We start from the raw sequence: 140,769 nt of genomic DNA, 5'->3' as shown, positions 1-140,769 counted from the left end.
CCGGTAGCTTACCCAGCCTGATCCTCAGGGAGTCTGTTTAATCACCGAGGTATTGACACAAAACATAATGTGATAAACATCAGGCTCGCAGCACAACTCAATGAATTCAAAGACCTTTAATTCTAACATCAGCATTTAGTAATACTCTATCCAAAAATATGTCCTTCTGTTGCTTAGAACTAGATCATCATGGAAATTCAAATGCAAGCACTAAACCATGATGAGCTAAAGAAGTCACCAGGTGTCCTAGCATGCGATAGCCTTCGTAAGGAAATTTCATCGCCGCCGCGTGCATGTATTATTCGTTTATTTGGAAGAAAAGATCTCTTTCTCCTTGACCAACCAAAAATCCTCCTCAGGATGGCCAGGTGCATAACTCGGCAAATTATGCAGCCCTCAACGTGTCATTCAAATCACTGCCCTATTAGCTATAACTCCTAATGGCGGGATTAGAGGCCTACTGTCACAGTGTCAAATGTGCACGTTTCGGCTGGCTGGCCAAAACAAGGCCTAAGGGTGCTGGCAGCCATGCCATCAGTGCGAGAAATCGGCAGCGTAGATTTATGCGGCTGTAGGTTCGTCAAAGAAAAATCGGCAGCGAAGATTGTTGACGAACATGGGCTGGGCGAGGGACTGTCCAAGCCTCGTCAGGAGGTAGGCTGACGAGAATTGGGGCTATCACAGAATTCGGCAGCGTAGGCAGGAGCAGCCTGCACGCAGATGCGAATTCGGCAGCGCAGAGATTGGCAGCATGCACACATATGCGAATTCGGCAGCGCAGGAATTGGCAGCCTGCACACAGATGCGGATTCGGCAGCGCGCAACAAATTGTGCAAGTCAGGGACTCGACTGGGCACGATTGGAAACTTGGGCGAAGGACTATCCAAGGCATGGGAAAATAGCATTCGGGTGAGAGTGTTCCAAATGTAGAGAGCATTCGGGTGGGAATGTTCAAAATGTAAAGGCATTCGGGTGGGGATGTCCAGCATGTAGGGGCATGCAAGAACACTAGTTAGAGGTAGCTTGTGTAGTATGTAATCTTTATGCATAGCACACATACGGATTTGTGTATAGTTTCCTTTGTGTATGAGATTAATAAAGGTTGGGAAAGAGTTCCTGTAAAGCTTGTTGTGCACTATGATTGTTATTCTTGCTTGTGTATTCCGCTTGCTTAGTTACTAGGCAAACACGAGTGGGAGTGGCGAGAGAAGGCTGAGTCTAGTGAGGGACTAGGCTGCCGCACGGGTTGAATTTCGTTGCGAAAAATTACCCCCGTGACACCTACCATGGTGGTAAAGGGAGGCACAAAAACCGTGCAAGTAAGAGTTTTTCTGAGGCTGCTTAAAAAAACGCTCCTCGAGATGGCTAGGTGCGATAACTCATTGGATGGCGCAGCTATCATACCTGTGGCATCATTCAATTCTCTTCTCTATCAACTTAACTCCTAATGGCGAGATTAGAGGCCTAACATGGTGGTGAAGAGTGGCGAAGACTGTGCAAGCAAGAGTTTTTTTCCAAGGCTGCCTGGAAAAACACTCCTTGGAACGGTCGGGTATTGGGACGATCGGGTGCTTATGTTTCAAGCTATCATTCCTGGTTTTGTGATAGACAAGATATTCAGCAAAAACAAAAGCTTGAATGCTCGTTTCAATACATCTCTATAAATATTGAGAAGGAAAAAAAAAATCGAAGTCACGCATGCACGTTGTGAATATATGTTGTGAAAAGTAAAGAAAGCATCACAGGCCTCTTCATGTTAGGTCCTTGAATCTGACAACCTCACTTGTGGCCAAAATTATAGTAGCTAGAGTTAAGGGATCAATCCCATGCCAAGAATCAGATAAATTTGACAACTTTCAGACAGCTTATAAAACATATAAAGAGAGTAAAGAGGAAAGCAACTCATGCTACAAAATTGAAAACTCACATTCATCGAAGCAAAGCAACATTTTCATTAAACAATAAATTATGCTCAACAATCCAACAGCTAAGAGCGAAAAACTATTATTTCCTCTAAACTAGCATAGGTTCTCATTCCCATACAATGTTCCCTTGATCTTTCAAACAAGCTAAAAGCTTACCATATCCGCTTTGCTACTGCGGCAACCCCGTTTCGACCTCATTCCACAACTCAACATTCTTCGAAAACTTCTCTTTTATTTCTCCAATAAGCTCTTTAGCCTTCTCCACATTCCCGCTACTCGCAAGTCCTTCCACTAACATCTTCATAGTTGAAGAATTTGGCACCAACTTCTTCTCCATACTCTCCTTACAAATCCTATACGCCGACTCAAAATCCCTGCCTTTACTTAAAAAGCAAACCAGAGTGGCATAACAATAATAATCCGGTTTACACCCTCTATTCACCATACTCTTAAACAAACTCTTAGCTCCCTCCAAATCACCTTCCTTACAAAACCCAAAAATCAAATACCTATAAGTGACCGCTTTTGGCTTCACTCCTCTCGCTATACACCCTCCTAGCAATGCCTCCGCTTCTTTCGACCTCTTAAGTTTACACAAACTCCGAATCCTAATATTATAAATATCAATCCCAGCTTTTGTCCCATAATCCTCCTCCATCATTTTCAACACTTTCCCTACATCCTCATACTTCTCTTCCTTATAAAACCCAGCAATCAAATTCCCAAATGTCGTCGTATTCGGCTTCACTCCCTTCTTATCCATCTCATTCAAAATCGAATAACACGAACTCGAACTCCCACCCTCACTAAAAGCCTGAATTATTGTATTATAAGTATCCAAATTCGGCTCGATTTTATAACTCTTAGTAAAATCAACAAAAACCCTTTTCACTTCATTATATTTTTTCGCTAAAATACACGAATAAAGCAAAGAATTTAATAATTTCACTGATCCAGAAGATAAAACGACGTCATTTTGATTCTTCTCGTGATATTCCTTAAAAAGCCGAATTGCATGATCGATCATACCAGCTTTTCCGAAGAGGACGATGGAATGAGCTGCGAATTGTTCGGTACGGAGATCAGGGCGTGAAGTGCGGAGTTCAGTAAGGAACTCGTCGATGTAAGAGAAGTTGTTGGATTTGGCGAGCTTGTCAATGGCGACTGAGAAAGTGATTCTGTCGATGTTGGCTTCGGGAGTTAGGGAAGCGGATCGGCAGATCTCGAGGATTTTTTCAGGGTTGGTTTCGGTTTTGAGGCGGGAGAGGGCCACGCGTGTTTTGGATATGGAGGAGAGTGGGGAGGTGGAGAAGTTGAGGTGGTGGTGGTGGTAGAGGTGGCGGAGGGGGTGTATGGATTGGAGGCGGAGGCGAGCAAAGAGTGCCATTTTGGTGGAGAGAAAGTGAAATGAACTCGGGGGATGTGGAGAGTGAGGGGAGTGGAGGGTTTGGGGTTTTAGGGGAATGGTATGGTGGGTGAGGGTGTATGGAGATGATGGTGGATGTTTGATGGGTATTTGTGGATTTGTAAATGTGGAGATCAATGGTGGTAATTCGAAGATTGTGTGGGAAGAGAGCACAAGTTTCAAATTAGTCATCACACTGTACGTTAGATCTCAATTTAGTCTTAAAAGTTTTCTTTCATAATTGTGTTCTGTTTTTATAAGAAATTAAAGGAGCTTAGTTTATGCAAAGAGGCTTTGAAGCTGACATACAGCTTTTTTATTGCTTTTTTTCTTCATTAAAATTCCAAAGCCTTGAAAGATCCGAATTACATTATGTTCTTCAAAGCTTTAACTATGAATATTAAGCTCTCTTCATAATAATTTCATTTTTACGAGAAAGAAATTGTATTTTAGATGGAATCCATATGTGAACATAAGAAAAAGCAAACCCTTTTAGGGACCTAATTGAAAACATAACCCTTTTAGGGACCTAATTGAAAACATAACCCTTTTAGGACTAAATGAGACCTAAGTCATAGTTTGAATGCCAATTTCAGATTTGTCCAAAACAATTTTGAAGGGGTCTCATTCTCGCATGGGGAATGAATGTGGTGTTTGCGGGCGCATGGGGGCTTATTGTACGGGATGGTGGAAGACGCTAGATGGATGTGCTCCGTTGTCGGTATATGGAAATGGACGGCGATGATTTGAGGATGGTGTCAGGAGAAAAAAATATTGTCCGGTTAGGGGATTGAACCCGACGTGAATCGAACACGCAACCTTCTGATCTGGAGTCAGACGCGCTACCATTGCGCCACGGATCCCTCGATGATATATGGTCACATAAACATCATATGTACAGTAATACTCAGCATTTGAGAACCTCACCAAATTTCATGGAGAAATTACTTAGTAATATAACGATCGTTCATGGTAATTATTTATGAACCCCATATTGTTTTTTAGATAACTTTCAAAGATTGAATCATGAAAATAGTAAAATGTCTTGATTGCAAAAAAAATAAAATCTGGAAAAGCATTGACAACTGAAACGAAACAATTGATTAAAGAAGAAAAATTCATAAATTGGCTCTTTCTCAGTATGTTATTTTATAGCATTCAATGGATTAAAAAGGGAAATTTATCGTTTTTATATATTGAAATGTATGATTCTAGTATTTATAGTAAAAAAAAATAGTTTTACGAGGTTTTTTAATCAATTTATGTATTGTTTTTTATTTTTTTTCCTGGATGTGATAAAGATGTTAATGAATTTGGCTTGGAAAGAAATGGAGAGTACAGGTAATAGGATTTCTTTGAAGAGTTGTTGATTTTAATTATTTTCTATCAAAAGTGCATTGCATTTGAAAAGATTAGTGATCTGCTTATGAAATTTAATTTATTATAATGTATTCCACTAATTTTCTCCATATTAAACTCTATATTAAAAAAATAAATTAATATTTAGTTTCAATTTTGCTACGAGAGTATTTAGTTTCAACTAACACGTTTCACCGCAGCAAAAAAATATGATTTTATTGTATATAATTTGCTATGCATAACAAATGACCATTATGATAATTTTTAATAATATATATATATATATATATATACCTCGACACTACACTTTTCGACTAATCTTATCTTGTATCGTTCCCGGCATCTTATATAAACAATTTTCTAGATTCTTCTCTTCTCAAGATTTGCATGATCCTTGCAATTTGGTTTCTTCAAAGAGTGTCCCCCGCCCCCCCCCCCCCCCCTCTCTCTCTCTCTCTCTCTCTCTCTATATATATATATATATATATATATATATATATAATGTTAGTGGAAGGCCATAACGCATGACGTGTGGTGAGGCTAGCAACACATGAAAGGAATTTCTAGCCATGCACTGAGAAAGGAAAGAATATCTGCTTGAGAAACTTTTCGAAAGACTACCCTTGCTGTTCTTGATTTTGTTTGTCGATATGCGTGGATTGAGTGTTGAGAGAGAGAGTGAATAGGATAAAGTGAAGATAATGAATAGGAGATGGATGTTAACCCATAATAAATTATTTGAATAACAATTCAGAAAAGAAATCCAAGTTCTTCTAAAACTTATAATAAAGAAAGGATAGAATGAATTTCCCCAATGTTTCGTTTGGTTTTCAAACATATTGTTGGAAAATATATAAAACTCCATCCATATTATAGTTTTGAACTTTATTGGGTTGACTTAATGATTGATCAAAGCTTAACGCAGTTGGATTTCATTTTGAATTTTTTTTATGTTGATTCATCTAAACTTGAATTACCCAATGTGTTGAATCGTATCTCAATTGATTTAACTAAATCAAACAATGTGAAGATCAAGCAAATTTTTATATATATAAAGATGAAACGATAGTGTTTTAGATAAAAATATTCTTTGTACTAGATTCAACGAGCCACAAGCTATATGTGAATCGGCGATCGAGAGCTTGACCCAGGCAAGGTTTCATTTTGAAACCATTTTTTACATTAACTAACCTAAGCACAAGTGACTTAACGAGTTGCACCATCTATCGATCCTAACAAGTTCAAAACCAAGAGGGTATTATTTATTATATGAATATCACTTATTATTTAACATAATTATATATATTAGTAATTTGTTTAGTATATAACTAATTTATAGGTCCATGCTATGTCGTGGATTGGATAAAAAAATAAATTAACATAACAAGAAATATTCAGGTCACTGAGAACTATTTGACACTGTTATTAAATTTGAATTAAAAGAGCAACCTTGAAATACACCGACCTCAATCCTGGCTTAACCTGAGTTTAAAATCTAAACATATGGGGACTTCTCCAACATGAACTAGTTAATTTGGTCTATCCAAAAACAACCTGGTTGACCGGTAAAAAAGAGTAAAGAAGAATTTGAAAAAAAATAGACAAAATTAATAAGAAAAACCGCCTTACTCGATTTTTGAATTTAGCTAGAAGAAAAACCCATCAAATCTTTAGTTTAGCTAGAAGAAAATAGTTGAATAAGCTCACATTTTTTTTTTGAATGACATCGGTTTTTTGCCACCTCTTAAGAGAAGTATCATAAAAAAAATGATATCATAATTCCTAAATATTATATAAAAGAGTTGGTCTTAAACTTTTTCATATTGTAAGCATGTGAAAAGATTTATTTATCCCAGTTAATTTGAAAAGATTTTAATGCTTTTGAAAGTAAATAATAATTTTTTTTTAATTTAAGAGATAAAATTATCATTACAGTCCTAGTGGATAGCATCTCTAAATCTGGATTTATAATATTTTTCCCAGGCCAGTTATATTTCTTTAATCGTTTAGTATATAATATATGGTTAATTTCAATTTCGAATAAGTTGGAAAGTGAAGTTTTGCAAACATATCTAAATACTTTCTTAACATAATATGTGAACTTCTAGGTTTTCTATGAATAGTCTGTTTTTTGGTAAAAATTAAACTGGCAAGTACACTTCAAGATTACCTTTTTAAGGAAAAAGAATTTATTCACATGATTGAGACATATATATTTGCTCATTTAATACTAAATATTTTTTATATTATTTAAAAAACAATTACTAATAAGTATTTATTAACTTGTTTTAAAAAGAAAGACAAACAATAAATTTTATTAAAAACATTTGAAAACCCACTTAAATATTGAATAACTATTTTAACTTTTTTTTTTATGCTTGTATTTTTCATATGAGATAATATTACTTGAGAATGATATATAATTTCAGTTAATGCAAAACTGATTTGAAAATGTTTTTTATTGTTTAATTTAAAAAAAACACTGCAAATTTTTTTTTAGAATTGTAAAAATTAATTATTCATTCAAGAAATTGATGGATTCAAAACTTAAATCGATACGTAAGCTTTTTATTTTAAATCAAACCATGTTTTCTTAATTAGATAATATAAAATACTATTTGGAAATGCGGTGCAAATTACGTTCCATAAAAAAAAAAATTTTTTTATTAAAAACTATTTTTTATATATTTTGGATCATTTTGATGCACTGATCTTAAAAATAATTTTTAAAAAATATAAAAATATTATTTTAATGCATTTCAGCATAAAAAACACTTTGCAAAATAACTACAACTACTCTAAAAAAAAAAAAACATTAAAAGGTAAACACAAATAAGATTTTAAATATTTTTGACTCTATTTGAAAACATTTACTTAATTAAGATGCTTTTGTCTTTTTCCTCTCTCTGTTTTTTTTTTTTTGATGTAATGCAAATTGTTTTTATATGTAAATGCCATATAAAACAAACATAGTAGCCGCTTAATCTAACCGGCGAAGCCACCCATGCGGCTGTCCACGGACGCGAGCAGTGAGGAAGTTTCGCGTCACAACCAGTTAAATTAGTACTGCTCATCATTATCTACTCTCTTTAGTCATGGTGAACCGACAGGTAAGGAATCTCCAGCAGCATCTCCTGATGTTTTAACATGTGACCACCTAAATTTCAATTCCCTACCACTGTCCTTTTCACCCATCTCCTTTAAATTCCAAAAATAGCAAACTACAAATCGATTTTTAGTTGATTTTAAACAGATTTTAAATTCAAATTCTTCATGTTCTAAAATCTGAACGGGATATTGGTTTATGAATGTCATAGCCTCGTTTAATCTAGCTTATTGACTTAGAAAATTCATGACTTGAAATCTGATATGAACTAGGTTTTAAAGTGAACAAGAAAAAATATTAATTTGATAAAATTTATTTAACTTGATTAGATTTTTAGTTATTTAATTAACCTGCTAAACACAATTTTATCAATAATAATTTTTTTAGAAAAGAATAAAATAATGTAATTTTAATAAAAATAATTAACTCAAGTTTAACCAATAATCCAAACTTTTTTTTCCGCATCCATCCTCAAGTTTGACAAGTACAAGATAATTAATTCAAATTCTATTTTTATTACTCCTTTCATTCTAATTTTATTAGCCTTTCACCTTAATATGATATATTTTTTATTATTTTTTATTTCATACGAAATAAAAGTTTTGAAAATAGAGATATGGAAAATATAAATTTTAATCTTTGATATTTTAAATATAATGTGGTATTTTTTGCAATCATAATTTTAAAAAAATAAATTTAAAAAAATTATTTTTAGTTGTGACTAGTTTGATTAAAGTTGTTATTAAGCAAAAAAACATGTTGAAGGTATTCGATTAAAACTATAATTGAAATTAATGTTGGTAATAAAATGATCTAAAAGAATATGTATTAATTTTTTATTTAACAATTGTATTAATATGCATTTTATTATTAATACATTGTAAAAATAATCATGCAAATTACAACGTAAATTTTATTATTCTATTAAATTTGTTATAATCCCATCACAAATATAATCAATACATGGTGATTTCTAGTTTTTATAGCCGTGAAACTATACCCATTAAAAAAGACCCATGAAAAAATTACGAGGATCTCAAGACTAATGAAAAACTACATCCATTAAATCATGACTTAGAACTTGATCTATTATAGATTTTTAATTAAACTAGATAAATTATAGATCTTATGAAATTTAGTTGACTACACCAAATTATTTTTAGTGAACTGATTAATTCAAAAAATATATGAGATTAACATCGAAGAGAAAAAAACAAAAGAAAGAAGAAATGGAAGATAAAAAATTACATCATTTAATGACACCCATGAGTTGATCCGATCCGAAGATTCAATAACCCACGTCTTTTCCGGATTAATTATCAAATATGACAATTATGCCTAATACTTCTAAAAATAGATAAACTAACCACAATAATCTCACATCACACGCGCGGGTAGTTAAAACCTCTTTGCCGCCAAAACTACAACCAGCCACCTCCGGTGGCGTTTCCGAAATTAACTAAAAATCCAACACTTAATAATAATGACTCGGATTCTCTTTCTAGTTATTACAGCTCCTAAATACTCGAAATCTGCTATAAATAAGCAACCAATTAGCACTGCCCACGTGTAAGAAATAATTGAAAGGGTTAACTTCATTTTCGCCCTTGTAGTTCGTCAATATCACTCTTCTAGTTCTTAGGAAGTTTCAAATCACCCCCTAACTAGCTTACTTCCCCCCCCCCCTTCTAATACTAATAATAACATTACTCGTTTTTATCATATTGATGCCTATAGTTACAAAATAAATAAATTATAAAGCATTCCAAACAACGATTTTAATTTCTACGAATAACATGATAATAACATAAATATCAATAAGGCGATTAATATTTTATTTTTTTATTATATAAAATTAGATGCAATATCATCATATTTTTTCCATGAGAATATATTAATATAATGCTTAATTGCTATATATATATTCAAAATAATTCTTGATTTGATAAATATTTTTTTTTCTTTTCGCACCACAGCTTCAAAACCAAATTACATTACTAAATAATCAATTATAAGCAATGTTGAAAAATTGGAGACTATGAGGACTGAAGTGAAACATAGATGAATCTACAAGGTCAAAAACATAATATACCATAATTACAATAAAATCTGTAAGAAAAATGTTAAAAGGAAAAACAATACAATACAACACACAACCACCAAATCTGATGATCCTCCCTCTTTCTCTCTCCAGACGCTTAGCTACTTCTTCTTTTCTTTAGAAGACCGTCTGGTAGAATAAAAATACTAAAAGAAGCCACACCAATATCTTCCTTTCCTTTTAAATTCCGCTCTTTTTTTTTAATTTTTAATTTTTTTTTGATTTTGAGCTTGAACTTGTTAAAACGAATGGGAAGGATAATTAAAATGCCGGTGGAGTTACCCGCGATGGAGATTGGAGCTATGGTCGGCGACTGGTGGGAAGAGATCAACGAGTCGACTCAATGGCAAGACGGAATTTTCTACGCTCTCTGTGGCGCTTACGCTCTTGTTTCCGCTGTTGCTTTGGTTCGTACGTGTGTTCGATTTTTTATTTTTATTTCTTTTTAATAATGAATGATTTGTTGCTGTGGTTCTGTTTTATTCCTTAGATTCAATTAATAAGGATTGAATTGAGAGTGCCGGAGTACGGATGGACGACGCAGAAAGTTTTTCATCTCATGAATTTTATCGTTAATGGAGGTTGATTTTTTATTTTTTAGTGTTGTGTGTGTGTGTGTGTGTGTTTGTTTTTTAATTTTGTGAAAATTGTAAATTTGTAGTGAGGGCGATTGTATTTGGATTTCATAAGCAAGTATTTACTATGAATCCTCAGGTTTGTCTTCTTCAATTATTGATTTTTTTAATTCTTTGAATTTTGATAAAAAAATTATTTTTTTTGGAATTAGACGGTAGGTAGAACTTGTTAGGGTTTTTGAATTTTGTATTTATGAAGGCTAATTGGTTCTTGGAGCAGGCATTGGTGCTGGTATTATTGGATCTGCCAGGGCTTCTGTTCTTTTCGACGTATACTCTTCTTGTTCTATTTTGGGCTGAGATATATCATCAGGCAAGTGTGTATATTGGGGTTGGTTTTCCATAAGTTTAGGGTTAGCTACTCGAGGAATTTTTAATTTTTTGCTTGGTTTTTTAAACTACCAGGCGAGAAGTTTGCCGACGGATAAGCTTAGGGTTGTTTATATTTCAGTCAATGTTGCAATGTACTTCGTTCAGGTATGATAACTGTTGATACAAAGTATACTGTCTTGATGATATTATATTTAGTAGCTGGCCTCTGCAGGGATCTCTATTAGCAATTGTCATTCCTCTGTACTTTGTTTTTTAAAACTCTCTGGCACATCCATGACATTTTGTCTAAATGAGCCCTAGCTGTTTCCAATAAATTATGTTCTGTGAAGTTTTAGTGTATGTGCCAAATTACCCAGGTTGATGCAGCATGACACGGCTGAATTTATGCCAACCAAATACTTAACAATTGTGTGACATTTTGGAAACTGGATAAAGGTGCTGCTTTCATGTATACCAACAAATTGGGTACCTGAGTTTAAGTGACATTACTGATTTCTTTTTTATGTAGACCCTAGACTAGTTTGAATTTCTTCAATCACTTGCCTGAGTGTTGATCTCTTACTGTTGGAAGGTGTACATGCACATGCTTTGTATTGATCTGGCTGTACCAATAGCAGTCAATAGTTAGCTATCATAAACAGCGCTGAACTAATTACTCATGTCACATTTCAGTGAAGTGTCTTACCTTAATGAACTTTTGAATCAGGTTTGCATCTGGGTGTACCTTTGGGTAGACGACAACAGCATTGTGGAATTAATTGGAAAGATATTTATTGCAGGTTAAGTCTTGTATCCAACATGGATAAGTTCAGCAGTCCCATTCTGATATTAAAGCTCTAGCTTACCATTTTCGCTTAATTGTGTGTACTTAATGATAACTGTTTCTTTTTTCAGTTGTGTCAATCTTAGCTGCATTAGGTTTCTTGGTGTATGGGGGAAGGCAAGTATTCTACTTCATATTTAATGATTATGGTTGTTAGAATATCAAGAGATGTCTGGTTTTATTTACTCATGTAATTCCATTTGTGTGCTTTTACTTTCTGCTTCTTCTTCCTGTCGATTGGCATGTACATCCCTCCAGATTATTTTTCATGCTCAGACGCTTCCCTATTGAATCTAAAGGGAGAAGAAAGAAGCTTCATGAGGTTTGGTGCATTTCCTTCTTACCTTCTGTTGCTTTTAATTTAGAATCCATCCATCATATTACAAAACATGACTGGATTAATTGCATTGTGGCTCTTGACCATTTCATTATCCATAAATGATATTTGCATGTTATTGTTTGGGTTTTAGTTCTTATCATTCTTGTGAAATAAGTGCAGCATTGTCAGGGCTGCGGTGTGGATCCAAAATCAGCCTTCTTATATACCCATTTCAAGGACTTACTTTTCTCATAACTGGATGCATAGTCAAAATCATATCTATTAGGTGATTGCAAGTTTGCAACATTCCCATTGAAATGGTTTTTTGAGTTTGTGAACTCTCCATCGGACCTGATTTGTGTGTATGATCTCTAGGGGTGTGTATGTTTGGTATTGGAATTGGGGCAAAGCATTATACTGTACTGGCACTTTCTTGAATATGTAAAATGAATAGTGCATTTTGTGCTTAAATATAAATCATTACTATTAACGCTTGGGTTTTGACAAGCTTGAAAGAGATGTCACCCAAAATTTGACCTAATGGAATTAAAAATCTACACTATCACGGCAAACCTTGCTTCCTACAATGTAATTGGCCAAAAATGACAACAGTTTTTTTTTTTTTTTTTTTTCCAGAACAAAGAAATTTCATACTGACATGCTGGCCATCCACAAAAACTTGCATGGACTTATCATTTGAATTTAAATTAGTATGATGATGCAATATTCGCTCCATTGCAGGTTGGATCAGTCACAGCCATATGCTTCACTTGCTTCCTTATACGATGTTTTGTGGTAAACCTCTATAATACATGACCCTGAGTTATGTTCTCCAGGAGCACTTTTAGATGCTTTATCAAATTTAAATACTGTAGCGGTTAAAGAAACTTCATCTTACCTATTTCATACATGCTATAATCATGTAGTTAGAAGTGAGTCTTGAATAGATTCTGAGACTAATGTGTAATAAGCATGGAAAAATGACTGCAAAGGTGTAGTGCATGAATTTACATTTTCTTTGACTTGTCGGAGCAGTCACGTGGTCAATACTGCCATCTTAAGGAGTTTTTGCTTTAGACTGGGAAAAACAATAGTGATATGGAAGGAGTTTTTGCTTTAGACTGGGAAAAACAATAGTGATATGGCAATACTGGTTCAGCATGTGCTTTCTGAGGCATCGCTGCTTTCTTAACCATACAGTTTCTTATTTAACTCAATTTCAAACATGCAGGTCTTTCTATCTGCATTTGATGCAGATGCCTCGCTTGATGTTCTGGATCATCCAGTTTTGAACTTGATCTATTACATGGTATTCTGTTACACTTTTTTATACATGTAAATAAGCTTGTAGTAATATAAACCACATTCCATGTCTTACTTTTATTTCTGACATGAAACTTATGTTGCTCAAAATTACAGCTCGTCGAGATTCTACCGTCAGCTCTAGTGCTCTTCATCCTGCGGAAGTTGCCTCCTAAGAGAATATCAGCACAACATCACCCAATTCGTTAGCCAGCAATGCTTCTTTAATCTTAATGCCCCCCTCCCCCCCTCCCCCGCCCCAAAACAATCAGTCCTGTCTGATTCAACGGTATGTAACTCTGGAGTTGTGCATGCAAGCAGAGCCAGAAAAACATTCCAGAATCCAGATGTCTATTCTGGCGTGGCTCATGATGGCGGAGATTCTTTTTAGATGTATATTACTGAGTCGATTGGAGCTTGTTGAAAGGGAGATTTGATTTCTTAATGGGTTGAACGATTGAGGCATCGGTTGTTTGATACTTTCATAAGCAGTTTATTTAATTCAAATCTGCTAAAAGAAAATTTTCTGTAGTTCGAGGTAGTAGTTGTCAGTCAGTTTGTAGAGAATTCAATTTGATGTATCAAGTTTTTCCCCTCATTTTTTCTCTGTGGTACTTGTATCTTTGTGGAGGGATTTATTTAAGATCTGGGTTCATGTTTCTTTGCCTTTGGTGTTAGAGCCATGAACAAATTCATACTTAGATGCTAGTTAAGCTCTATCGTCTTGGCCCTGAAAGCTGCTTTCTCCTCCAATTTCACAACTGTTAAAGGCGGGTGATAACCTTTTGGAAGGGCTGATCTCTCCGATTCCTCTTGCTTTCTCAACTCCTTTGCTGTTTAATTTTTTATTGGTTACCATCATGAAGACGGTGAAAACATGTCTTCTATCTCTTGTGTATCTGTTCTCAAACGCTAACATCAGAAAGAACACGGGTTCTGTGGAAGGACTCACTTCCATGGGCTTAACTTGGCTGCTCCCTCCAAGCACAGGAATGACATACACTGAAATCTCAAAAACAGACCTTAGCCTGAAAAAATTAAGCCGTCCTGACGTTTTACGGTACATGCGTGTACTGTAATCCCTCTAATATTTTACTATGGACTTGGTCATTAAACTCCGTTTATGGACAATTTGATCCATTTGCAGTCAAATTGAAGGTCAAATGCTTTTGATTTGTTAAGGGATGAGACGACAGGGATCGAAGTGAAAAAAAAGAGAGGAGGATAGATGGCATTCTCAAAATGAATGAGAAAAATTCACTTCAGCCCTTCATCTTTCTATCTTTTACATTTTTGATACCTTTAGCTTTTGAAATTTCAATTTTAGTTCAAAAATTTATTTTTCTTATTTTTCAATCCCTAATTTGAAAGAGGAGAGAATTACGGGATTCCAGTGGTAGATAAAGAATTATCGATTAACACCGTTTTCGACCATTAAAATGGTTGATCTTGATATTAATAAGTTTTATTCGATAAAATTAGTTTTATTATGATGTTCTTTGCCTTTCCCATCATTGAGAATTTTTTTTTAATTCAAGTTTTTAAATTGGTTTTTGGTTTATTAAGATAATGAACGAGTGCATTTTCTGGTGGTCGTCAAAATATAAAATTACAGATAATGGATTATTCGCATTATTTTTTTCTTAAATGAAAGACGAACGACACATGATTTGCTCTCTAATATTTAAGAAAAATAAATAAAAGAGGCATGACATATGGGCAAGCCTTTTAAGGAGCTAGGCGCATGAGTGTGTGTTTTATCTAATTGTTTTTGTTTTAGAAAATCACTTTGATTTTAATGTAGTTTAGTTGTTATTTTTTTATTTTTTTTAGGAATTATAGTTTATTTATTTATTTATTGTGTCTGCTTAATTTTTAAATTAAAAAAAACCAAACTACTATCATATAATATATATATATATAAAAAGTGAACAAACGACGTATCTCTCTACCTTTTCTACCCACCCAAAAATACCACCTCTTTCCCATTTCACAAACCATAAAATCATCAAATTAGTTCTTCAATGCCTCTGTCCATGCAGCCGCCACCACCATCTTTCGAACACCAATTTCTACCCAGATGGAATCATTTTGTCGATTTAAAAACCCAAGACTCGCCAAAAATTAACCACCCTTATTTCATGTCCAAATTCATAGGGTCTGAGCAAGCAAGAATAGCTGCTAAGAATGCAACACAAAGAGCAACATATGAACCAAGGCCAGAACGGAGTGGCAAGAAGAGCCGCTCAAAATGCAACACAAAGTGCAGCAGACGAACCAAATTCAGAACCGAGTCTTAAATCCGAGATGGGTCAACTTTAAAAAGGCATTACAACATACCCTAGGATTTTTTGCCTCTGGAATTGAAAAACCCAGATGGGTCTCACGCTTAACAATTGTCAATGCCATAAAAAAACCCGAGATGCATTGCGAAGGAGTTGAATTGAGAGAGGAGAAATTAGAGGACGGGTTTAGAGAGATTTTGTTGGAGGAAAAGAGAGCTGAAGAGATGTGCATGAATGCTGAAATGATAGAGATAAATGATGTCAAGAGCTTTAATACCCAAATGAGGATCGAGCCAAGGGATAATGAAAATTTATATCAATTTGCTCTTTTATAAAATTATCAGAGTTTTCATTAAGTACATCAGAAATTTAAGGAGTTAACCAATTGACTTATATTGATTTAATATGCTATGGTGTCGATTTTTAAAAATCATAACCCAATATATTACAACCTTAATATTTTAATATTTTCTTTGTTCAACAAAAAAATTAATACAACCCATGACATAGAGCAAATAGCATTTGCCGTTATCCGTGTCAGCATTTCCTTTTCCATTCACTACAGTCAATCCCACTGGATACCAAAAGTTTAATTGAACCAGGAAATGTACGATCACTTCTATGATAAATGATCAGGAATCATGAAAATCTAAGAAAAACGATCTTGCTGTGTATTTGATTGGGACATGAAATGCACAAAAGAAGAAGAAAATACTATATTAATTAGCTAGAAGCAGTGTCATTTACATAGTTAATCTCTGAATTGAAGACGTGTCTTACATGAAGAACTACGTCTAACCATACTTCCATCTACTTTTAAGGGCAGGCCGCCATTCATCACCCTATAATTCCTGTGTACCTGATCAATCTTGGTGAAGTTCTTCTGCAGGTGGAGGGGCAAATCTGATGTTTACTGGCCGTGCCACCACAACAGCCTCATCTGCAAACATTGATTTGATGAATCCTGGTGTTCGTAAGGGCCGACGACCTGTCATCCGTGGATATACATCTTCAAGAAAGTAGTAAGCATGACCCGCTATCATCCCCTGAATCAGAAAATGTAATAATTAAACAAAGCAAATCAAGAGATTTATATGACAAAAGTAGCCAGATTAAAGGAAAATGTAATGTGACATCAAAGTCGGGAGGAGCTTTACATGACATAATATAATCCTAGAGTAGCCACACGTTCTAATGGCTCCACGACTAGATTAGAGTTCAAAAATACTTCACAACTAGATTAGTGTTAAAAAATACTCCTTGACCTTGTAAGTTTAACATGACTGGATAAACGTGGAAGCCCCTGATCCCTCACCACATCAAGCAAACATCAAGGGAATGATGACTGAGATTATAGTTACACAACATGCCTTGTTTCAGCAAACAGCACAAAATTATGATCAGTATTAGTGTTTCCCTTTTCTTTTCATTTTTTGGGTAATGATGGGGACAATGAGGCACTCCTAATCAGTATTCAGGTTTCTGCGAAACTTGAATGCTCGTGACAGAACATCCAGGGTATGTTGAAACAAAAACTACAATAAAGTTCCAATCATGCAAACTTTATTGTAGCCACTAGCATACTTCCCTGGCACACATGGTCAAGAATTTGCTAACATGAATTTAATATAAAAAGCCCAAAATGGAATTAAAAAGAATATTTAGCACAGAAAACACACCAGTAGATCCACCCAAGCACTGGCACCAACAAGGACAGAGAATCCCAAGAGAACCTGGAGTAAACAAGATTTACAAATGTATGGCAGGCAGAAGTACATGTCATCATTATGAGACAAAATTATATGACTAGGTTAAAAAAATATCACATGCAGCATCGGTAGAAGCTTACTCACCCATGGAAGGTAAGCTGCTGTGAAAGTAAAGATGCCCAAGAAACTCATGTGGATAAAAGGGTTTTGCTTGCTCCAAACATAAACCTGTATTGATGAAAAAGACAAAAAAAAAAAAAAAAAGGGGTAAAGCTTGCTCAAAAAGGAGTTACTACAAAAGATACTTGAATGCAAACAAGAAGAAAGTAACTAACCATCATGAATGTCAATGAATTGCTCAGGAATATGATTTTTGCAAAAGATTCTGACAGATAGGGTATGTTTCCTCCAACTATGACAATGCTAGTCAAAACAGTGGCACCAAACAAGAGCATGTAAAAGAAATCTGCAGTCCTTCCCCTAAAAGAGTTCTCTTCAAGAAGTTTGCAATATCGAGCAAGAAAGAACATGTGGAACATAAAGTCCAAGTCTGGTATCATGAAGAAGAACATTAAGAATGACACATAGATGACAGAGAAATAACTCTATCACACAAGTATATCATATGCAGTCAGAACTTATAATCCAATCTTTATTGTGACCAAGGAATTTGACAAAGAGAAAAATGAAGACAGAACTTTCAACTAAAAAGCATCTCAGGATGTAAGATCTTTTATAGAGAAAAATTCATGAAATCAAGTATAATCAACTACGCAAACAGGCTAGATCAGACATGAAACAGCAGTTTAGTGTGGTATATTAGAAGTGCTCGATTCAATTTTAGGAATTAAAAGTAATGCCTAATGCATAACAACTCAGGTTTTCTTTGTAGGAGGATAACAGCTACAATTTAATAATTCCTTTCCCTAAACTGATCAAGACTCAGACCGGAAAACAAAAATCAATAGCATTTCAATGAAGTATCTTCTCTTGAATGCTAATTTTTGCTCAAAGAAGATAGGCAGTTAGAGCTTGGATATCAGATGCTGTAAGAGGTGCAAATGTCATAACTTTCACCAGGAAAAACACGGGCATGCTTACAATGACCTTGTTCAACCAAAGTTTACAATGACTCTTCTATTCACAATACATCTACATCTTTGTTTATAGATATGTAGATATGAAAATCCAAATTCACAGCATTCTTATAATAGCGAAGCAAAGTGAAAGCAAATATTTCTCTACACCTAGGAACCTGTTCACAGATTGTCAGTGGAGCTAGACAAAGCTAGAAAGCCTCCCATATTCACAGCGCACAGGAATGACTCAACACATACAATAAAGTTGACAGCTTCCATAAATTTATGATATGGTAAACACCATTAAACTCAGATGAAAACTCACCCATTTTACGGAAGTAAAGGAAATTAGTGACGAGGCGCCAGAACTCATAATTCTTCATCACAAGTCTGGGGTTCAAGTAAAGGTTAGACGGAGATATTATCTGCACAAAACAATCAAACCAAAGTAAATAAATCAGTCCCTTCACCTTTACAAAACCATCGAAATCACAAATGTCAGGATAAAAATAAACCCAGAATGAACCAATCTAACTCCCTAAGCCTAGTCGTTGATGTGAATAACAAAAGCAACAGCTAACACAACCTACTATATTCCAAACTAATTATTTTAACATCCTTCAAAAATTAAGAATAAAAAATAACACACAATATTCACATTGAAAATCAAAAGGGAAAAGCTACTAAATACAAAATTGAAAGAAACCCAGTTGAAATCATTCAAAAACAATAAAACCCATCAACAAAAATTAAAAGGAATAACTCAAAAAAATGTTTAATTTTTGCAAAAACACAAAACCCACATTGAAAATCAAAGAAAAAAAAACAAGAAGAAAGCTACCATCCAGGAAATTAAAACAAACCCATTTGAAATTATAAAAAAACAAGAAAACCCATTTTATCAGAACCAAAACTAACAAATAAAAAAAACCATTTATTAAACAAAAACCAAAAACATAAAAAAATGAAAAAGTGAGAGAAGGTAGGCATACATCAAGAGAGCAACCAATGGTGGTAACAACAGCAGCAGTGACATAAGAGCGAGTGATTATTGGCATCTGCTTATACCAATCCTCCACTGCTTGAGCCATAATACTTTTATAATAATACCAATTTATAATCAATAATTATACAAGTAACCTCTAAGACTATCTTATTATATGATGTTTCAGCTGAAGATTTTTGAGACCCAGATGAGAAATAACGATTTTCTAATGACTAAGTTGGTTTTGAAGATCGATTATTGAGAGTATTTTCGATTTCTGAAAAAACCAAAGATGAGGTGAAAACTACAATATCAGGAGAGAGAGGGTGGCTATAATAATGTATGTAGATGAAGTTCGTTGCTTGATTGATGTGACTCTCATAGGACAATTAGAAAGCGAGTGGCTTGCACGACCCAATTAAAGTGTTTTCTTATTTTATTTTTTTAATTCATGAAATTTTGGTAGGGTTTTTTTTTTATATATATATATATATAAAAAAAAAATCGATGGATCACTAATAGGATTTTATTATCCTCATCAATCGTAACAGGGAAATGGGATTTAATCATAGTAAATAACATTTAATTTTTAACTTAATCCTCATAATCCAAAATTAAAAAAATATTTGATGTTAAAAAAATCATATTAGGAGGCTTAAAAATTAAAATGAAGTGTTTTTATCCTAAATTGCATATAATATTTTGGAATGATAGTTTTAAAAATACGAGGAGAATGATAATAATAATTTAGATTTGTTTAATATGTGGTTGTGCTGTGTTTTTTTTAATATATTTTTTTAATATTTTAATTTTTTTTAATAATTTTTTATATTTTAAATTGTTTTGATGTATTAATATCAAAAATAAAATTTGAAAAATAAAAAGGATGATATTTTAATGTATTTTTAAATTAAAAATACTTTGAAAAATAATTTTTATTATCTCTAAGTTAATATGTTATTTTTCATGCAAATAGAGATATTGATATAGCATCTCAATACATTAATACACACACACATTGGCATATGTCTTGTTGAAACCATAAGATTATTGGACTTTTGCATGCTAAATATTGAGTTTTTATTTATATAAACAACAAAACATCTTTATTATTTAGATCACAACTCATGTATTTTTTTTTAATTGAATACCATCAACCATCTTGTTATTTCCAACATATAATAAGTAAAAATTTACAAACAATTTAAGAATAAGACTCAAACATATAATAATATGTTGATCTCGACCTTATCCTAAACGTGTCCTTAGTTGAGTTTAATTTCAAATTAATTTAAAGATTTCAATTGACATTGCTAAACTAATGACATTTGGCCAGATCAAATCTAAGGTTTTTTTTTTTTTAAAAAAAATGATGTCGTTTCGTGACAGGGTAAGGTTGATAACTATGGAAGCTCTAGGCTTGATACGAGGACAGGTGCACTCTTCTTGCGACAACATGCAGATATTTCTAAGTACCTTTGAGGACATTGTCATACCCTTTTCACTGATTTTGGTTTCATGTTACAAGATTCATTGATCCTTGAGAGGATGCATCCAAATCCCTATCTGTCTACCGTCTGGATTCAGCTGGATATTACCGAGAATGTTTGTCTTCACTGGCTTTAGATCAGGTCATCTGAGTGTTTGCATCAACCCTTCTTTTGTCCTAGACAGTGTTGCCATCGCCAGTTGCTACAGAGACAACCCTCCTCCTGAAAAAGCCAGAAATGATCACATATTCAATCACCATCTGCTTTTAATGTCATCATAACTTAGCCTGATGTTTCTACCATATCAGTCCAGGAGATTAACATCCGTTCTGTAGATTGATCCCTCAAAAGTATGAGTTTTGTCCACAGAAACTTGGCGGCAACAGAAGCTTGAACAAAATACACTAAGTAGATGAAAAGAATTTCCATTATTACATCTTGATTTAACAAGAATTTTTTTTTCTTGTTCCATCACAACTTCTCTATATCAAATAATTTTTCAAGCTGACATATTCATCAGCAGAACGATTTCCATTTCCCACTGCTTCACAAGCTGATATCTCCCCAAACTCACAGCATTGTCAATCGCAACTGTTGGAGAAACCACAGCTCATGTATACCATAGGGGCATATCGGATACGACTTTGAAAAGGCCCTGATTAACCTTTTTCTTTTCATCTGCAACCATGGAATGATGGCCCTGAATATCATTTGTATCTCTTGAAAAGCTTCAAATGCCAGCACCAGCTTGGTAACTCAAATTCAAGGTCATTCCTTGACTTTCAGGTTAGAGCAGGGAAAACAAAAACTATGATTTCCTTGCAAGCAATGCAGGTCTATTCCTTGTGTATTTTGCTCCATATGCAGCAGTAGAAGCCACCGTTGTGCCAGCCACTAACCAACTGCATCAAATTGTGGCGAACAATAGGTCATGTATGATAATTTATTGCAGTAGTTGAGCAGAACAATACACGGGATGAAATTAAAAGTTGACTGGATTACCTCAAGTATGTTATGTATGGTAGAGTTTCCTGGGTTCCAAACTCCGGTTGAATGAGAGCTGCAGCAACTAAAACCAACTGGAAAACTGTATTAACCTGTCAATAACCAGGACTCCTCCTTAGTGGACACAAAAAGGTTTTAACCAAAATGAAATCAATTACTTGCTCAAAAAATAAAAACATCCAGATTTCTTCTTCTTCTTCTTGACCAAGAAGAATGTTCAATTCTGGAAAAAAAAATAGCTCCTATGCTTGTTAACATCATTATTAGAACAGATTTTAAGTACAAAGTATTTTGGCATAATTGAAAGGTAATTATCATAGCATGCAGCGCTTTCCACCCTCAACTGCCACCAGTTTCCTTCAGGGTTTCAAGAGCCTCACACATTTCCAATAACGCATCTACTCTAGGTTTGTTAAATTCATACAGGGCAATAGCATAGTGAGACTTCATTCTTTACCATACCTTTTGCTTCAAAATGTTCCTCGTTTCAATGATTCAATGCAAAAGTCACCATATCATCAAAAAAATACACAAAGGATTTCTCCAATCACCCACACTCAGTGTTCAACTAAAATCATCTTATGGCTTAAAAAATAAAAAATAATGGATCAAAGAAACTTATATTTAAACCACATTGCAGGTGCCATAACTAATCAAATTGAAAATTACAAACCATACCTTGCTTATGAAGAGAGGCTCAACCTTCTCTGGGCGGGTCCCATCAAGATTGAAGAAGTCATACCAACTAGTCCACTAGAAGAAGAAATAAGAAACTATCAAGCAAAATTTTAGGCCAAGGAGTAAATAACCAGGTTAAAGCAAAAAATAATACAAAAAGGGACAAATGACAAGTCAGTCAACCAACCTTCCAACCCAAACTACTAGCTCTATGATAAACTGCTCCACAGACAAGTGCAACATCTCGCAACACTACCAGTCCGACAAGTCCAGCTTCACAAGGCATAGAGTATAACATGAGTTGTACAGCCATACATCGGCCACATTTACTATCTATCTGCATATAAATTCCAAGTTCTACAAAATATGGTTAAAATTAAGGCAACTTACGGTGTAGAAGATCCATATATACCATTGCCAATGCAACAGATCCGATAAGAACCTTTGTTAAGTGAAGAAAAAAGTTTAACAAAATTAGCCCCTATCAGATTATAATAAACTCCAACAACAACCCGTGACTAGCTATCAACAATCAACACTAAAGCTTTGAAGAAGATGAAGCATTCACTCTACCTTATCAGCAAGAGGATCAAGATAGGAACCCACAACAGAATCAATGCTCATCTTCCTAGCGACATACCCATCTAGCTACAGGTTTTAAGAAAGAGCAACATATTAATTTTTCAGTTTTTTATTTTGAAAAAAAAAATGCAAAACGATTTGTCATGATAATATTACCCAGTCACTTGCACCAGCAATAGCCAACGCCACAAATGCAGAAGAATACATTTCATTTGTAATCATCCTGCATAAAAACCATTAATTAATCACCCCTCTAATCCAGATCATAACAAACAAAATGCATAATCATGAAATAACAAAACATCCACACAACAGAAACACTGAGAATTGAAATCCAAACATAAAAAACAGCTGCTAGGTTACAAAAAAGACGCTCATTCGGATCATTTAACATTAGCACTCATTTTCCAATATAATACTAACAAAATTTACTTCTTCTGCATTAAACAAACAATTTTGTATTCATAATTGTTAATAAGCTGTAACTCCCAACTTTGAATACATAATTAGAATGAAAGATCATTCTTTTAAATTTATCACAAACCCTCAAAATTTAATAAAAATTTAACCACAGTGACATCACTCAAAAAATTCAAAATTGAAGATAATCCCAACTTTTTCCCATTCACTTCTCTCATTTTCTCAGTAACCAAACAGACCATAAACATAGTGTGTGCGTGTGTATAATTGAAGAAATTTAAAAATTAGAAAAATACCATCCAATTAAAGGCCCAGAGACCAAACGGCTAATAGAGATAAAATTAGGCAAATTAACAAAACTCTCCAAAATCCCATCTTTATCACCACCGTCATCCACGTCCTCCTTCACCAGGTCAACCCGATTCGGCAACACGCCTTGACCCACATAAACCGATCCGACCCGACTTTTTAACAAATGCAAATTAAAGGCCTCGACTTTCCTCAAAACAATAGCGTTTCCTCGTAGATAAAGCGGTGCCGAAGACTGCAAAAGCTTCCACGGAGGAGAAGAGAGAAAGAGAGGGCCTTGAAACGGTGCGTTTAGGAAAATCCATTTAGAGAGGAATCGATTAGGAGGAGGAGAAGAAGAAGAAGGGTAGTAGCAGTAGTAGTAATGTAAGGGAGCGAATGGTGATTGGATTATAGTGGAATTTGTTGTAAAGAAAGATCTGGATTTGTTTGAATTGGGGACTTTTGAAATTAGGGTTTTTATGGATCTGTAAATCGTCATTGATTGGAATTTATTTTGAAATTAGGGTTTTTTTTTTTCCTGCTGGGGTTTTAGGGGTGAAGGTGACGGGACACGTGTTAGTTTCGTGGGTATGAGTGGACACTTGTGTGGGTTTGAGGTCCTGCGCGTGGAAAGTTTAGTGGGCTTTGGGAGAGATTAAGGAAAGGAATTGGGTGGGCTTGACCTAGGCCCATGGTGTTATTTTCTTTTTTTATTAATTAAAGATTTAAAATTTAAAGGTTTCTTAAAATTTTGTTGGTTATGCTATTATTTTTTATGAATATTTTAAATTATTTTATATACCAATAAAAAAAAATATTTTAAAATTTTTTATGTATATATATTTATATTAATTTATCTTTTTGTGAACAAAAATAATTTATAATCATAATTATACAAAACAATTGTAAGTTGTGAAATAAAATAATGGAGAATAAAAATACTCGAGATTCGCCCACATGGTATAAATTAAAAAATGTATTCGAAATTTAATAAATAAAAATTCGTTCCATCTTAAATTTATCTTTATAAATAGAATTTATTGATTCATCATTACTAAAATGATTCACCATCTTATTCTATATTATCTAGAAAATATTTTTAATTTTAACACAACTAAATCTAGCAGAAAATAAATTAAAGATAAAAAAGATAAAAAATTTTGTAAAAAGTTTTTAAACACAAGAATCCTGATTAAATTCTTATTATTAAATTTTTTATCTCAATAATCAAAATCCAATATTACAAAATGTCTTAAAAAAACTAAAAAATTAATTATAAAATAAAAAAATAAAAAAATTAACTACTAAAATATATCAAATTCCGAAGAATAACTTTTAAGTCTAATTTAAAGGTTTCATTAATTTTAAATAGCTATGAAAATTTAACTTTATAGAAAATAAAGCTTTTTAAATTTTATAATAAAATTCTAGCTTAATTAAAATTAAACTTTTACAATATTATTATCAAAATCTCATGAATCAAATTTATCAACTACAAAGAACAATTTTGCTTGGAAAAAAAAAACACACTATACATGATCAATCTCTATATATGGCCAGTCTATTGTATAACCGATAAACTTGATAAAAAAAAGGGAATATTTATTCTCCCAATGGTTAAAACACTATGGGCCTCCTGCAAGTTCTCGGTCGTAGTGTTGAAAAGTCCGTACACCCGATTTTTATCGGGTCCACCAAATGATGCATCCTCCGTCCATAAATCTGGATCAAAATCCGGGTGGGTCGAAGGATCGTCCTCGTATCTCTCCCTCAATCGACTATTATATGTCTCTTAAAAATTAAAAAAGAAATCATCATATTCAATTCAAGAAAATAATAACTTACAAAATAATATGGTTGAATGAATATACCACGAAGTGTTGAGCGTGGTTGTCGATGAACAATTGCACCTCTCTTTAGCGGTCTTCACTCCATGAAGTGTTGAGCGTGGTTGTCGATGAATTATTGCACTTCTTTTTAGCGGTCTTCACTCCACACGTGTGTATTCATTAACAACTCTATTAGGCTTGGCTCACATCCAAGATACGTAGTATGTAAAAAAAACACGTGGCAAGGGTCCGACAGGAGGAAAGGATCATGTGTCTACAAAGGTGATGGTACATATGGCTACTGTGCTCCTGAATATCAATTAACAGGTCAGCTGACAACAAAGTCTGATGTCTACAGTTTTGTGTTTTTTTTCTGGAGACAATTTCTGGAAGAGAGTCATTGACATGTCAAGACCAACCGAGGAGCAGAACCTAGTGCTTTGGGTATGTTCATGATGTTTTTTTCTTCGAGGAATTTGTTAGGATTATAACCTCAAGAGTAAATGGGAGTGCAGCCCTTAAGATTGATTCTCATTTCCATATTTCAGGGAGGACCACTGTTCAAGGACAGAAGTAAATTTACAGCTATGGCGGATCCATTGCTAGAAGGAAATTACCAGCAAAAGAGTCTATATCAAGCTCTAGCAATTGCAGCAATGTGTCTCCAAGAGGAAGCTGACACCAGACCTTTGATGACTGATGTTGTAACTGTACTTGAGTTTCTTGCGGGGCCGATTGAGTAGGAAAAGGCTACATTGTCATCAACAGAAAGTATCCATCATGTCAACTCTGTAACAGAAGGAAATGTGCAAGAGTTAGAACCTCAAGTAATTAACACTCCAATTTGCCTAACATAATGTATATTATGTTAGGCAAATTGACAAAGAATGAAAGAAATGGCTATTTATTACAGGAAAGAAAGAAGATGGCATCAGTTTTTGGCAGAAAAGCCATTTGACAATGAAAGCTGCTGGAGGAAAACTCATATAGGTTTGGGTTTAAAGCTCATGACATGGCTTGTATTGGTGGTTTCAGATGTGTTCAATTTGGTCCCTATGGTTGATAATGGAAAATAATTAATGAAATGAACAATGTTTTCTAATTTTCCATAGGGGAATGAAAATTGGAGTTGGAAAATGGAAAACATTTTCTATTACTGAACGCGCTCTCAAGGTTTCCTGTAGAAACCAGAAGCTCCTCCTAGAATTCCTGGTGTATGAGAAATGTGTATATTGCCCTGTAACTATAATTTGCATCCCACATTGTTACTGTATTTCATAGATTTGTAAAGATATATGGAATCTATTTACGAATGTTTGACCTGGGTTGACCCCACGATCCAACGATCCAGGCCTTTTTCTCTGTCAGACTCCAGGTCGGATCTGACAGCTATGGTAAGAACTATGACACGGTGGCATGGCATTCGACATATCAGGAATGATATTTGCTAACCTTCCAATCTGGTAGTCAACATCTAATGCACTACAGATGCACTAAAACCTTACAGAAGTTAACCTATCAATATCGTATCGCTGCTCCATGAATATATATATATATGGATGAAGCATGCAGGTTGAAAGCATTAGCAGCTCCATGAATAGGAACACAATCCTAATTATCAACAACATTCCTTTAAATGTAAGCCTGATAGATAACTACCAGCTTAGAGAGGTCAGAAAGCATGGCAGCTCTCCTGCATGTCCTTCAAATCATCCTTCAGGATTCTATGACTGAACCCAGGAATCCTACTGAGACTATTACTGTCAGCAACTTCCACAGCTAGACAGATATTTGGAAAGAATCTGCTGCTGCCAGTGCCCTTTTTCCTTTTCAATTCTTAGTTAAAGACTAGAAAAACAACCCTCTTCTAGTTTATAAAACTCCAATAGGTCATGGATTTTTGAAAAATTATTGTAAGAACTCGGATCATTATGAGTCCATGCTTACAAAATGATGGGTCCTATAATCATTTTAAGGTGGATCCTATTTAATTTATATGTGTGGATTCACCATGAGACGACTAGAAAGTACTTAATATTTTCTTGTAATAATTGTCAATGGAATCTTATTCTCTGTACAATGAATTAGTTATAAAACATGTATTGTCCATGACCCAAACTTGAGTTATGGATTAGATGACAATAACTGAGTTAATCCAAGTTAATTCAAAAAAATTCTTTCAAGATATATATATATATATATATTTAAAAAAAGTTAACACTACCTTATTTTGAATTGTGTTTTTTTTAAAAAAAATAAAATCGAGTCTCCCTAGGTTTTAACCAAGACAAATATATTTAATTGGATCAACTCCCACCTAATTCAACATAAAACCCAACCCAAGCCAGGTCTCAAGCCAGCAGCTCGCCGGGTTGACCCTCACCAGGGTGAGTTTAATAATTAAAAAAAAGTGGTTTATGAACAGGTTTCATGGTGGTGCCCTGTCAGTATTTATCTTAAGCCATGAGCAAGTACTAATTATAGGAGGGAGTAGGTTAACAGTTAGCTAAGAAGAAACCAAGAAAACCAATTACTAGTTGGAAGCAAGAGGCTGACAACTAGACTAACAAACAATTGCAGAATCCAATGGTTCTGGTGTTAAATTTTACAGTAAAAGTTAACAATGCTGTTACCAAAAGAACTCAATTCCTATCTAGTTTAACGGATACATAAATAGCTTTCCATGATGGGATTGAATCCTCTCACCTCCAACAAGGTACCTAGCAATACACAAAAGGGTTAGCAACTTGGCAGGAGGAGAGGGAAGGAAATGAGTCTCTTCTCTTGTTGCAGAATGGAAAAAAATAATTCTTTCAAGGGAAGCAGATCTTCATGGAACAGCAAGGGTTATGGAAAACAAGGCAAAACATTGTCAATTGTCGGGAACATGTCTTATAAAATAAGTCTGTCAATGGAATAAAGAGTTTTCAAGTCTGAGATTTTGGTAATATATAAATGCTAATCATTTCATCATGTTATCAATGTTTCAGCCTCCAGCAAAAGGAAGAATATTAATCAGGTTTTCACATTTCGTGAACTAGCTGTTGCAACTAGCAATTTCAGTCATCATTGTCTAGTGGGAGAAGGTGGATTTGGAAGGGTGTATAAAGGATACATTGAGAGCATTGATCAAGTCAGTCTTGTGTATTTTAAGGATATGCATGCCTATGTTTTATCCTAGATCATCTTGTAATGAAATTCTTTTGTTTCGTTCTTCTTCTTTTTCTTCAGATTGTTGCTGTTAAGAAGCTAGACAGGAAAGGATTGCAAGGAAATAGAGAATTCTTTTCTGAGGTCCTTACGTTAAGCATGGTTAAACATCTGAATCTTGTCAAACTGATTGGCTATTGTGCAGATGGTGATCAAAAACTCTTAGTTTATGAATTCATGGCCAATGGATCTTTGGAAAATCACCTTCTTGGTATGCCCACATGAAATTTTATATCCTAGGCTAGAAGTTTTGCCAAATTCTTTTCTGTTTACATGTCATGTGGCAGCTCAAGCACTGCCTTGATTTAACTCAGGTTTGAAGTTTTTCTATCCAAATTGTCCCAGTAGATTCTGTACTCATGGTGCTAACATCTTCTGCTTTCCAGATTTACCTTCAGGAAAAGATCCTTTGGACTGGAGTACTAGGATGAAAATAGCATCAGGAGCAGCCCAAGGACTGGAATATTTGCACGGCGTTGCCGATCCTCAAATCATCTATCGGGATTTCAAAGCTTCAAATATATTATTGGATGAAGATTTCAATCCAAAGCTGTCTGATTTTGGACTTGCCAAGTTGGGACCAACAGGAGGGAAGGATCATGTGTCTACAAGGGTGATGGGTACATATGGCTACTGTGCTCCTGAATATCAAACGACAGGTCAGCTGACAATAAGGTCGGATGTGTATAGTTTCGGTGTTGTTCTTCTGGAGATAATTTCAGGAAGGAGAGTTATTGATATGTCAAGACCAACAGAAGAGCATAACCTAATTCATTGGGTATGTTGATGATTTTTTTGCAATTAAGTTGTCAGGATTATATCTTTCCTTTCTGCCAGGGTTGTAGCATAGAACACAAGCTGCAAATTTTGAGGTTTTAAGAGTAATTGGGAGTGCAGAGTGCAGAGTGCAGACCTTTTGATATTGATTCACATTTCCATATTGTAGGCAGCGCCGCTGTTGAAGGACAGAAGTAAATTTACAGCAATGGCAGATCCATTACTAGAAGGAAACTACCCAAAAAAGAGTCTATATCAGGCTCTTGCAATAGCAGCCATGTGTGTCCATGAAGAAGCTGAAGCCCGACCTTTGATGGCTGATGTCGTAACCGCACTTGAATTTCTTACCAAACCAACTGAGGAGAAAAAAGCTACAATGGCATCAACAGAAAGCATCCATTACGTCGACTCTGTGAAAGGAGGAAATGCCAAGGAAGAGCTAGAAGCTTAGTTGTTTTGCAGAAACCAAAAGCTACTTCTACGATTTCAATATCAATATTAATTTTGTCAATATGCTTAAAGTTCAATGCCTTTTTATATTACGGTGCAACTAATTTTACAAACCTCGTAGATGCTGTATTTCATAAGTGTGTAAATATGTAAACGGACTGTTTTCGCCACAGGAAAAAGGTCCAGGCACTAGAATTGCAGGAGTGTTGTTCGTTCAGAACATCAGAATGCCAATGTAGATATAATTTCTCTCACGATATAAATGCTTGCTCTTCTTTATCAATCTCAGCCTGTTCATTCAATTAGAAACTACATGATCCAGTTTCTGCTGTACACAAACAACAGTAAAACTTAACTTTACATAGATATTTTTTAATTAATTTAACAGTACTCCTTACACAGTAAAACTTAACTTCACGACATTTTAATTGAAAATTAAAGTCTGGTATGATCCAGGGAACTATAAAAAATATGAGATGGGGTTTGAAAATAGCAGGAGTGACTGTTGTTAGCCTCCTCATCTGGTACACACAATATGTAATGCACCAAATTCTTATAAACTCAACCTGTGGATGCCATTTCGCAACTCCAATTATCATCTATGAAATGTTACTGCATGATGGTAATGTCTGGATGAAGCAAAGCAGGTGAGAAAACGTAGAAAATAGTAATTCTAATCAGCAACACATGGCAGGAAATCTACCAACGTGATCCTGTGCTCTTCTCTGAGACTGACATATTCCCTTAAACGTAAGTCTGATAGATAGATAATTCTGACTAGAGAGAATCTAGTACACTTGAAGTTGTGGACCTAATGTTATGGGATCAGAAAAAGCATGGCCCAGTGGCTTCACATACCAGCTTAGAGAGGTCAGAAAGCATGGAAGCTCTTTAAAAGATTGTCTAAACTTGCATATCCTTCGAATCATCCTTCAGGATTCTATAACTGAACCCAGGAATCCTACTGAGCCTATTGCTGTCAGCAACTTCCACAGCAGAACAGATACTTGGAAGGAATCCGCTGCTGCTTCTTCGCTTTTTCCTTTTCCAGCTCATCGTCAAGGACCAGAAACTAGGCCTTGACTGACCATTACTGGAAGCTATGTCAGCCACCTGCTCTTGAGGTTTCCTTGAACTTGGACATCGGTCTATCTCAAACTTGGAGAAATACTCAATTTCTTTCCTCACAAGTGATCCTACTGTACCCCGCGTGCCTATTGCAACCGGAGCTGTTGCAGCCATTTTCTCAGGGAACTTGGTGGTAATGTTACTGGCTTTATATTGCATAATATAGTAAGATTGAAGTGATGAAGAAGGCTTCTGGTTGCAGAAAGTGGTGGCCCTGTCTCTTTGCCAAAAAATATAATGAAAGGGTTTGCTTTAAAGCTGAGGAATCTCTCTCTCTCACTTGGGTTTTTTTTTATCAGCTCTTGTCGAACTTCTTTATTAAAGTGTACAGCATGCGATTTTGCATAATTGGCGCATTTGATAGGGATATTAGCCATCATGTTCATCCTGTGATTGCAATGAAAGCATATGCATGCTTTACTGATAAACATTTTAACCCCTTCGACCACTAAAGGGATTTAAAAACTTCGCATTATGAATAGAGTAGGGCATGCACCCTTTGGTCAAGCATACTTCATCTACTAATTGTGTGCTAAAACTTTACTGGCAGGGTAAATCATGCCATGCTCTGTGGTTTCCTGGTCATCATTGTTAGGTTAACCCTCCTTTTCTCGTGTCAATGTGATGCACGAGGGTTTCAATCAATCAATCACATACAAATTTATTTAATTTGGAACACGTGAACAGTCTAACAGGTATGTATTTGAACTAGAACTAGATGGATAGCTCCAAGTCCATCAAGAAGTATAGTTGCGTCGAACAATTTATTTAATGAAAACATGCATGATTTTTTTATTTAGTAATTGGATCGAACTCAAATTTGATCCATATAATAATCTTGTATGAGATCAATTCACTATAATCAATCAAGATCAGGATGGTTTTTAAATTAAGCTGGGAAGTTGCTGTTCTATCATAGTTTTTTATTTTCTTAATTAGTTTTGGATTTTTAGCTTTATTTCCGAGTTTCTATTTGAATTAGAATTCTAATTATTCTTAGGTGGGACCTGCACCATTTGATAAGCATACTTTATCTACTTATTCTGTGCTGAAACTTCACTGGCAGGGTAAATCATGCTGTGCTCTGTGGCTTCCTGTCATATTTGTTAGGTTAACCCTCGTTTTCTCATGCCCAAGTCAGAGGGGAAAAGGGTTTTTTTTTCACGAACTTGCTAGGTAAATTACTTGAAGTGGAATTTAGGTATGGTGGTGTCGACTTCCCTCCTTTCTTTCGCTTTTGTGCATTGAGGGCGTTATGTGAAATGGCGACAAATCATATCTTGATTTTGTAAAGGAAAAGGACACTTTGACACAGTATTCATAATAATAGAAAGGATAGATCTTTAATCTAAGGATATTCCTGTGGCTATGATTAAACAGTCCTATTTGAGTGTCTTTTAATGTCACTAAAGAAGTTTTTTCTTGCCCCATTATACTCGATTGCGGCATTTGAAGTTCAAATCAATTTCAACATCTTGAACGGGACAATTCAGAATAAAGTCTATAGTTTTCTGAGATGGAATGTCTTTCTTCTACAGGTTTTTGGGAACTCAAGTGTCGGTCCATGATAATGTGATAGAGATGACACAGTGCATATTGGCCAGATTTTTCTGTCTTTGTTGTGGTTAAGGTGTGGTTAAGAAAGGGGTACAGATTTCCACAAGCTCACTTCTGTCGTCTTTTTTCACATGAATCTCTCAATCCAATTTGGTGAAATGGCAGCTTTTTCTCCTGATCTAAAAACACATAAATTTAATTAAATTTAATCTAATCTGGTTAATATCTTAATAATTCAAATTAAAACCGGGCTGAAATCAAACTCTAAAGGTATGTGAATAACATCAAAACAATCTGAAAATATATATAAAAAAACTCATTTTAAATAAATAAAAAAATCAAAATTTAAAAAAATAAAATTTACATCGCATTCCCAAACACATACTAAGTTACAAGTTTCCCAAGTCAACTGGGGCAAATGGAGGTGAAATCATGCAGAATGTGTGCATCTCCATCGTGCAAATTTCTTTTCTACACGGAACAACTAGTTCCAAGTGCAGGTATGACGAATTGCATCACATGTAACCTGTAACGCAGCATTCATCACAAATCTCTCCATGATTTTCTATCGTGTAGAATAGTCCAAAATTTTCTATTATCATAACTTAAGAGACAAGCAACAAGACAGACTACATCATTCCCTTGTCTTTTTGCCTTTCTGAAGAGCTTCTCTTTCCTGCTTTTTAGCTGTCATTCTCATCAGTCTTCTCGCATAGAATTTTGCATTTCGCAAAAACCAGTCACTTCAAAATAGCTATCAATTCACGTCACCAATGAAAACAAAATCCAGAATCATAATCTCTACTGGGGCAAAAATATACCTTCTACCATAATTACAGCAGTAACACAGTGGGCACTCACGGTTTTCAATATTCTATTGCTATATAGTTGTAAACTTGGATTGAATTTTTAAGGCTCCGCGTAGTAAATCCAAGGTGCCGGTTTATGTCTTCGACACCAAGTTATCAGCAAGTATGGCATCTAAAAGCTGATCATTGATTCCAGCAATTCCCTGTAAGTAAGCATGACACAACCACAGAACCCATGGCATACCCGCTCATCACAACCCTCTGATCTTAAAGTCTAAAGAGGACTGTACATTAACCAAGCAATCAAGAAATAACCAATGTAACTGCCCAAGTAAACTCAGAATTTGGGTCTTAGAAATGAGAAGGCTGGCATAGGTCAGAAACAGTAAAAGTTCAGTGCAAATGACAAATTTAAATGCTCGTCATTGAAAAAACGGGATCATTTATTATCTGCTTGTGTTCATGCAATGAATGACACAACTTTTTTTTTTCCTTGTATGCCTCAAAACTGGATGTTCGCTCATTTCTGTACTTATGGATGCAATCATCTCTCTCTCTCTCTCTTCCTGCTTTTTTTTTTCTCATGTTTTTTGGTTTATTTTCATTTTCTTGTATTAGTATCCAACTAACTATTGTATACCGGGAAGATGACACGAATACCTTTGCCTCCGATGGGAAGCGAGAGCATTTTGGAGAGCAGCATCTACTCTTGCCCCTTCCTGAAACAATGAATCATATAACTTACAGATAAACTGGGATAGGTCCTCTTCATCATCATCCCAAAATCCAATAGAACGGTCGCCATGCTTCTCAGCATCACTATCTTCCCAATCACTCACTGGACTGGTAGGCTCAGCCTCTTCCTCTTCCTCCTCTGCCTCTTCCTCTCCAATCTCAAACCTCCCATTTTCTAGAACATTGAATTCCCCTGATCCATGGACTAATGTCACTGGCATTTCTAAGGGCTCTGCTGAAGGGCATACAACAGCTTTCGCACCAGAATCCAGAAAGGCCTTGATTAAAGTTTGTGTAGGCCCATATGTCCCTGTGCAAATTATAATCCTGTCCCTCCAAGCTCCAACCTAGATGTTCACAAGCCAAGAGGAAATTGCATAAATCACTAGAAAAGACAAAACAACATTGAATTAACAGTATTCTTATCGGCGTTTCTCAACCATTTGCAAGGCACAACACAGCAACAAAATTCAAGCAACAGTTTCTGTGTTAGCCCTTAAGAGTGCCCTGATTTCCCACTCGAGAAAGTCAGGAAGAATAATTATGCTAAGAGAAACATAAACCAATATATAAAAATCTAATCATGCTTTTTATGACTTGACAATTTGGAAAAACAATATGGAAAAAGAAGAGACTTTGTGGCTCAATTATTCTACAAAATGCAAAAGCTTTATGCCTTCTGCAGGGTTTGCCCAGGACCTAGAAAAGTAAAAATTATTAAATATAGGCCAAGGGTAAGGGCACGTCCAGAGAGCAAACAATTATGAGAAAAACACTGCAGTGCAGACTTTGTCCAAATCACTCCTAACAAAACTCTGATTCAGCAGCGCCCCTAGTGGATGTTGGTCTTTTGGGAATAGTCCAACATTACAAGAGAACCACAGAAGGTGAGTTGTGAATTAATTTGTCAAACATCAACCATTTGTTCATCCAGAATTTAAAAATATGTAGAGGCAAAAGGAAGACATTGGAAAATCAAGTTTAGGCCAAAACATACCATCCAGCGAACATCTTCAGGTGTCAAGTGCATAGAAGGAACTGTTCTACGAAACATATATGCCCCAATTTCTTGGTCATCCTCCATGACCTTCAGAAAGTAGCAATGAACATTAAAATGGAGACTCATAATTTGGCGTATCCTACTAATAGCAGCTTGAATGATCTAATAAGAAAAGAAAGAAGTCATTAACACATACCTGTGTCTGTCGTCCTATATAACGATGGATGACATTTCCAACTTGGAAGTATGGTTTACAATGAACTAAATCAGCAACAGTTGAAATATTAGCAAGAAGTGACGCAATCTTCCTATGGCGGCTACGGTTCATCGACAACAAACTAAATTTAACACTTTGCAGAAACTTATCAGCAAGATCTCCAGGTTCAGCAACGACAAACACATCATTCTGCCAACTATAGAAACAAGCATTCAGCACATTAAGACAGCGGCTAAAACTAAATATCAATAAAAAATTTGCAAGTCAAACAACAGAGAAGCATGTTCACCTTAATATTGAGCCTGATGAATCATTTTGAAGGGCCAAATGTACAAGTCCTACTTGTGGCGAATTCTGCAGTTTCTCATGCAATGACCGAACAGGTAAAGAGAGCCGTCTGTGTTTGGGAGACACTGGCGGTGATAAAGCTGTCTTTCCAGACTGAGCTCCATCCAAGCTTAAAGGTGGGACCATGTCAATTCGGCCAATCCTCTGTGAGCCGAAATCAGGACTGAATAGGAGTGGGCTTGAGGGGAAGCTTCCAGTAATTAGAGGTGATGCAAATGGGGATGGGAATGTTCCCGTTGGCACTGTTCTTGCAATTCCAGATGTGGCATGCATGAGAGATAGTCTTATTGCATTGCGGGTACAAAATGACTCAAGTGCCCGAGCATGATGCACAACCCTTCCTGAATCAGGACTGTGCAGAGCTTCAACAAGCAGCACCATACGCCTCCAACCTAGAGAGGGGCTACTCTCATCTAAAATAGTGAAATACCAAAAGATTTCAGATTCAGAAAAAGGAGCATGCCAAATGAGGCAAGCAAGAGAAAAGCAACTTAAGAGAATGTGCGCATCAATACCTGTATTTGATACCTTTGCCTTGGAAAATTGCTGATATTTCGTAACCTCTGAAAGTTTATCGTCATGTTGATAGGGAAAAAGTAGACTCTCAGAGACATTTTTTAAGGCTTCAGAATTATTCTGGACATATTCATCAACTGCAGCTTCCAACTTAAGCCAGATAGCTGGGTCAGTCTCATCCAGCTCCATACCACAGCGTTCATCAACTGCAAGATCAAACCATAGAGGATGCTGACTTAGAACTACAAGTTCTTTCACTAAAACTAGTCTTTAAAGGTAATTTTCAGGTATGAAAGAAGAGGAAGAAGAAAAGCTTGTTAAGATATGAAGAAGATGGAGGGAAATTATAATATCTTTAAAGAATACAGGCAGGTTAGAAAACAATTTGTATCTTGCTCTTATAAACAGTCAACTTAGAGTATACCTGGATTAAAGCGAAAATACTGTATCTCGGGAAGCATGGGTAGCAACGTACTTAAAGCTTCCTCCACTCTGTCCACAGAACATGCACTCTCAATCAACACTTGGCCAGTATCCAAATAACGCCACCCACCTTTCCGGACCTAGAACCAAAGATTTTTTTGTGAATCATCAAATGAAGTGGCAACTTTTGATAAAAAAGAATAGAAGAAGAATCAAATCCCTTTCTTTACATGGGCATGAAGTAGAGTTCGGTCACTAACATCCACAGCTTGGCAGATCAATAAAAATAGCATTACATTCTTCTAGTGTTCTGTAAATAAAGCACAATATGTTCCAATGTTCTAATTCAAGTTTCATTAGTTATTTCATGCAACCTCCTCACACTTTAAGTGCTTCCAAAGTTCTAATACTTCAGAAGAATTTGATTGAGTTCTTAGTGTACACAATCATATGGTGGATCCCATATGCCCTAAATTATAGGACATAGCAACACACAGATTTAGAAATTTCAAGCAAAACCACGACCCATATGAGGAGAATCACCTTTGTTGGAACAGAGCCACACCCAATTGACACCAGGCAGTCAATTCTGGTGTCGGGCCATAGAAGTTGTGCTTCTCTTATAGCAAATATGGTAGGGTTGTTTGCCACTATAGCACCATCTTGCCAGCGGTTTATATCTATTGAATTGTCATTGGTTAGCAAAAATATCACTGATGCAGTCAACTTATACAGGGAGGGGGGAATCTCAACTTGAATAAGCATGTCAAGAGCATACCATCTGAGAAATCATCAAGATAGTATGGAGCAGCAGATGATGCTCTTATGGCTTGCCAAATATGATGCTTACAACTACCAATAAAAGCACTGCGTTTATAACCAACTTGGGCTCCAGTAGTGGGTGATCCGAGCACGTGGACTCCTGAACTTTCTGAAATTGCAAAGGGCACTTCAGGTGTTCCAACAGGATACTGTATGTTGATACCAAAAGAGAGAAAGAGAGAAGATTAGAAGAAAATTAACAAAACCACCGCCAACAAGTATCTCACGGGTATGATTATGTATCTATGCAGCAAAATTTAAAAAGTTACAATTCTTGAGATATAGCCAACATCAACAAAAAATCAAAACCATATTAAACATGTTAAGCAATAGAATTCTCAGTGTCAAACCTGATAATTGCGGAACACAAATGGTTGAGCTGGCAACACACTAACCAAAGTTGATACAACAAAAACTTTGGGAACATTTTTCACAGCTGATTCTATTAACAGGTCTCCATCCTCATCGGCACACATTTCTTTCAACAGCCTCTCGAACTGATCTGCATTGTGCTGCAATAATATATGTTATAGTGTTTTGTTCCCACAGCATCTGTGTTTAACAAAACAAGTAATACATATACAGATATTAAATGAGCATATCATCATATCCTTTTATATTAAAAAATAAGTTGAAAACATGAGCAACATTCTGCAGTTTCCTGGAAGATGCAATTCTATTTATGTTCTCTGGTAAAAAAATATAGTCACACATGTTTTAATATCATTTATGAAGAAAAAAAACCAGGACAATAGAAAAGCAAAAGTTGCAAAAATGTAGAAAAGGATAGCCCATACTTTAGATCCATGCACCACAACTCTAAAACTTTGTGATGAACTTTTGTAAAGCTGATCCAACTTCTCTCTCCAAGTTGCAGCTTCATTATCCTTTGGCACAGGTTCAGCAAAGACAAGTTTCCCTTGAGAAGCAAATTTGCAGAACAGAATGTGAAAAAAGTGAGCAGCAAATAAAACATCCTGAAATACACATGCTTCCATATACACACCAAGATTTTTGTATATTTCTTCACATTGATCCAAGGTCATTAGCTTAATGCCAAGAGCAACAGCCAGCATCCCACCAGTTGATGTCCCACAGATTAGGTCGAACAACTCATGTATTCGCTTTCCAGTTCCCTTCTCAATTGCTTTAAGAATCCGCACAGTTGCCAGACCTTTCATTCCACCTCCATCCATTGAAAGTATACGCAGTCCTTGCTTTGCAACTGGTCGCCCTCTTATGGCACGCCTTAAATTTTCATTTTCTCCTAGAGAGGCACAAAAGGGACAAACCCTTGTAATAATGTTTGGCTAGACAATCTCAAGATCAGGTGAAAAGCGATGAGAAAAATCCAAGATACAAACCAAGAATTGCTAAAGCACGAGCAGCTGCTTTATTCACGCGTGGTTCAGATGAAACCGTCATGTGCAGCAGAAGGTCCTGCAGACTTTCAGAGGTGACCAGAAGACATCGATTTTCCAAGCAGAAGGCCAAATTTCCAACTGCTAATAAAGCTAACCTTTGCACCTGGTGAAAGATAAATCCAGTATTAAATTTCCTGCAGAATTGTACAGAAGCAACAAAAACCAGTTGTGTATCACAAAAAGAAAGAAAGGAACTTGCCTCAGGATTTTTATGAGCACATAACAATTTTAATGATCTCAACATATCCCTAGTCAACATCTTCTGAGATACAGTGTCAGATGAAAATGCCAAGGTTGCCACAACTTGCAACACAGAAATTACTTCTTCCTGGGCAACTGATTTCAGTACCGTTTCAATGGGTTGCAATATGTCACATTTCATCAACTGCATTGCCATGGAAACATCTGCAGCAAGATCGGATAGAGCAGAGCATGCTTGTTTAACCTGAAAGAGTCGAAACTATAAGAGGTGTGCAGATGAACATAGAAACAGCCAAGGTTCCATTTGTGATAGCAAGGATTGTCAACATACCACATGACAGTTGTCACTACTCATCATACTAATAAGCTGCCTCACTGCATTCAGATCTTTCCCAACAACTGCACGGTTTCCTTGGTCTTGCATTATCTTTGCCAGTGTAGATGCCAGCAAAGGATGATGACAAGAAGAAAATCTAAATATGAGAGAGAAGAAGGCACTAAGCCTGTGTCTAGATGCACCAAAATAAGAACTGTTCTCTGTCTGCGATTACCAAAAAATAATTAGCTAAACAAGTTTAGAAGACATCCAGGAAAAAAAAAAGTTCACAGTTACTACATGACCACTACCTCTATCTGAACATTCACTAATCTCAAACTTTCATCAGCCTCAATCCTGATATTAGCAAGGGACAGATGTCGAAGTTTGTGTAGAGGTAAAATTTCAGGAAGGAATTCCAGAGGGTTACCAAATAGCCTGAGAATTTGTAACTCAGCCATAGCCCTGCCATTAAACTGGAGACAAACATTAGGCTCGAAGCAAATTGTAGTTTTTCAAGCTCTATCAAACAGGAAAAATGCAGCCAAGTAATACTAATTTGCTGATAAAATGACCTGAAATCAAGAAGAGGCCGGACAAGCTTGTTGTGTTCCAAAGACAATTCCACCAGTTCAACACATTGCCCCAGTTCTACTGCTCAGAATTCCAACCAAGATCACACAAACAAATAAGTTAAATAAAACAAATAATGGCCTACACCTTCTTTAGTCCTAATCAAAAGGCAGGTTATATTTTTTTTTTCCAAGAAATAAATACTATTGGATGATGCATATTACGATCAGATTCTTACCAGGAACTGAAACCAGCTTGTTGTAATCAACAGCAAGAATTTTCAAATTCTTCAGTTAAATAAAACAAATAATGGCCTACACCTTCTTTAGTCCTAATCAAAAGGCAGGTTATATTTTTTTTTTCCCAGAAATAAATACTATTGGATGATGCATATTACGATCAGATTCTTACCAGGAACTGAAACCAGCATGTTGTAATCAACAGCAAGAATTTTCAAATTCTTCAGCTCACCAAGCTCGGGTGGCAAAACTGAAAGCCTATTATTATCAAGATAAAGCTTCTCAAGATTCGGCAATTGAACTATCACAGCTGGCAATGTCTGCAGATAAAAACCCAAGTCCAGTTACAAACAATATAAGCAAGAAGCAAACGCAACAATCTTATCCGTACAACACACCTAGCTTTAAGCATTGAGCTTATAAGAGTAGCTATATCACTCATTTAATTTTACTCACAGTGAAGATTTTTAACAGAGAGCACCAACTAACTAGTGAAAAGAAACTAATCCAAACACCAACCCACCTCCCAAAACTCCCACGGAAATAAAAAGAAAAATCATCATGCATTCACCTACTTACAATAAATTACTATCGCAACAGATCTCCCAAAACCCAAAATAGCAATATGAAGTTCCAACTTTTACGTGACACTCTCGGACAAAAACATAAATTGCAAAACCCCAACATCAAAACCAGAAGACTCTAAATAAAGAAAACGGCATAATCTCTCTAAACTAAGCTTAACTGAGTAAATTTCATTTTCTAGCATTAACATGTCTAATAATGCAAACCCACATTTTCTCATCATTCAATAGAAGAACAATCCTTTAACCAAACTAGCAGGAATTGAAAAGAAATCCATCACGCATTCGCCTATCAAAAATTCTTTCTTTCTTACTGTCAACATTCACTTCATAAATTAACAAAAAAACTAACAGGAGAGGAAACATTTGAGTCCTCACCAACAATCCACAACCGGAAAGACTGAGCAAAGTAACTGTCTTCCAATGGCGACCACCATCAGATCTAAACAACCGAGTCAATACACCAACTCCATCACTCTGTTGACCTGATCCACTCTTACCTAAAAGCACCCCTCTCAATTCCTCTCTCTTCTTCTCCACCTTCATCTCCACCTCCACTCTTCCCTCCTCCTCCTCCGCTGCCTTCAAATCCACCGTCACACAATCCTGCGGCGCAGGCAACGCAACCATCAACTGCGACTGTAACCTCAACGCCACCTGATCCTCATCATCCACTGCATTCCAATCCAATTCAATTCTAAACCCTACCTGCTCCTCATCCTCCGCAGCGACCTCCGTCGCAATCTCCTGCGGCGAAGATGAAGGCGTTAATGTGGTGGAAGAGGAGGAGGAGACGGTGGAGGATGATGTGGAGGAACGGTTGAGTTCCTCACCGAAATCTTCGGTTCCGTAGTTTAGTGTTAAGCGGAGGACCTCTGATGGACGTTTCCAGCTGAACATTGTTGTGATCTGATTTTGATCTGATCAGACAGTTAAGAATCCCCGTGATCATGATCTAGATGCGAGTGAGTTGCATTATAGAATTATCGTGTTACAATGAATTGAAGAAGAAGAGAGTTCTTGAGTCGTTGCTATTCTTGTAATGGTAATAAGAAGCTTGTGGTTTCAATTTCTTTTTCGTTACTCGGCGTGCAAACTTGGTCAAGTGGCGTGGCGTCGTTTTGTTCATTTCATTTTTATTTTAGGTTTTAACCATAGTTTTCATTACCGTCTCATGCCCCGTTTATTTTTAATTAATTTAAAATGTTAATAACAAAAGTAAATTTTAAAAAATAAAAAATAATATTTCCCTAAATTTTCAAGTAAAAGATATTTTAAAAAATAATTACTATTAAAATGCTTATGCTTGATATATATATATATATATATATATATATCGAGATTAAATTTATCTTTTCAGTTGAGTTTTTGTTAAATGATTTACAACTTGTTTAAAACATGTAAATTTGGGTTGGAAATGAGATGAATTCTTTTGTATTGATATTCTATAGGATGAAACATGAAGAATAATAGCCGGGAAGAACACACTGTTAAAGAGAAAGTTGAAGGTTAATGAAAGAAATCTGGATATACACAAATTGAGGTGCGATGTTCTTGAGAAAACTAGATTTTCTTAGCCAATTTTAATGGAATTCTATACTGTAAAATATCAAAGTGACCGAGTCCATGGATGAGGTCTAAGTGACCGAGTCCATGGATGAAAAAAAAAAGTAAGAGTATTGAAGCAATGCCAAGGACTTGTTCTGCAATGCCACCTACCATCATGACAACGATGACTGGCAACGCCATATCCAAGCCTTTGGAGTTGTTCTTAACTCTCTCTCTCTCTCTCTCTCTCTCTCTCTCTCTCTATATATATATATATATATATATACAACATTCACAGTGTGAAATTAAAAAGGCAAATTGTACTGCGATATGTTTTTTTTATCGATGGAATAATTAATGGAATGATCAATAAAATTATTTTATTCATAAATTTATCTGTAATAATTAATTTATGACTTGATAATTGATTATATTCTCGCTTCCCCCATATCTATCTTGCTCCTTATACAATTTTTTTTCTGCAACAAACAACAGAAACAACCACCCCTCTCAGTCTCAACACACCTCAACCTCTCACAGAAAATTCGGCCACCACAATACTTGATTTGTCAGCAACCATGTTCTAATTCAAATTTTATTGAAGATTCTTCACCTTAAGTAAGCAAATCCTTTCTTTTTTTATTTGAATATAATTTTAAAATGTTAATTATTTTTGTATATTTTTGTAGTATATGCATTTTGTTTGGATGTTTACTCGTTTTATAGTTTTTTTCTTATACAAATTTGTTGTATAGATTTATGATTTGTACATGTTAGGGTTTGTTTTAGATTTTGTAAAATTATATTTGTTTGTAAATTAATGAAACTTATATCGAATTTTTGACTTAGATGTTTTGTAATGAAATAAATAATAGCTTATTTAACGGGTCCATTTTATTTCCTTGTCAATTTTATTGCCGAGTTGAAATTTTTGGTAAATGTGTAAAAATTTAAACTTATATAGATAATTGATAATGAATTAAGATAACTATTAAAATAGATTAAATAAATTTGAGCTAAACCAATACTTTTGCAAATTTATTTAGTTAACGTATTAATACATGTGTCATCATTATTTAAATAGATTTGATATAAACAATGGATGATCATTCATGAATGTATCGAGATTCACTCCAAGGGTTGCGGAGGATGAATTATTGTAATGGGTTCAAGGTTTTATTAATTACACACTATCTAATCCGAGAAATATTAGTGGAGACAGTATTCAATGATCCATGCAAGAGATGTAAGAATAAAAACTTTCTAGATCCAGATGTTATAATGATGCATCTTCTATAAAATAAAATAAAAAGGGGGGGCTCATTGAGAGATATTTGTGTTGGTATGCACACAAAAAACCATATGTTCCTCACAATACCATGTTAGAAAGGATAGTTAGGTCAACTTTTAGTACTAGCAACATGTATAAAGTTGTAGATGACAATAGTAATTCTTATAGGAATATGGTTAGTTGGTGAGTTAGTTGATCCATATTGAGTTGCACCATCTAATAACTTAAAAGAAAATTCAAATTTTCATGTTGCCGAGAATATTTTTGTTGATGTTGACGCTAAGAAGTTGAATGATGTTTTGAGCTTTAACGGATACACACATGGTATTTTTGTCAGTTATATAGCAAACTTCTCGAAGGAAATCCAACAGAAATTTTTAAATGATGATGAAAGTTTTTTTGGCATATTTTTTTATTTGTAAATCCATTTGTAAATTTATTACCGACATACCAGAAATTACCGATGAAAGTTTTTCTAATGGACTAGTTCTGTCTGTGAGCCTATCAGTAAAATACATACTAATAGATTGTGAGTTTAAATATTGACAGAAATTCCCATCAATAAAATTGTTAAATTTGATAGTGTTAGATGATCGAATGACTTAATTCTTGTCTATCCATGCAAGCTCTTACAACACATCAATTACTAAAATCATTTTATCATAAAAAAAAATTAGAAGAAAAAATACAATCAATAACACACACACATGAAGGAATACATTATAGCCTAAGACAAAAAGCACATTGGATTGCAACAATGTATTTATGTGTTTGCCCTTCTCTACAAAACACAATGACCTACTTGATGGGGGTACTATTGTTTTTTTTTTACATCCATTGGTCATTAGCAAATTAATTAAAATGAATTGGTCTATACAATTGACTTTAGCATGGTAAAATAACTATGGTACCTTTAAAAACAAAAATATATATAGCTCTTGTCCAAAGAAGCTTTTTCATCTTTTTATATTTTTAGCATAGTAAAAAGATAGATTTACCTTTAGAATAAAAAAAAACTAAAAAAAATATGAAATTTACCGAACTTATTAAATCCAATCAAGAAGATGATTTAAGTCTCAATTTCTTTTAGAAATACTTTCATCACCTTAGCATTTTTTTTATGTTGGAAAAAAATTATATCATATACACATGGATAGATATGGATACTTCAATAATATCATATATAATTAAATATTACAATAAACTGAAATTACACATTTAAAATACATCAAATTTTTTTTGAATTTTTTATGAAAACAAATATAAAAAAATAACTATTTTGTATTGTTATAAAAACTTATTAATGCATATGCAAATTTTGTACTTTTATTTATTTTAAATTCATAAAGGGATTAAAATAAAAAATATTTTTTCTATTTTTTATTACAAAAAATAATATTTAAGTTTTATAATATTTTGGATAAAAAATAAATATGTTTTAGCATGAAAAAAAATAAAAAAAGAGAAATTTAGAGGGGGGGCGACAATTTTTTAAATTTTTTTAATAAAATTAGGTATTCAACGCATTGTTCATGTTATCTTATCTAATGACACGAAAGTATTCAGAAAGACACTTTTGCTATAAATCTACATTGTTGTTTTTTCTTTTATAGTAAAAAATACCTTAAATCTATGCTAAAGACCTTAAGAAACCTATTTCTAACCTAAAAAAAATCCATTTTTAACTCTGTTTTGAAGAAAGAAAAGTTAATCAATTAAAATATCAATTCTTGTTCTTATATCAAACTTTTAATCTACTTTTTTTTTAGTATTATACCTCAAAACCACTGTCGAAGAACCTGAGAGGTTGAAATCCACTTATTAAAGTCAAAATCGGCTCAATACATTACCTAATTGTGGCGATTCCATGGGCTTTTCTCTCTTCCTCTCTTTTTTTTGAACATATAATTGTTAAACTCCACCTCTAAACCAACTTAGAGAAGGATATGGGTGAAAAGCGTTCAGTTATCTTGTGGATGATCGGGTTAATTATTTTTATCAAAATAATATTATTTATTTTTAAAAAAATTATTTATCTATTTTGAATTTATTTAATTAATTTAATCATACACCAATTAAATTTAATTAAATTATTTTTTCTTTCAGTTTAACCAATATAAGACAAGCTCTATATCATGATTTTTTCATCCACTGGCACATAAAAGATATATATATTTTTTAGAATGTTTAGTTTTTATATGAAAGGATTAAAACCGACAATGTAAATGTCAAGGACCATAAAGAAACCTTTGTCAAGATGTATTTCGAAAGAGTTTGAGAATATCTTTGACAGGTGTCAAATGTTTCATTAATTGTTGCTGGTTCAATCCCAGTAGTCTATAGGAAATCTTCACGGGAAAGGAACCTAGCTAGCTAGGTCACAGGACTGGAACCCATGTGTCAAGACCAGTGCCAGCCTAGCTAGCTAGGTCACAGGACTGGAACCCATGTGTCAAGACCAGTGCCAGCCTAGCTAGCTAGCTGATTGCCTCATTTTCGATATACAGTGGGCTGTGTGGTAGTTAAAAGTTTAAAGAAAGTAACTGATTTTGAAGTGCAATATTCACATCAACGTAGAAACAAAGCCCCTTTCCACAAACCACGTAAAAGTTTCATTTGATCCTCCAAGTTTTATTTTTTTATCTCTCATCCATGTAGTATTATGTTGTGGTTCCAAACTTTAGTTTTATCACTTTTCAGTCCCTAGAAGTGGAGAGAAAATAAATAATGTCATTAAAAAAGTTAAGAAGAGAGAAAGTGCTCGAAACAACAAAAATACCACAACTTGGTCGTTGACTATTATTTTGAAAAACTAGCCATTGCTATAATGTCTTAATATTTACAAAAATATCACTAAGTTGATGTTTATAACAAATTGCTTAACAATTCTTGATATTTCCATCACCTTCGACCACAATTACATAATGGTAAAGAATGTTTAAAGCATACCTAATCATATTAATGCTATACTTAAGGTTTAAGATTTACATTACATTAGAAAAATAAAATAAAGAATAACTTTAATTACAAGTTATGACCAATAAAACATGTCAAGCGACGCCTAAAATTACACAACAATTAAACACATTAATGTCTTGTTTAGTATTGTGATGTGATCATGTTTTTAAAAGTTTTTTTAATTTTAAATTAATTTTGTTTTTGTGTTTTTGAATCATTTTAATGTGTTGATGTTAAAAATAATTTTTTTAAAAAAATATTATTTTAATACATTTATAAACAAGAAACACTTTAAAAAATAACTTATACTGCATTTATAAACAGGTCTAAACCCTCAAATTACATAATAATTAAACTCAACCCCCCCTCCCCCCTAAAAAAGAAAAAAAGAAAAAAAATCAATTAGGGTTACTATTCATTGATAGATTTTGGGGCTTACATGATCTCAATACAAAACATACATAATTAGTATAAAAAAATAGTTAAAACATTAATAGATCACATAATATTATCAATAATAAATCCATAAACTAACTTATCAGGTTTCTAGAGCTTCGAGAGTAGTAACCCTATTTGATAAATTTGAGGGGTTTGGATAAAACCATGCATATTTAGTATAAAAATTGCTAAAACATAATGTTGTCGATTATCAAGCTGAAAACACATTTTTTATAGAATTTTTTATAGAATCAATTAAGAATTATTTGTTTTTCTTAATTAAATCAAGTTCATAATGACATTATTTTAACAATTACCCACTATTTTAACATAAAAAACTTACAAACATGCCACTCAAAATCTTGATTTGCATAAACGACTTACCTTCATTTTTTTTTCCCATGTTCCGATGAGAAGATTGAATAAACAAACAACCAACAACGGCAAGGGTTTCTAGCTCAGCAAAGTCGCAAAAACGAATTGAGAGAGAGAGAAATGTAATTCTTCTATTTTTTTTCCTCATTGATTTAAAATATTTTAATTTTTATGAATATTTATTTTAATTATGCTAGGATTTTATTCAAAAAATCATGATAATTATATAAAAAAAACATGTGTTTCTATCAAACCAAAAAATAACCTCACTGATAAGAAAATTAATTTTTTACTACAAATTATATTTTTTTATAATTAAAATCAATAAAAAAACTTGAAAAACTATTTTTATAAATGAAAAATTTTAATTTTTTTTTGAAAATTTCTTCACAACATAGTGATAGTTTTATTACTATATGAGTTTGGATTAGATTTTCAACAAATAAACTGAAAAAGTCAACCACTTCACGCCAAACGAGACTTTATGGAAAATTAGCAAACTTTTCCTCAAAATGTTTTTTATTTTTATTTTTTTAATGACGAAAATACTAAGATCTCATTGATGGTTGAAATCGGGTAAACAATATTTAATTGACTTATCTAAACCTAAACAAGATTTAAGTAAGTTATTTTAAGGATTTTTTTTATTTTATTTTTATAAAAAACAATATCAATTTAATTTTATTCAAAACTACATTGTTTAATTAAAAAACCGAAACAACATAGTTTTAAAATTAACACAACAAATTCATAACCTGATCATTAAACATGGTGCGATGACTTTGCTTCTAGCCGCTTTAGCTGTCTAATTTGTTATATATTTAAATATTTTATTAAATTATATCGAATAATTTATCAGTTTGAGTCTTATAAATCTCAGGATCACTGAAGGTTTATATAATTGTTAATTTTAGGACCTGTGAGATTAGTTAAGATACGCGCAAACTAATGCAAGCAGATGCTTAATGTTCCCTACAGTTACAGTGATTTTTCAATAAATTATCGTTGTATTTAATTTTAATAATCACGTTGAGTTGAAAAGCATAAAAATCATTAAGGATTTTTAACTCTTCTACACCTCCCCTACTAAATTTTTCCACCTTGCATTAAAGGCCAGGGAGAGTGGTTTTCATTGAGAGAATCAATGGATTCATTTTTCTTGAGAAACAAATTGCTTTAAGGGGATAATTGCATATAGCACGGGCTCGGCATTAATGGTGCTTAGGGCATAAATTTTGTCCCGTGAACCTCATCCACCGTCCAATATTGAGTGTTTATTTGAGATTATAATAATAATTATAATTTAAAGTGTTTTTTATTTAAAAATATATTAAAATAATATATATTTTTTATTTTTTAAAAATTATTTTTAATATCATTATATCAAAATAATTTTATTTATAATAAAAACAATTCATAATGGAATAAAATATGTGAACTAGCTACTAGTATAAATGTCATCACTTCCTCACTTCTTGGTAAGAACATAAATGCGACTACAAATTTATATTTATGGTAATGTCTACATTTGCTCCTAGCTGTAGATCTGGTTCAGAAATAAAAAAAAATTATATTGTTTTTTTAATAATTCTTTTTTAGTATTAATTGGCTAGGTTTAGGTGGAGTTTGTTTAAATCAATCGAGTTACTAAAATTTTAGGTAAATAAAACTAAGGTTTACCATATTATTTTTTTTTCGACTTAAAAACCATTGTTAAACAAGCTCCAGAATGCAGATTTTTTGGATCAATCTATCAAACTAAATTAAGTTTAATAACTATGATTTTACTTGAAATGTCATCGATTCAACTATGCTTTTTTTAATGTTTAAATTTTATTTTTCATTATCTTAATTGATAATTTATTTCTATCATATAGGTTGCATGATTTCTAGTATGAGGCGCATAACAAATCAAAGAAATATGCAAAAGATAAAGGTCTTCCAAGCTAGGAAGATATGGTTGTGTGGAGGAATTTCAAACCTCCATACGTCCCAGAGGCTATTAGGGATGCTTATATCTAGTATTGTTACTTATTTTTGGGCCCCACATGCTGGAGGTGGTGTATATCCCTTTTGAACCAAATGTAGGAGTTTAGTTCATGGTTGATGAAAAATTGACAAAAGCATAGAAGAAAGAAATGTTTTTCGAACTCTATTTCAACTGTTTTTTGCTCTCTTTATCCTTCCCCTTCGTTGTTGAAATCATCAGGATTCTTAGATTAATCAGGAATCTTCGTGATGCTAAACTCGTCTCTTCTTTATCTGATCTTTAAGTTTGGATAAATCCCTCAGAATTTGCACTAAAAAATAATTCTGCTGCTATCGCAATTCTATTGTAATACGAATTTTGTTCCAACTTAGACTTTGATTTTGACTCGATTTCGCGCAACATCTGACCATCCCAGCTATATTCTATCATTCATGACATGTTCAAGAATTGATATGCACCTTTATTGGGTCCTATAACCCATTGTTTTTATGTCAGACTCTCAATCATATAGGGATGTTCAACATTGTCAGTTTACGAATCAGATCAGGAGACTCACTTTGACTAATCAGTTTATTGTCGGATTCTGTTCCTCAAAAATTTTTTATCTGACTTTAAATCCTTCATAAAAGTTGTAGTCATGTATGTTTAGATGAATTTGGGTTTTTGAATCGCCAAATTTCGATATTAGAAGTTCAAGATATTCCTGTTTGAATATCTAGTGTGAAAGTAGAGAATCCTGTAGTGAGAAGGATTTTGGCACGAGTTTTGCAGGGACACAATTGTAAGATGCTTAAAGTTTGAAGATTAATTACAAGCCAATTTGAAGCCCTTTTTCTTAGACTAAGGACTAAATGGAAAAGGTGCTAAAATAAGAGAGTTGATTGAAGATAAAATTAGAAGAAATTTTGCCGGATGAAGAAATTGAAGAACGGGGATTAGATCAGAAAAGAAAAATTAGCCATGTTGGATTACATTGTTGTTTCTTTATTTGTTTTTTTGCCTTTTGGTTCAAAAACAAAATGACACCATCCCTCTTTTAGACATAACTCATGTTTTGCTTTTATTTTTAAACAAGGCAACGCCGTACTACCCTTTGTTTTGACACAAACCGCACAACCCTTTCATTAAAATATAATTAACATAGCATTGTCCATTTGCATTGTGAGAACAGTGCCTCCCCGTCTACAATTCTTTCCTTTTTTTTGCACAACTATCCCAGCTGATTTCTTTCCTTTTCTCTGCAACTTCCTGCTGGTTTTCATGATTCTCTTACTTGATTTTAGAGCTGCAGATCACATTTTGTTTCAGCTTCAATCCAAATGAGATAGCAGCTTTTGTGCCTCCTCTGTGCCAGTTGTAAAATGACATAGAGAGAGGAACCTCACCATCATCTAATGGCTGGGATTTTATCCTAACACAAATGGTTGGGATGAGGTGTTAAAGTGGAAAGTAATGACTGATGATCACAGAATCGGAATCAAAATATTTTAGTTTCCTATTTTTGCTTTATTTGATCACTCGGGATTACATCCTAGATCTATTGTAATATTCGTATCCTAAATAGAGATGAGTATAGGCTATATATAAGGCTCCCCTATTGACCTAAAAGGAAGTGGAAAAAAAAAGGAAAGGGAGAGAGCAGAGAGGAACAAAAAAAAAAAGGGATAGAGCATAGAGGAAAAAAAGAGGAAAGGGAGAGAGCAGAAAAACAAAAAAGAAGAGAAGAAAAGAAGAGAGAACAACGCAGATAACATGGCAAAAGAGAGAACATAGGAGAGGAAGGAGAGGGAGATTAGAAAGGAACAACAGAAAAGATTAAGGTTTCTTAAGATCATCAAAAGCTAAAGCAAGCAGGGACTACCTTTCTGTCTTTGCAACATTTTCTGCAAACAAAATCTACAGAATAGAGGAGAAGAGAGTGCAGGAACCAGTAAAGAGAGAGAGAGAGATGAAGACGCAGAGAAGAACAAAAATAAGAGGTGAATGCAAACACAGAACATAAGGAAAAGGGCTAAAACAGACGAACACAGACAGATCAACCATCACGCTTTCAACATCGCTGTAGCTTCTTCGTTTCCGCCTCCAGGTGTGTTCTTCCTAGCTCTGCATGCATTCGTAGTAGCATTGTTACTGTACAAGTGAAATTTAATTCACTTGAACAGTAACCAGCCAAGGCATGCGTGAGGAAACTCACACATGCCTTTGTGCCACCTAGGTCACTGGTTTTCGCTAGTGACCCGACTAGGCATGCCGGGTTCAACCCAGCCACATGGGTCGAGCTGGACCTAGCCTAAAAAAACAAGTAATATCGTTTTATTTTTCGTGTATTTATTTTATGTTTTTTTCGTGTGTGCGTGTCTAAAAAAATATTTTTTTATGTGTTGCATACGATCAATACCCTAACATATTTTCAATTTCCTCTTTTTTTTGAAATAACACAAATATTCAAAGTTTAAAAGAAAATGTGTTTTAGCATGGATTTCTTAAACATAAAAAAATATTTTCTTGTATTCTGGATTTTACAACATGTTTGTAAAACTTCAAAGGGTGTTGGCCAATATTTCAAAAAATACAAATATCTTATTGGGAATAACTTGTTATTATTCGCTGTTAATGTTTGGATAAAGAAATTCTAAGTGGTTAATATCCAAAATATTTTTTTAGAAATAATAAGTCATCACACATCCTCGAAAGAAGCCTTGATTATAATTGAGGACATTTTAATTTTTTGACTTCACGATTTACGAGCCATGAAAGTATGAAATACCAAGGCAAAAATAGACTTTTAAAGCGCTCTGAATTTCCTTAGATTTCTAAATTTTTATCCTTTTTCCCTGTGATTTACAAGTCACGAACACTTGAAATACAAAGAGAAAAATGAGCTTTTAAGCACATTGAATCTCCTTAGATTTTTATCTTAGCTATCTTTTAATTCATAGGTTATAAATTTAGTTCAAATCAAATACAGATTTTAAGAGATCTGCATCGGTTCTTCTTGGCACTTTGTAGACATATCTAAAGGTATGATTTATATTGGCAAAGGGTTCTTGCTTTTAGACTTTAAACCCAAGTCCATTCATCATAGCAAACCTATCCTAGGAAAATTGATTAGAGAACACCAACACCATAGCAAGGCAAACCAAACACCAAACAACTTACCTTAGATAGGGCGTGATGCTTATATCCAGCATGTGATGTCTAAAAGTTTAATGCGATGATCACAGTCCATTACGGAGAACCAGAACAAGGAGATTCATAGTTTAATTAACATGCACACTAGCAGATCCATTCCGTTTGTTTCATATGCAAAACGAATATATATATATGTTAAATGGTTGCATTATATGAAAATATTTAACTAACAGTAAAATCTTTTTGCAAGCTAAGATTCTTGGTTGAAATCCAAAATCAATAGAGTTGTTTATTGAAACTCATATGCGAAATGAAGTCCGTCAGAAAGAAGTGTAGTAGCTTGTGGATAGCTGAGCTCGGAAGTTCATTGCAAGTTGGATTTCAGTAATATTTTTCTTAAGTTATTTTTTTTTTAAATTTGCTGATTGATTTTTTTTATTTCATGAAACATATAACATCCAATTATAACAGAGATATGAGAACAATCCTTCCACCCATTCAAATTTATGGTTGAAGATTAGATCATCCGGTGGACTCGATAAAAATTGGATTTACAGTATCTCAAATACTATAGTCGAGGGTATGCGGACGAGCCGTATTGTATTGACTGTTGGTTCCTCGCAGTCGGGTTCGAGCTCTTAATCTCTAGCCATCCAGGCTATTGTACAAGAACAAGTTCAAGCTCAAACAACTCAACTTAGTGCTGAGACAATCTAAGTTAGGTCTGAAATGACCGACCTAAGGGATAAAGAGAATGTCCTTGAATAGTTGTTATCAACCCTCACCGATACATGTATTCTACCTTATCACCTACCTGGTCCTGGAGAAGATTCGCCCTTTTCCTACTGTAGTTTCTGTCCACTAGATAAATTGTATTCAATAATATTTTTTTAAAAATAATAATAAAACTTTGGTTTTTTTTATTTTTCTATTCTTTATTTTTCTTGTTTTGCTTATTTTATGTTTTTTTTTAATATTAAATACAATACTAATAGAATTACCAACATAATATCAAATATCAATAGAATTACTGAAGGATTAAGCCTCTCGAAAAGTTTAAGAGAGTTGAAAAAAATTACATAACTTTACCACTGATAATTACTAATGGAATTATCGACAGACTAAATCTCTCATAAAATTCTAGAAAGTTTGAAAATAATTATAGGACTTGTCATTGATAGTATGTAAATCTCCAATGGTTTAATTTTATTGGTAATGTACATTTGATTACTGATGAAATTATTAACAGTTTGTTTTGTTGGTAATATGCTATGATTCTCGATGAAATTGCCAATAAAATGATACAGATAAAGTTTTTATGTTTGGTGTATTTTTTTTATATGTAAATTTGTCGGTGATTACATGACTAATAGAATAGAAATAATCTACGACACGTTCTTTTGATGATCAGTTACCTTCCTTCCATGATTCCATCAGTTAATTCCTTTTTTATGGAATTAATATTTAATACTGACGAAATATTCTATAAATAGTATACAATGTTCTGGTTGTGCATGGAGTAAGACGATGAAGAATATTGTAGTTGTTTCGGATGACATTGTATTATGAAAAATAAAAACGGAAAAGTGAAAGTGTCGGACGGTTTAGTAGAATACAAAAGGCATATTCATTTGAATTTCAAAACAAAAACCAACACATCCATCTCATATATTTCATTTCCAATACATAAAAACAATAAAATTGCAACAAGCTGCAATTAATTCTCCATAAGCATGAAATTCCCACAAAAATTGTTCTACGAATCAATTACCTAGGCAATATCACAGCTTTTAGAGGATTCTTCATCACAACAGTAAAAGCAAAAGTCTCCGTCGGGTCGGGCGGGGCGGTCGGGCAAGGCAACCACTTGAAAGCATGAACCATCCGAGCAAGCAACATATTAACATGCAATACACCAAGACTCCACGCCGGACAAATCCTTCGTCCGACGCCAAAAGGCATCATCTTCACCCCGCGAGTCCCGGTCATATCCACATCAACCCCGTCACCCTCCAAGAACCTCTCGGGTCGAAACTCACCCGGATCCTTCCACAAATCCGGATCTTCAGTTAGCCATGCAGTGTAAAACTCCACATTAACGACAGCTGGAATGGTGTAGCCAGCAAGCTGAGTCTCATTAGTGGCAGCATGAGATAACACAAAATGGCTTGGTGGGTGACGCCTGAAAGTTTCTTTAACTATTGCACCGAGATAAGACATTTTTTCAGTATCCTCTTCTTTGACCACCCCATGTTTCCCTACACATCCAATAATTTCTTGGTAAAGCTTTTCTTGGATTTCTTGATTTTGTACCAAGTTTAGAAGAGCCCATTCAATCGTTGTTGCACTAGTATCAGTACCAGCACTGATCACCTCAGAGCATAATGTCACAAATTCCTGCTCGCCTAAGGGACCTCTATTTACCGGTTTCATGTCAAACAAAGAGTCTATATAGGCTGCACCAACTGGACTCGCCATTTCCGAATCAGGGTTCTCACCTTTCTCCACAAAGGCCCTCCTGTTTCTAATCAATGGAACCAGACACTCCATTTGTTTCCTTCTCAATTCTTTGGCTTCTTCCATTTTCTTGCGAAATAAAGGAGCTAGAATTGGCAAGAAATCAGGAAGCTTTGGTGTTGTCATTAACATCACATCTTTCAATATAGCTTCAACGTTCTTGATTCTTTCTTCAGAGATTCTTGCACCGAAGCAAAGACATATTAAGATGCTACATATAGTGAGCCTACAGTTGCTCATCACCTCAACAAACCCATTTTCAAGGGCCTCGGTTTTCAGTCTTTTCATATGGTTCTCTGAAGCACACTGTCGAACCCAACTACATTGCTTGATTCTCACAGGGTTTATAAACTGTGTGACAAAGTTCTTGCGTAGAGATCTCCAAAGAGGACCATATTCAGCAGAATTGATAGCACATTTACCAACGCTGAACACTAGCCTGATCGGGGAGTCAGCCGGCCGGCTTGCAAATGTAGGGCCTCTTTGAACTAGGGCTTCATGGATGAGCTCAGAGCTAGTGACAATAACAAGAGTACGTTGGCCCATTTGCAAGGTGAAGATTGGACCATATTTTGCACGTAAATCACGTACAACATAGATGAATGGACGGCGTTGGAGGATGATTTGGAACAAGTTGCCCACAATAGGCCATCCTGGAGGCCCTGGAGGAAGATTCCTTGGCCCGCCGCCGGTGACGGACCAATGTCGCCACCATAGGCGGGCAAAGATAAGTGCAATACAAAGAATAAGGAGGTCTATCAAGTCCATTGTTGAGGAGAGAAATTAAAGAGTACTGAGCTGGTGAGGACATAAACAGAGTTATATAGAACAAGAGGAGGGTGAAGTAAATGAGTTCTATCGACCTACAGGGTGAATTATAATTGTTTGATCAGAAATATTTACTGTGAGTTACGGTGCTCTCTCTCTCTCTCTCTCTCTTCATAAATATGTTTTGAGATAGTAAAGGAAACTGACTTCTAATGGAAACTGGGTTGGTAGAGTAGTTTCCTTGCATTTAAGTTTTGAAGTAATTTTACCATATTACCTATTAACTATAAAGCTAAAAAGATGGGGTTTTCACAGTATAATCCACAGTAAAAATTTCACTTTGCCCTTATGTTTCTTAGAATGCAAAGAAAGGGGAGATGGTTTGTCTCCAGAAAAGTTTTTACAGAGCGTCAAGTGTCTAGTATTTATATGCATGACATCAAAAAACAGATGTGATATATTTTTTAGTTGATATATGGATAAATTAATTAACTATAAAGCTAAAAAGTCTGGGATTTTCAATCTCACAATTCACAGTGGAAATCCCACTTTGCCCTTCTGTTTTTTAGGATACAGAGAAAGGCGAGGCGGTTTTGTCTCCATAAAAAATCCTGCAGGGCGTCAGGGAACATGGTATTTTTATGCACGGCACCGAAAAATTGACGTGACATATTTTTTAGTTAGTAGATATAGGGGTAAATTAACTATAAAGCAAAAAAAACGTGGGGTTTTCACTCTCGCAATTCACAGTGAAAATTTCGGTGAAGAATTGTATAATATGGTGTTAGAATATGGCGACATTGTCTTTTATTTTTAATTTGGTAAGTAGAAGTTTCATGATTTTAGTTTGACCCATAATTAGATAAAACAAAGTTTTTTTAAGGAGTTTTTTTATTGGAAGACCAATCTCTTCTACTATAAAATTGATGTCATGCACATAGAAAAAAACATGTTTAAAAATATTTTTAATATGGTTATGGACGTGATGAGGAATGTCATAACCCATTTTTGGGTTATTCCTTAATTCACATTTTTTTCTCTCTTAAAAAAATAAAAACAAAAAATATAATAGTGAACAGATGATGCCAAAACGCTAAAAAAATAGTTAGAAATTGGTTGAGGAGGTTAAAAAATACAAAGATTAAAATTTAACAGTATTTTATTGACTGATGAGAGCCATATTAACAAAGAAAATTCAATTTGAAGAAGAAAAGTTCAAAATTAAATGTTTATGGTCTCAATTAAATTTTATTGAAGGTTTAATTGAATTATGGAAGGTTTGGTTACAGAAAAATTAATTTTGGAGTTAATTTGAGCTTTAATCGGAAGAAATTAATGTTTTGGGGTCAAATTATAGTTTTTGAGAGTTAATTTAATCAAATCAGGAGTTTAATTGTATAAATATTGAAGTTTAATGGCCAATTAAAAAAATCTAAAATTAAAAATCAAATTAAATAAATAAAATTTTAGATAGTTTTCCGTGTTAAGTAATATTTATCTAGTTTTATTTATTAAGGGTAGAATAGTATTTTCAGTTTAACCTATATATAATTCCTTTGTATTTAGGTTAACCTAAAGCATTCATAATAAACATCTTATTGAGAATTCTAGCCTCCTTTTATGTTTGATCAGAATTACTTTAACATGGTATCAGAGCCTAGTTGATCGAACCCTTGTCTTGTTAATTTTATGGAACTCGCTGCCCTTGTAGAAATCATGTTCACCAATGTCAGAGCCACTGCTCGTATCAAAATTGTTATCATCATCCACTTCATTCCCTGTAGGATGTTCCAGCACGCTCAATGCATTCCTATGAAGCTTAACTTCAGATTCATTTTTCAAAACATCAGACATGAGTTGTTTGACCTATTAAAAGATGGAGGATGAAGATCAAGTTTTGTGCTTGCGGCTGAAGAATTAATATCTGAAACTTTATTTTAGATTTTTCAGCTTCTGCAATTTGGTATTTCTGTTCTGCCTCTGCAATTGTTTTGGTATTTCGTCTTCTCTTCAGTTTCTGCAATTTGGAATCAGCTTCTACAATTTGGTATTTCTATCTGTCTCTGCAATTGTTTTGGTATTTCGTCTTCTCTTCAGTTTCTGCAATTTGGAATCAGCTTCTGCAATTTGGTATTTCTATCTGTCTCTGCAATTGTTTTGGTATTTCGTCTTCTCTTCAGTTTCTGCAATTTGGAATCAGCTTCTGCAATTTGGTATTTCTGTTCTGCAATTTGGTATCAGCTTCTGCAATTTGGTATTTCTGTTCTGTCTCTGCAATTGTTTTGGTATTTCGTCTTCTCTTCAGTTTATGCAATTTGGTATTTGAGTTAAGTTTCTGCAAGAAAAATAAAAAATTTTGGAGTGATATTTTGTCTTCCGCTTCTGCAAAATCTGGTATTTCAACTTTCCTTCAGCTTCTGTCATGGCATCTACTACCAAAGAGATTGTTTGGTTACGTTGGTTACTTGTTGATATGAGAGTTTTCTTTTCTCATCCTACTCCTATGAATTGTGACAACCAGAGTTCTATTCAGATTGCTCACAACTCGGTTTTTACGAGCGAACTAAGCACATTGAGATCGATTATCATCTTACTCGTCATCATCTCAAGCATGGCACCATTACTTTGCCTTTTGTTCATTCTTCCTTGCAGATTGCAGATTTCTTTACCAAGACACATTCCATATCTCATTTTTGTTTTCTAGTTGGCAAACTCTCGATGCTTGTAGATGCCGCATCGTGAGTTTGAGGGGAGATGTTAAGTAATATTTATCTAGTTTTATTTATTAAGGGTAGAATAGTATTTTCAGTTTAACCTATATATAATTCCTTTGTATTTAGGTTAACCTAAAGCATTCATAATAAACATCTTATTGAGAATTCTAGCCTTCTTTTATGTTTGATCAGAATTACTTTAACATTCTGTACAAAGAAGGTGTTGCCAAATTAAAAAAATAACAATCATTTAATTCTTTTATCTATTAATTTTTTTTTTGTAAATACTTAGGGGCAAATCTATCCATTAATTGTTTAAGAAAATATTAAAAAAATACATGAAAATAAGAAGTATTGTTGTAAAATCTTTTCCTTGAAACAGAAGCCCCCTTTGTTGACCAATATTTTTGGTTTCCCAACCAACGACAAAATAAAAGCTGCTAGCTGCCTCGCCATCGCCGCACGGCAGTACATCAATGCCCCCTGTGCTCACCAATTTTGTTTCCTCCCATTTATACAATAAATGCTGCTATCTGCTTAACCATTGCCATAAAGATTCTACATTCACATACTGTTCAATTCTCTAATATAGTAATCCCTTACTATAATGTTTGTTTTAAATTTAATTAATAAATAAATTGGATTTATATATTTAGATATATAATAAAATTCAATTCAATTTATTTTTTATATTATCACCATTACTTTTATCTTATTTTTTCAAAGAGTTTTTAAAATAAATAATTATTTCTGAAAAATTAGTTTTAACATTATTTTTAATTAGAATTTAACCTTTAATTTTAATGAATTGAAATAATTTAATATAAATATCAAAATATCATCATGTGAACTGAAAAATGGGTTATAAAATCTTCATTTTTAAAACATGTTTGAGAACACGGTGCAAACCGTATTTCTAAAAATTTTGAAAATATGTTTTTGTTTAAAATAATTTTTTTTATATTTTCAGATCATTTTGATATGCTGATATTAAAAACAATTTTTTAAAAATAAAAAATTTTATTTTAATATATTTATAAGTAAAAATTATTTTGAACTATTATTGCTATCACAAATTCAAAATATAAAGTGATATGAAGTTGAATATACATGGAAAAGCACAAATAGTCACTCGTCTATCATCTATATTTTGAGATTGTTAAATGGATTGATTCCAAGTATGTTGGGCTAAAATATTTCTATAATTTAATTGAATTTGATAACTGAGATTGTATTTCCATCCCCCAAAAAAAAAAACTTTAAATCCTCATTCTTATGTTATGGTACTATTTTTTATTATTTATTTATTCCATATAGAATATATTCACTAATATTTTATAATATATTTGAAAAGGAATAAAAAATAATGTTTTTTAATGTAACAAAACATTATATTTATGAGTTGAATCATGTTTTTAAATATTAAAGTCAAGATCTTAAGAAATCTAGAATTAAATTAATTAACAACTATAAAAATCATATAATTAAGTAAGTTATATTCTATTTTTCGAAAAGCACGGTGCAGGAAACAACACGTAAGTCTCAACCGTGCTAGTTGACTTGATGAGATTTTTAGAAAATAAGACTCCGCATATATGGTTGCATAATTATCAGTTAAAATATAATATACACCAGGGGGTGCTTTTTTTTTTTTTTTTTTAAAAAAAAAAACCTGTCTCAGCCGAAAGGGCCCATCTCACTTGGGCCAGCCCATGCTAGTGCTAACTCACCCCGGGTCAGACCCAGGCCCCCCCAGTCCAACCCGATCTCTCTCAATTTTTTTCCTCTTTCTCTGTACGCAATCCTATAATGTAAGATATATTTCAAGATTTTTTTTTTCCTGTGCCAAATAAGACGGCCAATCAGCCAACTTCTTCTACAGCAAATGGGGCTTGCCTCTTGTTTCACACGATAAAAATCTTCTTCAGTCTACATGAAATAGCTGTGCTGACAGCGCCACCATTTCAGCCTCCCCAATCGCCGTTGTAGGATGAGCTACGAGTTGTCACCCCTACACTGTAAAGAAGAGGTTCTTCTTCTTCTTCTTCTTCTTCTTCTTCTTTTAATTTGGTTGTTTTTTTTCAAATCTATGATAAAAAAAAAATATTTTGTTCTCTCGACATAATGTGGTTTTGTCTCTACAAAGACCATCAAACAAATCAAACAATTCATCTCAATTCTTTCCCCATCTTCAATTTCATTCAATAATTAATAAAAAAACCTCTCCAAAAACAAAGATTATGAGCCAAAACCAATAACAAAACACAAAAAACCCTTGAAGCTCAGTACAAGTATCTATTAGCTTCCTAGTCCTATCTAGATACAAATCCACAATCTCTTTCCTAACTGCACACCCCAAAATAAATATTGAATTAGTTAACAAAAACTGAAAATTGTGAAATTCAGACAAAATAGGGCTTCAATATTTGTCGGTCTGCTTACTTGTGTAGTAGTGACTTTTTACAAAGTTACGTGTGACTGGGCAGTAGCGGTGGTTGTATACTGGTGGGGGTTGATCGGTGATAAATGAGATGGCTAGCTGCCATCCAAGGACATGCAATCTATAGCTCAGAAGCTGACAGATGAGATGACGCTCTTTCCGACCAGGCGAGCCTAGATGAGATGGCTGGGGTCTCCACAAGGACGCTGCCATCAATCCTTCTCGTGGGACATCTATTATTTCTGTACGATCCAAGAATATAGTACCCATTTTTTTAATGATAGAAGTTTGACTTTTTGTTCAAGATTAGTACTGGTGCATGAACGATGCTACTAGCTAGTGGTTGTTTCTTGCTCGAAATGGTTGAAAACCACAGCAAGCCACACAAAAATAATAGAAAAAACCCTCTTGAAATACAAACTTAATAATTCAAAAGCATTGATTTTTGACGCTCCATGTGACACATGGAGAAACTCTTCCCTAAAACGGAGAGAAAACAAGGGAGGAACAAAACCTAAAACATAATAATACCAGTCCATTATAGAAATAAAGAAGAGATATGTAATAGCTGCTGTAAATACAAAACGAAAGTGGGTTTATGGCCTGATTAATGAAGAAATGGCTAGAAAAACATGTACTTAAATGATGGGTTTAGAACTCCAAAGCAGGCTACTAGCAGGAGCTGGAGCACTTGAGCATGCTTGTAGAGCTAAAAAGCTTTTCATCAATATTTCATGGGTTTTGAAACTCCTTTCAGATAATAAGTTACAGTCATGAAGTTAGGATATCCGTTCCATCCTCCTCCCTGCCGTTCTTCATTCCACCACTTTGCACTGTCCATAACCCTAGAAATAGAGGGTCAGCATGTACGGTGGTGATAATAAAGGTTGCGGTGGTTGAAATAATTAGAAATATCACCTGTAAAATATTTTATAAGATTTTACATTTTAAAAATACTTTTCAATTAGTTGTTTGAATATAAAATAATTTACATCAATCATTTTACTATAAAATATTTTTTAAAAAACAAATACATGAAAATCAGAAGTTTTGTTGTAAAATATTGTTCTTGAAACAAACGCCCCCTTTATTCACCAATGTTTTTGGTTTCCCAACTACAAAACTAAATGCTGCGAGCTGCCTCGCTATTGCCACAACGACAGTTCATCAATGCCCCCCGTGCTCACCGATTTTTTTGCTTATACAATAAATACTGCTATCTGCTTCACCATTGCCATAAAAATTCTAGAATCAATTTAATATTATTGAATTTAATTATTGAATTTAATTTCTAGAATCAATAAATACTGCTATCTGATTTACGTGTTTTATGAAATAAAATTTATTTTAATTTATTTTTTATATTATTATCATTACCTTCATCTTATTTCTTCAAATATTGTTTCTAAAAAATAAATAAATAATTATTTTTATAAGGTTAATTTTAACATTAATTTTTTTTTAGAATTGTAAATCAGAGAGGGGTTGATCTCTAATTTATTTTTATAGTATTTTTAAAGATTAAATTTTATTTAGAATTTAATTTTTAACTTTTAAAAATATTTTAAATATAAAATTTCATTAAAATTTTTAAATGAAATTCAATTAAAAAGATTGTAAACAAGACTCTTGTGTTTTTTGGTTTCCTAATTTGTACAATAAATGCTGCTAGCGGCTTCACCATTTCCACAAAGGATGTACATAGAACTTTGGAATTGAGAATAATTAGGAGGTTTAGTGGAGGTTACCACACAAGAGTATGTCTACAATATTTTCTATATAAGTACATTCTAGAATATGCTCCCTCAAGCTGAGGGTGGAGGATCAACCCGAAGCTTGAAACAAAAAGCAGTAAACGAAGAAGTAGGAAGTGGCTTAGTGAAGACATCGGCAAGCTGATCCTGAGAGGAAATAAAACGAATTTGAAACTCCTTCTTTGCAACTCTATCTCGGAAAAAATGATAATCGACCTCAACATGTTTTGTACGAGTATGAAAAAAGGATTCACAAACAAATAAGTGGCACCAAGGTTGTCACACCAGATAATAGGAGCAGAAGTAGACAGAATTTGAAGATCTGTTAATAAGTACTGAAGCCAGATAATTTCAGCAGTGCTATCGGCTAAGGCTTTGTACTTACCTTCAGTAGAAGAGCAAGCAACTGTGCGTTGCTTACCAGATTTCCACGAAATCGGCATTTGACCAAAAAACACAAGGTAACAACCTGTAGATTTTTTGTCCTCAACATTGCCTGCCCAATCTGCATATGTAAAACCATGTAAGGCAAAAGAAGAACTGTGAGTAATATGTAAGTCATGTGATGCCGTACAAATATCCGGGCGCGTATAAATTGACAGACTCTGTTAACAGCAAAACAAATATCCGGGCGCGTAAAAATGAGATATTGAAGAGCACCCATAATTTGACGAAAGCGGGTAGCATCAAAGAACAATGGATCGGGCAAAATGGTAGCTATGGATGTAGAGATAGGAGTATCAACAAGTTTGCAAGACAACATACCAGCCCGAGTGAGGATGTCAAGTATATATTTATGCTGGTGGAGCATAAGACCCATACTAGTAGATTGAACCTCAATACCTAAAAAATAATGAACAGAACCCACGTCGCGAAGCTTAATTTCTGAGCTAAGTAGCTGAATGAGGCGTTGGAGCAGAAGAGAGTTACTACCCGTAAGCAGAATATCATCAACATAGACCAGAAGATAACAAATATCAGCACCAACAGAGAAGATAAACAATGAGGTATCCACCTTAGAGGCATAGAAACCAATAGATAACAGGAAATCATTCAGACGAGTGTACCAAGCCCGCAGAGCCTGTTTTAAACCATATAGAGATTTATGTAATCGACACATATAAGAGGGGATAACAGAATCAATAAAACCTGGAGGTTGTTTCATGTAGACCTTCTCATCAAGAACACCATTGAGGAAGGCATTATAGATGTCAAGTTGATGAATTTTCCAACCACACGAAACTGCAATGGAGAAGACTAATCTGACGGTCGCCTGTTTGATGACAGGACTAAAGGTTTCAGAGTAATCAATACCTTCTTCATGAGTGAAACCTCTAGTAACTAGACACGCCTTATACCTCTCGATGCTACCATTAAATCTGCGTTTAATCTTGTACACCCACCAATTACCAACAACATTCATGGAGGGGTGAAACGGCACTAAGGACCAAGTTTTGTTTGCACGTAAAGCCTAAATTTTCTCAGGTATAGCACTATGTCATGCCTCATATCTGTTAGCATCATTAAAAACAAGTGGCTCATGAGAGGGAGGAGAAACTACCCAGCTGAAGGAGACAGCAGAGGCGGCGGTAGTGGCGGTAGACAGCGCTATCTTGGGCTGTCTTGGACGAGGGACTATGGGATGTTGACGAGCAGCTTGGCATGAAGAAGTGTGGCCTATACCTGAAAGGTGCTGAAGAGGATATGAGGAGAGGTTTACACAGAGTTGCAGACTAGCTGGAGAAGTAGTGGAGGGACTGGTTGGCACTATAGACACTAGTGAGGCTGCTGCAGAACCGGGCTGCTCTGCTGCTGCACACCTGAGAACATGCACATTCGGTGATGGAGAACCTATTCCGGCATAATGATCATTGGAAAGACAAACATATGGTGACAGTATGACAGTGTGGGATGGGGATGAAAGGGTGGCAGAATCAATAGGCAAAGGGGTAGGCTGATGAGGTGCGGCAGAGGGCTGAATTGGGTTGTGGTTGGGACTGGTTTGGTAAGTTGGAGGCTAAAAATATAGAGGAGAGTTCAAGGATGGAAGAAAGGTAGGTTGGGTGGGAGGTACCAGTGTGGATGTTACCTGTTCAGACTTCGCAAAAGGAAACACATTTTCATGAAAACAAACATGACAGGAGATATAAATACTATGAGATTTTAAATCAAGACAACGATAATCAAGATGAGATGAGCTATAGCCTAAAAACACACAAGAAGAAGACCAGAAATCTAATTTATGAGCATGATATGGACGCAAAAAAAGGAAAACAAAGACACCTAAAAGTATAGAGGAAGTTATAATCAGGAGTGCGACGAAACAGACACTCAAACAGAGATGTATTTTGGAGAACAAGAGTAGGCATGCGATTAACAATGTATACCGATGATTCAAAAGCATAGTTCCAAAATCGCAATGGGGCACTACACTGGCCTAAAAGGGTTAGGCCAGTTTCGACAATATGTCAATGACGACGTTCAACAGTGCCATTTTGTTCATGAGTATGAGGACAAATTAACCGATGATGAATACCAATGGTCTGAAAAAATTTATTTAATTTACGATATTCACCACCCCAATCAGTTTGAACATATTTAATTTTAAGTGAAAACTAACACTCAACAAGTGTTTGAAAACGTTGAAAAGTAGAAAAGACATCAGCTTTCGCAACAAGCGGATAATACCATATATGTTTGGTATGCGCATCGACAAAAATCACAAAATAGCGGAAGCCATCAGAAGAAAGCATAGGAGCATGACCCCAAACATCACTAAAAATTAAATCAAGCAGGGAAGAAGTTTTGTGACCCGTAGGTTGCAATGACAAATGGGACGACTTGCCTAAAGGACAAGCTTGACACTAGGTAAGAGAACGTCTAGAAGTACATACGATTTTATTTCTGGAAACTAACAAATTTAAAATGTGAGGGGTTAGATGACCCAAACGACGATGCCACAGGTCGGCAGTCGCGGAGATGCAAGGAGACCAAAAAGCTTGAGGAACTGACATGGCAGAAGACTCAGAGAGGACATAAAGACCATCATGACTCTGACTGGAAAGGAGAACTTCCTTGGTGATGAGATCCTTCACATAAAACATAGAAGCATGAAATTCAAAATAAACATGATTATCATGGCAGAATTTTTGAACAGATAACAACGGTTTGGTAATGTAAGGCACATGGAGAATATTAGATAATGTAAACATGCATTTTGGGGAATGTAATATAGTATGTCCAATATGGGATATGTCAGGCCCTTATCATCACCAACATGCAAATAATCATTACCAATATAGGGTGCAGAATCAGTCAGAGATCCAAGATCAGGTGTGACGTGTTGATTTGCACTGGTGTTTGGGAACTAAGTCGCAGCAGAAACATTCCCAACAGCAAGGTGAGCAGAGGGTTGCTGAGTGCTGCTGCGAAGCTGGGAACAATGAGGAGCTGTGTGACTAAAATTGGAGCACAATTGGTAGCGTATATGCTGCTGTCCAGACCACTGCCCAACGCCAGAGTTGCGCCTGGTCTGCTGCCAATGGTTTGGCCGCCAATCTGCAGCAGATTGGCCCCTGTTTTGGGGAGTGTAACAGTTGATGTTGGGACGCCAATTACCTCTAGAGTGACCCCTGTTGCAGCTGAATTTGGGGCTGTGATGAGACATAGCATGGTGAGCAGAAAACTGTGGTGTTGGCAGCAGTGGTGGCTGTTGCGGCAAAGAAGAAGAAGACAACAGAAAGGGAACAGTAGCTATGGAATGGAAGGAGTTCTTGTGCAGAAATTCATAGGTAAGAAGGTGGTTGTGAAGATCAGCATATGACAGTGGCTCTGCCTTGGTTATGAGACTCGTTACCAAGTCTTTGAACTCGCCACGAAGACCACGAAACACATATAGATTAAAGTCTTCAAGAGACATTGGGCGACCAGCAGCAGCCAATTCGTCAAATAATGATTTTGCTTGCTGCATATATATACTAACCGATGAGTCACTTTGACGAAGGTCTTGAAAGGAGCCATGTAATTGCATGATGTGAGAATTAGACGAAGAGGCAAACGCTTTCTCAAGAGTGCACTAAAGACAATGCGAGGTAGAACAATCTACCACGAGATGCAACACACCCACGAAGAGAGAGGAGAGTAAAGCACTCAAAATAAGTTGATCCTGTTGCTTCCAACGAAAAAAAGAAGGGCTGATGGTAGATGAAGAACCAGCAGAATTGTCAAAAATATAAGATAGAGGACACGACACTGAGCCATCAACGAAGTGAAAAACACCTTGACCAAGGAGATATGGCTTCATTTGCATTCGCCAATAGAGATAATTTGTGTTCGTAAGTTTCAACGAAACAACTTGGTGGGTGTTTGATAAAGGAACGATAGCTGGAGTGTGTGTTTCCATGAGAGGCAAAAGAACGACAGAGACTTGTGAAGAAGAATCAAAGACATGCTCTGCAAGTGGAGGCTGCTGTTGGGGAGAAAAGATACCACTGGCAGTAGCTTGGGGATGGCTGGCCGACTGTGCTGCACCACCGGTGGAGAGAGAGAAGTTAGCGGCAACTGTAGAATCCATGGAGGAAAAATAGAGAGAGGGTCGATTGCAAAGGAAGGGAGGGAGAAAGGAGTTCTGACGGCAAAAAGCTCTGATACCAAGTTGAGAATAATTAGGAGGCTTAACCTAATGGTTAGCCAACCCTTTCTATATATATATATAGGACAATATACAATAGTAATGGTGGATGTTACTACACAAGAATATGTCTATAATATTTTATATATACAATATTTCTTATATAAGTATATTGTATAATAGTCGAGCTCGAAGTGATTTCATGGTACTGGCTAACACCAAAGTACTTAATTTCTATGTTTTTCGGGCATCTGGTCCCCTTTATCCACTGGTTATTTTCTGTCATTTTAATTAATTCCTATACTTTAATATTGGGCTCGACAACATCTTTACTTTCCATTCTCCTACATTGATTAATCCCTTTTCCTTGTAACCTCGACTTTCGAAGTGATATTATTGTATGAATGAAACAAAATCAGTTTTTTTTTTCAACTCTTTGCTTGGGAAAATAATCTGCTACTTGTTTACTTATTCTATGAATATGCGTAAAATATATAGAAAAAAAAGTTGAAGACGATATTGAAATCAATTTATAACCGTTTAATTTTCATCTTTCTGTGTTTTTAATAATTCTCCCTTTCGTTTATATATATAAAAAATCATCTTTCTAATACATCAATAAGTGAAAAGGGATCACAATTTAGTTATTTTGGTGACATTTTGTATTTTAATTATGGACGCATACATAGCAGTTGAGGAGCAGCTGGGACAAATAAGGACCTTGATCATAATTAATTAGAGAGCCAGCGGATCATAATGCGGAAAAAGCAGTAATCTCAAGACGTAAATGCATGCCTAAGCTAGCTGGTGGTGTGCTCTATTTTGATTCTTCTCATATATTGATTTTGAAAAAGATTTTTCCGACCTATCCACCTTAAATTGATGCGAAAAGGATATACATTAAGAATTGAAGATTTATTTTTAATAGAAATGAAGGTGATAGTAAAAATTATACCCTTTTGATCACGCATATTGCAACCAAGAAACAAGTCATATGCCATACCGTGCATGCTACTCTTGTCTCTGAAGTGATTTCGATCAGGTCCAGAGCCAGCATGATTCACGTCCATTAATTTAAGGCTAGAGAGTGAATAAGTAGACCAAGAAGGTTAACAAACTACATGCCATGCGCATTAATGGTTGATAATTTTCTTATTGTAATAGCGATGCCTGAAGGGTCCCAATGCAGAAGAAATTTGTTTTGGAAATTGAATACCTATTTTGGTCTGTCTCCATGGAGTGGGTAGGTGTCAACATTCCAAGGAATCCTTAGTAAAAGATGTGGAACTTGTGCCGCAAGAAAATTGACTAATATAAATGAAAATATCCATGGATTTTTTTCATAGATATATTATGATGATATTTATTGATAAAATTTTCTATTTTTGTATCCATCGATAAATACCAATAAAAAAATTTACTCGAAATATACCGGTGGAATTGCAATGAAAAAAATAAGAAGTGAAAAAAAAGTCAAACAACATGATGACGTGTAACTTTAACAGACGATATTACCGATGAAATTAACCTGATGGTAAAGTTTGTATGTGAATATGCCGACGAAGAAATTCCCTCGGTATATGCCAAGAGAATTACAGAGGGTATTACAATGAGATTTAAAAAGGAAAATCGTACAATGACATGATATTTTTACCAAAAGAGTTACTAACATAATAATTTTATTGGTAATGTTGTCGGTTAATTTATGACCTGAGGATTGAACCTCTCTCCCTCTCCCCCCATTTCTTCTTCTTCATTATGTATTTTTTCTGCAACAAATAGCCACCCCGTCCCAATCTCAATAAAATGCAACCTCCCACAACAAATTCGACTACCATAACACTCATTTTGGTAGCATTCGTGTTTTAATTCAAATTTTTTAAGGATTCTCCACTTTAAGTAAGTAAATCTACTATTTTTTTTATTTGAACTCAATTTTAAAATGTTAATTTTTTTTCATATTTTTCATAGTATATGTATTTTATTTGGGTGTTTACTTGTTTTTATAGTTTTTTCTCATACAAATTTGTTGTATGGATTTATGATTTGTACAAGTTGAAGTTTGTTTTTAGATTTTATAAAATTCTATTTGTTTGTAAATTGATGAAACTTATGTTGAAATTTGGACTTGGGAGTTTTGTGATGAAATAAATAATGACTTATTTAATGAGCTCGTTTTATATTTTGTCAATTTTGTTATCGAGTTGAAATTTTTTGGTTAATGTGTAAAAATTGAATTTATATAGATAATTGAAAATAAATTAAGAGTACTATTAAAATAGATTGAATAAGTTTGTGCCAAATCAATAGTTTTGCAAATTATTTAGTTAATGTAGTTAATTAATACATGTTGTCATCATTATTTTATATAGGTTTGATATAAGTAATGGATGATCGTTCATGGATGTATAAAGATTCACCCCAAGGGTTGCGGATGATGAACTATTGTAATGGGGTTCAGGGTTTTATTAATTACGTACTATCTAATCCGAAAAATATTGATGGAAGGGGTATTAGATGTTCATGCAAGAGGTGTAAAAATAAAAAATTTCTCAATCCAAATGTTATAACGATGTATCTTCTATAAAAAAAAAAGATTCATGAAGAAATACTTTTGCAGGTATGCATAAGGATAATTATATTTTCCTCACGATACCATAATAAAAGGGATGATTGAGTCAACTTCTATTTCTAGCAATGTACACAGAGTTGCAAATGACAATAGTAATCCTTATAGAAATGTGGTGATACTCATATTCAATCCATTCAGGTCATTTGTTGCTCTTTATTCTTGTTAGCCGGTGATACTCATGGTTTACAACTAATAATCATGGATGTATATAAGGTCAGAGTTCATGTTTTTATCTATGGTCATACCCTGTCCCAATAATCCAGGTCAAAATATAGATGTTTCTCTTCGACCATTGATTGGTGAGTTTAAGCAGTTGTGGTCATCTGAGGCTTTGACTTATGATATATCGAGGAAACAAAATTTTCTGATGAAGGCAGTTTTGATATGGATTATTAATGATTTTCTAGCTTATAAAATAGTTTCTGGTTGGAGCACACATGAAAAACTAACATGTCTATATTATATGAAAAATAACAAGGCATTCACATTAACAAACAAGAGTAAAACTTCTTTTTTTTACTGATCATCGACGGTTCTTGCCAATGGATTACAAGTTCTGAAAGAACAAAAAGTACATATTTATTGGCAAAGTTGAAAGGGATGTTGCACCACTGTTTTTTTTAGGTAAAGAATTGTATAACTTGGTGTTGGAGTATGATGACATTGTGTTTGGTTTTCAATCCGATAAGCAAAAAAAATTTATTTTTGGTTTGACTCATAATTAGGTAAAGTGAAATATTTTCTGGGAGCTTCCTTATTAGAAGACCAATCTCTTCCACCATAACCTTGATGTCATACACATAGAAAAGAACATGTTTGAGAGTATTTCCTTTTATCCTAGCACTATTCCCAATGTTCATTACATACGGGTATACCGGTAGTATATTTATGTCGGTACATTCCAGAGACCATAGGAACTATTAACTTCTCCATGACATTGTTCATAGTGTTCATTATATATGAGTATATTGACGAAATGTTTTTGTCGGTATTTTTTAAAGACCATGGGAACTGTTCACTTTTTTCTGGTACTATTTATGATGTTCATTATATATGAGTATACCAATGAAATGTTTCCATTGGTATATTCATGAGACCATGAGAACTGTTCACTTCTCAATGTAGTGATAATTAATGATCTTTTGATTGTTCATATTTTTTCCCAATAGGATCACTGACATAATGAAAAGCCGTTGATAATATTTGGAGGGGCATTCTGAAAATTTTTGCATGTTCAAAATTCTCATTTGACTTTACAGGTAGAATCACCGAAGAAAATATAAAAATATTTATATTTAATTATTCATTGGTAATCTCATCGGTAAAATCTAAAATAAAAGACCAGATTCATGATAGATCGAGACTTCATCATCTCTCTCACACACATTTATTTCTCTTTCTCTTGTCTTCTATCTCTCATTCTCACCAGAGATCAAACACTCTCTTTTCTTCTCATCCAAAGGCACGTTGTCTTTCTTTATTTTCTTCTTATTTGTTTTTTTAGGTTTATTAACCATGTCTTTTCCTTTTTTATTTTTTTAATCAAGAGCCAAAATAAACACGCCATTAAGGTAAGAATTTTTCATTCATTTTTTTTTGCATTATTTCTGTTTTTTTTGTCATTAATTTTGTTCAATTTTGTGTTCTTAATAATTTTATGAATTATTAATGACATGCATTTTAGTTTTTATTGAAATAATTTTTGCATTATTTTGTTGAGTTTTTTTTTTCAAATTTATCGTTCAATTTCAATTAAATGTATAGGGTTAATTATTTTAATTTTAATTTTGTGTTTATTCCATTTACAATAAATTTATGTAAATTTAGGATTATAAATATTACCACTTAGAAATAATTTTGCTGAATTTTAGCTATGATTGGAATAATTTTTGCATTATTTTGTTGAATCTTGTTTTTTTTTTTAGTTCTGTTTTCCAGTTTCAATTAAATGTGTAGGATTAATTTTAATTATCATTTTGATTTTTTGTAAATTTAGAATAATTTGTTGTAAGGTTATGATTAAAAATATTATCACAAAGAAAATGCAATTTTTTTAGGAAATTGAATTATGCTAAATTGAATAAAATAAATTGGTTTGTGGCATATATGTTGTGCATTTGCAGATTTAAAAATTTTGAGTAGACTTCTATATAAAAAAGATGTTGTCGATTTTTTTTATATAAAATAGGATTTGTTTAATTTTTTTTGTTAATTTGTGTAGATTCATAGGGGAAAGTCTATTGCATGTCGCGAGGACATGATCATTGCTAGTTCTTCTAGAAGTGATGTTGACGACCATGAGTCATTATGTGCCGAGTCATGACACGGGTTTGTCAAGTGCGATGCCACAACATCAAGGGGGGTCCCTTCACATCGAGATCCATTTGCCCGCAAGTATGAGCCTAGTGGAAGGATGATCTTTCAATATAAGTTTGTTCTGCTATCATAATGACATGTTTAATAATTTTTGAAAAAATAATATTATTTCATGAATGCATTTTCAGGTTTACAAACATTGAGGCTATTAGAACAATAACAATAACCTTTAAATCATTGATGGAAATTCCATTGTTTCAATGGAGCCATGTTTCTAAATATCCTAAATGGAAACCGCATGTCAATGCATGGTTTTCAAGGTTAGTATTAACTTAAATATTTTTTTATGTTAATTTGGATTGTTTATTGAAATTACTGAAAATTTTCTTTTATAAATTTCTACTTCAAGGAAAAATTTGAGTGAGAGAGAGCTAATAATAGTGTTGTGAGGAAGGTTTGATAGAATCATGCTGCAACTAAATAAGATCGAATTCATGATATTTTTTATTCTAAATATTAAAATTTTATTTTTCATTTACTAATAGATAATTAATTTGTATGATATAGGTTTTGTAATTTCTGGTACGAGACGCAAAAGAAAGCCAAAAAATATACAAAAAAAAGAGAGCTTCCAAGCTAGAATGACATGGTAGTTTGGAAAGATTTTAGACGATCGTACATCTTAGAGGTTGTATAGGTGGAATCCATTTGGCATGTGACGTCCATGCATTTCACTAGACGATCACAATCCAATATGAATAACCGGAATCGGCATGTTCATGATTTCATTACCATGCACATTAACGGCTTTGTTTTATTCATTTTGCATGCGAAGCGGATGGTTATTACATCCATTTTTTATTAGATTTTTTTAAAATATATTTAACTGACAATATTTTTATTGTAGGCTACAGTTCTTGGACATGAGCCAAGCTTGATAGAGCTTTTTATTGAAACACGCGTGCGAAGTGAAGACCGTTAAAAAGAGGTACAACAGTTCGTTGATAGTCGAGCTCAGCACTTTATGGTATGTATGTTGGTTTTCAATCATTTTTTTTCTTAAGTTTATATATCTTTGAATTTGATGAATTTATTTTTGTCTTTCTAGGATATCAATCTTGATTTATGGTTGGAGGCAAGATTGTCTAGTGGACCCGATAGAAATCAAGTGTACAGACTTTCTAACACTACGACCGAGAACTTGCAGACGACCCGTAGTGTTTCAACCATTGGATGCTCGTAGTCGATTCTGAGCAGTCAAACTCTAGAGTTCACAGCGATGTTGGACCAACAGATACATGATCAAACAATTCATCTTAATGATAAATATGAATGACTCACTGGTAATTATAAAGAATTCTGTCGATTGGTAATGAAGACAAGATCACATATGGATGGTCATGTGCACCCTTTAATTGTCCCCACGATCTTGACGATGACCAACGTCCTCCTCCTCCAGCACCACCTCTATTTTATATTTATTATATTTGAATGTATAAATATTTCAATTTGTAATAAATATCTGATTTATATACTAAATTATTTTATTTCAATTTTTTTCTACTTTTGTTCAATATTTTGTTTTGAAAATATTATGACGGGGTTACTGAAGACACAACTCCATCGATATATTACAGAGAGTTGAAAAAGAATTACTGTAAATGTCACTGCTATATTTTTCTACTTTTGTTCAATATATGTTTTTTTGAAATATTTTTAAAATATTACCGACGGGGTTACTGATGACACAACTCTGTTAGTATATATTTTAGAAAGTTTGAAAAGAATTATTACAAATATCACTATTATTGATAGGGTTACCGATAGAACTAGACCGTTGGTATATGATAGAGAATTAAAAAAAATTATTGTAAATATAATTGTAATTGTTAACACATTAATAAAATTATGAATGATATTCTAGGGGTGATATCTTATTTTTACCGATAAATAAACCTATACAATAAAACAAGTGAAATTATTTTTGTCAGCATACTCTGTTCATCTATAAATTGATTAATATATTTATTATCAATGTATCATAAATGACCGACGATAGGTTGTTAAATATACTGTTTCAGTATGCGAGTATATCTGGAACATAAGTAAAACCAAGCTTGGTAGTGGTGGTGGACATGGGCAAAGTAATTAAGTGCAAATGCCAAGTTTGGAACCTTCTCGCTTGCTGGTCATTCAAGTTGAGAAATAAGCTTTCTGTCCTCCACATGTTGTTTACTGACGTGGTTTTGTATTTTACTTGCAGGTGTCCAGTTCACAATTACTCCCTTCTTCCATCGCTGGCAATGAGTCGTTTCCTTAAATACACCGAGTACCGCTAGCTACAAGTAAAATACAAAAATTCAAAACAAATTTTTTTTTTTTAATTTTTCTGTGTTATACATTTAATTCATTGCATTAATGCGGGTGGTTAGATCAGACTTTTATTTTCTACGATCAATTTCTCTTTAAATAAGAGAATCGCTCGTAACCTGTGCATTGCATTACTCACATCCTTCTCTAGCTACCTAATTATGGAGTTGATAGATCTTCTTATTCTTGGTCTAACACTCTTTTTTCTTGCTATATGGTGGCGGAGCTTCTCTGTCGTCAATGGCGGCGGAGCCAAGAACTTGCCACCAGGACCACCAGGTTGGCCTCTTGTGGGCAACTTGTTTCAAATAATACTTGAACGGCGTCATTTCATCTTTGTCATACGTGATTTACGTAAGAAATACGGTCCAATCTTCTCCATGCAAATGGGCCAAAGTACTCTTGTTATAGTCACTAGCCCTGACCTAATCCATGAAGCCCTTGTTCAAAAAGGCCCTATCTTTGCTAGTCGGCCACCGGACTCACCGATCCGGTTGGTGTTCAGTGTCGGGAAATGTGCCGTCAACTCAGCTGAATATGGACCTCTTTGGCGGACACTTCGTCGGAACTTTGTCACGGAGTTGATAAGCCCGGTCAGGATCAAACAGTGTAGTTGGATACGAGAATGGGCGTTGGAGAGTCACATGAAGAGGCTCAAAAGTGAAGCTTTAGAAAACGGGTATGTAGATGTAATGGATGTTTGTAGATTCACTGTTTGTAGCATTCTAGTATTTATTTGCTTCGGAGCAAAAATCTCAGAACATTGGATTCATGATATAGATAATGTGACTAAAGATGTCATGCTAATAACAATTCCACAGCTTCCCGATTTCTTGCCTATTCTAACTCCCTTGTTTCGCAAGCAAATGAAGAGGGCAAAGGATTTAAGAAAGACTCAAATTGAGTGCTTGGTTCCTTTGATAAGGAACAGAAGAGCATTTGTAGAGAAAGGTGAAAACCCTAAAATGGAAATGTTGAGTCCAGTTGGTGCAGCCTATGTTGATTCACTTTTTACCCTTAAGGCACCGGGGAGGGGTCTTTTAGGAGAAGAAGAGCTTGTTACAGTTTGTTCAGAGTTGTTTGTTGCTGGAATCGATACTAGCACAAGTGTGCTACAATGGGTTTTTCTTGAATTAGTCCTTAACCAAGACATTCAAGAAAAGTTGTACCGAGAAATCGTTGAGTCTGTGGGCAAAGATGGAGTAATCAACGAAGAAGATGTGGAGAAAATGAACTATCTCAACGCAGTGGTTAAAGAAACCCTAAGGGTACATTCTCCGGCGCATTTCACGTTATCACACGCCACGACGGAGGAGACGGAGCTTGGTGGCTACAAGATTCCGAGCAATGTGAATGTTGAGTTCTACATTGAATGGATGACTGAGGATCCGAGTTTGTGGAAGGATCCGGGTACATTTCGGCCCGAGAGGTTCATAGATGGTGATGGTGTCAACGTAGACATGACCGGAACGAAGGGCAAGGTGAAGATGTTGCCGTTTGGAGCCGGGAGGAGGACTTGCCCAGGGTTGGCTCTTGGTTTGTTGCATGTGAATTTAATGCTTGCAAGAATGGTACAAGCTTTCAAGTGGCTACCCGCACCGAATGCTCCACCCGACCCGACAGAGGCTTTTGCTTTCACGGTCGTCATGAAGAACCCTCTAAAAGCAGTCATATTGCCCAGGTGAAGAAAATAAATGAGTACTGGTTAAGGTATGCAAGTGATTCTGATTTTGTGTGGTGGTGGAGAAAATGGGAGTTGTTGAGAATTTAATTATATGCACTTCTGTAATAAAAAGCACGCTCTTTAATTAATTAATTAATTATATAGTGTGCATGCCAGTTAGAGAGATGAGAGATGAGGGGGAAACGATCGATCAATTGTTAAGCCATGGTGTCCGTATCATATATGTTTCACCCCACAACCCCCCCCCTCCTAAGCCACCGGCCCTATAATTCTAGGATAACATTGCTAAAAACAACTAAAAGAAATACAGTTGATTTAACTATTTATATGAACAGTAAATTAAATTAATATAATTTTTTAATTGTTTATTTAATAACTTCCTGTCGAAGCACAATAATCAATGCATGAAAGTCATGTGGAGATTGTGAGTTCGAGACTAGAGGCTGGATATTATTGACTTTGAGCAGACAGACGACAAATTGTTTGTATTTGTTTCTTTAGAAAAAACCAAGCGCATGGGACTTTTGTACCATGCCAATGACTTTTTTAAGTGGTTATTTTATTTATTTATTTATTTTATGTTTAATTTTTTTTTACCTATCCATTTGACAACAGCACATCGAGATATTCCTCGTAACTTAATTTAAAATTCGAGTTAATTAAAATATCAACTCAAGATAAGTTTCAATTATTATATCAAGTTTAATAATAATAACAAAAAAAAAATCATTATATAAAATTTATTTTCCTACGTTTCAAAAAATTTAAATCCAGCCAGCAATGAAAGCATGGGAATAAACTAGCAAAATCCATGTGTGATGCCAATAATATCATATCAATGTCCATGGTTAGATAAGCAGGGAGAAAACAATAATCAGGAAGTACGTATCTCGAAAGATATTAATTTAATTCCTTAATTTTGAAAGTCTAAACAAGAACTTCAAATCTTCCATGCTAATTTTCTATTCTCACACCATATATAAATCATTTATGAGTATCCACCCCATGTGCTTCGGCATTGATTCGGAATAGAAAACCAAACCAAGCAATGGACAGAAAAAATTCTCAATTCTATGTTTGGAAAAATAGGGCATACAATACAAGCATAGATGAATGGAAGAAAACAGTAAATGAGTAGACAGCTTAATTGACATCTGAATCGCCCCTCTTCTTTAATGAAGTCATTCGATATTCATAAAGAAGAGAAGAAGATTTTACATCAAAATCTTGGATGAGTGGATGCAGATGAACGTCTGTCTATCCTTTAATCCAAACATTAATTTGATTTGTGCGTAACATTACAAGCTTTATAGATGCTTAAAATATCCCTTAATTCAAGCTGTTATACAAGATCATGAATGCCAAAGGTTTTAATTTGTTGTTTTTGAGTTAATCGAATTCTTATCAAAGCTTTCGTTTGTGGTGAGATCAGTACAGAAGAACGCTGTTGTACTCACACACCATATGCAGAAAGCCTTGCCGAATGAGTTGGTTGAGCGTTAAATAATGGCATCTGCAGAATTTATTTCTAACTCTAACCCGTAGGGATAGAGAGTAAATGCAGTCGGCTACCTGTGGCAGCTTTACTAGCAATTAGGCCATACCAGCAGAAGTCTTGCAAGCAAGCAATTAATCAAGATATTTTTTTTTTTATTACACATTGATTGCAGCTTGTCGGCTGTTATGGTGGGATTAGGGTTACCGTTACATTTTCGAGAATTAAAAGGAATCTAGAATTTGAGACAACAATGTTGACCTTTGCCTAGTAATTTTCATTCTTAAAGAAAAGGAATTGAAAGATGACGACTTGACGTAGAAGTGCAGCTTTCTTGATAACGAAGTCATTAAACTCAGCTCAATCTAGAGGTTAATTGTCAATGAACCAAATTCAGACTAAGTTTTATAAAGAGAATAATTAATTTGATTTAATATGAACTAGTTAGGAATCCTAATTGATTCATGGTTTAGTTCAATATGAACTAAACTTTACATTAAGTCGACCCTATTCAGGTTTAATAATTATAAGTAGGTAATTATGAGTTTAGGTAAATTAAAGTTAACGTTTAATTTATTTAATGGTACATTAATATGATGTAATAATTATGCTCAATTCAATCTAGGGTTAAGCCAGATCGAATAGGCTACTAAATTCAACACCGCCCTCTCAATTTTTTCAATCAACAATCTATTTTATAGACACACACACACACAATAGGAACCTTCTAAACTAGAAATATCATAATTATCAATGTTATAACATAAGAATAATAAGAAATACTAAGATTATTTATTATATAGTTTTGGGATATTTTGGCATGTGATGGACAATATCGAAATGACAACGATGAATGACCTCATGGAGAAATTATGGTTGCATTAATTAAAAGGGTCCATGCATCTTTTCAATCTTTATATTATTTCGTCAATGCATTTCAATTCCGTGATTAGTGTCATGGAGCACATTGCAGCTACCTAACACATTGTAATGTTGCAACTTCATTCTTTGAATTCTTACTTTATGACACTGTTCACTTGCCTTGGAGAAAGGAACCATTACACTACTCAGAGAAATTATAAAATTTAATTTTATAGTATATACTATTAGATGAGGTTTTAACATTACCACAATCTTTATATTTACTGATGGAATTTTCCATCGGTATTTATATTATCATTTCGTTGGTAATTAATTTACCAACGAAATCATCGACGAAAATGCTTCGTTGGTGAATCTTTTATTGGTAAATTTTTGTCCGTCCGTAAGTCCGTTGGTAATAAAAAAAATATTATTACCGATGAATTTACTAACGGAAAAAGCATGCAAAAAAAATTATATTCTGTCAGTATTTCCCTCGGAAAATACTGTATGTAATTCTGTCGGTAATTTTTAAAAATATATTTTTAAAAAATCCATTTTACAAAACTATAAAATAATTAAATTAATATAAATCAACACTAGCTCTATAATACTCAAAACGCTTGGAAAAAGAAGAAAATCATATGAAAAAAAAATCCTACAACAATATTCATACAATTATTAAGAACAAAAACAATTAAAAATAAAATAAAATAACAAATATAGCAAAAAATAATAAAAAAGAAAAATGTTATCTTAATGTGATTGCAAGTGAAGCTAAGAAGTGGAAAAAAAATAAAAATTTGTAAAGTATATTAATTAAAAAAAACTAAGAAGAAAAAAGAAGTAAGGAGAAAAATACATACTTGAGCATGGAGGAGAAGAGAAGGAGTTGAAGAGAAGAGAAAGAAATAGATATTGCTGTTTTTTACATATGAGAAAGAAGAAGAAGAAGAAATGAGTCGTGTCTGTTGTGAAATTAGAGATTTTAGGCTTTTATTAAGCGTTTTACCGACAAATAATTAAATAATAATATTTTTAATTATTCCGTTGGTGATTTTGTTTGTAATATTTAATTTAAATTTTTAATTTAATAAAAATTTTTCAGAAATCGCCAAATATTACCGACAACTTTTCAATCCGTTGATGATTCCGTTTGTAATTAAGAATTGGGACAAATTTTTGTAACCTCCATGACTTCTATAACACAACGCATACTTGTGATTTGCGTGATTGTGTTGTCGGACACATTCTCCACCAAAAAAAAAAAAACTATGAGTTATATACCTCAGTACTATAATATTAGAATGAACATGGTGGATTTTAGTGCAAATTGATGATTTGTAATGAACATGGTGGATTATGGGTTAGCATCTCCACTGCTTAATAATAATAAGATAATGTTTTAGCATTTTTTATTTTATAAATAATTAAAATAAAATTTAATGGATAGTCAAAATATTGAAATTGTATAATAACATACTCTAACTCCTAACATAGATTGGGTAAACTAAAAGAGTATCCAGTATGAAACATAAATACTTTAATGACTTTGTTATATAATTTCTAAAACATGAGCAATTTATACATAAATTATCAAACTAGTAAATATTTCTTATTGCAACAATGAATAATCAAATATAAAGAATTGGGGATTATGAACTACAAAATAAATCAATTGATATATATATATATTAAAATCACGAAATAAAATCTTATAAGTTTGTTTTAGATTTATATTAATACTATAATTATGCAAGAGGAAAATAATATTATTACAACTTATATAAAACTAGTTATGCTACACCGGCAGATGTTATTTCTAAGATAATTTATTAGGATTAATGACAAAATAAGATAAAATCTACCGGATTATATTTGATTAATATTGTAAAATAATAAAAATAAAAATATATTTGATTGAATAACAAAGACATAAACATTAAACAAATTCTTTTACTTTCGAGATAAAATATACTAATTGGTTTTCACTATGCACTAACCAAATTTTCTGCCCTTCACAACAAGCTTGAATGACTTGTCACCCATGGCCATCAATATGGCATTTAGCGCCATTTGAATTTGAATGACATGTCATTTAAATACAAAATCGAAGTACTATATGACCCGTCGTTTGGTGAAAGAACCGACATGCCTTCTAAAACTAATCCTTTAACACCTTCACTACTTCATGGCTGCGCTCACTCCAAGCAAACTGTAAACAATGGCTTCTCTGAACTTAGCTTCAATCTTTAGCTATAGTTACAGGAGTTTTAGTGCACCAGTGACCCTCCTGCGCAAGCTAGCATTCACCAGGGCTTATTCTCTCAACAAGAAGGCTTTGGTTTGGTGTTCTCTGAGTAAAAGGAAGTTAAGCTGTGAATCATTGAAGCAAGATATTTCTTGCACAACTGCCGCTTCTTCTGTTAATGGGTATTATTTACAGTCCATTTTTTTTAATGGGTTTCTCATATTTTAGCTTGGTTTGGTTAAAGTTTCAATCATTAATGTTTTTGTTTGAAGTAAGAGGTAAATTGCTGGTGCCATGGCTTGCTCTTCGTATGATGATAAAAAAGTTGAGGCTTACCAAATGTTTGTGATGGTGTATTGTATTTGAGAATTGTAGTCTTTGAAAAGTTTCAGTTTTTGGTTTAGTTGCTATCAGTGGTGTAAGTGAAGGTACTGAACAATTTTAAGAGCAAAAAATGGCCCCTGCACATTTTGGCTTTGGGGAAAGTTGACCTGAAAATGGCGAGCATTTGTGGTTTCTGAAGAAATTATGATATTTGAGTGTTGTAATGTCTTTGAAAAGTTTTGAGTTTTAGTTTCATTGAGTTGTTGAGGTATTGTGAGTATTAGTTTTATTTGTTTTCTTTTGTAAGGTTTTTGATAAGGTATTAGCAATGGCCATTAATGAAGTTGCTGTTTACTCGAAGAAGGTATCGTGTTCTACCATTGAAAGTTTTTTTTTTTTTGTTCAAATTGAAAGTTGATTCTATGGAAGGAGTGAGTTGGAATTTAGTGATAACAGAGAAGTTGTTCCTACTTGTAGAAACGTGGGATCTTAGCCAAATTTAATGGAAGATAAGAAGAGAGGTTTCTACACAATTTTTATACCTTCGTATTAGCCTTCAATTAAAACACTTGATAGCCCTTTGAGGCCTTATTTAATTCAGCTTGCCATTCCTTTTTTGGTCTTGTTATCCACATTTAATTTGAAATTCATTTGTTGTTGCAATTTACATTTGATGTTGCCTGATCTTGTGAATAGTTAATGTGGAGACTTAATTTGTTTCAGTTACCCGGAATATACTCGCTTGCTTCCATGCCCCTCTCACAATAGCCCACCAAGAATTGAACACTTGGTTGTTTCAGAAGAAGGTCCTGTTCTAGACTATATCTGTAAAGCTCTGGATCTGCCTCCTCTGTAAGTGCTGTTCTCTTGTATTCTAAATGTTTTTCTTGATGTTAAAACACATATTCCAAGATTTTGCACAGCATGAACATCATTATTAATCAAGATAGAGTGATACATAGCAAATTACATTCTTTGAAGGTTTGTTGCAGATCTTATCCATTTTGGAGCTGTACATTATGCCCTTGTATGCCCACAGCCACCTCCAACAGCAACTCCTGAGCAGATTAGGGTATTTGAAGAAGTTACAGCACCATCAGTTCTAAAGAAGAGAGCTTCTATCAAAGGGAAAACAGTACGAGAAGCACAGAAAACTTTCCGGATAACTCATGTCGATCAGTTTCTTGAAGCTGGAATGTATTTGCGTGTTCATGTACACCCAAAACGCTTCCCTAGGTAAACACAATATTAGGTGGAGGTTTACTGCCATTTTCCATTACATTGATACTCATTGACATTCTAATTGTCTTCAGGTGCTATGACATTGATTGGAAATCAAGAATTATACATGTGACTGAATCTTTTGTTGTTTTGGACAAACCTGCTGGTACATCGGTATGGCATTGATCTATTAGTTTATCAATTTTGTTGATTTGGGTTGAGCAACAGTCTGATTCTGGTAAACAAATTATTTTCATAATTTTGGATTTGATATAAAATACTAACTATGACGATACAGGATATTCTCAAAAGAAAATAAATTAACAGCTTCTGCCTTTGCTCCAAATAAACTAAGACTTGTCAAGCCTTGATGAGCTCTTGTCTGTTCATAGTGCATGAGTTTGGAGCCACACTCAATTTTATACCATGAATAAAATCTACAGTCACTTTGTGCTTTTCACCATTTACACTAGTGAACTGATTGCTTATATAATATGTAAACATGAACTTCATTTAGGTTGGAGGAACTACAGACAACATAGAAGAAAGTTGTGCCACCTTCGCGACTCGTGCGCTGGGATTGACAGCCCCATTAAGGACTACCCATCAGATTGATAACTGCACAGAAGGCTGGTATGCACTCTGATAGAATTATGTTGTTGTTCTTATAGTTATCATGAAGAGTAAATAATGGTGTGTATTTCATGTGAAGTGTTGTGTTAGCCAGGACCAAGGAGGACTGCTCAGTTTTCCATGGAAAAATCAGAGTAAGTTTCTGATACTATATCTTACATACAAATATTTGATTGGTTAGCTTGGGTGCTGGGCAGGCCACCCTCCAGAAGTGCAGGACCTTTGGCATATTATCACCAAGGTCACCACTCCCAGAAGTAGATGGTCACCCTGAATTTGGATTAATTTGATTATTTTTCTACGAAGTTTTAAGTGCATCTCAAGGCCCTTAATTCAACCACATCTTTTTTGCTGTCATCAGGAGAAAACGGTGAAGAAGCTTTATATTGCACTTGCTGCATCTCCTGTGCCCATTGGTGTAGTTAACCACTACATGCGTCCTATTAATATGGCTCCGAGACTTGTTTCAGAAGGTAATCATCTCCATCAAGCATTGCATTGATGAAGTTGCGACTCAGGCAGTGTTATTCCTGGATATTACCTTGGCATGATGTACACTTAACTTACCGAGTACTTGTCATCAAGTGTCGTAAAGGCTATACACCTCTAGAAAGTGCCTCTCCTCTCTCCTTTATACCTTCCAGTTTGTATTCAAATGCGTCGCCAACTGATACCATGAAACCCATACCAGGAAATTAGTTAAGAGTTGCATTCTTATTAGAGGCTCTTTTGAATTATTACAACTGGATAGGACACAACTTCCTGAGCGAATATCTTTAGCCAGTTCTTTTTGAAATGATATTAGTTTGTCATCATGCCTATTTATTTATTGAAGGTGGCAGAACTACTGTGCAATCAATAGTCTTTCTGCGAGGTGGTTGTGGTATAAATTTGAAATAAAAGCTTTTATGGCATGCAGAATTTATAAAAGGTTGGCATTTATGTCAACTTGAGGTCATGGAATGCAAGAGAGTTCCTTGGCCAGATGCTGTTATGGAAGAGAAATATTGTGTTCAAGACTGTGGGTGGCCCTCAAAGGATCATCCATATGAGTGTAAAATCAACCTTTTGACTGGCCGTACACATCAGGTTATTCAGCTTACCTTTTCTTTCTTTGCAAGTCATAATCCTCTCTCTCTCTCTCTCTCTCTCTCTCTCTCTTTTATTTTTTATATAGAAGTTGAGTCATAATTCTCTTGTATTTGGATTGAATATATATCTTATGCTCTGTGCAAAAAGGTAGCATTTGCTGTATATCCTCACTGAACCATGGGTTTTTCAATTGAAAATTGCGACATAAGAAATTTTTTTATCTTTGATTTGAAGGGCATGATTTGCAATTCCTAGGATTAAGGCATAAATTTTTTTTTGGATATTGTTGATTTTATACAAACTACAGTAGATAAATGATTTCTTTCACAAGGGTTCAAAATTCCCAAGGTGATTGATACTTTTCTTGAGCATTCACTAAATGATCTGGACAAGATTTTCCAATGAGAAAACTCGAAAGTCGTATGGATCTGCATTTCTCAAATCATGATCTAAGAGTCTCTCAGCAGTAAGTCAGCAATTGGTGTTGATAGTTAGCTTTCATATTACTTAGTTCATGGATGGAATATCTAGTGGGGATATAGTGGTTACTTTGGCTATAACATTTAAGTCATATGGTGCAGATACGAGCTCAACTGGCTGCCCTCGGTGCACCTCTGGTGGGTGACTCAATGTACATGCCAGCTGCAGTTGCAGAAATGGTCAGTCCGGGTTGTAATCCATTTGGAAAATACAAAAAGCAATACACTAGTGAGGATGATAAAGCAATAGCTGTTGAAGAGTGGGTTTTATGTCACGGAAAGGAACCAAACGTTGCAATTGGTCTTCAGGCATGCCAGATTTCATGGGATGATGGCAAGCACATTTACAACGCTGGATCTCCCTGGTGGAGATGCAGAATGGCTTAAATAGGTACTGGATGATTGGGATCAATTACCAAGCTGAGTGTTCTTCAGCTGAGGTTTGAGGTCCATCTACCATCACTCTTTGATCTAAAGGTCCTGACTCACTTGCAGCTGAAACTCATTGAATGAACTGTCTTTCCTTTTAGTGTTTGCTAATAGTAAAACAGATACTCTGTGCAGGTATCCCATTGTCAGAAGGTGGGACTCAATTTAAGAACCATAAACTGTAGGCCTTGTGACATGTTGTAAAGCAAAGGCAAATAAAATTCTGAAGGGAAGATATAACGTGGCTAGTGTTACATGGTTAGATATCCTTAGTGAACCCTTCTAACCTTTTATACCAAAAATCCCTTTTATGGCATTATGCATAGATTGTTACTAGGAGATATTTTCTTTTGATATGATGTTAGTATGGCACGCTAATTCTTTTTGTTTCAATACATCTCATTGTTTTCCATCCTTTATTTATGATGCAGATGTTTATTATTATTATACAGTACACTAAGATCTGGGGAAAAGAAATAGCAATCAAAAGAGCTCCGTATTTTTTTTTGAGACGATCACAATGTAAGACGATCCCAATGCTTCCACCTTATGTTTTTTTTGAGATTACCAACGTAGCTAGTGTACAATTTTGTCCTATTTTCCTTCTACTACTCACAGGTGATATCTGAACTGAGCTTTTATCCGTATGATTACCAGAACTTGGTACTATAGATATCGACTGCAGTTGCATGTGATAGGATTATGTTATGTGTTGTTTCAAATGCTGTGTCTTTGAGTCTCCGTAAGAACAAATTTTCAAAGGGGCTCGAGCAATGGTATGTCGGGTGTTGACTTGTCCGGTACCCAAATACGACTGGAAAATTTCAGCTAAATAAATGTCATTTAGATTTAATTTGTCTGTTGGAAATATTTTTTTTAAAAAATAATTTCTTTGAAAAATAAATTTATGAAAAGTAAATTATTTTTAATTTTGGTAGTATTATGAAAAATAAATTGAAAAATAATTTTCAATGTTTGATTATGTCATGGAAAATAAATTGTTAATATTTTTATATAAATTTATTAAAATAATAAGGAACAAATCTTAGAAATTAAAAAGTTGAATGAGAATAAAATTGAAAAAATCATTCTAATTTCATAAATTATCTCAAATAAAATAAATAACAATTAAAATAATAGAGATCAAATTTATCGTATAAGAATGTTGAAAAATAATGAAATTAAAAAAAATAATTTCATAAATTATTTCAAATAAAATAAATAACAATCATAAAAATAAGGATTAAAGTTAATATAGAAATAAAATTAAATAAAATTCTACATTTCTATTTTTTTCTCAACTTTTAGAAAAATATTTTACTCCCAAAATAAAAGGAAAATACTTTTCAGGAAACCAAGTCAAATTTTTCTTTGACTGGAAAGTGTTTTTTATTGATCAATTTTTGTAATGATAAACAAATACAAGAAAGTTTGGAAAGTAGTTTTCAGAAAATCATTTTCCATGAAACAAATGAGGTCGTCTTAGTACTTCAATCGGTCTCCAAAATACCATGAACAAATCTCATTCATATCATATCAAATTTAACTAGTCATTTCTTTTTCTTAATGTAAGGTTTTAATTCTCTTATTGAGTTCTATCATCTTACAATTCAAGGTTTTTTCTTTTTTTATTTTTTTTTAATTTTGAAATCTAAATTTAATATGTCAATTTTTTCCAACATGGTTATCAAAGCTAGTTAAGTTTAATAGTGCATGTAAGAGATTTGTGCATGTGCGTAGAAGGGAGAAATCCCAAGAGGAAGTAGAATACCAAGTTACATCCAAAGAAAAAAACACTTAAGGTGTAAGATGATAAAATTCAATAAGAGAATTAAAATGTTGCATCAAGAGAAAGAGATAGATAGAGAGAAGGCCAAGAAAGGCTATGTGCTCGTTGATGAAGTCTGACACAAAAGATGAGGTAATATAAAAGAGACCATGTATGAAGAAGAGAAGAAACTACTCATTTTAAAGGATATGAAAAATGACTAAGGAGCCTCGGTAAGAAGAAGACAACAACTTGATAAAGAGTTGGCCAAATACAAAGGCTAAAAGACTGTAAAAATATAATATAAATTATATCTTGAAATATAATTTAATAAATTAAGTTTTTGGGTAGAGAAGATTTTTTATCATAACATTAGACTCTTGATGACCTAATAACCATGAATTTAAATTTTACTATTTTTATTGTAATTAATAAAATTAAGTATAAGTTAGTGTGATTATATGCAAATTTCAAGTTTAAAAAGCTTTCAGTTGAAAGTGTAAAATAGAAAATAACATAAATAATATATTAGAATATGTAAAATAGAAAATAACATAAATAATATATTAGAATAATTTACATTTTTAAATAAAGATGATTTTTAATAAAATAAAATATTGAAAAGAGATGTTTGACACGAGAGATCTGATAGCAATCACAATAGGAGAAAATGTTAAACTTTCTCCCACACACTAGGACATTTGGAACAGCAACCTCTCCATCGTTATATTAAACTTTCTCTTCATCACTGAACCTGATTTCTCTATTTTTCCTCACCATTTCACTAACTTAATGATCATTGGAGTATCCCCTATTTTAAAATGCAAGAAGACACTAAGCCTAAAATTCAAGCCCAGAGCCCAGTATACATTGGAAGTGATATTGTGTTAGAGTTGCTGTTCTTGGATCAAAGATTTAGCATTGCTAGATATCGCAATGGAGAGAGTCCTTATGACCTGATTTGTGGGTGTAAACGTCCCAATTGCTCAAACCTTTACCATCGCTCATGAAAGCCCCTTCAACCTGCAAAATTCAAGGGATAGAGAAAACCTTTCTATGTTCATTCATGGAAAAGTTTTACTGTACTGAGTGACAAGGTTGTATAAATTACATTTGAAGGATGATCAAAGTTAACTTGGAGTGTAATGAGAGTGAAAAAGGAAAAAAAACCTGGTAAGAAGAGGGGGCTGTTCCAAGGAGAAAGTTAGCAGGAAATATAGAAGGATCTATCTAAACTTCTTTCAGAGTTTTGAGATCAGATGATATAGAAAGAGGTAGGAGGACACTCTGTTTTTCAAGAAGGATTGAGAGAAGGATGGATAAGAGGGGAGAGATTGAGGAAGAGGGATTGGGAGTATTATCATACGTTTGACAAGAAGGATAAGGGTTCGAGGATTCAATCTTCCAATTTGGGTAATTTGAATGGATTACTCTCATCCTTATTCTTACTTGTTAGCCAAACAACTAGAGGGATAGCAAGTCATCCCTCCACTTTACCCAATCCATCCTTCCTAACAAACATAGCTTAAAAGAAATATAGCTTTAAACAGAGAAGGAATTCTCATGGTGTATGGAGGGTTCTGCTGCATACCCTTGCTCTAGTGTTCTGTCCGCATACAATTGTTGAACTTTAATATATAATTTGGGTAATTTGAATGGATTACTCTCATCCTTATTCTTTGAGGTATGTAGATTCTATAGGCTTTTGCAAGAGTACTGTAGCTTACAAAAATCCCAACTTCAGCTTTCTTGTCCAGTTTGTCTTTTTTATTTTGAGGAATATAAGAAAAATATAAACAACCAAATATCTTTAGATTAATTAGCTTTGGTTTGTAGCCAAACCAGGCTTGAAATGGAGTCCTTGTTTGCAGGGCTTTTGTTGACAATCTATTCAACAAGAATACCGATGTATTCACTGCCTAAACCTAGAATTTCTTGGGCAGTCATTTATCATGAAGCAAGCATCTAGTCAACTCCATCACTATCCTGTTTTTTTTCTTTCCACAACATCATTTTGTTGTGGAGAGTATGGTGTTGATAATTGATGTTCAATGTGTATATCTTCACAAAATCTGTTAAATCTTTCATAAGTATATTCAGTTCCATTATCGGATCTGATTACCTGAATTTTACGGTTGCTTTGAGTTTCAATCCAAGCCTTGAACTTTCCAAATATATTAGCAACTTCTATGTAGCTCTCTAGGCTTGCTTTGTTGAAATGGAAGTCTTGATAGCTTTCTACATTGACAGGCACCACATGTAGAAAAATCTTTTTCTAATTTGGGCAAGCCTTTCACCTTGTTGTTCTTTTCCATGAAAGATAATGCTTCGTAACAATAATGCCCATTCTCTTGTGCCAAAGCATTGAATTATTGACTTCTTTGTGTATAACATCCTGCTCTTCTTTAAAATCCAGTACAAAACTTTTACCTTTAATTTGAATATTGAATACTTCTATGCCCTCACTATCTTCAATCACATAGCTTTTATCTTCAAACAACACTTTATAACCTCTGTATAACAACTGAGAAACACTTAACAAGTTTTGATTGATTTCAGGAACATATAGTACATCTGAAATTAATTTAAAACCTGAGTGTGTTCCAATATTTACTATTCCTTTTCTTGCTACTTTTAGGTGAGTTTCATTTTCAATCTTGACTTTAGAAATAATATTTCTATCAAGCTTTGTGAAGAGCTTTCCATCATGAGTCATATGATTTGTATATCCGCTGTCGATGACCAGTTTTAAGAAGATTAAATATTAAAAAGAGATATTTGACTCGTGATAGCAATCTCAAGAGAAGAAAAATGGTCATGTCTGACAAATTCAATTGTCAAAGAAAGGAGAATTGAAGAGATGATAATGAAAGAAAGGTAGAAAAGAAGTAGTGATAGCAACGTGGCTGCACAAAACAAATGAAAGAAGACATTGAAGTTTTTATCATCAACAAGAGATTATAAAAGCACATCAGCCATGACAGATGATCTTCGAATATATTGCAAGATGATCCTTCAATGTATTTGTAAATTTTAAGAAATGCAAGATTTCTAAAATTAAAAGGAAAGTGTTAGAATTAATTTTGAAGTCTAAATTAAATATATAATTTTAGTTTTTTAAGTGAATAAATAATGTATTAATAATATAGTTATCTTTCAAGTTATCCCTACACTATTATTATAAACATATGTATTGCGAGTTGTCTTCTGGATTGCTGTTGACTGTGCATAATAAATAAATAAAATAATATATAAAAAAGCGACTGTCGACGAGAGTTTTTTTGCACCCTGCGGCCTTTCCCTTTCTGGGCCTGATTAAATGGACAATCCTTTCTTGCACCCCACAAATCCCTACATCGGCACCCAAGGTTCTGTTTGTTTTAACAATATTTTTGAAATAAATTATTTATTTATTTTTATTTGTTTTAAATTAATGTTTTTGATATTTTAAATTGTTTTAATATACTAGTATTAAAAATAATTTTTTAAAATAAAAAAATATTATTCCAATATATTTATAAATAAAAAATATTTTAAAAAATAATCATTATTATAATATTAAATAAAATCTACAACTTCAAAGAGACCAAAGTGGGCATTGCACATTATCCCATTTTACAAGTCATCATAATTAATTGAGCTGAACATGTTATCATTATAGAGTTTAGTAGTGGTTGTTTTTTAAAATATTTTTTATTTAAAAATATATTTATATAATATTTTTTTTATTTTTTAAAATTTATTTTTGTACTAAAGTTGTCTAAAAATAAAAAAAAATATTTTTTTTTTAAAAATTAAAATTTCTGAAAACGTGCATGTAATGTTTTTATTATTTTTATTGGTCAGGAAAACTGGTAAATAACTGCCATAATTTGTCAAGTAAGGTGTATAAACGCTCCAACTACCCACACACTAGGACATTTGGAACAGCAACCTCTCCATCGTTATATTAAACTTTCTCTTCATCACTGAACCTGATTTCTCTATTTTTCCTCACCATTTCACTAACTTAATGATCATTGGAGTATCCCCTATTTTAAAATGCAAGAAGACACTAAGCCTAAAATTCAAGCCCAGAGCCCAGTATACATTGGAAGTGATATTGTGTTAGAGTTGCTGTTCTTGGATCAAAGATTTAGCATTGCTAGATATCGCAATGGAGAGAGTCCTTATGACCTGATTTGTGGGTGTAAACGTCCCAATTGCTCAAACCTTTACCATCGCTCATGAAAGCCCCTTCAACCTGCAAAATTCAAGGGATAGAGAAAACCTTTCTATGTTCATTCATGGAAAAGTTTTACTGTACTGAGTGACAAGGTTGTATAAATTACATTTGAAGGATGATCAAAGTTAACTTGGAGTGTAATGAGAGTGAAAAAGGAAAAAAAACCTGGTAAGAAGAGGGGGCTGTTCCAAGGAGAAAGTTAGCAGGAAATATAGAAGGATCTATCTAAACTTCTTTCAGAGTTTTGAGATCAGATGATATAGAAAGAGGTAGGAGGACACTCTGTTTTTCAAGAAGGATTGAGAGAAGGATGGATAAGAGGGGGGAGATTGAGGAAGAGGGATTGGGAGTATTATCATACGTTTGACAAGAAGGATAAGGGTTCGAGGATTCAATCTTCCAATTTGGGTAATTTGAATGGATTACTCTCATCCTTATTCTTACTTGTTAGCCAAACAACTAGAGGGATAGCAAGTCATCCCTCCACTTTACCCAATCCATCCTTCCTAACAAACATAGCTTAAAAGAAATATAGCTTTAAACAGAGAAGGAATTCTCATGGTGTATGGAGGGTTCTGCTGCATATCCCTTGCTCTAGTGTTCTGTCCGCATACAATTGTTGAACTTTAATATATAACTGGGGGGGCAGTTGACAATGCTTGCATACTTGAGGCCACTGAAAATGTTGGTTTTTCATTTTCAATTTCTGTTTTTTGAGGTCTGTACTCTGCTGGTAGCCTGACAGTAGCAATTAAGCCACACAAAGTATGTTTCTATCAAGCGGGAAACTGTACATGTCATGCTTTATTGCAGAGCTCTGCATGGTTTGAGAAGGAACTGCATGTTGCTTTTGGTCTTTAGGCATGGTGCTCATGTCAACCTCATTTCGTACACTGATCTCCCAGGAACAGATGCAGAATTGCTTGACCAAGGTACTAATCTCCTTTACTTAAAAAGGTCCTTTCTTCCATTTCTGCTGATTTAATGTGCAGGTATCGACCGTCAGTAGGCAGGACTCCAGACAAGATTGATGTACTTGTAATCATGCTGCTATGAAAATGCAAATAGAATTCTGAATAGAAGATTGAACTAGGCTAGTGTTATATGGTGAGATGTCTTTGAAACTTCTTACTCCTTGAACCAAATTCATGAAACTTCTTTCACTCTACTGTCAATTTGATATCACCATTCTTTTCGGCTCAATGCATCTCTTTAATCACATTTCTTTGTCTGTGCTGTTTCTTCTCTTGGTATAAAAGGCATGACTTACCCCACAACTTCATCTAGGTTTGATGTGATTTTTTAGTTTTAATAGATAAATGATCTGATGAACGATTCTGTCAAATAGTAATTTCTGCAAGATGAAAATATATTGCCAAAATCAAACAAAGGAGCTCCTTGATTAAAAAATGCCATTGCATATTAGTAATATGTGCTGGATTATTGAAGAGAAAACAAAACTTTCTTATTGTAGATGCAGCAGAGAACAACCTTTATTGAATTTCAATACGTTTATTTATACAATAAGAAAAAACAGAAATGCAAGATATTATTCAAGCATATCTGATTTTCTGTTACATAAAAGATAGTTATTAGAATAAAAACAGCAAACAAACTCTGATATCGTAAACAAACTTAGATTCTGCTGAGATTTTATTTTGCTTTTAGAGTCATTCTTGGTCAACAATTCTCCTCCTTGACTGCAAACTCCCAACTTCTGTCTCAAATATTCAAATTTGAGCTTGGGAAGTGCTTTTGTTAAGATGTCTGCATATTGTTCCTCTGTTTTGTAGTAAAATAACTTCACGTTATCAGTAAATCACATTATTAGTAAATCATCAACATAAAGAGATACAACAAGTATCTATCCTTCAACTCTTTTAATGTAAATAGTAGATTCACTTAGACTTCTTATAAAGCCTAAGTTCTACAAGTAAGCATCAATTCTGTTATACCAGCTTTTTGGAGTCTGCTTTAAGCCATATAAGGCTTTTTTTAGTTGATATACCCGATTCTCTTGTCCTGCAATAGAAAAACCTTCAGGTTGTTCAACAAAAATTTCTTCCTCCAAGTAACCATTCAAAAAAGCTGGCTTGACATTCATTTAATGTAAAGTCCAGCATTTTATGTAGCAAGTGCCATCAGCATCCTTATTGTATCCATCCTTGCAATTGGAGCGAATATTTCAGAAAAATCCACCCTAAACATCTGAGTATATCCCTTGACAACCAACCTTGCCTTATATTTATTCACAGAACCATCAGAATTCAATTTGGTTCTAAAAATCCATTTGACTCCTATGGCTTTTTTGTGTTGAGGTCTGTCCACCAATTCCCACGTTTGATTCTTTTCAATCATCTTTAGCTCCTCCTTCATCGCATCTAACCATTTCTGATTAGTTGCAGCTTCTTTATAATTTACAGGTTCTATTGCAGTAACATTGCATCTTTGATAGATGTTAGCAAGAGTTTTGGTTTCTATCACAGGCTCATCATCTATCATCATCTATTTTATTCTTTTGATCTTGATCTTCAATCTGTTTTTCATCCTTCCAATTTCAGTTGTCAAATTCGAAAAACTGAACATCCCTGCTAATGATTACTTTGTTTCTTTGAGGTATGTAGATTCTATAGGCTTTTGCAACAGTATTGTAGCTTACAAAAATCCCAGCTTCAGCTTTTTTGTCCAGTTTGTCTCTCTTATTTTGAGGAATATAAGAAAAACATAAACAACCAAATATCTTTAGATTAATTAGCTTTGGTTTGTAGCCAAACCAGGCTTGAAATGGAGTCCTTGTTTGCAGGGCTTTTGTTGGTAATCTATTCAACAAGAATACTGATGTATTCACTGCCTCAACCTAGAATTTCTTGGGCAGTCCTTTATCATGAAGCAAGCATCTAGTCAACTCCATCACTATCCTGTTTTTTTCTTTCCACAACATCATTTTGTTGTGGAGAGTATGGTGTTGATAATTGATGTTCAATGTCTATATCTTCACAAAATCTGTTAAATCTTTCATAAGTATATTCAGTTCCATTATCGGATCTGATTACCTGAATTTTACAATTGCTTTGAGTTTCAATCCAAGCCTTGAACTTTCCAAATATATTAGCAACTTCAGCTTTGAATTTCATGAAGTAAATCCAACACATTCTGGAATAATCATTAATGAAGGCAGCATAATACTTACTGCCATTTAGATATGATGTGTTCATTTGTCCTCCAACATCTGTGTGAATTAATTGCAACTTCTATGTAGCTCTCTAGGCTTTGCTTTGTTGAAATGGAAGTCTTGATAGCTTTCTATATTGACAGGCAACACATGTAGAAAAATCTTTTCCTAATTTGGGCAAGCCTTTCACCTTGTTGTTCTTTTCCATGAAAGATAATGCTTCATAACAATAATGTTCATTCTCTTGTGCCAAAGCATTGAATTATTGACTTCTTTGTGTATAACATCCTGCTCTTCTTTAAAATCCAGTACAAAACTTTTACCTTTAATTTGAATATTGAATACTTCTATGCCCTCACTATCTTCAATCACATAGCTTTTATCTTCAAACAGCACTTTATAACCTCTGTATAGCAGCTGAGAAACACTTAACAAGTTTTGATTGATTTCAGGAACATATAGTACATCTGAAATTAATTTAAAACCTGAGTGTATTTCAATAGCTACTATTCCTTTTCTTGCTACTTTTAGGTGAGTTTTATTTCCAATCTTGACTTTAGAAATAATATTTCTATCAAGCTTTGTGAAGAGCTTTCCATCATGAGTCATATGATTTGTACATTCGCTGTCGATGACCAGTTTTTTGTGAATTTATTTGTGGCTAAACATGATACCATAAACAAATGCTCCTCCTGATGTTGATCATCGGGAACCTTGAATTTAATTTGTTGTTGTTGAGTCTTGCATATCTTTTCCATGTGCCCTAACTGACCACACTTAAAACAACGTGCATCAGGTCTCCACCAGCATTTATTCTGAGGATGATTGTTTTTTTTTTTTTTTTGCAGTGAGGGCAGGGAGGAAAGCTTTGAGTATTGTTGGTCTTATTGTTTCTGGTGTTGAATGCAGAGTCTCCAAACTTGTTGTTCTTTTTTTTTAGTTCTTACCATCACGGTTATTTTGGGATTTGATAAAGAATGCACCCTTTACAGTTCTTTCTTGCCTCATCAGCCTCCTTTGCTTTTGTGCTTGTAGTGCATTCAACAACTCTACCAAGGTAATGCTTGACAGATCTTTAGAGTTTTCTAAAGATGAGATTGTTATCTCAAACTTCTCTGGAATTGTTACTAAATATTTTTGAACAATTATAGAATCAGAAAAATCAGTGCTAAGGAGTTTTATATTGTTAACAATACTAAGAAGTTTGTTAGAATATTCCTTGATTATTTCTGATTCTTTCATCTTTTGTAACTCAAATTCTCAGATTAAGTTCGGAACCTGCATCCTTTTGATTCTCTCATTTCCTTCGTATTCTCCTTTCAGAAAATCCCAAATTTTCTTTGCTGTTTTCAAAGTCATTATTCTGTAAAAAATGGTGGGTGAGACTGCTATAAACAGAGTTGCTTTTGCTTTTGAAGTTCTCTGCTTTTTCTCTATGTGATTTTTTATTTGTGCGACAGTTGGATTATCTGATAGGATTAACACTTCATATACTTGTTCAACTGCTTCCCATAGATCATTAGCTTCAAGATAGGCTTCCATTCTAACAACCCATACTTGATAATTGATTCCTTCAAATACTGGAGGTGCAACTGCAATAAATGACATTTCTGAGTTCATATTGGATGTGTTGTGTTTAGATGATAAGTATTTGAAGGTTATGTTTAGGCTCTTTCAATCTTACAAGTATTTGAAAGTTGTGTTTAGGATCTTTCATTTTTACAAGTCTCTCAAGAAAATCAGTTCTGATATCAATTTGTTGTTTATACTGAAGAGAAAACAAAACTTTCTTATTGTAGATGTTGCATAACACAACCTTTATTGAATTTCAATATGTTTATTTATATAATAAGAAAAAACAGAATTGCAAGATATTTTCCAAGCATATTTGATTTTTTATTACATAAAAGATAGCCATTAGAATAACAATAGTAAACAAACTCTGATACCGTAAATAAACTTAGATTCTGCTAAGATTTTATTTTGCTTCTAGAGTCATTCTTGGTCAACACATATTAGTAATATGTGCTGGATTTTCTTTCCCAATTGAGCTACACAGAGGGGATATCCTTCGGAATGTGAACTTCTGTGTTCAAGGGGGAGCAGTCCTCATCACAGCTCACATTTGTGATTTGTCTACCTTATACCTCGCTATAAATTCCTTGAACCAAGTAGCTGATAATTTTGGAGTTCTCTTCAGTGTAGTGAAATCAACATGGTAAAGTCCGTATCTTTGTGTATAACCATATGTCCACTCAAAATTATCAAGCAACGACCAGGCAAAATATCCCCTCACATCTGCTCCTTTCCTGATCAAAAGTAAAATAAAAGGGCGTCAGCTTTCAGTTGTATTTTGTTTGTAAAACTCTGAATTAGCTCTGAAAAGGGATGCAGTTTATGGAAAATGACCATGGTAATAGCGAGTTGAGTCTGTATGATGTATAAAAGGTAAAATGCAAACACAATATGAACTTACTCCATTGCTGTCAATAAGGAATCCCAGTAGTTAGACATAAACTCCACCCTTTCTATATCATGACAAACAATAGTGAGGTTTGGATTGTTCTGCTGGCCATACCCTGCAAAACACTTTGCACTTGTATGAGAAATACATTAAAAAGTTTGTCTGCTTTAAGGAACTCAATTCATACATACCATTCTCTGTAATGATCATTGGTTTGTTATTGTATCTCTTCTTTATATAGGTAACCATCTTCTCCATTCCTTGTGGATAAAAATGCAGCCAGTCCACATCAGTCTACATAGATCAAAAACCATTACCAAATTCCTGAGAACGAAACATTAATTCTCATGATTGGGTTAACTTGAGAGGATACGTACAGGTATGCCGATGGGAGCTCCATCTTTTTCTTGGCTTCTCCGGGCAAGCCCTTCTGTCCTGGAGGCTCCTGTTCCGGGTTCACAGACGGAGAAGATGCAGTCTTGGACGTATTCACTGGTGTAATGATTGATGCCAATGAAATCCAGTCCGTTCTTCAGTTTCTCTTTGTCATTACTTGAAAATTTCGGTAAAGTAGACCCTAGAATTTTAGACATTTCTGCGGGATAATTTCCAAATATGATGGGGTCCAAGAACCTGCATTGTACTTGAGATTCAACAGGTTTCATATGCTAAATGGATTTACAAACATTAAAACAGGCATTAAAGAAATCAACCAGTTCAGGAAGAAGTCTTGAGCTCTGTCAGCGGCCAACTTGTCTGCTGTGGAATTGCTTATTTGTTCAAACCACATGCAATCTAAGACAATTCCAATGTTGCCTCCTTGCTCTTTCTGAATAATTAAACAGGAAGTAGTAGTAAGCTTATCTGTCCTGAGCGTCTGCTTTCCTTGTATTATTTTTAGTTGCCTCACAAATGATATCTAAGAAATTGTTTTATTGTTAATACCTGGTATTTAGTTCGGTAAACATCAACTGCTGTTGCATGTGCTAAAATCATATTATGTGCTGCAATAAAGGGTTCCTTCTCTGAATCCCCATGAGTGCAATTTCCGAAAGGGCTGGAGCAGCGACATGGTGGGTATTCACCTGATCGATAGGATTTAATAGTTTGTATATTTGGCTCATTGAAGGTGGTCCAGTACTTCACTCGATCTCCGAAATTCTTGAAACAAATATCTGCATAATATCCAAAATCCTCCCTGATTGAGGAAATGAAAGAAAGGAATCAGCTAATTCTCATAGCCTAGATGAGTATTTCGTTAACGCTTTCTAGTTTATAGAACTGCAAACTCCATGGACTTGTACTTACTGGCATCGAGGACTTAGCCATCCACCATATCTCTCCTCCAGTTCTTCAGGTATATCATAATGAACTAATGTCACAAATGGTTGGATTCCTGAAGCAATTTGAGAAAAACAAGTGCACCGAATAAAATATTGAAAATGAAGACATTTTCCAGTTTCTGATGGAATTTCTTAAGCAGTAAAATGATTACAGGTTCATTGGTTACAGAAGCTGAACCTTTAAGCACGAGAGAATCGATAAGCTTGTTATAGTAGCTAATACCAGCCTTGTTGATATCTCCGAATCTCCCTCCTGTTCTCAATTGAATGAAGTTACATATAAGCTTTATGTTTTAGTTATGTCAGGCCCTGTTGATAATATTCTGAATTCTTAAAGTTCTTACTGGGTAGAATTCGTGCCCATGAAATCGAGAACCTATAGCTGTCGATTCCAAGGGAGTCCATTAAATCGATGTCTTCCTATTAACATCATTTAACAAATCTTTAGTGGATGAGCTTGTCCCATCATTAAATAAAAAATTAAGGGAGATGCTGTTGCATTACCAGAGAGGTGTAGTTTAGCAATTTATGAAGATAAGCATATCTTTTTTATAGAATATTTTAACCACCACCACCCCTTTTAAAATTCTTCCAGGGATCGATACTAATCATTGTATAGAAGGCTTATTATTTGCTTACATGAGGTGATTAATTTAATAAACAAGTTGCCTTCTACCTAATATGACTATGTCTAGATCATTTTAAAATTATAACTAAATTCTACAAGGAAGGAAGATATTGTTTCATTATTCTTCCCTGTGAAGCTTCTGTTATGGGGCCTAAGTACAGAGAGTATTCCGAACAAGCGACCCATGCTGTGGATTCAGGCAACAAAAGGTAAGATAAAGGTCATATCTGTATACCGGATAGAGATGGTATTGGTCCGCAGCTATATCTCCATTGCTTCCATCAATTATTTTTCCTGCAACAGGAAACATGAAGAAGTAAAGAGCAAGAAAAATAGGATGGTCACAATCTTGCTTGCTCGAAAATTCTGGTTTTCTTCTTTTTCTGAAATATATGAATAGATAGATAGTAGTAGATCACAGTAAGCCTCACCATGACTTTGTTATCTTTGAGTGTGAAATATTGACACTTTTTAGTCTCTTGGATATAAAAGAGAGAGAGTTCCTAACCTGGTGTGTGGGTATGCCTATCCCAGTTGCTCAAACCTTTACCATCACTAAGATAAGAACCTTCAAACTACACAGTGCAAGAGAGAGGGAAAAAAAAAGAAAGATTCCCGGTGTTTAATTGACTGTGCGATAATACTTTTATCATACACTTTCAGGAGAAAACATTTAAGTTCTTGAGTTAGATGGAAGTCAAGGAGAGCGGTGGAAGTGACAAACCTGATAAGAAGAGGAGGCCATGCCGAAGAGAAAGTTGTCTGGCAATGAAAAATGATCGAAACTCTCTTGCAAAGTTTCTGGATGTGATGATACACAGAGAGGAACGAAGATAAGGACTAAAAGAAACATAACTTGAAAATTTGAAGGAAGCTCCATGATGAGTAATGCCCTTCCTTCGGAGTCTCTCATAAAAGTTAAGAAGCTCTCTGCATATGCTTTTGAGAAATTAACTAATTGTACAGTGGATATGAGAGTTTAGAGAAGGTGTTGGAAATTTTAACTTGTGTGAAAAAAAGAAGGGAACACAAAAACTGTATGAGCAAATCACATCTCTGGCCCTTTTAGATTTACAGATAGCTCCACTAGAAATGATCACACACTGGACCCTCAAAATTATTTTAGTTCAGCCAATGGATCATTGTAAAACACACTTCTATTATAGTAGAATTGTTGTTATCAGATGATTACTCTTTTAATAATACCAGCAACTTTTAAAGGGTATTTGAAAGTACAGTAGCAATTGTTTTTTAAAATATTTTTCATTAAAAAATACATTAAAATAATATATTTTTTATTTTTTAAAATTTAATTTTGATATAGCACAACAAAACAATCCAAAAACACTAAAAAAATTAAATCAAAGAAAAGTTTTTCAAAATTTGACAAAAAAACAGGTTAAAACTCAATCAATGCCAAACTGTCTTGCACCGATTAAACCTCCGTGGGCGGCACGAAATGGTTAGTCTCTCACATCTAATAATAGAATTTTGAATATAAATATGTGACATATTTCAAGACATGTGAAAAGAACAAGAGGCTTAGATAGCTGCTATGTCATTATCTTGCTGCTGTTGCCACTGCATCCTGTACAGAACATTAGGATAGGAATGCAGGGATTCAGGGGATTTATTTATAATTCCCGTCAGAGGGTGTTTTCAATTTGATTTAAAAACTTCCTGCTAGTTTTTCAGTATGCTACTCAGATTAAGATTTTCTTACCGGAGAAGAACAAAACGGTAGCTGCTAGGGGGGGATCTGGACTTCCAGAATCCTGGTTAGTATTTTTTGTACTGGTAATAAAGCGATTGCATTGATAGACAGCTTTGTGCATTTGGTTTGCAGTCACCTCAGAGCCAAATGTTGCTAATGATCTACAGCCATTCCAGATTTCACATGATGACAAGTACATTTACGAGGTTGGATCTCCCTTGTGGGAATGCCTAGTGGCTTCAACTGGAGGATTTAACTCCTCTAATCGAACATTACTGTTTGCTGATAAATAAAAGGGATTTAATGTGCAGGAATGAGATGTTATCTGTAAGGATCCAAACATGCTTTAGAAACTGAGTTGTTCTCACGAAGCTGTAAATTAAAGGCAAACAACATCGATTTGGTAAAAAAAAAAAAATTTCTGCTTCAAAAAAATCCCTGCTTGTCCAGGCACCAGTCAGGCCAGATCAAGTTTTTTATCTTTGTTTTATAGGTCAACTTAAGGGTTCATTTAATTTCTTAAATTTGACTTCATCAAATTTTTTTGTACTGCTGAAAACAACCAACTGATCTTTTGAGTTCTTAAGCGATTTATCCTGCATATAAATTATGTCAACTAAGAATCTTTCTTAATTCGCAGCCCAAGAATGATGAAAGACATTGCCCTTGATCCAGAACTTCAAACCTGCATGATTTAACAATGCACTGCATAGTATTATTTGTTCTCTGTTTTCCTCGCCCATGGAGCTATATGGTGGAAGGGGGGGGCTGTTTAATCCCTAGTGGAAAGTACACTTCTATGTTTTATGAGGAATAGTCCTTGTTAGTCCTCACATCTGGGATTTGTCTACCTTATACCTTGCTATAAATTCCTTGAACCAAGTTGCTGATAGTCTTGGAATTCTCTTCAGTGTGGTGTAATCAACATGGTGAAGTCCAAATCTTCTCGTATAACCATGTCCCCACTCGAAATTATCAAGCAAGGACCAGGCAAAATAGCCCCTCACATCTGCTCCTTTCCTGATCACATGGAAAAGTAAAGCAAGTTAGAGGAAAATAAAATGTCGAACCTTGTGGATTTGCTTGTGTTCTAAACACTCTGAACCAGATCTTTAAGGGGTGGAAGTTTCAGAAAATGAAAACAGTAATGAGAACATACAGCATTGCTGTCATCAAGGAATCCAAATAGCCAGACATGTATTCCACCCTTTCTCTATCTTGGAGATATTCTTCAATGGTGCGGTTTAGATAGCTCTCTTGGCCATATCCTACAGGACTCAGAAATTTTGTGAGCAAGACATTAAAAAGTTATCTGCTGAAAAGATTTCTAGTTTCTATATATGGTTACCATTCTCTGTAATGATCATAGGTGTGTTATTGTATCTCTCCTTTAGATATGTTATCATCTTCTCCATTCCTTGTGGATAAACATGTATCCAGTCCACTTCACTCTACATTAACCAAAATCCTTAAAACAACTGCATGTGAGGAAAGAAATAGTTTCTGAAGAACATAGTATCTTGAGAGGGTGCACATACAGATTTGCCAATAGGAACTCCATCTTTTTCTTGGACTTGTTGGGCTAAACCTTCAGTCCTGGAGCCTCCTTGTCCAGGTTTACACACAACAAAGCTGCAATCTTGGATGTAGAAACCAGTGTAATGATTGATCCCAATGAAATCCAGTCCCTTGTTCAGTTTCTCTCTGTCATTGCTTGAAAATTTTGGTAAAGCAGACCCCAGAATTTTCGTCATTTCTGCAGGATATTTTCCAAAGATGATTGGATCCAAGAACCTGCATTATACTTAAGATTCGCAAAGTGTCATGTGCCAAATGAATTTGCATATGTCGAATCATGTAAATTTGTTTTGAGATGTTGGAAAGCAAAGAAGTTAACCAGTTCATTAAGAAGTCTTGAGCTCTATCAGTGGCTAAATTGTCCGCTGTGGAATTACTATAAGGTTCAAACCAAGGGCAATGTATGACGATCCCAATGCTGCCTCCTTGCTGTTTCTGAAAATTCCATTAACAGGTAATTAAGTAGTAAGCTTCCTCATTTCTAAGAAAATGTTATTATTTTCAATACCTGGTATTTTGTTCTATAAATATGAACTGCATTTGCATGTGCTAAGATTATGTTATGTGCTGCAAGAAAGGTTTCCTTCTCTGAATCCCCATGAGTGCATTTCCCAAAAGGACTGGAGCAGCGGCTCGGTGGGCTTTCGCCGGTGCGATAGCCATGTATGACTTGTAGATTTGGCTCATTGAAGGTGACCCAGTAGTTCACTCGATCTCCAAAGTACTTGAAACATATGTCTACATAATATCCGAAATCCTCCCTGATTGATAAAGCAAAAGGAAGATATCTAGTTCATAGGACTGCAGGCTATTTAGACATGTGAAGGGAGTAGGTTACATACTGGCATTTAGGGCTTAGCCACCCCCCATATCTCTCCTCCAATTCTTGAGGCATATCATAATGAGTTAACGTCACAAATGGCTGAATTCCTGAAAGAATATTGAGGAACAAATGCTTTACATAAAACTTGAAAATTATGCAGATATTTTGATGGCAAGTTTGAGCAGTTTGTAGGTTATATAAATCAACAAAAAGATTATCAGAAGAAAGGAAACCTTTAAGCAAGAGAGCATTGATGAGCTTGTTATAGTAGCTAATGCCAGCCCTATTAATATCTCCAAATCTCCCTTCTGAATCCAAATTGAAAGAACTTCCATATCAGCTTTATGTTTTATTAATGTCAGACGTTCCTGTTGAAAACATCCTGAGTTCATGAAATTCTTACTAGGTAGAATTCGTGCCCAAGAAATTGAGAACCTATAGCTGTTGACTCCAAGGGTTTCCATCAAATCAATATCTTCCTGTTAACATCATTCACAAATCTTTGGAGTGAAGATTTCATCGATATTCTTGTGATGTAGACATTGCATGGCATACAAGGACTCAATCAGATAAAAAAAACAACAGTGGGACTCAATCAAAGACACTAGAAGAGTACAGGGATGAATTAATAAGTTTAAGAAGTAGGTAAGATATCAATCAAAGATTAGATTAAAAAAATAGCGACATGAACTCCATAATGTTGGTTGAAATAACTAAAAGATATGATAATAGTGATGTGTTTGTACCAGAAAGCGATGGTATTGGTCCACAGCAATATCTCCGTTGCTTCCATCAATTATTTTGCCTGCAACATGATGAGAATAGTAAACATGTTTCAAATCTTTTTAACATGAATCTTGAATCTTGTTTTCAGCCCTTGATCAATTCATAAATTGCTAAAAGATTAAAGCAATTCTCTCTTTTAAGAAAATGTTATACCACGCACAGTAAGGTAAATCATCAATGAAAATGAAAGAAATACTAGAAACATAACAAACATGAAAACACATCATTATTCTGGAAAAAGATCATTAAGGAATATTTATTTTCTATTTAGATAATTTATCTCTCTAAAAGGTTTATAACTATTTCAATAAACCTAAAAGCTTATATATATAAACTAATAAGAAAACTAAAATATAAAAAGAAAGTAATGAAAGTCATAATCTTGCTGGAAAAAATAAATAAAACTAAAAAATAATAAAAGAGTTTTAATAAAAATAGTAAAAAAATACTAAATCAACTGGTAAAATATAACAAATTCCAAACAGTAATTTCTAAATCTTATTTGAAAGCCTTCATCTCAAATTTCAACTCTTAAGAAAAACAAGATATCTAGAATTGTTTTAGCAATATTTCAGTCCGATACAGATAATATATCCATTAATATAAATATGTATACTAGAAAAAAAATTCTCCCACCTCTGTATTGATTCCATGGATGCAGGCTGACACTCATAGTGCCTTGAATATATATATATAAAGGAGGAGAATCCTCACCTGATGTGTGTGTAAATATATCCCAGTTGCTCAAACCCTTACCATCACTGAGATAAGCTCCTTCAAACTACAAAGATAAAGAACAAAATAATTTCTGCCTATGTTTAGTAGCAGTATTTAGAGCACTAAGCTGTAACTTTCTGATCATGGACAAAATGGATTTAAATTTTCGAATGAAATGGAGGTGAAGGGGAGTAGTATTAGAAGTTACCAACCTGATAAGAAGAGGAGGCTGTGCCGAAGAGAAAGTTGGGAGGCAATGAAGAAGGATCTAAGTTGTCTTTCAAAGCTTTTGGATGAGATGATACAAAGAGAGGTAGGAAGATCAGCTCGAAGAGAAATGGAAGTTTAAACAGTCTAGGAGTTCCCATGATATGTAAAATCCTCTTCCTTTGCTAGCCTTCTTTAAATACATTTGTGCAGTCTATATATCTGCAGGATTATGTACTTGCTCTTGGGGAGTCAGCTAATTATATAGGAATTATTGGAGAAGGTGTTGAAGAATTCTAGTTGAATATATGGACAAAAGAAAGGTAAACAAATCTATACGAGCAACAAAGAAATAGAAAAAAAGGGTAATTCTCCTGAGGGAATTCTTGCCTGAATGGTCAATGTCCAAGCTATATGGCAGACAGTTTAAAGCACAGATCCGGTGCTTATCATTTTTCAGGCCATTTTAGCTTTATAGATTGGATTTAATTTACAATAACCAAAAGCAATGATGTAATATCTCATCTCACGTTTCGGAATTATTCTGAACACTCCTGTATAACTGTAGCAGCACAACCTTCAATTTTTAGAAGACATTACCATTATTATTTGAGTTGATATGACAGAATTCTAGTCTCTTAAACATAATTCAAAATATGAAATTACCCCATCTCTGTCAGAAGAGGGATCCAAAAAGCTTGACGTGCTGAATCTACTGTTTCCAGGTCACAGAGATTCTTTCATTAGATCAAATCAATCACCTTGAACATTATTTTTCTCTTAGCTGATGTTTTAATCCACTCAAAAAAAAACTTTTAAATTTTTTATATTTAATAATCAATGATTGATGATGTTGATAATTAATTTTTTAATCTTTTAATTTTTAAAATTTATGATTATTATTTTTTTTTTGAGCTAATGTTTAAATCCACTCAAAGAACTTTTGAATTTTTTATATTTAATTTTTAATTTATAATGACTAATCAATGATTAATAATGATAAAAATTAATTCTTTAATTTTTTAGCTTTTAAAATTCATGACTATTATATTTTTCTGAGCTGATGTTTAAATCCACTCAAACAACTTTTAGATTTTTTATATTTAATTTTTAACTTATGGTGATTAATCAATGATCGATAATAGTAAGAATTAATTCTTTAATCTTTTAACTTTCAAAATTTATTATAAAAAGAAATGAAGATAGAGTTTTTAACTTGTATTTTTCAGATTTTTCCACAATTTTTCTCATTTTATTTTTAGTGTTTTTATTTCTTTTTATGTTTTGATTTTCGTATCTAAAGCTGAGTTTGTATTATTAAGAGATATTTAAGTTATATAATTTATAAAATTTGTGAGGGGTTATAATATGTTTTAAAGAAAATCAAATGGAATTATGAAGAGAAGATTGGAATTTGCTGTGTTATCTGGTGTGATATCCTTGAACTTTTATACCCTTTCTTCCTATTTCATTTCTGGCAACAGATACAGTCAGAGTTACTAGTTGGATGTAGATCAATTTGTTTTGGTTCAATGTGTCTCACCATTATCAATCCTCCATTTTTTCCTTAATGCGTTCATTCATTGCGTCAAACTCAAGTTGACCTTGATTTCAAAAATAAGGAGCTGCTTGGTTTAAGAATGCTTGAATATCATTAAATGTACAATTTAGCAGAAAGTACACTACTCTGTTTTCTTCTGGAGTACAGTCTTCACTTCTCACATCTGGGATTTGTCTACCTTATACCTTGCAATAAATTCTTTGTACCAAGTTGCTGATAATCTTGGAGTTCGCTTCATTGTGGTGTAATCAACATGGTAAAGTCCAAATCTTCTTGTATAACCGAATGTCCACTCAAAATTATCAAGGAAGGACCAGGCAAAATAGCCCCTCACATCTGCTCCTTTCCTGATCACATGGAAAAGTATAGGGTTTGAGTAGAAAAGAAATCGTCATCCTCAAATATTTTCAGTTCCCTTGAGTGCTAAAAAAAATCTGAACCAGCTCTTAAAGGGGATGTAGTTTCATGAAAATGGCGACAGTGGTATAAACTTACTTCATTGCTGTCAGCAAGGCATCCAAATAGCCAGACATGTATTCCACCCTTCCCGTATCATGAAGGAATTCTTCAATGTTTCCGTTTGAATTGCTCACTTGGGAATACCCTACAGGAGTCATTGCAATTGTATGAGGAAGGCAGTATAAAGTCTTCTGCTTAAAGAATTTCTAATAGTCTGATTGTTGTACTTACCATTTTCTGTGATGATCATGGGTATGTTATTGTATCTCTCCTTTACATAGGTAACCATCTTTTCCATTCCTTGTGGATAAACATGTAGCCAATCCACTTCACTCTAGAATGACACAAAAACTTCAAAAACTTATTGAGAAATGAACTAATTCTAATGAGTCTCGTAGCTTGAGACTTGAGAGGGTACATACAGGTTTGCCAATGGGAACTCCATCTTTTTCTTGAGTTAATAGAGTGGAACCTTCTGTCCTCGTGCTTCCTTTTCCAGGTTCACACACGGACAAGATGCAATCTTGAACGTAGTAACTGGTGTAATGATTCATGCCGATAAAATCCAGTCCCTTCCTCAATTTATTCATGTCATTTTTTGAAAATTCAGGTAGAGTAGATCCCAGAACTTTTTTCATTTCTTCAGGATATCTTCCAAATATGAGTGGGTCCAAGAACCTGCATTATACTTGAGATTCACAAGCTGACATATACTAATGGATTTATATATACACGTGCTTGCATGTATTGAAGAAGTAGAAAATATGCCAATTCATTGTAGGATAAAGAAATTAACCAACGCAAGAAGAAGGCTTGAGCTCTTTCAACTGCTAACTTGTTTGCTGTTGAATTGCTAATAGGTTCATACCACATGCAATGCATGACAATACCAATGCTGCCTCTTTGCTCTGTCTGAATATTTACAAATGGAGTTAGTCTTACGTTTACTAGCTCTTAGTTTATGCTTTCTTGTATCCATTTCATTGTTGATACCTGGTATTTGGTTCTGTAAATATCAACTGCAGTTGCATGAGCTAAGATTATGTTATGCGCCGCAATAAAGGGCTCCCTCTCTGAGTCCCCATGACTGCAATTTCCGAAAGGCTTTGAGCAGCGTTTTGGTGGGTATTCACCTACACGATAACCATAAATGGCTTGAAAATTTGGCTCATTGAAGGTGGCCCAGTACTTCACTCGGTCTCCGAAGTACTTGAAACAGATGTCTACATAATATCCGAAATCCTCTCTGGTTCAGAAAATTCAAAAAGAAGATCAGTTAATAGCCTGTCTTGTCTAGTTAATGGCTGGTCAGCATGATCTAGCTCTTAAAACTCTGGACTCTGCAGTATTACAAGAGAGCAAGTTACATACTGGGATTTAGGACTTAGAAAACCCCCATATCTATCCTCAAGCTCTTGAGGCACATCAAAATGAGTCAATGACACAAATGGTTGAATCCCTGGACATATGAAGATTGCGGAAAACAAACGCTTAGCATAGAATTTGATAGTGATGAAGCTATTTATGGTGGTGTTTACAGAGTAGACTGCTGCATACAGAATATAGACAACGAAATTATTTGGGGAAGCGAACCTTTAAGTAGGAGAGCATTGATCAGCTTGTTATAGTAGCTAATACCAGCCATATTGACACCTCCAAATCTCCCTTCTGTTTTTATATTCAATGAGGTTTCTATGAGCTTTATGTCTTGGTTATATAAATCCATATTGAAAATTTTGCTAGTTCATAAATTCTTACTGGGTAGAATTCGTGCCCATGACATCGAAAACCTATAGCTGTTGACCCCGAGGGAGGCCATTAGATCAATGTCTTCCTGTCAACATACAAATCTTTAGCCAAAATCTTGATTTTCAGAATATGATACATAACCTTGTTTTATAATAATCAGAAAGCAAAAATTCAATGAGTTGTTGCATCACTGTTGAAACCTGAGCAGTAGCACTTATAAATTATTCATCCTATTTGGCAGCATATGCATATCTAGCCATAGTTATTAAACCCGGCCCGGCCCGGCGGGTCGACCCAGTGGCTGGACCGGTCCGGGTTTAATAAAAGACCGGCTGTGGCAACAGCCTGGCCAAACCCGGCCCGGCCCGGCGGGTCGACCCGGTGGCTGGACCGGTCCGGGTTTAATAAAAGACCGGCTGTGGCAACAGACTGGCCAAACCCGGGCGACCCGGGCGAACCCGGATGAGACCCGGTTTTTTTTTTTTCAAATGTGAGATTTAAAACCTATTGGTATATATACTCTATGTTCCCAAGAAAAAAGTCATGTTTTTTCAATGTGGGATAAAAAAACCTTTTGGTTTAAATACTTCAACTTAAAAGGATAACATAATATCTTTTCAATATGGGATTTGAAGCCCTTTCATTTATATACTTCATGTTTCCATGAAAAAATTTATGTTTTTTTGATGTGGGATTTGAAACCTATTAATATATATACTCTATGTTCCCAAGAAAAAAATCATGTTTTCTCAATGTGGGATAAAAACCTTTTGGTTTAAATACTTCAACTTAAAAACATAACATAATATCTTTTCAATGTGGGATTTGAAGCCCTTTCATATATATACTCCATGTTCCCATGAAAAAAGTTATGTTTTTTCGATGTGGGATTTGAAACCTATTAGTATATATACTCTATGTTCCCAAGAAAAAAAATCATATTTTTTCAATGTGGGATAAAAAACCTTTTGGTTTAAATACTTCAACTTAAAAGGATAACATAATATCTTTTCAATGTGGGATTTGAAGCCCTTTCATATATATGCTCTATGTTCCAATGAAAAAAGTTATGTTTTTTCAGTGTGGGATTTGAAACCTATTAGTATATATACTCTATGTTTCCAAAGAAAAAGTTATGTTTTTTCAATGTGGGATAAAAAACGTTTTTAGTTTAAAGACTTTAATTTAAAAGCTTAACATAATATCTTTTTAATGTGGAATAAAAAGCTTTTTAAAATATTCTTTTAGACTTCATAATATATATAATCTATATTTACATGGATTCTTTCATATGAAATATTAAAATTTTAATTTTTTTTTAATTTTTCCGGGGTAATCCGGGTTGACCCATGAAACCCGAGACCCGGCCCCTTGGCCGGGTCAACCCCCGGGCCGGGTTTAATAACTATGGAATATAGGGCTTAGTCAATATTTATATTTTACTTCCAGCAATTCCCTTTGAGTCTTCTGGAGATTAATGACTAATCATCCACCAAACTGTAATCAATATTTTTAGTTATTCTGGCATTTAGTGATGGGATCTATTAACCTAACCAATGCCTGTTAAAAAACTCCCATGGATTACTGATAAATCCACAGAGATACGACTAATGATTTCTTATGTGAGATAAAAGTTGGTAAGATATCTATTCTTTTATTTATTTATTTGTATATCATATTCAACTACATTATTAGGCCTAATTACAGTAGTTATTCTGAAAAATGCTGCATGTTTACAGACAGATGAAAAAAAGACAAGAAGAAGGGTGATAAAAATCATGTCAGTACCAGATACCGATGATATTGGTCGACGGCGATATCTCCATTGCTTCCATCAATTATGTTTCCTACAACAAGAACCTGAGAGGTTTAAATCCTGCTCAAAGTGGTAATATTAATTCTTAACGTTTAAATCTTCATTGAATCTTTGCTAAGTTCTTACCTGGTTTATGTGAATGGACATCCCAGTTGCTCAAACCTTTTCCATCACTCAGGTAAGCTCCTTCAAACTACAAAGTGCAAGACAAAGGAAATCGTTAAGCTTATGTAAGAGAAACAGGAAGTTGGTAGAAGAGAAAAACCTGATAAGAAGAGGAGGCAGTCCCAAAGAGAAAGTTGGCAGGAAATGAAGAAGAATCTGAACTTTCATGCAGAGTTTTTGTATCAGATGATGCAAAGAGAGGAAGCAAGATCAGCTCTAAGAGAATTAAAGCTTTACAAAGTGAAGAAATTCCCATGCTAGATATAACGCAATTCATATGTGCTTTTGTATACAAGTTTGTGCTTCTATATATATGTGCAGGGTTGTCTAGTTTCATGTAGAAAAAACTCTAATATAGAAGGAATCAGAGAAGTTGTTGAAAGTTCTGTTCTTGCTATGGGAAAAAGTCAGAAATTAGACAAGATGAAGAAAGGATCTTTTTCCAGAATGGCTCAAAAATCCTAGAGCAACAGGTAGTGAACAGTTTAAAATTGAACTTTTTTTAAAAGTAATTTACTCTATTTGATCCCTGTATTTGTAATGCAATGATTAGTTAATCCCTTTGGTTTAAAAACTTGCAGTTAAGTCCTTATTTCTTCATATTTGATTGTAACTTGGTCCTTCTGTTGGTTTTTCATCACAATTAACTTATTCTTTTGTCTTTCTTAGTTTGCAATCAAATTTCTCAATCTTACCAGATAAAATTAAAAAAGCATTTAAAAAAATTAAATAAGAAATAGCAATCAATTTTGGTCAAGGGACTAGGATATACTTTTCAGAAACAGAGGAACTAACTTACAAGGTCATCAAACATATAGGGACTAATTTATAATTTACTCAAAAAAGTTGGCCCTTGTGTATCACAAATCAAGCTATTTTATATTTATAAAAATGGATCCACTTCAAAAGGGCCTAATTATTTAAATTATTTTATTTGTCATATGGCTCAAAAAAGTTGGTGGACCAACCACACCACTATATTCTCATGAAATAAAATATAAGAAATTGACGCACCAAATATTATGGACCAACCACACCAATATATATATTTTTTAAAATAAAATATAAAAATGGATTCACTTCAAGGCATTGTATAATCAGTCTGGATAAATCATGAGGATAAACCACCATTAATGTTTGATTGTTGTTGTTGACGGCAAGCAACTGGCGAGTCACCTTCCAGGCTTGGACCAGGTAAACCCGTGATTAGCTTCCAACAACTGGTGAGAGATGAAGATAAATATTAGGAGAATATTTCAAGGCATGAGAAAAGAGCAAGAAGGTTAGATTAGATTGCCAAGTATGCTATTATCTTCCAGCTTTTATTGACATGGCATCCTTAGTAGTTGTTATTTGCTAGGAGGGATGGTAATGAATTGGGAGGTTTTTTCTTGATATTAAGGACATAAAAGTCTTTTCCATTGATCTATTAGCCATTATCGTTTTTAAGGGGGACAAGTTTGTTTTTTTTTTTTTTATTATTTTAGATTAACAGTGTAATAACTTAAATACCATTAAAAATAAGAAAATTTAAAATTGGAGACAAGAGCTTTATAGTCTTTTTGTACTTTCAATGCAAAATAAAAGGACCATATTGCCCTTAAAATTAAAAAAATTAAAAATAATAAAACTTATATTTGGGGGCACTTAGGTCTTTTTAACATAATTATTTTGTAATTATGTATTTGGATGAGGGAAATTAAGTCTTTGACTATATATAAAAATAATTAAAAACAACGTTCGGGTTTTTTGGGTGATGGATGCGGCACCTCCTGATGGTCAAATGTTATCGTCATCAAAGACATTAGAAGCAGTGGGTTATCCTCTTCATTGTGGTGGGGTTGTCTTCACGAAAAAGATGCAATTGAGCTGTAGTGATTTTTTTTTCTTTTTCTTTGGTCTTTTATTCTAGGTCATTTTTTTTATTTTCTTTATTATTGTCTCATATCACGAGTCGTAAGTTATTTGAGTTAACTCGGGTTTTTTTTATGTTTCTTTTCTTTAAAATTGATTTTTTTCTCAATTTTATTATATATTAGATTATTGGACCTTAATCTTTGTGATTTTTTCAATTTTTTTTTTAAAAATATTTTTTAACCTGATCTCATATCGCGGGTAGCAAGTTGTCGAGTGAACTTAGGTTGACTCATGTTTTTTCTTCGATATTTATTTTTTGAATTTTTTTCTCAATTTCATCATTTAACATTAAATTGTTGGATCTTGAGCTTTATTTTTTTTTTCTCTTTTCTTTATATAGGGTTATCTCAATTTGTTATCCTGAGTCGTAGATTAGTCAAGTTAACCTGATTTTACTCTACTTATCATCACCTATATATATTTTTTATTTTAGAAAACATTTTACCCGGTCCGCGATGCAGCGCGAGCCACTTATCTAGTATATTACTATTTCTAGTAACACAACATGTGAAACTTCATAAATCTAATATAGTGAATAGCACAACCTATTAAAGTTATTACACTTAACTTTTTGATGTCATATTTTACGTTTTATTTAATTTTTATGTCCAATTATGGTCTTCATTCTTTTGATTGCTATTTTTCTATCCTTTTCTTAATTTATTTTAATTTTCAATTTAGTCCCTCATTGTTTTTTTTTAATTTGGGTTTTATGCCAAATTTGATCCTCATTGTTTTGATTGCTATTTATTTTTTATTAAAAAAAATTGGATGATTAAGGGTTTTGCTTAGTGATTTGTTAGTGTTTGTTTTTTATAGGGTGATTTCGATCTAATAAATAGGTCATTGGTTTTGAGAATTAGCCTGGTTTAACTTTAGTATTTCTTATGCTTTTTTAAAAAATTAGTAATCTTTCAATATCATCCTTCGACTATAGGTTATTGGATCTTGAGTTTCATGGTTTTTGCTTTTCGCTTTTCTTTATATGAGTTTATCTCAGTCTCATATCCTAGGTTGTGGGTTTGCAAGATTAACTTGGATTGATTCCAGTTTTGTTTTTCAATTTTGTTTTTCAATTATCCCGATATCATATCATGGGTCTTTGATTTTTTTTATGTTTTTTTAAATGATAATTTTTTTCATTTATATCATTTGAAATTATATATTGGGCTTTGAACTTTGTATTTTTTCTGTTTCCTTTCTGTAGGGTTATCCAAGGTTGCAGGTTAGTCAAGTTAACTCAGTTTAATTTGGTTTTTGTTTTTTACATTTGTTTTTAGTTTACTTTGGTCTTTTATTCCAGGTCCTTTTTTTTAATTTAATGTTTTTATCCTTATCTCATATCATGGGTCGCAAGTTATTCGAGTTGACTCAAGTTTTTTTTATGTTTTTTTTAAATTGATTTTTTCTCAATTTTATTATTTGATATTAGATTATTGAACCTTAATCTTTGTGATTTTTTATGCTTTTTTTTTTGTGGGGTTGACCCAGATCATGGGTTAGTAAAGTTAACCCGAGTTTTCTCAATTTTTTCTCAATGTTTTTTCTATTGATTTAACTTTGGTTTTTTTATAGGTCCTATTTTTTATAAAAAAAATAATATTTTTTCTATTGATTTAACTCGGGTAACAGGTTGTCAAGTGAGCTTAGGTTGACTCAGATTTTTTTCTTTGACATTTAATTTTTGAATTTTATTTTTTAATTTCATGCTTTGATATTAAATTATTGGATCTTGAGCTTTTTTTTTTCTTTCCTTTATAGGGGGTTATCCCAATCTGTTATCTTGAGTCGCGGGTTAATCAAGTTAATCTAACTTTACTTGGGTTATCATCACCTATATATATATATATTTTTTAGGAAAAACTTTACCCGGTCCGCGATGTAGCGCGAGCGGCCTATCTAGCATATTATTATTTCTAGTAACACAGCATGTGAAACTTCATAAATCTAATATGGTGAAGAGCACAACCTATTAAATTTTAATTGATTGCTCTATTCTTAATAACGCAGCCAAATGGTGCTGTTTTTTTTTTATATAAAAAAAATTCATAACCAAGCTAGTTTACAAATTATTTTAGTAACTTTGTAGCATTTTGTTTTAGAAAAAGAAGTTAACACCTTACAAAAAAACATGGCATTTTTGTTATTCATTCACACACAAAACACTGGACCATAATGGTTTTCTTTTTTCTTTTTATTTTTTTTTCCAGTTGATGCATATAAACCAAGGGGACGAAAGAGTTGAGAGAGAAGAAAAGAAAGGAGAGAATTCATATAAACCTCGAAGGAAATTGCTCGTGCCACCTCAAAGCGGTATCTTCCTCCCTAACTAGCTCGCATATGCCACTTAACTTTTGTTTACCCTCGTTTCTTGGATATCATTTTAATTTAGTTCTAAATTTCAGATAAATATTTTTATTTGGTCCCTGATATTGATAGCTCTTCAATTTAGTCTCATATTTCATCTCCCCTAGACTAATTAAGGCATAATTAAGCACCGCCAGTGGAAAATTAAGGAATGGGAAACGAAAGAGACATTATCCAACCATGTTATCTCATTTAGGTATGTATATAATCCAGGTTATGAATTTTATGGGTTAACCAGGTTCATTAAGATGACTAGAAGATGATATTTTTTTTTAAAAAAAAAATTATTCTTAATTCTTTCATAACCCTTCAATTTAACCCTAGATTTCATCTAATCCAAAGTCAATTAAGACCAATCACGAGAAAATAACGTAAGTAAAAAGAATGAAACAAATTGTCCAACCAGATTAGCTCATTGTAATCATGTTTATTATCAGTTGTAAATTTCACGAGTTAACAAATGTCAATACAACATGTCACCATCTTTTCATTTCAGTTTCTAAATTATTTATTTATTTATTTAATCCTTGAACAATTTATTATTTCATATTTTAAACTTTATTAGACAAAAGTTGAAACGACCACAGCTTCATAATGAACCATATAACCATTTGAACGAGGGGATTAATTTGTTTTTTAGCTTGTTAGATCGACAAGCCATACACAACCACACTAATTTTATTTTTTTTGTATTTATTAACGAATATGGTGGTAGATTAATTTTATTTGGCACAGGCATCAAGTTTTCAATTTGTATTTTAGATTTTTTATTATCATATGCATAAAAAACTAACAGCAGGCACATATTTTTTCACATAATAATTGACTTATGATCTGCATGAAGAGGAGAGCATGGTTGCTACCTTCTTAGCTAATCCATCCACATACTTTGAGTGTGTTTGGTAGTGTGGTTACGGGTGCTTTTCAAATAATTTTTCATATCAAAATGCATGCCAATAATATTTTTTTATTTTTTAAAAATTATTTTTGACATCAACACATCAAATCGATCTAAAACATATAAATTATATTAAATTTTAATAAAAAAAAATTTAAAATTTTTTAGAAATGCAGCCGGCTGCGTTTCCAAACGGGACGTTTATCCTGCAAGAAAATATACGATAAATTCGTCTTGGTTGTTCGTGCAAATGATAAGAGTGCATTAAATGATTGAATGGATTGGAACGCAGGACGAACATGTCGGTAGGTACAAGATCATGATGATATTGGTCCCCTGCAACATCTCCATTGCTTCCATCAATTATTCTGCCTCCCTTCACCAAAATAGGAAAAATGAGGGAAATTTAAAAAAGAAAGAGAATGGTCTCTATTCAGCGGACAAATTAGCACAATAAACATAAAAGACTGACGGAATAATATCATATGAAAAATATTTAGTGAAATAATATGTTTTTATTTTATTGTATTTTAGAAACATAATATTTATTAAATATTATTATTTCTAAACATCACAAAGATAGTGTTTATTTTTTAAAATAACAATATTTAATAAATATCGCACTTCTGAAGCATGATAAAGTGAAAGTTTAATCTTCTGACGTAACTAATTAGCTGGTTCATAATGGTCAGTAAAATCAATCAATTAATTTTAAAAATAACAGGAAAAATTTTAAGATTATCAAAATTAGAAGGCCTCAACAAAGTTTTTAATATTTAAAGATTTTATGGTCTACATAACGATGCAATAGCTATTATATAAAAAACTGTTTTAGAAATTTTTGTAAAAATTTTACCACTCAAAATCATTCATTATCAGAACCCTGATTATATCCATACTGTTATGACATTCTTAAACTCTTTCAAGGCCTATGCACACCAAAATTGTATCGCTACTTGTAGAAGAAGACATCAGACTTTGGGTGGTGAGATTTCTTCATGCATGGCAGACAACTACATCAACTTTTCAAAAAGCAATATAATTGCTTTACAAAATTTAAAGATGGCTTCCTTAAATTGCTCTATAAAAAGGGACTCCTCTCCAGTATTCTTGGCAAAACTTTGAAATGGAATTTCTCTCTAGAAGAAAATCTCTCTACACAATCCTTTGTAAAAAAAACCAATTACAAGATCCTTATGTAACCATATAAAAAATTATCTATACTCATATCTCTTATATCCATTTTCAATACAAATTGAAGTAACATTTCTTCAAATCTTATTTATTACTATTGCTATTGTTGTTTAAATTTTGCATTTACATTTTTTTTATTTATATTTTGCAAATTATGAGTATGCTAAATACTTGTTAGAGGATTTCGTCATTAATTGTTGAAACCTACCTCTTCATTTATATCAGAAAGTTAAGTTATTTCTATTGTTATAACATTGTTTTCTATTTGTGTTATATATATATATATATATAATTAAAGTGATGGTTTTGATTTTTTTTTTTAAATCAAACCGAGTTGATAAGATAATGGTTGTTCTATTAGATGGATTGAGTCCAACTAAATCAACTCTCACCTTTTGAAACTCAGTAAGGATCAATTCCCAGTCGGCAGGTATTATTGTTGGAAGATGTTTCTGACAATCTAGGATGAAAGATTACCACTGTGAGGTACAGAAAAGGAGAGTTTTTCTCACCTGAATTGCGGGTATAAACATCCCGGTTATTCTTACATTTACCATCAACCTGCAAAAATGCAAGAGAAAAGGAAAACTTACTGGCAAAGCTCTACTGTAATCTGTAATGACATGCCTATGGAATCTGAGAAACAAACCTGTAGCAGAAAGAGGACAGGAGAGTAGCAGAAGAAACCAAATCTGATAAGCAGAGGAAGCAGGCCCAAAGAGGAAGTTGGAAGGAAATAGAGAGGGATCTAAGCCCTCTTTAGGGGTTTCTAGATGAGAAGATATCAAGGTAGGTATCAAGATCAGCTCTAATACAAATAAAGTTTAAAAGAATATTCAAAGAATTCCAATGGCAGGTAAGTTCACTACCTCTGGCAGGCTTTGTCAAGACAAAGTTAAAAAGGTTGTAGTGTTCTTGTAGATTCAGCTGATGTAATGAAGATCTGTATTTCTGCCAAGGCTAAGCCCATAAAGTAGAAGAAAATTGTGTGGACAGGAGAAAAGATAATTCTTCAGAGCATGAATAACAAGTATCGTGGGACTTTTTTTATGTGATTTTGACTACCAATTTTATATTCAAAAGCAATGATTTTTATGTGAACAGTGATCAATTTGGACCACCCTCACCAGCATCCCTGTCAAGTATTTGGAATCATTCATGTGCTGCGGATTTTTTGGCTTTGACAGTATCTGCTGTGAGCTTCATGCAAATCCCACAAGTGCAAGAATTTTTGGTTCTATATAATTTCAGCATCCCCATTTTGAGGGTAAGGTCACTGTAGTGGCCAAAGGAGATGAAAGTTGGAAGACACATATCCAGGTATTATTATTGTCTATCCCTGATCACTCCACAGAAAAGCATGATGTCCATACTAAAAACAGGATGCAGTGAAGTATAATTTCAGAAGAAAAGGAACACAGCCTGATCAATTTATTACGTTTCAACATATAAGATGGATGCCATTCAAAACTATTCACATTACACCCATCAGATGATTACATCTTTTGTCACAAAATGTTACAATTTGATAGCAATTAAAAACAGAAAGAAAATGCCCCTGAAAAATCACCAAATTTTTACAAACTGCGCCACAAAACCTTGACAGGGCGACATCGAATTCTTCGTGCAATATCTAGTGAAGCCAAACCCAATTAGCATTCAACCTGGATGTGAACTCCTACCATTCTTGATTGTGCTCAGGTGCTAGTTCTGACAGCCTTGTAGTTAGCAATGTAATCTTTGTACCAAGTTGCCGATAGTTTTCGAGTTCTCTTGAGAGTGGAAAAATCGACATGGTAAAGCCCAAACCTTATGGTATATCCAGATGTCCACTCAAAATTGTCAAGCAATGACCATGCAAAGTACCCTCGAACATCTGCTCCTTTCCTGAAATACATTAGTTAGACCTTAACATTTTAAATGGCGTCTCTTTTTTAAGACAAATCTGAGAGACAATTCAAGATATCAAGGACAGCTAGAGGCTCAAATCAAGTATGTTACTACCTCACAGCCGTTTCCAGGGCATCTAAATAGCTGCTCATGTACTCCACTCTCTGCACATCTTTCAATACAGCTTTAGTTGTGACATTGACGTTTTCCTCCTCACAATACCCTACAAGAATGACATTATGCAAGAAGCTCAGAAAGACAGAAGAAACCATAGGTCTTTAGGAACCTTACAACATGGTTGACCCTGACCGTTTTCTGTAATGTACATCGGTATGTTGTTGTATCTGTCTTTAAAATAGGTCACTAATTTTTCCATTCCTTGAGGATAAACATGTAGCCAGTCAAGTGCGGTCTGCATAAGTAAGAAGCTAAAGTTATCTTCCAAAGATTAGGAGAAGGCAAGTAAGTTGTAGTTATGCAGATAAGCAGAGGTTACATACAGGTTGACCAATGAAGAAACCATCCTTCTGTGCAGTCCTCAAATAGAGACCTTCTGTCTTGGAAACTCCTGGTCCTTGTTCACATGTAGAAAACATGCAGTCCTTCACATAGAAACTAGTATATTGATTGATGCCAATAAAGTCCACTCCACTCTTCAGCTTCTCCAGTTCATACTTTGAAAATACAGGTAAATCAGATCCTAGAATTTCATGCATTTCTGTTGGATATTTCCCAAGTACAATTGGGTCCAAGAACCTGCTCAACATGTTAGGATAGCATCAAAGATTAGCTCTACAGTGTATATAGGGAGTTCTACAACCATCAAAATATCAACAGGACTTGAGATTTCATTGTTCTGACGGAAAATGAGAAATAGAGATGCTTGCCAGTTCATATAGAAAGCGTTAGCTCTCTCGACTGCTAGTTTGTCTTCCAAAGAATCACTGACGGGTTCATGCCATATGGCATTCATAACAATTCCAATACTTCCACCTTTTTTCTGAACATTAAATGAAAGAATAAAACTTTAATTGATGTTTACAAAATCAAAACCTCTATTTTCTGGGTCCTTGTTTACTCATGTATTAATGAGTTTCGGATATGTAACAACAACAATTTTCCTTGGACAGAAATGGTGTTAGGAGTTGGGGGAGATCAACTGAAGTACCTGGTATTTAGTTCTGTAAACATTGACTGCAGCTGCATGGGATAGGATCATGTTATGTGCAGCAATAAAAGGCTCTCTCTCTGAATCTCCACTGCTACAGTATCCAAATGTCCCAGAGCAGCGAGATGGTGGGAAAATTCCGGATCTGTAACCTCGAATTGCTGCAACATTGGGCTCATTGAATGTGGTCCAGTATTTCACTCTGTCTCCAAAGGATTTGAAACATATATCTGCATAATATTTGAAATCCTCCCTGAAACATTGAATTCACACCATGGCAAAACAAATGATAAGCAGATAGCATAACAATATTGCAGGACTGCAAGGAGATCAAAGAATCAGCTACTTGCTGTATTTCAGGACTCAGCCAAGCTCCATATCTGTCTTCAAGTTCCTGAGGAATGTCATAGTGAGTCAAAGTCACAAATGGTTGGATACCTGAAATCAGAAGAAGTAAATACAAGAATAAAAAGGTGATCATTCTCGCACAAACCAGAGCTTCTTAATACTTATTACGTAAAAGTGATTCTGACAATAAATATATTTTTCTTGTCTCGCTTTCTGGGTTGGTTTTTCAGACTACGATCACATTGTGACAGTTTTGCAGATGCCGGAAGTACTTTGACCAGATGAAATGGTATATACCTCTACGCAGAAGCTCGTTGATGAACTTGTTATAATGATTGATTCCAGCCCTATTCGCAGTTCCAAATCTTCCCTCTGGTTCAAAGTTAAGGTGAGAATTAGAGAAGAAATCAACAAATTAAAAACCTTCTACAGAAACTGAAAACTCACTTGGTAGGATTCTTGCCCATGATATGGAGAAACGATAGCTATTGACTCCAATATACTCCATGAGATCCAGATCTTCCTGTTTTCATCAGGTCATAACAGAACAAATTCATCATTACCATCTCCATGCATGATGGATTCATTTTGTTCATTTTCATCTGCTCAAAACAATTGTCAAATCACAGCAATTCAGACATCCAAATGTTAGCATGATCAGTTTCCTCCCGTCATTTGATTTCCACTGGCGAAGAATCATGGGGCATCCGGACCCTTTAAACAGTGAGTCATGTTAGAGAGTAGAAACACATAGTTACGGCACTAGAACAATTTGTGGCTTATGCTGAACTTCAAAGAAACACACCATGGTGTGGAGGAAACAAGCATGGTCTAGACCATACAGTGACATTTGGGGTGCATAATCTTCTTGTCCAATCATATATTACCATCCAAATCATGGAGGGGGTCATATCCATGGAAGCTGCCAAAATGTTGCACTTTTTTTTCAAATTGACATGTTAACCACAAGAATGATTGCATACTCAGCATGTCAGCACACAAAACACAGCTGCCACACGCCAAAGCATGATTATATATGTAATGAGTTCAAATCTTCATAGAAATTGCCTTGTTTAAGATTGTCAATCTAAGCCCACCATAATAGTTCATAATTAGTAGACTTTAAGATTTCTCCACAAATTCATATACTGTGTGAGAACTATGAAAGAAGTTGTGTCCACCTTCCACCAATGGAAACTTACTACTTCTGTTTCAGATAGAGAGTTGTGGTTATGTAAAAGGGTTCCTCAGAAATGGATAGACAAGTTTCCATATTTCATAATTGCAGAACATGGGCAGAACAGAAAAAAGCTGCTGTAAAGCTTCCTAGCATCTATCAGAATTTATTGTTTTGAAAGTTAAAAGGATAAATGAAGCACCGGATATCGATGGTAATGATCAACAGCAATATCTCCATTAGTTCCATCCATGATGGTACCTGAAACAAATTCCAAAATCAAATCTAATTTAAAAAAAGGGAGGGGGGGGACTGAAGCTCTAAAACCTATTAATTACCAGGCTTATGAGTAAAAACATCCCAGTTGCTGAGGCCTTTGCCATGACTCAAGTAAGCTCCTTCAAACTGTGCAAAGGTGAAATAGAACAGAATGATATAAAAACACTTCAAAATACTCCCATGTATAGGAGAGAAATGGAGGCAACAAAACCTGATAAGAAGAAGAGGCAGTTCCAAAGAGAAAATTGCTTGGAAATGCTGAATTATCTGAACTCCCCTTGAGAAATATAGGATTGCAAGACACCATAAGCACTAGGAACCATAAGTCAAGCACAATGAAAGCATAACACCCTAACAAAAACTCCATAACACAACTCGGCAAAGAAAATAAAAGATATATATCAGAAATGTGAATTCCGTAAGGATTCAAACGAATAAACAAAGGAATTTATAGGACCCTTGAGACATCAATAGTGACCTGATACTATCAGCCAAAAGGGAATTACCTCCCTGCCATGTAAGCTATGTAGGGTTGGGCTAAAATACAAGTGAATCATGGCAAAAAATCAAGCTAAATAAATTATGTATAGCTAAAATCAAGCCGGGTTATAGCTATAAGAACATTGTTTCCTTGATATTATACAATAATGCAGACTTCATGTTCACTTGATGTGACAGATTTAAAAGTCATATTGATAACGATGGAATGCTACGTCAGGATATTGAATCATTGTATATATTAGTGTTGCTGGACAGGGAAAAAAAAACAGAAGAAATAAAAATATATTTAATTAAAAAAATGATTTCAAGATTAAAAAAGTATTTTTTAAAATACAATTTCTGTCGCACCACCAAAAGGCGCTAGAGATGTCTCCATCTTCTATCATAACCCATCGCTGCCGCGATCATGTAAGCAATAATGCATTGGATCCACCGAAATAGCTTTGCCAATGGCCTTTAATTACGAGAAGGTTCATGAGCATGAAAATATGACTACTGTGGTTAATCATGTGTTTAAGAGGTTAATTTGGATTGATTTAAATTTTTTTTTATCATTTTTTTTTTTTTTTTTTTTAATCACTTCTTAATCACTCTAGTGGATGCGAAGCTTATAGGCAAAGGAACCATCTGACTGTTATCATAATTAGTCCTTCTATGTTTGAAAATTTATAAATTAATCCCTTGTATTTGTTGACTATTATCTCATTTGTTTTTTTTTAATCCCAAATATATACCCATTGACCATTTAAGAGAAAAGAACATAATGGAAGATCAAAGAAAAACAAACCATTTTTTTTTAAGAACACAATGGTTGACAAGAATCAATCAAGAGACTAGCTCATGAATATACACTAATCTCATCATTCAAGTTGTAGATTTAATATGTTAATTTATGTTAACTCTGATCATTGTTTTTTAATTATTTTTTTAATTTTATTTTTTAATATTTAATTAGTTAAAATTGAGTTTAGTAATTTTTTTTATTATCACATCTTAAATTATTAAAACTCAAAAGTTTATCATGAATGGCTATAGCGGTGCCGAGCTTTAAGGCAAAGGAACCATTCGACCGTTATCATAACTTGGTCCTTCTATGTTTGAAACGAACATCAAAGAAAAACCAACAATTTTTTTTTTTAAGAATATGTTCAACAACAATCAATCAAGAGACTAACTCATGAAGAGGCTAGATTACAGGTTTCCAAACATGAAGGACTAAGTCATAACATCATTCAAAATAGAGGGACTAAAGAAGCAATTCACTCTTGTCTCTTCTGAATCTGAAGTCCACTTGACAACGAGTTAAGAACCCTAGCTAATCATATCTTCAGACAGCCAAGTGAAGCCTAGCTGAACGTTCACAGATGCAATGATAGGAGGGTGGGGCGGGACTGGACTGGACTGGACTGGACTGGGACCCCTAGCAGAAAATACCTAAAATAGCCTGTGGAGTTCCACCAACCACACAGATTTGCACTCTATCATGGCAGGCAATGCTCCAACGAAATTTTATTGTGGTGGCCTGTGATGTTTCCCCCTTCGTACAAGTCGGAACCACCTAGCCCCAGCCTACTAACTAGGATAGGGTATTGATTGTTTTTGTATTTTAAAAAAAATTTAAAAAATATTATTTATTTTGTTTTAAATTAATATTTTTTGGTTGTTTTTTTAAATATTATTTATTTATTTTTTTAAACAGTCGGTAAGGATGGGGAGCACAAGTGTCTAGGTGTGGGAATTTATGATGGTTGTTATAACATGTTTATTTGCCGACATTTTGTTATTAATTTTAAAGTTGGATTTTTATAATATTTATAAACTTATTTTATTAAAATTTTTATAATAATAATAATAAAAAATTTATCATCGAAGCTCTGGTATATCATTTCTTCTTTCTCTTTTCTTTTTTTTTAATGCCATTTTTTTTCTAACAATTGAATTCTTTTTTTTTTTATCATATCATGACCCATTAATTCTTAAAAATATGCAAATTGACTTTTGTATATATAAATTATAAAGAAAACATGCATATGAAATAAAATAAAAATTGTTGTAGAGGTAGCACCTTCACACACATGATACCTTTACCTTGCACAATTGATTGAATCATATCTATCACTTTCAATAAGGTCAAATCAACCGTCTACTTCAATTTAAAGGCACATAAGAATCTCAAGGCACACAAGAATCTTGGATCCAATTACGACTATTTTGAGCACGCGTTGCCTTTGCATTTTGTCAAATCACATCAACTGCTTTTAATAAGTTTATATCTTTCTGTAATTTTTATTTATTTATTTATTTATAAATTATTTCAATATTTTTTTTAAATAAAAATATAATTTTTTTAAAAAAACAACTGTTATCATAATACTAAATAAATTTTAATTAAATATTTATTTTTATAACTGTTTTTGCTTTTAGCAATAGAACGTATATTTATTTGTGATTGCTTTTATTCTTAATGGTGATGCTTATCATATTTGAAAATGTGGTTATCATGTTTGAGAATATAATTATGTAGTATTTTAAAATATTTTTTATTTATAAATATATTAAAATAATATTTTTTTATTTTTAAAAAAATATTATTAAATCATCATATCAAAATGATTTTAAAACATTAAAAAATATTAATTTTAAAAAAATAAAAATAAATTAATTTTTTTTTAAATCAAACAGGTTAGCAAAAAAAAAAAAAAACACAACGGTAAAAGCATAAATTTATGCTTTGCTGCAGAGGGTTGGCCCCTGTAACAAACACATAAGCAGAAGAAAAAATACACACCCTCAAAGTAAATGATAATGCAACCTAAGTTTCCGAATATGTTTTAAAAATATATTAGAGTTTAAAGAATATTAAATATTTTAATATATTGATAAATAAAAAATTCTAAAAACAAATCAAGGGTTTAATTCAAGCAAAAGTAAAAGTAAAAGGACCATGCATGATTTTTAGCCCTTCTACCTGAATACAAAAGGTGAAACATATCAAAAATAAAGAAATTGCTTTCATTATTATAATTCTGCTTCAAAACATTAAATTCTTTTATTCTTATACACTACAAGGCATTTTCTTCCGTAGAAAGTGAAAAGAGGAAAGGAAACTGTTATCTACTCAAGTCACAACTATTCCAAGTTCAAGCAAGCATTATCTCTCTGTTCTCTAACACCACAGTCCTAGTCTGTCTCGGCAAAGATAATCCTCTTGTTCACAGGATACACAAAAATTTTGTCTGTCAAAAGCATTGCCCAAGATTCCAGCCAAGCCTGCATCTTCATTTTTAACTCTCGTATCATCTGAAGTTTAAATCTTGGACCACTTCCTCTCACTGTTTTGCCTGCTCAGAAATATATCAGAACGTTGTTAGAGGTTTTCATGGTATCCACAATCTAACTTCAAGAATTAATATAATACCTTTAAAACTAAAGAAAGGAAGACCAGTGACACTTCAAAATCAATATGGTGTTCATTTTACCTGAAAATCTAATCTGACTTCAACCATGTAATCATTTTATATGCACACCAATCTTTTGTAGTCAATTTCTTGATCATAGAGTTGATTGTATGATCAATCTCTCAACAAAAGAAGTAACAAGGGAATGAGAAAGAAGCATGCTCAATTTGGTTTGTTTCCCTATTCCTTAATGGCCCTAAAGAAGATCGAAAGGCTACCTACGGTGATTTTGTCTCCATGCAAACAAGTTGGATAAGAAAAACACATGCATGAAGCAAATTTGCCCAAGTAAGACATCTGGTCCCACAAAAATCTGTATGACCAATCTAACTTAAATTGCATGGAGATGGGAATATACCTGTGAATAAAGGAAGGTGCCAAGAATTGCAATGGCAGCTCCAAGGGCATTGACTGGTTGAACAGGAGTGTGGAAGATGATGATGGAGGAGACTATGACGGATATCCGTTTCATCGTGTTTCCAATGCTAAATGTCAATGGAGAGATTTGATCCAGAGACATGTATGAAACTTGATTGTATAGGTGATAGAAAATGCTTTGCGCCGCCACCCACCTGTTTCAATTCAGAGCCGCAGAAATTATAATTAGCAAAATGTCAGTAAATTGTTCTCGATTTTGCAATAGATTAGTGCCACTAAAGAAACCATCACATCAAGCTTGCTACTTCAGTTCTTCAAAACAAACTGGAAAGGGGAAATGAACATGCCCTCTGAGAAAAGTGTAAGAAAATGAAAGGAGATTTTAGATGTTAAATCTCTGGTAATAAGAAAACACTACAATATCCAAGCGAAAATATTTGCAGACACAATCTTAGAAACTTATCAATGTCTTCAAGTAACATGCCAGTCACTGTCACCAACCAAAATCAAAGCTAATCTTTACTATATACTAAAAATAAAAATAAAAGATAGTAAAAAGAAATCAAAGCTAGTCTTTTCTATCTATTATCAGATATCAAATAACTTTTTTACAGCTATTGTAAATATCACATGTAAATACTCAATATACTTAGCATATCTGCCTTTTACATTCAATGTGTTTTGCCTGCATAAAAAAAGACAAGCAAGTATGGTGGCAAAGAAAAACTTGACATGTTCATGAAAGTTATAGGCAATTGTAGTTACCAAACAAAATTGGGTCCAATTTGAGCAAGAGCATTTTGCCAGCCAGCAGCCCACATTTGAGGCCCTTCTACCACAATTGCGAATGGAGTGAGTATCAACAGAGACAACATAGACAAACAAGCATAGTAGTTCATTCCACTAACAGACTTCCCACTCATCCCCTTCTTCGAGAATATGTTCCGAAACACAAATGCCAAATTCGATATCATAGCCCCCATAAAACCTGAAAAATATAGCAGCATAATTTAGAACTCGACCACTAAAACCCATAAAAGTTTCCAGTTATTCAACAAAATATAGCTCTATATTGTTATTAAAATCGTATAACCTGAGAAGTGATCTTACCGGTCATGTTGAAATTGAGCTCAGTAGCAGCTGATAGAGCACAGCCTCCAATAATTGGTAGTAGAGACAAATAAACTGGCAGGGGGAATGTCTCACCAAGCAGAAACTTTGAAACCAAGACACTGAAAGCAGGCTCGCCACTCTTGATTATGTGAGTGAATGAGACTGCAACTTTAGACATGCTCACAGTTGCAGCCACATGCCCAACTGTATGTGCCACAGCAACCTAAACACCAAACTCATAAATCAGCATTTCATAAAACCAAATTCAAACATTTCTCGCCCAAAATTTTTGCTCTGCTATATGAAAGACTGAATCTTGCGTCAACTAAGACGGTTTTATGATCATATCTTCAACAATTTCAATGTTTCCATGTTCCAAAATAACACAAAATTCACTAACCAAATTCAAACTTCTCATCTTTTCCTCCACATTCTCAGCAACCAAAAAGGACTTGAATACATTAAGACTGAAATTTTATGCAGCGTATGTTTTCATGTCCCAAAAATAACAAAATTCACTAACCAAACTCGAATTTCTAATCTTTTCTACAAATTCTCAAAACCAAGCAAACAAAACCCATAAAAAACAAAGGGCATAAAAGACTTACAGGGAACAGAGTCTTCCAAAACTCAAAATCAGTCTTAGGAGCATCAGCAATCCTTGTAGCCCAAGAAATCAGCATCATAAGAGACCCACAAGCAAGTGAGAGTGTAGAAGTAAGCCAAGGGTAAGGAAAAGCATTCAGGACCTTCTTGTTATAAATATTGAAAACCACATTCAAAGCCCACCAAGTAGCAAAATATAACCCAATTTTAATCTTTTGAGTTGCATGCTCATCTGATAACTCAATGTTAATATCTAGTGGCCTTGACCTATCAGCCTCATATGCATTACAAACTGTAACAGGCTTTTCTTGCTGGGTTTTTCTTGAAAATGAGAAACTCTCAATTGAAGAAATGTGAAGTGGTTTTTGTGAAATCTTATCAAAGCTCAGGCCTTTTTGTGAGTTTTGGATAACGGGCAGTGGAGAAAATTTCAAAGCACTGAAAGATGAATGCTTTCTTGGTATAGGATTAGTCAAAGAAGTGAAAGCTAATTTTGATTGGTTTAATGAAGACATCATTGTGTTATTCATGTTTCAAGACTTATAGCAAGAGGGTTGTGTTTTCAAATGCAAAAGGGTCTTCAAAGAAAACACTAAAAAAAAAAAAAAAAACAAGAACTTTGTTGTCTAATCGAAACAAAACCCAAGAATATATATGTTTTTTGGGTTGTGTTTTTTGCTAACCTCGGAATCTCAGAATATGAGCTTTGTTTTAGTGTTCAAGCGGATCCATTGAGGAAGGGAAGAGGAGAGGAGGTTTATATAGGAGGGAAGTGAAGAAGGAGCAATGCAAGGAAGGACACAGAGTGGTGACAGCTGTTTGATATTTTGGTATTACTTGAAGATACTTTGATTTGTTGTGTCTTTTCATGCTCTCCAAGTTGCTACTACTTTGTGCAAACCAGAGACACCAATGCTGTGAAAAGGAGAGTTATTTTATATATATATATATATATATATATATATATATATAATGAATTATGCAAAGAAGGTATTTATATTATAAATGGTATTATATCATAAAAAATATGGCTAATTTTTTTATTGCATGTGTTTGTTGATTAGAGAATGTTTGGGAACTTCCTCAAAAATTCATTTTTTTTTGTTAAAAATTAAATTTTTTTGTGTTTTGAATCGTTTTGATATGCTGATATCAAAAATAATTTTTAAAAAATAAAAAAAATATCATTTTGATATATTTCGGCATGAAAAACACTCTAAAAAATAGCTACAACTACACTCCCAAACAACCTTATCTAATTGTTAATTGTTATTTTAGTATAATTGGATTCGATATAAGTTGTGAGTTATATATATATATATATATATATATATATATATATATATATATATATATATATAATAAAAAAAATAATACAATCTAAAAATTATTTTAAAAAATAATATATTTTCATGATTCATATATTTCATATACACATAAAAAACCAAAAAGAAAATAAGATTAGGATTTTAATATGATTGGATTGCTTGCAACTTGCAAGTGTTAAATGTTATATACAATTTATCAAATCATACCATTATTTTTTTAAAATTTCTTGAATTGTGTTATTTCCTCTATTTTTTAGCTATGCTAATTTCAAAAAATAACTCAGTATTTATTATTGCAAAAGCATGTTTTGAAAAAGGAATGTTGTAGAATACCAATTAGTGTAATGTTGTTATATAAAATACAAGAAGACTAAGAAAGAGAATAGAGCTTTTTTCATGAACATCACATGAATTATGTAAAACGAAATAGGCTTAAAAATCATGTATGGTCCCTCTACTCTGTTTTTTGTTTTTTTTTTTCATTTGATAGAGGATTGTTGTACAAATCGGATATCCAATTGATAAAAAATAAAGGTTGGGGACCAACTTGTGAACCTTAGGAAAACATCTTCCCGTTTGAACCAAAGAGTCTGTGGATTTTCTATTCTGATTTTATTTTATTTTATTTTATTTTATGGGAATATTCGTGGCAGCTAGAATCACTATCAAATATGCTTTTCGTGACCAAATTCTTCAACCTTCCAATTTTCCAAGTTAACCTTTGATTCAAATTTTGGATTTTCTTGAGTGATTGTAGGCAATTCAAAATTCTAAAATCTAGAGAATTCTACTTATTTTTTCATTGTTTTAAAATCTAGATCTCCAGTCAACCCTCTGTTTGAACTTGTTTAGGTAGAAAAAAAATAAAAATAAAAAATCTAGTTAATCCAGTTAAAAATTCAAATTAATCCAGGCAAAACACAATCATCTATATGTTGACTTTTATTTTTTAATGAAAAATTTCTAGTTAAAATAAAATTATTTTAATAATTATTTTTTAATATTTACATTCTCGACTCATTACCTACCAACTTCTCCTCTCTTAAACTTTGAAAACTATGCATATTTTTCCAGTTGATCTATCTCCAAAATCCAACTGTACACATAATTTGAACATTGAAAATGTCAATTGGATTAAAATTCTCCACCAAAAATCTCTCAAGTACTTCATTTTGGTCAGCATTTCCCCTCCCCCACTTCACAACTTGGACGTCATTGATGTAACTCATGTCCAAGAAGTGCCAATTTTTGTGATACCGCAACAAAATTTGCAGCCGTTCCTTTTCCTTTCATGGTGGGGGGAATGGGATCGAAGACTCAGCAATCAATAATTGAAATAAAACCAATGCAAATATCGTTCACCGATCTCCAAGAACATGACGAATCAAAGCCACCAGAGATCGATGTAACTATTCAGACACGTCTTTAGCCCTTACAAATTCTGCACCGCTAGTTTCCTCCAACAACTCTCCAGCCATGAACATAAAACGACAATGCCTTGAGTTATGTTCATTGATTTTGAGCAAAATATCCCTGATGGAAAGACACACACCTGGCTTCTATTTGGTTGGCAAATGTCTATGATTCTTGTCACCTTGTGTTCATTGCATGTGTTGATGGTGATTTCCAATGTTTCCCATGCTTTTCATGGACGGATGGAGATTTTTTAAATAAAGAAAATAAAATCTTGATTTAATTTATTTATACGCGACTAGGATGATTTTGTTATTGGGAATTTTGTTCTAGTTGTTGGAAAACAAAATTTTCAATAACATTTTTTAAAAAAATAAGGAAAACAAAACCATTGATGTAACTCATCCTACTCATAATGCAAAATTGGAAATTAGAAATTTTGTTTAGATTTTTTTTGTTAGTTCTAACCTTACTACGTACAAGATTTAAATTGAGTTAACTCGAGTTTATTAAAATAATTTTATCTAAAAAATTTAAAAATTTTAATTTAAGATTTGACAAGATTACGGTTTACCCATTAGATAAATTAGATAATACTAATTCAACATCCTCTATTTTTTTAAAACACAACCCAAGCGAAATATCAAATTAACAATTTAAAAATTATAATTTAAATTTTTTAACAATTTAAACACAACCCAAGCGAAATATGTAACTAAAGATTTTCACATCAAAGAAACTGAGAGGTAATTATTTAAAAAAATCATAAAGAAACCCAATTCACCCATTTTTTACTAGAAAAATCCGAAACCAGTTCATATGATATTAACACGAGTTAAAAAAAAAAGAAATAAATAAATGAAAAATAGACCCCGTATAGTCATACAGACAGCCTCCAATACCATTACTAGGATCATGAAATATTGGTGTTTGGTAATTGCAGGAGGCATCTCACCTTCATGCTCGTGCAAGACATTACTTGTCCCTCCCCTTTGACTTTCATGGAGGGGTCAACCTAACCTTCCCAACAATATAATTCTCCCTTGATTTTTTTTTCTTTTTTTTTTAAGGCTGATCGGGATAGTGTTATTATTCTTAATAATGATAAGAGATTAAAGCAGCTCTATTTTAGATGTCTGTCCATGCCTTCATGCTGCATGCAGTCAAATTTCTCTCTTTGGAAACTTAAAAGGCATATTCTTTTAACCATAGTTATTAAACTAAATTTGAGGAAAACGCACCTAGTTCATGATCAGGTTATTTGAATTAATTAATTTTAAAAAACAAATAATATTATTTTGATTTTTTTCAATTATGAATTAATAAGTGCAACTCATTAGTTAAATAAAGTCAAATCATTAAATTAAAAGCCAAGATGGTCGGGTCCAGAATTGAACCGGATTAGAATCTAAAAATAATAGTAAATATACTAGTTCTTTTATAAGTCTAAACTAACAATTACTGGTAACCCGATAGAATATAATATGTTTCACATCTATAATATACTTTTCTACGTGCATTACATAAATTTAGCCTCCCTAGATTTTATTCTTTTTTATTGCTTGTCAACAATATATTTAGTTTGGAAAAGAATTAAATTGATAATTTTTTAGTGTTTTTTGATTTTTTTGATGTATTAATATAAAAAATAAAAAAATCTAAAAAAAATTATTTTAATATATTTTTAAATACAAAATATTTTTTAAAATCACTCTTAACTATACCAACAAACACACACTTCATCTTGATGCTTTGCATGGGGTAACATAAAATGTGTCATATCTACAAAATCAAATAACATTATATTACAAAATAAACTTGATTTAGGCCTCATTTCACATTGTAGTCCAATTATATTTTTGAAGTTTTTAAAAAATATTATTTTGATGTATTTTTAAATAAATATAACTTTAAAAAGTAATTTCTACTACACTCAATATAATTAAGAAGAAGAAAGTGCATTCAATTTCTTCTTGTTAAATCATATCCCAATTAATTGTAGGCTTGAGAGTGGACTGAAAATATACTTTATTGCTTAAATAAGATACATAAAAAAATGAATAAAAATTAAATTTTTTTTATCAAATATACTTAATTATACCTTTATATAAATAAATAAAAAACGATTTAGTTTATCAATGGTTTATTGGAGTGGTTCATGATATATACTTAACATCCCAAAACAAAAATAAATAGTAAATCCAATTAGTACAAACCTTTGCAGTATGATCATCTGTTGGAATATCTGGACATATTGGTGTTTGGTGATGGTAAGAGGCACGACCTCATCATGCACGTACAAGTATTAGTTGTCCCTTGGAGTTTCTTGGAGGGCTGGGGTCATGCTTTGAGCTACCTAACCTTCCCCAGAATATATTTGGCTCTTGTTTTTGTTTTGATGCTTCGTTTCTTCATGATCTCTTTGTTTCTTCTTGGATGATATCTGTGATATATACTTTTACTGTGTTAGTACTAGGAAACTGAATATGTGTGCAGGAGATTCATACTGATATTATTAGACTATTCAAAAACTGGCAAAAATTATGGAAATAAATCCCTCGTCTGAGATTTTCCATTCAAGATTGTGGCATTAATGATATGAATTCTGCAGAAAAAGTCCTACTTCGTGATTTATTCCAGTAAATCTAATGGGTAGCAAAATCTCATTTACACTCATGAAGATATAATAAACATTATTTTGTTGCTCAATCTAGTCGATGAAGTATATATTATCTTATTATCAAATGGATCTTCAATTATTTAACTTTATTATTGATTTTGTCCCAACAATAAATTTCTAATAATTTTTTCCTTACAAAATCTCCACACAACATCATTTTATAGCATAAAATATGCAGATTAAATGGAAATACTAACCAGAACTGAGAAAATTGAGGATATGCTAGGGTTTCACTACTATTCATGACCTTAACGACCTTCCATGGAAGTCCAAGGGACAGCCAATACTTCCACATGATCGAAAATCACATGCCTCCTAGCTACCATTACCAAACAACAATGTGTCATATACAACTCCACCAAACATAAACGTATGATCCTTTTATATGTTACGTCGGTCACAATTTATAATATTTAGCAATTATTATTGAAAAAAAATAGTTTTAATATATAATCATTAGATACATTTAAGACCTAATTAAAAATGAGATTCAAGTTAAGATTTTATATGCTACAATTAATTGATTGATTATAAAAGTGATAATTTTGGAATGGTGAATTCTCTAAAATAACTATAAAACTAAGATTTGTTAAGTGATAAAATGAACATAATTACGATAAATAAAGAATTCTCTAGGAAGAGAACTAAGTGGATAATATTATTATGGTAAAAATACCGACTAAATAATTTAAAATATCATGTTTAATAATTCACAAAGTAAATCTGATAACTTTTTATTATAAAAGGTTTAACGCTAAAAGCTATTTATTTTAATAAAATGATATTCTAATTTATTTTTTCTCAGTAATTTTTATTTTTTATGTCTTTATATATTGATAAATCAATATCCATTAATGCGAATATATAATGATTAAAAAAATGCTTTTGACATGGTATTTATAACTTCAACAAGTTATGACCATAGCATATGTCATGGTGTGTTGTTGAGGCATGTAGCCACCTAAAGTTAGGTAAAAATCTAGAAACAAAACCTAATCTTGCTCATAAACCACCAGGTAAGGAGGTATACCATAAACGTATGATCCTTTTGACAAGAAGGTTGTTTATTTTGTTTAAATTCATTGAAAAATCATCTAATTTATTTTTGTGAATTATAGCCTTTAATGTATTTTTAAAAGTTGAATTCAATGATTTCTAGAGATATACATGTTCAAGAAAAGAAAAGAAAATTAGATTCATGTTCAATTTGTTCCATATCTACAATTTCCTTAAATTAAATTCATTCAAATAATACACAATAATCAAATCAAACCATCAAAATAAGAAAAAGATAGACATATAAATATTCATTCACGAAAGACAAGAAACAATTATGGTTATTATTTTTTTTTATCATGTGCATAAGTGTAAACCTATCATAAAAATCAATCCTTCCACATACATGCTTAAATTAATTATATTTATAAAATATGACAAAAAACAACTCAATGTTACAAAATTAATCTAGGTTAAATTTTATGTCATATTAATTATTTACACTTTAGATATATTATTAAGAAATTTAGAAAGCCTAATCTAAAGTATATTAACTTTTAACATTAAAGTTCATGCCTTCTTAATTTAATCTACATATAAATAAAATTTTATTCAATTCAATTTTTCAAATCATGATTAGATGTAATTCAAACTTAAAATTAACAGGAATTGAAATTAGACTTTCAATTTGGTGCCAATTAGTCTCAAATCAAATTATAAAAAGATCTAATTAAAATAATTAGAAGTTGGGGATGGATCTATAATTATAACTTGGACTTCATGGAGGGAGAGTATAATAGCCTTGCTAGAGTGTACACTAAGCATTTAGTAGGCCTGTTCATGGTTCGGTTTGGTCTGAATCATAAAAACTAACCGAACCGAGTAACTTAAATTTTTTAAAATTCAAACCGAATCGAATCGAATTCCGGTTCAAACCGAATCAATTTGGTTTGGTTAAATTTGGTTTTCTGGCTTTAAAACCAGGAAACCTAATCCCCTGAATTCCTAAAATCCATAATGACAAACATGAAAACTATACAATAGATTTCCTTCACGAAAGGATATTTTGCATCACATGATCCCCAATAGCTCCATTTCAATTCTTAATATATAATAATAAACAAAAAACCAAACCTAAGAAAATCCCAGCACTTAGCAACATGAACATAATTAATAAAAAAGTCAATCCTCCAATGAAATTCTAGTTGAAGAAGAAAGTTCAACGAAATAAATCAGTCAAAATCAGACAAATCTAACAATGCGATCAAAATGGAAAGGAGAAGGACGACGAATGGACTTTGTACTGAGAATTGAGCTCTTCTTTGAACTTAGGGATTTCACCCTTCTTGGTTGTTGAGAAATACTTTGAATTGTGACCGCTCATGCCTACCTACTTGTTTGGCTCTGTAAATTTGCAAATGGTGAAAGACAGACGTGCGAGCAAGAGATAGAACATAGACCGAAACGTGAAGTGAAGAGAGAAGCAAAGAGATGGAGATGCGGGTTTTTGTTCTGCTTGAGAAGAGAAGACTAGTCTGGGCAGCGGCTTTTCATGTAATGTTATTAGGGTTAGGTTAACTGTAGACTGTAGTATTTATAAGTATTTTATTTTATGGTTGGTGACTTAGTTTGGTTTGGTTCATCGGTTTCTGTTGTAAAACCGAAACCGAACCGAACCGGCAAGATTTTATGGTTTTAAAAATTGGTTTAATCGATTTTCCATCTCGGTTCGGTTTTCTCGGTTAATTTTTTATCGGTTTTTTCGGTTTTCTCAGTTAATCGATTTTTTTGAACACCCTTAGCATTTAGAATGCTACTCATGCACATGGAAACTTGTTGAAGGTTGGATAGGGATGGATTCATGTGGCGGTGGACAGAGTAGAAGTGGATGATGCTGATTGTCTAGCTTACTTTAGCAAAATATGTTTTATAAAGTGCAACAATAAACTAAATTATGAAAATAAATCTAACAATCTAAATAGTTTTTTTTTATTAATTTTCTAACATAATAATATATACATCAAAAACTTTCAAACTAAGGCTAAAAATTTTGAAGTAACAAATCAGTTTATAATGCTAACTAAACAATTATGAGAAAGAAGAAAGGAAGCCTTCCATAATGGTTTATATATATAAAAAAAACTTTTGAAATGTTAGTAAATTTCTTTTTAAAGTTAATAAATCTCTCTATTTATATTGTACATTGATTGAAAGTTGTCGACTAAGCATAAACTTTAATTTGTAATTAGCTACAATAAGAAATGTTATGAAGCAGCGATATTTTTATCAAGATTTTTTTTCATGCTAGGCCTGGAATTTACTAAATCCTTGGCTCACTCTAAGCCAAGGGTAGAATATTTTTTTAAAACATAAAAAACATGTAAAATCATTATTAACATGTTTTCTAACAGAAAATAAATTCAATCACAAACTCAAAATTTGATGCACATTGGACAACATATTTTATAAATATATAGATAATGACATATTAATTAGATGATTTTTTAAAAAAATACTGAAACAATAAAATATTGGATTGACCTGGAACAACCTTAATTAATTTACAAAACTCGTTATCTATGTCATAAGATCTTGATAACCCTATAAAAAGCAAATCAAAATAAATTATGAAATCCAATTCTCAACAAACCAAATATTGAAGGACGGAAAATAAATTAAAAATATTCAATTAAAAAAAAGTACAAAAAAAAACGAATCAAGTTAACTCGGGTAAACTCACAACTTGAGTAATAAGAACTGGATTAGCCTATAAAAAGAAAATTGAAAAAAATAACACGAACTAAGATCTATTTTTCGGGTCACGACTTCATATAAATAAAAACAAATTCCTAAAGCATAATTCTCAAGTAACTAAATATTGAAGGATAAAATTAAAAAAAATATCCTGAAAAATGACCTGAGTCGACCCAGACTAACCTTTGAAATCCTCAGCCCAAGTCATGGAACTAGGATTATCACATAAAAAACATGCAAAAAAAATAATCACAAAGTCCAATACCCAAACAACTTGATGTTAAAAAATAAAATTGAAAAATATATAAATAAATAAAGAACAAAAAAAAAAACATTCAAAATAATAAAGACTAAATTTGACATAAAAAAAACCGACAACTCACTCTGGTATTTTTGAAAAGGCAAATGCATAAATTGAAGAGATGAAAGAGAAAAAAGAGAAGAATAAAGGAAAAAGAGTGGTTGGCGAGAGCTACAACACATCTCCTCAACTATCACGTGTCGTCAAAAAATAAAAGCCTCACCGAGACGATTTCAACATCATCAAGAAAAGTAACATTTGGAGATAGGTGGATTCCGCATGCGCGGCCAGAGTACAACATCCTACTTCAAATGTTGGTGTTCTATTTTCACATTGCCTATTGAATTTAATCTTTTACCTTGTAAAAAATGAGGCTAATCATTTTTTATTCAGTTTCAAATTTGGTTCCAAAATATTTATAGAATTTTACTTTCTATAATCAATAATCAATCATATTTGAATTCTAAAGACTAAAAAGAAAGTACTACAATATCCCTTCTAATTACTAGGTCAACTGATTCTGAAACGTAGTATTTATTGTATTAATTAATTATGAATAAAAATAAGTTGTTGAAATAGTGGTTTAAATTTGATGAGTGTATTTGAAATATTATTACAGGACTAAGTAGTAGAAAATAAAATCCCATTATTAGTACATTATTTCCGTTCATCCTATGGTATTGGATTAGTGTAGTGTTATTAAGCATGGTTACGAATTATACTTGAGTTGTGAATAAATGAAACTTGTGGATGTGGAGTGAAAAATAAATAAAATTATTATGGATTGGGAAAGACGAATCTGCTCATGGCTTGGGATAAACTAGCTTCTTCTACGTAAATTGACTCAACGCAGAAAGAATGGAACATTGCCTGCATTCTGATTATGAGATCTATATAGGGAAGGAACCTATTGCTAAAAGAATAATAGCTTTTTGAAGTATCTATATTCTTTATTTTTTTAAAATATTTATATTGATTTTATTTGCATATTTATATCATAAAATTTGATAAATCAAATATCTCTCTTAGTTTTATTTCTCGAAATACTAACATGATAGTTTTATTTGATGGGAAAAAAAAATTTCGAATAACGAAGAAGACAACACCACCCTTTAATAATATATTAATTGTAAGAAACGATGCGGGAATATAAAATTCAAAAAATAACAGGCGACTTTTCATTAAACAAACATTAATATTTATTTATATTAATAGAAACTATGGAGGCTTTTTTTGTTTTTTTTTGTTAGTTTCTTTCATTTTTGCTCTTTCATGCATGTGCATGGAAGTTATTAGCTTCTCTAGCCTTCCCTAGATAGACAGTTGAAGCTTGCCCAGTGATGAAGCCGTGAAGTTTGATTGGTGACCTTTTTTCATTAAATATTTATTTTTGTATAATTCTATTCTTGTTAATTACTATAATTAATTATTAGAAAAGATTCAAAGCACCTCATATCACTCCATAACATATATTATTATTATTATAAAACACACTGAATTTAAGTGATTAAAGCGCACACATTATTATTATTCATTGACACAAACAAGATACATAGAGGGATCGCCGCCTTGATTGCATAAATACCCACAATATCAGAAGGCATCGCCCTTTCATGCTACAACCTCCATAGAAGGGAAGCATGTCAGGAGCCAGCCTTGTAATGTGAGTGAATATATATGGTAGCCTAGCAAGCCAAACCAAAAGGTACATACGTATTACATCTTAGTATCCAAGTGGGCGGGAACATGCATGCATATAATTAAGCTCTTTCGAACTCTTTATTCCTCAATACAGACACCAGTAAGGGCATGCATGTTCTGTGATGTTGGATATGTTTAGTAATCATTAGAACGAAGGTAAATATCAACAGTAGCGTTGACAGTGGGCAAAAGTTGGAGGTAAAAATCAGGGTTTTCGCTGGCAGGATCTTTTTTCTGATAATTGATAGTCCATTTCGCGGTGCTGGATGAAGTAACCTGTAGAGTGACGGAGAAGGATTCGTACTGTTGCAGCAACGCTCCTTCCAGCACTTTGTAGGTGATTTTCCTGGAGCGGTCGTCAACGGATTCAACTACATACTTGATTTTCTCCGCAGTGTCTGATCATAATTGAAAAAACAATGCCCAATCTTACAAGTGTCTAAGTAATTTCAACCAGAATCTAATCTATTATAGCTAGAATTCAAATCATTTAATGTATGGATCAGCACTGTAATATTGTTATTGCATCCTTAATTAGTAACGTACGTACCACGGGAAGACTCGGAAGACAGGATTTCAATCATTTTGCGGGAGCCAACAGTATTAACCCAGCTTTTGTTACCGTCAGCGAGTCCTATTGTCTGCACAACAGAACCGCAGACATTCGGTAAGAAGTTTGCTTGTTTCTTGAAGAATTTATAGAAAGCATCAGTAGAGCATTGAATTGGTGTTTCCACGACTTTTCTGCAAAGGCGAGCCATATCTTTGATCTTTTGTAGACTAGTAAGTAGCTAAGAGACCTCCTTGGTTAGATAACTGACAAGGAGTGAAGAAATGCAGTGAAGGAATGTAGAGTCCTCCTTGGTATTATATAGAAGAAAAGCCCAGCGTTAACCCTCTTGTTATTCATCTTTTGTCTAGCCAATAGGTCATTTTCACATGTCACCTTTCACACAGTTGTCGAAATTTAGAATGCATTCCCACCAGTAGCTCATGTTCACACGATACCTTTTAAAGCAATAATATGGTTCTGATAATTGAATGTTATTTGTAGTTTTATTAAACAATTTTCCAACGATCTTATGGCTAAATTTTTACTTATTTATTAATTATTTAGTTTAATATATTTTGTTGTTATTTAATTTATAACTTTTTTAATACAGTACTTTTTTTAAAAAAAAATTTAATATGCACATTCTAAGTCAGATTTTAATCAAAATAGATATTTAGCCGTTGTTTCTTTACAATAAAAATAATTATGGCTTAAGAGGTTGTTGCTCCTACAATTGCTGCAATGACAAGTTCTATTATAGCAAGGAGGATTCCATCATTATCTTATGTGATTTATGATGAAAAACCTGAAAACTTAATAGTTTAAACTTTAAAAGGTCGCAATAAAATATGTAATTTTATTTAACCATCTTAAACTTGAAAAAGTTCTTAACTGAAGATGCGTCAAAGCTATTAGATAATGAATCTAATACCACTATTGTGGTAACTATGGATGAATTGATGCTATGCGATTTTGTATGCAAGAACTACATTTTGAATGGAATGGAGAATACATTTTATGATGGGTAAAGTTGCATTAATAATGTAAAGGTACTATAAGAATATTTTGGTTAGAAGTACAAAGCTGAAGATGCCACTATGAAAATATTCATAGTCAATTAAACTATTGACTTTAATATGGTTAATTCAATGTCTATAATTAGTGAAGTTTAAGAGTTTCAACTCATCTTACATGATGTTCTTGCCCAGGGGATGGTTTTGAGTGAATCTTTCTACGTGGTTG

The 140,769-nt window shown here is 33.5% G+C and overlaps 14 protein-coding genes, 2 long non-coding RNA genes and 1 other non-coding gene across 27 annotated transcripts; 4 read left to right on the top strand and 13 right to left on the bottom strand.

Moving 5' to 3' along the window:
* Positions 1-1,905: 1,905 nt before the first annotated feature.
* Positions 1,906-3,399, bottom strand: LOC133698526 (small ribosomal subunit protein mS86 (rPPR1)-like). Its single transcript, XM_062121474.1, has one exon. The coding sequence runs from the start codon at positions 3,310-3,312 to the stop codon at positions 2,095-2,097; it is 1,218 nt and encodes a 405-aa protein (XP_061977458.1). The 5' UTR covers positions 3,313-3,399; the 3' UTR covers positions 1,906-2,094.
* A 722-nt stretch (positions 3,400-4,121) lies between these two features.
* Positions 4,122-4,193, bottom strand: TRNAW-CCA (transfer RNA tryptophan (anticodon CCA)). Its single transcript has one exon. It is a non-coding gene; the product is annotated as a tRNA-Trp (tRNA).
* A 5,750-nt stretch (positions 4,194-9,943) lies between these two features.
* LOC133698145 (tobamovirus multiplication protein 1-like) lies at positions 9,944-13,972 on the top strand. Its single transcript, XM_062120979.1, has 11 exons — positions 9,944-10,303; positions 10,387-10,477; positions 10,558-10,610; positions 10,752-10,844; positions 10,937-11,008; positions 11,571-11,643; positions 11,759-11,804; positions 11,946-12,009; positions 12,748-12,801; positions 13,238-13,315; positions 13,426-13,972. Exons 1-11 carry the CDS (start codon positions 10,145-10,147, stop codon positions 13,516-13,518), a joined length of 876 nt encoding a protein of 291 aa, XP_061976963.1. The 5' UTR covers positions 9,944-10,144; the 3' UTR covers positions 13,519-13,972.
* Positions 13,973-16,285: 2,313 nt separating this feature from the next.
* LOC133698150 (derlin-2.2) lies at positions 16,286-19,706 on the bottom strand. Its single transcript, XM_062120984.1, has 6 exons — positions 19,374-19,706; positions 18,707-18,806; positions 17,638-17,852; positions 17,447-17,530; positions 17,273-17,326; positions 16,286-16,639 (listed from the first exon to the last, which is right to left on the bottom strand). The coding sequence occupies exons 1-6, from the start codon at positions 19,470-19,472 to the stop codon at positions 16,457-16,459; spliced, it is 735 nt and encodes a 244-aa protein (XP_061976968.1). The 5' UTR covers positions 19,473-19,706; the 3' UTR covers positions 16,286-16,456.
* A 1,462-nt stretch (positions 19,707-21,168) lies between these two features.
* Positions 21,169-24,420, bottom strand: LOC133698665 (cardiolipin synthase (CMP-forming), mitochondrial). Its single transcript, XM_062121671.1, has 8 exons — positions 23,838-24,420; positions 23,278-23,344; positions 23,113-23,187; positions 22,930-22,981; positions 22,727-22,812; positions 22,540-22,614; positions 21,859-21,953; positions 21,169-21,758 (listed from the first exon to the last, which is right to left on the bottom strand). Exons 1-8 carry the CDS (start codon positions 24,329-24,331, stop codon positions 21,665-21,667), a joined length of 1,038 nt encoding a protein of 345 aa, XP_061977655.1. The 5' UTR covers positions 24,332-24,420; the 3' UTR covers positions 21,169-21,664.
* A 4,153-nt stretch (positions 24,421-28,573) lies between these two features.
* On the top strand, positions 28,574-30,381 carry LOC133698532 (probable serine/threonine-protein kinase PBL23). The gene is made up of 3 exons (XM_062121481.1): positions 28,574-29,082; positions 29,258-29,649; positions 29,818-30,381. Exons 1-3 carry the CDS (start codon positions 28,854-28,856, stop codon positions 30,097-30,099), a joined length of 903 nt encoding a protein of 300 aa, XP_061977465.1. The 5' UTR covers positions 28,574-28,853; the 3' UTR covers positions 30,100-30,381.
* Positions 29,021-31,707, bottom strand: LOC133698533 (uncharacterized). The gene is made up of 3 exons (XR_009843154.1): positions 30,957-31,707; positions 30,213-30,388; positions 29,021-30,058 (listed from the first exon to the last, which is right to left on the bottom strand). It is a non-coding gene; the product is annotated as an uncharacterized LOC133698533 (long non-coding RNA).
* Positions 31,708-34,017: 2,310 nt separating this feature from the next.
* Positions 34,018-42,098, bottom strand: LOC133698530 (phospholipase A I-like). 2 transcript variants are annotated; one of them, XM_062121479.1, is made up of 18 exons: positions 41,369-42,098; positions 40,579-40,726; positions 40,170-40,248; positions 39,906-40,059; positions 39,610-39,819; positions 39,277-39,522; positions 39,018-39,180; positions 38,660-38,920; positions 38,451-38,572; positions 38,004-38,165; positions 37,610-37,802; positions 37,375-37,511; positions 36,833-36,971; positions 36,408-36,614; positions 35,834-36,305; positions 35,524-35,740; positions 35,325-35,414; positions 34,018-34,674 (listed from the first exon to the last, which is right to left on the bottom strand). In XM_062121479.1, exons 1-18 carry the CDS (start codon positions 41,888-41,890, stop codon positions 34,222-34,224), a joined length of 3,975 nt encoding a protein of 1,324 aa, XP_061977463.1. In that variant the 5' UTR covers positions 41,891-42,098; the 3' UTR covers positions 34,018-34,221. The 2 variants fall into 2 exon arrangements, with proteins under 2 accessions (XP_061977463.1, XP_061977464.1); XM_062121480.1 differs by lacking the exons at positions 40,579-40,726; positions 41,369-42,098 and having other exon boundaries at positions 39,906-40,070.
* A 12,391-nt stretch (positions 42,099-54,489) lies between these two features.
* LOC133699077 (cytochrome P450 77A1-like) lies at positions 54,490-56,007 on the bottom strand. The gene has a single exon (XM_062122214.1). The coding sequence runs from the start codon at positions 56,005-56,007 to the stop codon at positions 54,490-54,492; it is 1,518 nt and encodes a 505-aa protein (XP_061978198.1).
* Positions 56,008-74,976: 18,969 nt separating this feature from the next.
* LOC133698864 (cytochrome P450 77A1-like) lies at positions 74,977-76,683 on the top strand. The gene has a single exon (XM_062121959.1). The coding sequence runs from the start codon at positions 75,025-75,027 to the stop codon at positions 76,546-76,548; it is 1,524 nt and encodes a 507-aa protein (XP_061977943.1). The 5' UTR covers positions 74,977-75,024; the 3' UTR covers positions 76,549-76,683.
* Positions 76,684-81,069: 4,386 nt separating this feature from the next.
* On the top strand, positions 81,070-86,185 carry LOC133698692 (RNA pseudouridine synthase 6, chloroplastic). 6 transcript variants are annotated; one of them, XR_009843179.1, is made up of 11 exons: positions 81,070-81,336; positions 82,202-82,330; positions 82,460-82,714; positions 82,792-82,873; positions 83,217-83,332; positions 83,412-83,466; positions 83,694-83,805; positions 84,252-84,421; positions 85,006-85,380; positions 85,468-85,590; positions 85,764-86,185. XR_009843179.1 is itself a non-coding variant. In XM_062121715.1 (10 exons), exons 1-9 carry the CDS (start codon positions 81,128-81,130, stop codon positions 85,288-85,290), a joined length of 1,413 nt encoding a protein of 470 aa, XP_061977699.1. In that variant the 5' UTR covers positions 81,070-81,127; the 3' UTR covers positions 85,291-85,294; positions 85,468-85,751. The 6 variants fall into 6 exon arrangements, 3 of the variants coding, with proteins under 3 accessions (XP_061977699.1, XP_061977698.1, XP_061977697.1); XR_009843178.1 differs by lacking the exon at positions 85,764-86,185 and having other exon boundaries at positions 85,468-85,751; XR_009843180.1 differs by lacking the exon at positions 85,764-86,185 and having other exon boundaries at positions 85,455-85,751.
* Positions 86,186-96,314: 10,129 nt separating this feature from the next.
* LOC133698748 (beta-glucosidase 46-like) lies at positions 96,315-105,209 on the bottom strand. 4 transcript variants are annotated; one of them, XM_062121785.1, is made up of 12 exons: positions 104,763-105,194; positions 104,548-104,614; positions 103,794-103,852; positions 103,451-103,526; positions 98,483-98,557; positions 98,270-98,357; positions 97,907-98,159; positions 97,675-97,790; positions 97,339-97,594; positions 97,153-97,255; positions 96,974-97,076; positions 96,315-96,806 (listed from the first exon to the last, which is right to left on the bottom strand). In XM_062121785.1, exons 1-12 carry the CDS (start codon positions 104,916-104,918, stop codon positions 96,617-96,619), a joined length of 1,542 nt encoding a protein of 513 aa, XP_061977769.1. In that variant the 5' UTR covers positions 104,919-105,194; the 3' UTR covers positions 96,315-96,616. The 4 variants fall into 4 exon arrangements, with proteins under 4 accessions (XP_061977769.1, XP_061977766.1, XP_061977768.1 ...); XM_062121782.1 differs by lacking the exons at positions 103,451-103,526; positions 103,794-103,852; positions 104,548-104,614; positions 104,763-105,194 and adding exons at positions 98,649-98,724; positions 99,168-99,226; positions 99,441-99,507; positions 99,657-100,102; XM_062121783.1 differs by lacking the exons at positions 96,315-96,806; positions 96,974-97,076; positions 97,153-97,255; ... (3 more) ...; positions 98,270-98,357; positions 98,483-98,557 and adding exons at positions 101,295-101,666; positions 101,806-101,914; positions 101,995-102,097; ... (3 more) ...; positions 103,067-103,154; positions 103,281-103,355 and having other exon boundaries at positions 104,763-105,209.
* A 1,177-nt stretch (positions 105,210-106,386) lies between these two features.
* LOC133698855 (beta-glucosidase 46-like) lies at positions 106,387-110,974 on the bottom strand. The gene is made up of 12 exons (XM_062121947.1): positions 110,608-110,974; positions 110,469-110,535; positions 110,315-110,373; positions 108,536-108,611; positions 108,371-108,445; positions 108,149-108,236; positions 107,771-108,023; positions 107,574-107,689; positions 107,200-107,455; positions 107,009-107,111; positions 106,814-106,922; positions 106,387-106,665 (listed from the first exon to the last, which is right to left on the bottom strand). Exons 1-12 carry the CDS (start codon positions 110,842-110,844, stop codon positions 106,476-106,478), a joined length of 1,629 nt encoding a protein of 542 aa, XP_061977931.1. The 5' UTR covers positions 110,845-110,974; the 3' UTR covers positions 106,387-106,475.
* Positions 110,975-115,738: 4,764 nt separating this feature from the next.
* LOC133698873 (uncharacterized) lies at positions 115,739-117,931 on the bottom strand. Of its 2 annotated transcripts, XR_009843205.1 has the most exons (4): positions 117,571-117,931; positions 117,396-117,444; positions 115,989-116,065; positions 115,739-115,895 (listed from the first exon to the last, which is right to left on the bottom strand). It is a non-coding gene; the product is annotated as an uncharacterized LOC133698873 (long non-coding RNA). The 2 variants fall into 2 exon arrangements; XR_009843204.1 differs by having other exon boundaries at positions 115,739-116,065.
* A 351-nt stretch (positions 117,932-118,282) lies between these two features.
* Positions 118,283-122,427, bottom strand: LOC133698872 (beta-glucosidase 47-like). Its single transcript, XM_062121971.1, has 12 exons — positions 121,957-122,427; positions 121,805-121,871; positions 121,669-121,727; positions 120,737-120,812; positions 120,587-120,661; positions 120,288-120,379; positions 119,942-120,190; positions 119,661-119,773; positions 119,274-119,529; positions 119,083-119,185; positions 118,888-118,996; positions 118,283-118,770 (listed from the first exon to the last, which is right to left on the bottom strand). Exons 1-12 carry the CDS (start codon positions 122,110-122,112, stop codon positions 118,581-118,583), a joined length of 1,545 nt encoding a protein of 514 aa, XP_061977955.1. The 5' UTR covers positions 122,113-122,427; the 3' UTR covers positions 118,283-118,580.
* Positions 122,428-125,235: 2,808 nt separating this feature from the next.
* Positions 125,236-128,549, bottom strand: LOC133699860 (glucose-6-phosphate/phosphate translocator 2, chloroplastic). Its single transcript, XM_062123360.1, has 5 exons — positions 127,804-128,549; positions 127,193-127,418; positions 126,848-127,070; positions 126,063-126,276; positions 125,236-125,587 (listed from the first exon to the last, which is right to left on the bottom strand). Exons 1-5 carry the CDS (start codon positions 128,329-128,331, stop codon positions 125,576-125,578), a joined length of 1,203 nt encoding a protein of 400 aa, XP_061979344.1. The 5' UTR covers positions 128,332-128,549; the 3' UTR covers positions 125,236-125,575.
* Positions 128,550-138,771: 10,222 nt separating this feature from the next.
* On the bottom strand, positions 138,772-139,828 carry LOC133698835 (kirola-like). The gene is made up of 2 exons (XM_062121924.1): positions 139,525-139,828; positions 138,772-139,372 (listed from the first exon to the last, which is right to left on the bottom strand). The coding sequence occupies exons 1-2, from the start codon at positions 139,733-139,735 to the stop codon at positions 139,110-139,112; spliced, it is 474 nt and encodes a 157-aa protein (XP_061977908.1). The 5' UTR covers positions 139,736-139,828; the 3' UTR covers positions 138,772-139,109.
* Between the last annotated feature and the right edge of the window lie 941 nt (positions 139,829-140,769).

Source organism: Populus nigra, chromosome 7, assembly GCF_951802175.1.
Source record: "Populus nigra chromosome 7, ddPopNigr1.1, whole genome shotgun sequence".
Taxonomy (NCBI): Eukaryota; Viridiplantae; Streptophyta; class Magnoliopsida; order Malpighiales; family Salicaceae; genus Populus; species Populus nigra.
The sequence above is the reverse complement of the archived record's forward strand: the minus strand, read 5'-3'. Positions and strand labels throughout refer to the sequence as shown.

Bases quoted from the DNA above. Each gene is read 5' to 3' on its own strand.
- LOC133698855 (XM_062121947.1), bottom strand. From the start codon at position 110,844: ATGAAACTAGACAACCCTGCACATATATATAGAAGCACAAACTTGTAT. The intron at 107,690-107,770 runs GTATCAACAATG...GTAAATATTCAG, and splicing joins TTTACAGAACCAAATACCAG to ACAGAGCAAAGAGGCAGCAT. The intron at 106,923-107,008 runs GTAAGTACAACA...TGACTCCTGTAG, and splicing joins CATGATCATCACAGAAAATG to GGTATTCCCAAGTGAGCAAT.
- LOC133698150 (XM_062120984.1), bottom strand. From the start codon at position 19,472: ATGGCTCAAGCAGTGGAGGATTGGTATAAGCAGATGCCAATAATCACT. The intron at 17,531-17,637 runs GTTAGTTACTTT...TCATCAATACAG, and splicing joins ATTCATTGACATTCATGATG to GTTTATGTTTGGAGCAAGCA. The intron at 17,327-17,446 runs GTGAGTAAGCTT...TGTTTACTCCAG, and splicing joins CAGCAGCTTACCTTCCATGG to GTTCTCTTGGGATTCTCTGT.
- LOC133698872 (XM_062121971.1), bottom strand. From the start codon at position 122,112: ATGGAGTTTTTGTTAGGGTGTTATGCTTTCATTGTGCTTGACTTATGG. The intron at 121,872-121,956 runs GTTTTGTTGCCT...ACCTTTGCACAG, and splicing joins CTGCCTCTTCTTCTTATCAG to TTTGAAGGAGCTTACTTGAG. The intron at 120,191-120,287 runs GTAGCTGATTCT...TGTTTCAGGGAG, and splicing joins TGAGTCCTGAAATACAGCAA to GATTTCAAATATTATGCAGA.
- LOC133698864 (XM_062121959.1), top strand. From the start codon at position 75,025: ATGGAGTTGATAGATCTTCTTATTCTTGGTCTAACACTCTTTTTTCTT.
- LOC133699077 (XM_062122214.1), bottom strand. From the start codon at position 56,007: ATGGACTTGATAGACCTCCTTATTCTTTGTATTGCACTTATCTTTGCC.
- LOC133698692 (XM_062121715.1), top strand. From the start codon at position 81,128: ATGGCTTCTCTGAACTTAGCTTCAATCTTTAGCTATAGTTACAGGAGT. The intron at 82,715-82,791 runs GTAAACACAATA...AATTGTCTTCAG, and splicing joins CACCCAAAACGCTTCCCTAG to GTGCTATGACATTGATTGGA. The intron at 83,467-83,693 runs GTAAGTTTCTGA...TGCTGTCATCAG, and splicing joins TTTTCCATGGAAAAATCAGA to GAGAAAACGGTGAAGAAGCT.
- LOC133698532 (XM_062121481.1), top strand. From the start codon at position 28,854: ATGAAATTCTTTTGTTTCGTTCTTCTTCTTTTTCTTCAGATTGTTGCT. The intron at 29,083-29,257 runs GTATGCCCACAT...TCTGCTTTCCAG, and splicing joins TTTGGAAAATCACCTTCTTG to ATTTACCTTCAGGAAAAGAT. The intron at 29,650-29,817 runs GTATGTTGATGA...TCCATATTGTAG, and splicing joins AGCATAACCTAATTCATTGG to GCAGCGCCGCTGTTGAAGGA.
- LOC133698530 (XM_062121479.1), bottom strand. From the start codon at position 41,890: ATGTTCAGCTGGAAACGTCCATCAGAGGTCCTCCGCTTAACACTAAAC. The intron at 40,727-41,368 runs GTGAGGACTCAA...TTTTATCTGCAG, and splicing joins TTTCCGGTTGTGGATTGTTG to ACATTGCCAGCTGTGATAGT. The intron at 39,523-39,609 runs GTATGTTGACAA...CGACTCTTTCAG, and splicing joins GTAGTGACAACTGTCATGTG to GTTAAACAAGCATGCTCTGC.
- LOC133698835 (XM_062121924.1), bottom strand. From the start codon at position 139,735: ATGGCTCGCCTTTGCAGAAAAGTCGTGGAAACACCAATTCAATGCTCT. The intron at 139,373-139,524 runs GTACGTACGTTA...AATTATGATCAG, and splicing joins GTCTTCCGAGTCTTCCCGTG to ACACTGCGGAGAAAATCAAG.
- LOC133698526 (XM_062121474.1), bottom strand. From the start codon at position 3,312: ATGGCACTCTTTGCTCGCCTCCGCCTCCAATCCATACACCCCCTCCGC.
- LOC133698665 (XM_062121671.1), bottom strand. From the start codon at position 24,331: ATGACGATTTACAGATCCATAAAAACCCTAATTTCAAAAGTCCCCAAT. The intron at 23,345-23,837 runs GTATTTTTCTAA...GTTTTTATGCAG, and splicing joins TCTGGGCCTTTAATTGGATG to GATGATTACAAATGAAATGT. The intron at 23,188-23,277 runs GTAATATTATCA...TAAAACCTGTAG, and splicing joins TTGCTGGTGCAAGTGACTGG to CTAGATGGGTATGTCGCTAG.
- LOC133698748 (XM_062121782.1), bottom strand. From the start codon at position 99,845: ATGAGAGACTCCGAAGGAAGGGCATTACTCATCATGGAGCTTCCTTCA. The intron at 98,725-99,167 runs GTATACAGATAT...TGATGTTAATAG, and splicing joins ACCAATACCATCTCTATCCG to GAAGACATCGATTTAATGGA. The intron at 98,160-98,269 runs GTAAGTACAAGT...TTCCTCAATCAG, and splicing joins TGGCTAAGTCCTCGATGCCA to GGAGGATTTTGGATATTATG.
- LOC133698145 (XM_062120979.1), top strand. From the start codon at position 10,145: ATGGGAAGGATAATTAAAATGCCGGTGGAGTTACCCGCGATGGAGATT. The intron at 10,304-10,386 runs GTTCGTACGTGT...TTTATTCCTTAG, and splicing joins TTGTTTCCGCTGTTGCTTTG to ATTCAATTAATAAGGATTGA. The intron at 10,845-10,936 runs GCAAGTGTGTAT...TTAAACTACCAG, and splicing joins GGGCTGAGATATATCATCAG to GCGAGAAGTTTGCCGACGGA.
- LOC133699860 (XM_062123360.1), bottom strand. From the start codon at position 128,331: ATGAATAACACAATGATGTCTTCATTAAACCAATCAAAATTAGCTTTC. The intron at 127,419-127,803 runs GTAAGTCTTTTA...TTTGGTGTTTAG, and splicing joins TTTGGAAGACTCTGTTCCCT to GTTGCTGTGGCACATACAGT. The intron at 126,277-126,847 runs GTAACTACAATT...GAATTGAAACAG, and splicing joins ATTGGACCCAATTTTGTTTG to GTGGGTGGCGGCGCAAAGCA.